This window comes from Aptenodytes patagonicus, chromosome 6 (genome assembly GCF_965638725.1).
Source record: "Aptenodytes patagonicus chromosome 6, bAptPat1.pri.cur, whole genome shotgun sequence".
NCBI classification, from domain to species: Eukaryota; Metazoa; Chordata; class Aves; order Sphenisciformes; family Spheniscidae; genus Aptenodytes; species Aptenodytes patagonicus.
Window position 1 is genome coordinate 76,189,309 of NC_134954.1, and position 130,448 is coordinate 76,319,756.

Sequence of the window (130,448 nt, forward strand, 5' to 3'; positions counted from 1 at the left end):
TTTAAACTCTTTTAGCATTATTAAAAACAGTACATAAAGACTTTGCTTATGTGTTGGAGGTGAGCTGCGGTACAGAAATAATAATCCAGATGACCTTCCAAGCTGCTGCTTGTCATGAATTATTTTCTTTTGCCTTGGGGAAATGTCTAAATATATATATATATATATATATATACATGCAAATAAGCAAATCTTTCAGTTGTAATGTAACAACGGTTACATCACTGCCCCTTCCCAAGTGTACAGCACAGCATCGTTCTGAGTACAGCTACTGAGAAAACCCCGGGAAGTATTTGGGTTTGAAATTAAAGAGCTTGTTTTAATATTTAGCTGTGATAAATTTGACTGAGAGTACATATATTTCATCAGGCGTCTGTGAGTCAGGCGTGTGAGTCACAAAAGGAGCCGCGCTCGGGCTGCTGAAGACAGCCGGCGAGGCCTGTCCTAACAGTTCCAGTGCGTGCGTGCAAAACTCCCATTAATTCCTCTGAGGAGATTTAATTAGTGTGAGGACAGGACGGAAGACATGTGTGCTGTCCCAGCTGCTCTGGAAAGGGCCTGACCCCGAGCACCTTCTTTGTTTCTCCTCGTTCAATTCCTTACATCACACGTGCACCTTTACGTCGTAAATCCCACGGACTTTGGTGGCATCGGGGAGCCAGGTGCAATTCAGTATGAGCACGGAGAAGAAAACCCAACTCCAAGTAATTAACAATAACATATAATTGCTACTAATTCAGTTTTACACAAATTACACAGTATTATTAAATTAAGCAAACCATGTTCTTGCATCTGAGCATTAGCAGCATAACTCATTTTCATTCCATTTTTTAAAATAGCACTTGTAATTAGTCCCCTTTGCTTTCCAAACCGATCACATGCAACATTTTGTTTTTACCAAAACACCCACCAAAAAGTGTTCAAGTTCTTTAATTGCAAAGATTCACTTCACACGGCTGTGCAACTTCTTTCTGCTCTGGGTGTTATTTAGGAACAGCCAACTGGAATTTATTGAAATTTTGTTGAAAAATAAACTATTAAAATTGCTCCCCAGCTGGGTGGGAGACCTCGCGTGCCAAGTTTCAGCCCATGAGAACTCTCACAACGGAGTCACGGGGCACGCGGCTGAGCGCGGGAGGTTGGGGTGGAAAAGCCGGCAAGCTCTTTACCATTTCAAACACCAAGACCGTAATACAGGCAAGCTCTCCCCTGCGGCCACTGGCGTGTCTCCGTGGGTGCTGGGCGCTGGCACGCCTCTGCCTGGTGCCCCGCTCAGTGCAGCTCGACAGGGTTTTGCTGAGCGATGCACTGGCCCCTTTCTCCCTGGCACCTGGGGCACCGCGGCCAGGCTGTCCCCCCTGCCTGCTCCTGCCTGGCATGGGCGTCTCCAGCGCGCCCGGTGCTGGCCCTGCGCCCCAACGGCCCCGCTGGCGTAGTCGCCCCCTTCTCTTCCCACTTGGCTGGGGAGGGTGCTTTTTTTGGCCTCTGCTTCTGTCATCTGGCATTTAAATGTAACGAGATCTCTCATTGCTAACATTTATAGCAGCAAAATATTTAAGTTCCAGGGCTTGTAACACATGTTATTAATGTCCCGTTGCCAAGCCCAGCTGAAGGCTCCCCAAATCCTTCTCTGTGCTCGCTTCGGGTCTGTGCCAGCAAACGGACATCACCCCTGGGTGCGTGGCAGCAGGTGAACGGGAGCTGCCAGGAGAGACCGGTGAGTGCCGACGGCACCAGCACACCCCGAGGCGGTGCTGGAGCTCTGGGCGCGCTCGCGGCGCCGGGAGGGAGAGGAAAAGACCACCTGCATGCCCCCAGGGTAATGCCTGCCCGTGAGGGACCGCCAGGCCCCGCAGTAGCAGCGTGGTGGCGGCAGCTGCCTCTGAGCATACCCTCGCAGGGCTTCCCCCACCTGCTGCCGGCAGGCATCGAGCTTGCAGGCACCACCATGTGCCGGCTGGGTGGGAGGTGGTGGCAAGCTCAGAGCAGTGACAGCCACGTCGCCTCTGTCTCTGGCCTGGGCCTCAGCTCACCACGGGGGCTGGCTCCAGGTGCTGGTTGTACCCGGAAAGTGCCGGCATATGAAGGGCGAGCTGGGGTTTGTCCAATGGCTCCATGCAATGGGGCTGAGGAGGAAGCATGATAAGGACAAACTACGGTCATCAGCCTGCCATGACTTCAGTCAAAGGCAGTAATTAAAGAGGGAAAGTGGTTTAATGTGCCTGATTTAGTAATACGTGTGCCAGGGCATGTACTTAAATGCTCCCACTGCTCCCACTGCAGCCCGGGCAGTCAGTCTGCAAAAACCACCTGGAAGGGCAAGGCAGAGAGCAAGCACAGCATGGTCAGCACACGTGGAGCCAGCACGTGGCCTCCTGTCCCTCACTCCCTCCTCACCCCTCCGTGGAGCCCACAGTGCCAGGCTGCCCGGCAGGACGCTCCTGCCTTTCCAGTGTGGATGCAGTGCAGGAGGGGAGCTGGGCAGAAGCACCAAGGCAAGCAGAAAGCGATGCCTCAGTCCCACAGTTGTCTAATGTTGATGTTCCTGGCTTTTGAAGAAGCCTAAAGCGACATCAAACATTATCAAAGAGTCTCTTCTTCCTGCTCCTGTTCTACGCTTTGTTACAATAACCTCCGAGCTTTGAAAGCTGGTCTTGAGCAGTCTGCACCGGGGCGCTGCATGTGCGGGTGTTTCTCCCTCGTGCGCGGGTGCTGCTCAGCACTGCCACTCTGCAGTGGTCAAGGGACGGTGGTGGCTCCTGGCCATCGCTTACCTGCCCACCCCGGCAGTGGTTTGGAGTTGTCCCAAAGCCACAGGTCCTGGACACCCTGGGGACCTCAGGGGTTGTGAAGAATAAGAAGAGAGGCTTCTGATTCTTATGGTCACAGCAAGGAGCTTGAGATGTAAACCCCAAAGGCTCAGTCAGACAATACAGCAAAAAACCCTATTTTTAAGCCTCCAGATTTTTGAACCAATCTCCAGATCTGTCTCCTTGCGGTCCGAAGCTCTGGGGTCAAATCAAGGGAGCCCTCACCTCTGCAGTGGCGAAACAGGCAGACAGCAGCCGTCTTGGCCACCGGCATCCTCTTCTCCCACTCATCTTTTTCAGGACCTCCCACCTCACCATGGGCTGAGGAATCCCTCAAAGTTCTCATCACCTGCACCACCCCTAACAGACCCACTCCATGACAGATTTCTTCAGCCTTCTGCTTGGAGGTCGTGGCCAGGCTCTGTGCTGGAAAACCATGCCGAGTATTTTGGAGCAGCTCTTGACACGTGCTCTTCCATTCGAAGAGTAGACACAGGGAAGAGAAGTGGACTGCAGTCGCCAAATTTATACCTAGGAGTGAGAGGAGGTGTTGGATGTGAGGTCTTGGCCCACCCTTTTACAACATCTGCCAAGCAGAGATCACAATTCAAATGCCTCCAAAGCACAGGGCATGAGATCAGAGCAGCAAAGGATAGGTCCTTAGCAGCTCCTCTGAAGTAAAGGCTAAAAGGGGTGGCAGCCTCAGTATGAACATAGTTCTCATAAATCAATTCTCATAAAGCCAGGCACCATTTTTATTTTCCTCTCCAACAGCTGATTAAGTAGCTGGTGAAGGCAAGACGTGTAATTCATCGTCTGACTCAGGACAAGGAACCGAAGTCTGCTCACTGTGATGCTTCTGAACAGCTGGAAAGGGAAAGAGGGAGAATGTCTGTTAATATTGGACGTGACAGAAATAACCCAGCAATATATCAGAGGGCAGACAGCCTAACACAGTTAAGGGCAGCATGTGCTGTGAGATACCATTATATTTTAAATAAAGCACTTTGGAAGGTCCCAGATTTCTTCAGATCTGTGACTGGCATGGATGAGGCTACAGCCTGACTTATGTCCTTCTCTCTTGGACAAGCTCAAAGCAATCTAGCTGGATGCTAATCTGCAGGGTCCTTTCTGGGGAGCACAGTTGTCGCATGCATGATAAAACATGGCTGAAATATACTGTGGTCCACAGCAAAGTGCCGCTGGCACAGCTCAGCTCCAAATAGTGCTTGAGTGAGCTGCGTGGAGGGGACGGGGAGCGGTTATAAACGGTTGTATAACATCTTCTCCCTAGAGCAGCTGCTTTCAGCAGATAGCAGTGCCAGCATGAAATAAGGCTCCTCTATGGATTGATTGGTAGGCTGTCCACCCTGGCCTACCTAATTAAATTGCCTTTGTCTCATTACCTGAGATGAGAAACAAGCCAGCAGAGTTGTACCAGGCATAGGGCTGAGCAGGCGGGAGGGCAGGAGCAGGGAGTGCCTTAAACCCAGGGACACGGCCAGCATGCATAGCCTTTGCTAGGGTGAACGAACGGGCAGAACGAGCCTCTTTCACCAATCTTCCTTAGTTTTGCCTTCTTTGACTTGTCTCCTCCATGACAAAGACACCAGAGCCACCACTCTACAAAGACACAAATTTAGCAGTGCTGGCATTTAAAAACGTGATTTACTGCCCAAAGCAATGAAACTGACCTAAACGCAAGAAGGCTGCGCATTTACAGACAGGCTGCAGGGCAGGGCTCCTCTGTAGCGCTCAGGATTTTCGCTGGGTTTCCTCTGTGGACCATAGAAGATATCCACGCGCAGACCCTGTGCGCCCAGCAGCATCACACTGCATCGTTTTGTTCCCTGCCTGGTGTCACCTGTGGCCTTTTCAGGCTCAGTATGCAGATACAAGAACTGGAAGCATGGTAGGAAGCAAGTGTAAGCTGTGATTTTGCTTGGCTGCCGGGAAAACACCCACCTACTCTCCAATGACCGGTCCTGGAGTACCGAGTGACTGCGGGTAGCCCTCAAAATACCGTCAATGCCAAAAGCGATGTGCCTCCCCAAGCCGGGCACCTCTGTTGCACCACCTGCCCCTGCACCACTCACCTCTCCAGCCCCCTGCCCACCCTGGCCCCCAGCCCGGCATCCCCGGCTCCTGCCCAGCGCCCCTGGCCCCCCGCGACCCATCCAGGCCAAGACCAGGGCTCAGCACTGGAAATCTCCCACCAGCCCTGGTTTTATCTCTGCTTGAGGAGCTTTCCCCTGGGCTGCCTGCACGACTGAGGTGGCCTGAGCTGTCCGTGAATGACCCTCCTTCATATTTGCAGAAATCAAGCTTCAGTCCACCCGATTTTGTCTTTCGGGTCCAGCTCTGCTGTCAGGCTCTCCTTCCATTTCACCACATTGGGCTAACAAACCTGGTTTTGACTCTGTGGTGAAACGTTGAAATGCCAGTTGCTGCATGCACCCTCCTCTGGTATTTGGGCAATGGTATTTCTGAATTCAGCTATCGCAGGAAAATAGGGCTGAACAGGGCCAGTGGAGGGAAAGGGAGGCCAGTGTTGCTCTGGCAGCCTGCAAAAACAGCACCTGGGCAGAGCCAAAGGGTGAGCAACTGTCCCTGGCTGAGGAGGGCTGGGACTAGTAACACAAAATGGGGGGAAAGAGAATAAAAGGGAAGTGCTCTCCTGGTTGGGGGCTGCTTGTTTAGCTTTAACCTTATAGCCATTTAATTAAAAATCTATTCTAATAACGGCAGAAGAAAATGAGCACATTTTCTCAAAAAAACCCATAAAGTTACTTAAATTAGTTCTGAAACATTTATGGTTAAGAGCCTTTTGCTGTGCTGCACCTTATGTAGTAAAGGCAAAATTGAGTAACGCTCCCTCATAGTGGCCAACACCGTGAGTTGATACATATTTTGTAGGCAAATAGAACTGCAACCCCCAGGTTCACAGACGCCCTCCAATTCCAGCCTGCAGCCCATGCTTGAGCTGCCCATGCTGTCCCCATGTGCTTACTTGGGGCCTAGCCCAAATCCCCGCAGTTTGCAGACGAAGTGATTGTTCTGCACCGAGGATGCCACTAAGGCTGGGTGGGCTGATCAGGTTGATGGTAGGGGTCAGGACAAGGGACAAGGTCTCCCCGCATGGCACAGGGACGTGCTAGGCAGCAGGGGAAAGCCAGTGCAGCGCTTGGAAATGCTGCTCGGGGTCTGACCCTGTGCAGCAGCGTCCCCGCACCAGCGACTCTGTGTCTTCCTGGCAGTGGACGTTGCCTGCACAGGAGCAGGTCCCTTGTGCGCTCGGCCTCCCTTCTGCTGGAGCTGCAGCACCCCTCAGTGCGTTTCACTGCCCCATAGATCTCCTGCTCAACACTGTGCTGCTGTGGATGAGAGCCACAGAAGGGTCTTCTGTGGGCAAAAAAAGCATTAAGTTCATGGCAAGGCAGCACAGCTCTGAATCTGTCATGAGCAGCTGAAACACTTGTGTCCTTCCCTCGGGGCCACAAGCCCTGGTGAGCAGTGGCAGCCCCTCGAGGGTATCTCGTGCCCTGCAGCCCCGCTGGCATATCCCCGACTTGGCACCGGGGTCAGTACACCCCAGCTGCCCGCTTTGACCTGAGGTCTGAGCAGCCAGGAGGGTCCTGCACACCAGTGTCCTTGCCAGCTTCAATTACACCATCTCTTCTTTCCAAGCACCCCGCTCGAACTCCTGCTTAATTGGAAAAAGCAGCAGTTTCTTTTAGCACAGGTAAGTGTCCCAGCCCATCACCAGTGATGGGCCAGAGCCCACCACCCTGTGCACGTTTCAGTCAATCTCAGGCTACCAGGAGCTGTGCTCCCTCCTCAAGCAGTCCGCCCGAGTTACTGGCAGTGCCAGCATCTCCTTCTGCCAGTGCTGCAATGATGGTTCTCGCTCATCGGGGCCAGCAGTGCTGCCTGTGCGGCCGGGGTGACCTACACTTTTAGTCTGAGGACATCAATTTTTGAATTAATTTTTCATAAAGGCTTGGGATACACAGCTCAGAGTCAACTACTAGTGCTGTCTTTAAAGGCTGCTATTTTTATCACCTTGATAAAATAATTACTGCTAGAGCTGGAGGTGAGCACAGGAATGTAAATATTTATTAGTGGGTCTGTGTGCAGATATGGAGATGCACTGCCAGCTCGGGTGAGGACTGACATTTCATCAGCACTCCTGCCCGGCCTGCCAGGTCTGCTGGCTAGCACATAAATAATTACACTGGGAGCTGGATTTGGTTTTACAGAAGGAGTTTGTACAGCGTCTGCAGCACAAACAAGGTAAAGCTTTCAGAGCAGCAGCACCTGTTACAGTGCAAAGGCACTGTAGCACAGAGAGGCCCCCAGGTTGTTCAAGAAAGCCTCACGGCAACAATGAGGCAAGTAATTAATAACCAAAGCAGATGAACAGCAGGGAGAGAAGACTGAGCACGGTGCTCTGGGCTCAGCTCTGCCAAAGCCCTGAGTCACCCAGCTGGACGCGCGGGCTGGGGAGAGGGACCCGTCCTCCCTCCGGCTCATCCACACTGTTCCTCCCTCCCGGCAGCACTGTGAAAGGCAGAAGCGGTGACGCTGTCCACTTTTATGCCTTATGATTTGTCCCATTTTGGTCGGTTCGCTTCACGTTCAGCTGCACAGTGCCAGGGAGGACAGCACGCTCTTGCTCCTGCTCAAGCAAGAACTGAATGCCTCTGTTTTCCTCACTTTTACATCATGGTTCCTCAGGTGGTTCTTAATAGATTAGCTACAGTGCATTTGTTCTGCCGACACTCTTCAGCACGCTCATTGATGTGCTTTTACTGTTTATTTTCCTGCCTTCACTCAAAGGCTGTCTTTGACAGCAGCAAGCAGCATGCCTGCTGCAGAGCCTGGCGGAGCCTTTGCTGGCTGCAGAGCAATACGATACCCCACAGCACCTCCGATGGATGGCACCAAGCATCCCCATGCACCCGGAGACCCCAGGCACATGAAAACATGCCTGTCCCCCATGCGTGCTGCAGCCAGCCAGCTGTGCCTCTTGGCACACAATACCAAGAGCAGCCTCCATTTCCACAGGGTTGCACATGGCATGGGGATTACCTGCCACAGGGCAGATTTGGGCTCATCACCACAGATCTGAGCAAGCCAATCTCCATAGAAAATTATTCTACTCCGACATCTGCAGCAATTCAGCACAGAAAGCCATCACAGGGCTGATCTTACTTAGGGCAGAAATGTCTGATGAAAAATGAGACAGCTTGAGTTAACCCTGCAGATGTCCGCGTCTCACATCTCCTCTCATTTGTTTCTTCAGCTTGCTTTAATGGAGTATGCGGCGCTGCAATCTTTGAGCAGAAGTGCACGGGACTGGTCCATCAGCGACAGCCAGCAGAGGCAGTTGCAGGACAGGAGCCCACACCAGCTGATGTGCGCATCCTACACGGACAGCACAGGCTCTGCAGAGCACTGCAGGGGGATCGGGTGCCCGTGAGGGTAGCGGGGGCTCCGTGGGTGCAGCCCTCTGCTCCACAGAGAGCGTACTCAGCATCTGGCACCTGGTGCGGGCGCTTTGCATCTCCCTGGGGATGGTTTTTCCTCCACCCACTGCGGCCACCCAGTCCCGGTCCCGACGGCGCCCGTCCCGACGGCCCCACGGAGAGTGTCCTCGCTTCAGGCCAGGGGAGAGGTTCGAGCAGCGGCTGTTCCTGATGTACTGCGCGGGTGGGCGGGCAGGCCCAGACCCCCGCCTCTGCCCACGGCCCCGCGGGCCGCTCCTCCCAGCCGCCGGCCGAGCCTCAACCGGCCCCGCGAGTCCGCGGCGCGGGGGGAGCCCCGGGCCGGGCTGTGCCGCTGCCGGCGGCGTCCCGCCGGTCGCGGGCCGAGGCCGGGCCCGGCTCCGGGGCGGCGCCGGCCTTCCCCAGGGGCTGCCGGGGCGTAGGCGGGCTGCCCCCGCGGGGCCATCGCGGCCTGGGCGCCCGAGGCGGCTCACCGCCCCCGCCCGCTGCCTTAGGGCTCACCCTGTCTGGAGCGGGGAAGCACGGGCAGGGAAGCGTATGAGGCGAGGGAAGGGGCCCGCCAGCAAATGGGGAAACGAGGCAAAACACTTAAAAATGCAAATCTTTCGTCATTGTCTGTGTGAAAGTGGTTCTGTGCTACTGTGCATTTTTAAATAGCTGGCATGGTCGAATAAAGAGCTGGCTGCATTTCGGCGATAAGTGAAGAGTTTATCAAAGACGTGACCAAAAAAAAGGAGAGAAACTAAATTCTCTCTCCATGCCTACTGCATGAAGAAATGTTTCCACACAAGGTGGCACCTGTCTCCTTCCCTTCTAGCCTCGCGAGGGAGAAGCTAAAAGGCGCCTGAAAATATTCTCTGAAAATTAACTCCTAGCAAATAGGATGGATGATTCTTCGTTAATTCACTCATTAGCAATCTTTTTTTTTCCTAGGCACTAACAATCAGGAACAGAAGTAAATTTTGCCGTGATCAACACTGGTATTTAGCAGTGAGGGGCAGGTGGGACGGATGAGGCCAACAAAAGCCGAGTTAGCTCCCGAGTTCCCCGGCTTTGGGACAGGCAGACTTTCACTCAGAGCCTCCCAAGGCAGGATGGTCCCAGGAGCCAAAGGGGACCCCTGCCCCATCACCCCCAGCTGCCTGAGCCAGTCTGGGGACACCCCCTGGCCCCCAGCATGCGGGCACTTCACGTCCTGCCGCAGGTGGGCAAAGAGGTTTATGTACTCGCAGCAGATCTGCCCTGCACTTTATCTGATGGAGCTTAACGTTTTGTGCCTATAATTTTAAATCACAGTTAAGGTATTTTAGAATATTTTTTCATACGCAGTGCAGACCAGTTATAGCTTTGCTGTCGTATGACATGCTTTTGCATTCAAATGCAGGATGCTGAAGAGGCCTGCCTTCCACTGCAGGCTTTTTCTTTTGATCCTGACCTTTCCACACAAAGAAAATGCAAAATGTTATTACATATTAGAAATACAACGTAGCTAGAAATAGCCTCTTGCGTCAAGTAGTGGGACAGTAACACAACTGTGGCCTGGCTGAGATGCCCGGGCTGCGCTGGGCGAGGTGTTCACCACCTATGCCAGCGGGGTGGCCCGAGTCCAACAGCCTCATATGCCCACACTCATCCCCGGGTCCATCCCAGAGCTGTCCTGGAGCTGGTACCATGGGTGGTAAACTCAGGGAGTTAATTTTTGGCAGGATCTGTCTAGGTTAGCAGACTTCAGAGAACAGCAGAGTTATGAAGGAATTACAAAGATAGTGCCTCTGTCATGTTTTCTGTAAGAAACTAAGGATCCTAGATTATGTGGCTTTGGCAAGGAGACTCTATTTATAGATAGATGCTTCCCATTCTTCAGACTCCTCTCAAAATGCAACAAATACATCACTGAAGGCTGGGACTGGCCACTGGGAGTGCATCCCGGGAGCTAACCTCAGCACCAGCTTGGACCTGTCCACCGGCAGAGCTGCCCTGGGCAGCATGGGGGCACAGCGCTCTGGGCCAGGGCGCAGCGCAGGCAGGGCACAGCCCCAGGCACCTAAAACCCTGGGGACCCAAAACCCCAGGCATGCACAGCCCTGGGCATGCACAGTCCCCCTGACTGTGCAAACTTGCTGCACAGAGCCCTGGGTGCTGCAATGCAGAACTGCTGTTAGACTCATTGCTCCCGCTGCAGGATAAAAAAATGCCATTCTTGCCAGCAGCGCCAGTTAATGTTTATCCTGATACTGAGTGGAAGTTAAAGGTTCAGTATTTCTTCTAAAATCAGAGCTGGGTTGGGGTAGGGGTAGACTTTTTTGTGTATCAAAGCACTGTGCTCCAATTTCAACTTTTAAAAAATGGCCTTTTCTAATATAAAAGGAAATATATTTCAAAGTAATGAAGTTCCTACATGGCAATCTAGACATCATGTTCTGAAAATGTCAGCTTGGGATGACATTAATGAATCATTTTTCATTTGGGTATTTTGCTGACATGGAAATTCATCAAAATGGACTGTCTTCACTGTATTTGCTTTTGACAAATTGTCCTTTTACAATGGGAAAATGACCTGTGCGAAAATTGCCAACAGCCCCAGCCAACAGGGTGCTATCAAGCCCCTTTTTCCCTTCTAAATGCGACCACTGCTGGCTGCAGCCTGCACACACTTGCTGCACCTCACCCCATGCCAGTGCAATTTGCCCAGCTCCTGGGTTCCCAGGAGTCAACCCCAAATACCTTGGCACTGAAGATGTATCAGCGCCAATGATTTTAGAAGGTAACCATTAACTCTGATGGCGATGTCTGCTGCATGCTGCTGTGGTGTACTGCAAATAGAAAAACCTGGTTTCTGTTGTGCTGTTAGATGGGCATGTTCTGCCCCAGTGCGCTGACTCTGTTCAGTTTGGTTGTTTCATAACTTACTTGTGGACCTGGGGTCAGCTCCTGTACTTTCAGGTATTGCAGAAGGGAGCCTGAGTTCAGGCTGGGGCAGAGGGTAGGCGACGCCACAAGCGCTCTGTGCTCTCCCTTGCTCACACCCCCAACTTTTCAGGGTTGGCATTACTTTTGATTCACCATTTCAGCATGCAAAGCTGTGAAAGGTTAATTTCAGATCTCATGAACGCTGGCAGGGTGTTACTGCATGGGAATTGCACTTAATTCAGTTGAATTGGTTCAGATTTAACCCATGTAAAGTGAGGGCTGGTTCTGGGTCTGAGAAGTAATTTACCTACATTCCTGCCTCATGAAGTGTAGTTATTGTTAAATGTCCCATTTCAAAATCATCAAAAAAATCACACCAATACATACCAAACTGCTGCCATAAAGTGAATTTTCACGTTCCTGAGTTGCAGGAAACAGAATTCTTATGCTGCAAATGGATTTGAATATAGCATGAAGAAATTCACAAGATAGTGCTTTTTCTGCAGCTAAAACTGTCTTTCTTTCTGGCACATGGCAGCCTATGGAGGTTCTGAGTTTCTGTGATGGTTTATGTGTATTTAACATGCATATTTTGCAGAACAGCTGGACTGATGGCATGAAATTGAATTGCTGAAATATTTGAATATACAAATCTACATACACGGTTTCATTTGTCCAAGACTGCAGGTGAGGTCCAACCTCACACGATAGCCCCGATTCGGACAGCGGCTGTCCCAGGCGACCTCCTCAGTCCCTTCCAGCCTGGACATCCCATGGCTCAGCGTTCTCCAGAAACTGCCGCGGGGCCAACATCTGCCAAAGTCAGCTAGACAGGTGCTCCAACATTCAGGTCGTCTGATGATAAACTCATCCCTGGCGCTGAGCTACGGCACTCTGCCACAGCCCCGCCGGTGAAATCACTCCAAAAACCTCCCTGTGCTGTACTTGGAGATGGCGATGCAAACCTCCTCCCTCCTGCAGCCGCTAACCAGAAGGCCTCACAAGAAGCGTCCCTTGACTGAGGATATTCCCCTGTCCTGCGCTGCTCATTCACTCCCAGCAGCGCTGTGCAAGGGCCCTTAATTCCCATCATTACCAACCATCGCTATAGCTGCATTTAATCCTGCAGCCCAGTAACTCTGGATGCTGTTCCACAGCCACTGCACACGCCAGCCAGCTGGGACTGGAGTGACACAGGCTGGTCATCCAGTCTGTATAATGGCATGCTCCTGTGCTTGGCTTCGGGAGCAGGATCAGCACCCGTGAGGGGAGCTGAGACCCAAACCCAGCCACGTATTGACTCATTCACAAGACTTTCTCTTGCTTTTTTTTTTGTTTTCTTCTAAAGCCTCTGTTTTACCCATCCTTGCACATCACATGCAGGCTGAGAAAGAGTCAAAGTCACAGAGTTCTCAGCTCTGTGATTATGAAAATAGATGACCTTCTATTTTTCTGACTTATACAGGGCAAGTTATTAACTCACTTCTCTCTGCCATGGCTTCACATGCCATTTATTCAGTTTTCTAATGAATTTCTAGTTTGAATGGCTAAGTACCTCATCTGTTTAAAATGCTCAATTTTATAAAAATAGACTTTTTCGAGCACTTCTATTCCCCTCTGTTCGGTACAAGAACAGAGGAACATAGAGGTTTTCATATCTTAAGCTAGAAAAGAAAAAAAATTGTAAGGTCAGTTTTGTGGATGATTTTCAGGGTAATGAACTGATCAGCTTACTCCTACCTGAACTGAACATCAGATGAACATCACACAACAGTAACTGTAATGTGACTGCTCCATAATACGTTTAGCAAATCTGGAAGAATTTTAAGATAAACTGTGATTCTTCTGGGATATTTATATGCTTTATTGTACACTTCTCATCTGCATCCAGTAAGTGCTTGGCACAAACACTTAAAAAATTAAATGGGACATGCCAAAAGCGTAGTTTCAGAGGGTTATCACACTTCTCGAATGACTAAAGCCCCTTGCCCTTCAGTCCCACATCTCCCACAGCACCAGAGATGCCGTAAATCCAGAAATCCCTTGTCTTAGTGTGCAAATGAGGCATGAACAGTGCCTCCAATCTGCAGCCGTCAGAGATACTACGTTTGGATAAGGAAAGGATCATATGGGTCATCTGGCCCATTTACTTCCATCTGTAGGTAATTTGGGTTTATGCAGAAGAGTCACACTAATGAAAAGTCTTTCTGAGCCTTGTTGGCAGGGTAAGAAAGGAGCAGGGCTGTCCTCCAGCACCTTGTGACCTTGGTACCATGCTACCCTACCTGCAGAGCCCACTGGGCACCATCACGATGCGCCATCCCGGCAGCCAGGTCCCGGCATGGGCGCAGGGATGCCATTCCTGAGCATCTCCTCTGGCAGCATTGCCAACAGCCCAGTTTCCACCCAGCCCTTCTCCAAAGGCGTGCTGTGGCACACGGCACCACCACAGCACCCCTTTCACATGCATTTTCCAAACTCAGTTCACATGGCTGGGGGGACCCTTAAGGCCCTATCACCATTTATTTCTACCCCCTTCCAGCCTCCAGTCTTAGCATGTGGCTTTCTAAACCCCTGCCTTCATGGACTCTGAGATTTCAGTAGAAGCCTTGCAATGTTTGGTGTTTTTAAACCTTAATAATCTTAGTGAAGCTATGAAGCTGCAAGATCACTTACTTGCATTAAGGTCCTCAGACCTCAGACTTGCAAAGGCAAGGATAGGTCCTGAAGGCTGCAAGAAACCAGTTTGATTTTAATGTTATTATTTTTAACCCCTCTCATGCTTCCCTCACCTGTCTCCAGCTCCGTGGTCTCCATCCGCCCGGTGCTGCCACAGTGACTGGGTGCTTGGGCTCCCACGCCCGTGGAGTGAGACGGCGGGTTGAGGAGGGGTACAGGACAAACCCTCCTTCTCCAGCCTCCATGGAGGAGAAGGGGAAAGGCCATGGGGACACGTGGCCAAGGATGAGAAAGGAGATGTGTAAAAAGAGAGAAATGATGATAAATACAGGGAAAAGGAAAGGAACTGAAAAAGAGAAAAATACACATTTCAAGCCTGCTTGGTTGAACTGTGTGTGGGGAAGAGGGAGGAAGGGCAGGGATGGTTTTGCAATACTCCTGCATGTGTGTCCACGAGGCACTGAAACGCAGAGCCAGCACTGGCAGGACCAAGACGCCTCCTCTGAAAGCAGTATTTATTCCCTTTATGTGTTTCCATCTCAATAAAGTTGGATAAGGTGAGGTCTGGACACCTCATTTTAAAATAATGGAGCCAGTGTAGGTTTGTCATTGCCTGGAAGCTCCTAATCCTGCATGGGGTGTAGGAAACTGCCCGAGCAGCCATGCAAAGAGAAAACTCAGATCCTAACAAATTTAACACGCAAAGCAATGCAGCAGCTACCACCAAGCCCAGCCATGCTGCCCGAGGCTGGGGACCAGCTCATCCCCTGTGCCAGCCATGGGCACCCCATCAGCATGGGGCATGAGGGCAGGAGCAGGCAGCTTTGAGGGGACAGGGCTGGGGCACAGTCAGACAAATCCCCATACGTTGCCTGAAGAAAAATTGTTTCTCGTCCTGTTTTTGAGCTGTGATTGGGCTCGACAAGCACAGCGGCTTTATGAACTCTGCTCAGGCCCTGCATTGTTTGCCTTATTGTGGTCGAGATCTCCTCCCAGCCCTCCCTCCTTGTGCCTGCACCCACAGGCACCAGCATCTGTAACATGCACCCACAAGCCCAGACAGGGAAGGACGAAAAGATAAAAATACCCATGTGAAAAAAAAAAAAGAAAAAAAGAAAAAAAACCCAGGCACCATCTGGATTCAGAGCCTGGAGAGCAGGAAAGTGCTGGGCGGGAAGGGAGCAAGCAGAGAGGAGCGCGTTTGCTGGTGCCGAGAGTCGGGGAATACCACCGAGCCATGAACACACTCACCACAGCCAGTCTCTTGGGTGAGGGAGAGATGCTTCCCTGCTTTGTCTCAGCAAACCGGCCAGCGTTTCATCCATCTGCATTTTGCATAAGCCTCTGTGGATGCTCTCAGCAGACAACCAGGGGATGTGGGGCCGCGGGGGAGGGCTAGTGGCTCTGCAGGAGGTGGGCAGCCACCGGGAAGGGGCTGCTGCTGGCTGGCATCTGCTTGCTGGCGATGATGTCCCCATGGTTTGTGAAGGACTGGAGCAGCTAACTCTAATACAAAGAGGCACAGGGGAGCAGACAGCTTAATGACAAAATCTTGTGTCAGTTTCTCGTTGCATAGGACAGGGACGGCGGCTGGACCACTTGTGTCCGGGTGAGCATTCACGCTGTGGTTGGAGGGGGGCCGTGGAGACATGTGAAACTCAGACGTCACAGCACTCAGTGCCCAGGAACAACCCCATCCCAGGACACCTGGTCCCCAGCTCTTCTTAAAGCAGAGGAGCAGCAGATGGAAAAGGAAAGGGATGAGCCTGACCATGGGCACATGCACTGCACCAAGCAAACCTGGGTTGGCCAGGAGAGACCTGGCGGTCCCTGGGCCTTAGTGCTCCCCTGTGTCTCACACCCATCCTGGGGCACAGCAAGGTCCAGCCCCATGGCAAATGCTTCCAGCCAGTCCTCCCTCTGCCATGGGAGCACCTCCACCGCGGGCTCCCGAGCCACCGTCCCCAAGACTATCCACCCTGTACCCTGAATGACGCATAAACAACACAAACCTGTGCAGACATACCCTCCATAGGCAACACAGAGCAACACAGAAAATATTAAGCTGAGATCTTTTCTTTTTTCAGGGTTGGGTTAAATACAGCCCTTATTCAGGATTTTGCAGATTGTTCCTGTTAAGACTGGAAATTCATAATGAAGTCTGGTATTAATCTCTTGCAATCTGTTAATTTAAAAAAAATAAATCTCAAATTCTTTTATTTTCTGCACATACTGCAGGAGACAGTTTTCTTGCTCAAAATTCAAATGTCTCTTTCTACCACCAGTATTGCACCCAGAATTGTCCACCCTCTTCCACAAGCCTTGGCTCCTTTGCTGAGCCTTGGCTTTCTGCTGCCAGCGTTGCCTGCAGCCGTAGTTTCTGGTGGGTGCACTGACACCCACCGTCCCAGTGCTTGTGCCCAGCTCCCAGCCTGGCCATGCAGACACGCAGGCCCTGCCAGCCCTGCATGCCCACAGGGGGATACATGCCCTGGGACTGGGCAGGCTCTGCAGGCACGCTAACCCCCAGAACAGCCCCAGCTGGAGTCAGTTCATACAAGCCAATTTCTAAGCAGCGACAGAACCTTAGCAGAGCTGATGTCTTTACCAATTAACGAAACTATGTCCCGAGGCTGTTTCTCCAGCCCCTGCTTCTGAGTACAAACCATCATTTTATCATCTACAAGCATCTGTGCTTTTGGAAGGAAAAGAGGTCTCTTGCCTGACCCCACAGCAGGCTTTCTGCTTGCAAGGGCTGAAGAAAGGAAAGTCTGGGACTCTGCTCTGCTGTGCAGAAGAAACTGCTGCCACCTCCGCTTTGTGCTCACTTTCATGTCCCTGCCCTGGCATGCCGCTGAACCAATTTGTGATTGCTAGTGGCAAATCACTCAGATCCAAGGTTGCTCTCTTCCTTGCATTTCCCTCAGGCATCCTGTGTCTGCACAAAGCCTGCAGCAGGGAGCGGGGTGACACACAGCCAGAGCGGGGGCTGTTCCAACGTGGCCATAAGTGGGGCTCTCCATCCACCGCAGCTGTCCTCCTCATGCCCCGACGCTCCCCTCATGAAGGCCATACAGTTTGCAGCTGCCATCAGAGCAGTAGCAGGGTCAGCTGGGGCAGGAGGCGCATTTGCACAGAGGGGCATGAGGCAGGTGGGGACAATGGGATGACCAGATCCGGGCACCCTGCGCCCATCGGTGCAGGATCCCAGCTACAGGATGGAGACCAGTAGCAGTGACAGTTCCAGCAACAACCGTACAGCATCACACCACCACCACTGTGTTTACAAAGCACTTAAGAAAATTGCCTTTTTGGAACAACAACGCTTCACGGGATAAAGCATGCTTATTCTCCGTGCTACCAGCCAAGGCAGGGTGAGGATAACAAACGACCTGCAGGGCGATGGCAGAGGTCTGGCAGGAGCCGGGGGTTATTTCAGGGCGGGGGGAGAGCACTGCTGGCGGCAGGAGCAGGGAGGCAGCAGGCCAGCCGACGGTGCGACCATGACACAGGAAAGAGCGGGAACGACCTCACTGTGCATCACCTCATTGCGTGCTCTGGCTGTGAGCAGCTCGGCGCTGCCAATCCCGCTGGTGCCTGCAGCCCCACCAGGCAGTGCATCAGTGATTCCAGCAAGAGCAGCAACTGCAAGGTCTGCAGGGCTGCGGGGACATTGCCTGGCTCAGGGTACCCTGACGGGCACTGCTGGGATGTATGGGACGGGGCTGTGAGAGTGCAGCCTGGGCACGCTGCTGGCTTAGCTCCACGCGGTCAGGTCGTGAGGAGATGGAGTTTGTTGTGAAACAGGGAAACGCGGGACCAGAGGCTGCCCGCCTGCCATGCCTGGGACCCAGCCATCCTCCTCCTGCACTTCCCATAGCGGGGTCCTCCACAAGCCTCTGGTTAACAAAACAGCACTTTAAAAAGAAACAAATTCCTGTAGTCTCTAGTGACTCTGATTGATCAATGAGCAGCAAAAAAGACAGGAATTAGCCCAGCTTTAACCCAAAATTCCTGTGGGGGCCAGCCACTGACAGAGCTCAGATGTTGCGGTTGTGCTGGTGGTGCTGGGAACCGGCCTGGGTGGGAGCTGGTGGCAGGGGCTGGCAGAGGGGCTGTGAGGCGGCACCAACTCCTGCACGGGCCCTTCCCCAGCTGGGGACACTGCTGGTTGGGAACATTAACCTGGTGCAACAGAGCCAGGGAGAGCTGGACCGTTTCCCATTAGCTGCCTCCAGGCTGTGGGTTTCTGCTCTGGGATGGGGAATGTTTGCTCCAGTGGATGCACTAACTGTCCCACACCAAGTGTGCCCCAGTCCTTCTGCCCTGTCAGCAGAGGAGCAGTCTCCAGCTGGGCTGCAGCACTCGGTTGCACTACGAGCAATAAATAAGCTCCTGTATTACATCTTCCTAGTTCCTCTCACATGAATACGGCTGTAATTGAGCACCCACAGGAGGTGCAGCGGCGGCTTGCAGGCAGTGATGAACCTGGTTCTCCAGTCCGGAGGCTGCGCCTGGGCACGTGGCACCACAGGGGCCCTGCCAAGGATGGCCCAGGCAGGTCACACCGAGGTGGTCGACGCCACATGCCTGGCCTTAATCGGATGCACACTCAGCCGCTGCCTGAGTGCCTGCGTTTGGTGCAAGCACCTCTTCAGGGAAGGCAAGCCCGCACAGCTGCGCTGAGGGGAAGAGCCCAGGGCAGGGAACGCTCTTTGAAGGTGGGCATATGCAGACAGCCAAGTCCAGCCCCATCAGTCCCAGGGATTGGAGAAGGTGCATCAGGAAAAGCAGGGGACCAGCCTTATCAGGCATTTGGCACCCAGATTTCACTGACCGAAGGGTGCCTGGCAAGACAGAGAGCTGGCAAGGCGTGTGGAAGACACGTGCCGCAGAGCACAGCTCCTCTGACTGACTGGCCTTGCTCAGGAAAGCAGCTGACAGTGTTGATAAATAAATGTGATAAAAATAGTATAAAGTGTTGGCCATCAGTAAGAGGGCCCCACGCGGTGGGGTAAATGAGTTCAGCAGCACAGAGCAGCGTGACGGCCGCTCAGTGGGGTAGTTTGCTCTGAGCCTGCAAATCTCATCCAAGGCAGAAGAGGACAGCCCCAGACACCACAAGAGAAGGGGACTGTGCTAGTGCCAGGACGGGATGGCAGCTTGTCACCTAGAGCTCTGCTGGTGACATGGCGTGGGGACTGGCAGAGCTGACAGGCAAGGCTTCTGCTTGCCACAGGCTGTTCTGGCATTCACTGAAGTCTTCGAGGATCTGATCCTATAGTGCCAGCAGCGGCACAGCAGCATTGCCCTGCGCCAGTCTCCAACACAGCATCAGCCCAGGGGTTCCCACGCCCATGTGGGGTCTGTGCCCAGGGGAGAGGCGGTGCAGCTCCCTCCAGCCCATCCCCATAAGCAGCCCTGCACGGAGGGTCCAGCATGACTGCAGCAGCCCGTCCTCCGAACATGGGCTCACCGCGGCTTTACTGCACGGTGCTGCACTGCCCTCGCGCTTTCAAAACGTATTTTGTGGCTGCAGTGAGCAGGAACAGAAAGCAGCTTAAAGGAAGGCAAGGTGAAACCTAACCCAGCCTGGGCGTGGGGTCCCTGCCATCAAACAATCCCACTGCTGATCTTTACTCTCACTTTAATTTCCATCCTGCATGAAGGCACAAAAGGAACTCCGCATTTGGAGAAGTGATACGCCAAAAACAATGTTTGCTGTTGAAGCTGATCCTCTGTGCTGGGCCAGGGAAGGAAGTTGTCCAGGAAAGGCACCGATGGGCAGCCGCGATACAGCAGTCACTACAATAAACCCTCACACTACCGACTGTGAAGACAGCAGTGGGGCAGACCCTGCTGGGCACCAGGAGGGAGATGCCATGTGGCTGCTCTCGCCAAGGCCGCCAGAGTCGGTGAAGCCGGGCAGGGCTGGGGCAGTGCCCCGTGATCCTGCAACAAAGCCAGTGCTGACTCTGGCCAGAAACCAGCGGGTTTAAACCCAACCCGAGGCAGCTTTTACCGAGGCACGCGAGGGGCCAGCCTGGCACTCCCCAAGCGTGCACGGGCAGGCATGCGCTGCTGCCACCCTTGCACCTGCACCTCTTGGGCAGCCCGGCAGGGCAGGGAGCCCCGATGCATGGGCATGGCACCTCCTGTCTGCACCAGCAGGATTTGGGCAGAAAGGTGTCTGCAGAGCAGGCAGACTCGCTGCCTGTCCCTGGGAGGGAGCCAGCATGCTGTGTTCAAGGCTACAGCGTGGGTACGGAGGGAAAAGCTACTCAACCTTGTCCACAATTCCAAGAAACATTCCTGCAATGCAGCAGCAGTGCTCAGCCCCTCCGGCGCAGCAAACACAGGGACTGGCGGATCAGCGGCTCCTTGAATAGCTACACACGTCAGGCAGCTGATTTCTGCCTGAAATAAATGGGTTTATGACAATGTTTCACCTCAGGGGAAAACATGTCCTGACAAGCTGTAGTTAACTTGCATGCCCTGAGGATCTATGGTGCCTGGTTTCTTCAGAGCGTTTTACTGACTTCTCCCAAAGCCAGGAACAGATTTATACCAATAATAAACAAGGCAAAACAAAGAACAAGAGCAAACAGTTGATAAAAATCTACATTTTGCCCACCTTGTTTGCTATTCTGGATCTGCAACACAGGGAAGGGAAGGGGCAGGGGCCAGGGAAGAGGAGAGGGAAGGCTCTGTACTGTTGGCACATAGCCTTGTTTCTGTCAGGTAAAAACTCTCCCCAGTGCTTTTTCTGCTCCTTCATGCTGATTGCCAGAAATCATTCCTAGAGGAATACACCAGACATCTCTTAGATTGTGAATTTTCATAAGCTCTCTGCTAACGAACCAGAACTGCTAATTTAAAAGCTGACACTAATGCACTTGTGTGAGCATGGGTTTGCACATGCCGCTGTGATGGCGGTGGAAGAGCCTGCTCCTGCTACGAGCACAATCTGTTCCCCCCTGCCCAGCCCAGAGACCCACAGCTGCAAGGGACTGCCTGGGCTGCCTGCCTGTGCTCGTAGACCAGGGCTGCTCTCCAGACGGCTGGAGTATCTTGTTTATCAGCAGCTTCAGGGAGCACAGCGTTGCAACAGAGGAACCACAGGAGAGAAGTCAGAAATGAGCTGACTTGAGAAGAAACTGCTCAGGCTTGTTCGGAGCAGACATTACAGCAGCTCAGGCAGGACGTAGCAGGTGGAACGTCTTTCTGCCGTGCGATGGCTGACATGCGGCTGTCTATTTTAAAATAGCATTTAACATGACTAGAGGTGTTGGATGGGTGCAGGAGTGCTGGCTCTCCCAAGCTCTTCTCTTGCTGAGAGCCTGTCTAGATTACCATATGTTATTCTGCCGTATACTTCATTGTGCTTTATTTGTCATCCTTTAGCACATATGCTTACAGCTCTACTGCCTGGCACTCAGAAAGTCTGAATTTAGCTCTGAATCAGTCACAAACAAACACTCGCTTGGGGCAACAATCTCTGCTTCTCACCATCCTCACTTCCTGACCCTGCCTCACAAAAGAAGAAAACAGTCAGGCAGCTGGACTAGATGATCATTGTAGGTCCCTTTCAACTGAAAATCTTAGTTTTCCTTTCCCTTTCCTTCCCTTTCCTTTTCTCTCCTTTCCTCTCCCTTCCTTTCTTTGCCTCTGCTTTCCTCTCCTTGTCCTGCAGCCTCTGCCGTGACAAGCAGGAGGGCAAACCATGCCTGCAACGCACGAGTTGTCCTACAGTCAGTGAGAGAACAGCCACGCTTCAGTTCAGAGTATATTTAAAGCCATCCTAAAGGAGAAGAACCACAAGAAAAATAATCACAAAGGACGAAACCAAACGTGAGGGACTTTTTGTACAGGCCAGGCAGCGAGCCAACCTACCCAGAGGCAGGTGCCGAAACCTGTGCAGCTGCGGCGACCACTGTCCCTTCCCTTCAATATCAGTTCTGGGAAGCCAAAAGCACAAGTCAACTGTTTCCCTTGGTGCAATCGTGTTTACTTAAAAAGAACACGCTTGTTCCTTTTACCTCGAACACAGCAGGGACAAACACCACCAGGAACATTGCTTACTCACTATTTGTCAGCCTACCTTTCTAGGCAGAGCTATGGCTCCGGGAGATTTCTGTCTCTGTCCACTCAGCAGGGCCACCCTCCAAAATCTTGCCCCTTTGCCACACACAGGCTGCGGGGGGGCTCCCTGCCCTGGGCCGAGCACACCACGGGCAGAAGGCTGCAGTGGGTCAGGGATGGACTTTCACTGACCACCACGCAAGGATGTCACAAATGGCAGCTGGGTGCACAGGAATATTATTTTTAGTTCATAAGTAAATATTTAACTTAAGAAGCTGTCCATGTGCTCTGGGAAATTATTTTATCATGAGACAATTCATAATTGCGCAGGTGCAGACCTTGCCAGGCTGTCCAAAAATACTCTGCCATGAAACGTGGAGAAGGGGGAGACACAGAAGCACTGTATGTAACAGATGAAGGCAGCAGTCTCTGCCCACGGGAGTGCACTGGCTCGGGGCCATACACACTCCCGCCTTGCCACAGGGTCACTCACATGACAACATCTGTCTGTCTGTCCATATGTCCATCCACCATTCTGCCAAATCCTGCCTTTCCCTCCAGCACCACTGAATACTCGCTCCCCAATGAAGCCCCTGCCCAGCCATGCCCTGCAGGTTGCAGAGCGCCCACAGATGGGCTCAGCCCACTGCAGAGACAGCATTTCACAGGGGCTGAGGCACCATCGTGCTGGAGGAAGACCAAGGTCCCTCCTCCTCCAAATCCCCTCGAGGCTGTGGATTGCAAGTCAGCATTGGAGCCATTGGAAAACGATGGAGCGGGGTGAAGGACTTGTGCCATTCCTTCCGTCGGCTGCGCTCCCTTCACAAGCAGGTGATTTTTGTGCCCACTCATCCCACAGACTCATCTGGGCTCAATGTACAAGCTGTTCCTTCTCCTTCGTGCATCATCAACAATAATACGGGCCCCACGTGCCAAATTAGCCTCTTAACGATGGCTGGGTAACTGCCCTGGCTTTCAGCCCATCCGTACTCATGCAGGCGGTGGGCACGTGCTGAGCACAGCTCGCGCCATGCAGGCAGGGGCAGAAGCCAGCACTCCCTCCCAGCTCTGCTCCTCCCGCGGGGCTGGAGCCCCCGGCGGGGAAGGTGTTTCCATTGGAAAGTGAGGCATGCTAAAGGCAAGCGTGGGGCAGAGGAACCCCGTTTCCCTCCACCAAACAAGTGTGTGCCCAGGGAAGCGGGCAAACCTGTGGGAAGCCTAAATCGTGATCTCACCTCCCCCAGAGTGTTTACAGCTGCCATTTGTGAGTAGCAAACCTTCCTATTGTATTCTCTAAATCAAGTAATGCTAATTGGACAAAACTGTAAAGATTTGCATGACAATCACTGCATTAATTGCAATGTGCCTGAAACATTGAGTTTTATGCCGAAAAATACAGCAATTGCACTGACTGACTTAGGCAGTTCAAGGCTGCAGGAGGAAGATGTGTGTGTACCCCTAAGGAAAGTTTTTTCTGTGTACCTCATGGTGCGCTCTAAAAGGAAAAAGAGACTCCAGATTCTTATTCTTCAGGAGTGCTGTGGAGCATCAGTAATAAGTCATCTTTGGCAAGGCATATGTTAACAGGATCCAGGGAGGGGAGAACTTCATCAGAGCAGAGAAATCATTCCAGCCTGACTTTGGTATGACTCCAGCAAGTCTGACATATCCATAAGGACTCTGCTCCCATCCCTCCTCAGATCCATCCTGACCCTGTCTTGGGCAAGATATCCAATTTACACTTTTCTGTACCACTGGTTTGTAACACTTATTTGCTTTTACACAGTGTATTGCAATTTTAAGGGTTTGGACATGTATTCGCCCAGCAAAAGGCTGCCTCAGTTACAGCAATTACCTTCCCCGCCCCATTAGTGAAACAGGACCTCATTACTGCCTGGATGCTGTGCTGCAAGCAGGCCACACATGATATGTTTTTAAACTAGGGCTGCACCTTTGAATGGAAGGCAATCGTGCTTTGATTTTCTTTCATTTATTTTTAGTGCTTATTAGCCGGCTAAATGGCAAGGAAGAAAACCACCATGCATGAAGAGTAAAGGCATCTGGATGGAGGGGGCTTTGCAAATGACTTTGAAAGAAGCCGAAGCTGTCATTAAGTACCAGTCCAAAGATGGGGGGACGCTGCGGCAGCAGGAGGGGAAGTGGGCAGGAGCAGGGTGGCGAGCCTGGCAGCCCCATCACCCAGCCTCGGGCAACACCTCACAGCCCAGGACACAGAAGACCTGCCTGCCATAGCCGAGTGCCCAGCCAGCGTCAGGATTTTGTGCTGATTTTGGGCTAACTCTGGACTGCCAGTTGCCCTGTGTTGTGAGCCTGGCACTCAGCCCAGGACCCCGGAGATGCGGGCATGACCAGTGACCAGGTGAAGGCAAGACAGCAGCGGACCAGCTACTGAACCAGGAGCATGGGGGGCATCAGCTCCGCAGAAAGAGGCAACCCAGGCCGCTTGGCCGTCCCCGGCTGGGCACACAGGGGTGGTCAGGCCAGGGTCCTGGCGCAGAAGCCCACTAATACCCGGGGACGCCTGGCCCCCCCACCCTGGATCTGAACGGTTCAATCTGCAAACTCCACGGCTGGCCAGATCCTGCCATGTTCACACGGCTCCAATTACAAAAGTTGTCAAAGCTAAAAAAAGAAAATAATAAAAACCTCTGTAGGCAATTAAAGTTGCCCATGAGCGTGCTGGCTGCTTCTGCAAACTGTTTGTGCTTCTCCGCAGTTCACTGCTAGGACAAGCATTTGCCGTAACAGCCAGGGGACCTGCGATGGTGATCACATAAATCACAGAGAAGCAATCTGAGACTGCAGCAGATCAAAAGCATTGGCTGACAAAATCTGCACTGAAATCGAGTGTGTTTTTTGGTTCAGTTCACCATGGTAATTAGTTACCTAGCACTTCACTTAACTGATTAACCAGAGCTTTCATCTACCATTCTTCTAGAGGCCAATGGCGAATGCCAGATTCTGCTCTTCCAGCCGCTGCCTAAAATATCTTCTGGGCAATGTCTCACATTGTGTCAGGGACAGGCAGGAGGACCAGTATCTCCAGTCTTCTCCCGCTCCTGAAGCACAGGACACTTGTGCACATCTGTCTCATAAGGCAGCTCATTGCTGATGAGACCAACCCAAGAAGCACTGAGACAGAGACCGAGCGCCCACAGGCTTGCTCGGTGTCCTGCAGTTCACACTGGGAGCAGGGGGGACCTGGCCTGGCTGGTGCAATGCTGCCTCCATGCTGCCCTTTGGTCTGAGCTGCAAGCAGGGGCTGTGGTGGCTACTCCGGCACTGCTGCCTACTCCCCAGGCCCTGTCCAGCACCCCAAGGCATGCCCCGCATCTCACTGCATGCTCCATGGCCCTGGGGACTGCAGGCAGTGGTTGTGCCCCGTGGAGCACAGCCATCGCCCAGGCCTGTCGCACATGAGGGTGGTCACTGAGCACTGCTGTGACACCTGCAGCTGACATGGGGCGCTTAGGTGCGATGGGCTGCTGTGCAAAGTCCCTTGTGTCCTTAGGAGGGGTCTGAGAAGTGACCCCGGGTGGGGCACAGCGGTACCAAAGGCGCCTCCTGAACTGAGGGAGCCGAGGGAAGGGCTGTGCTGGAGAGAGGCCCTGGGGAAGCCAGCATGCGCTCCTCCCACAGCCCTCGAGCGCCAGCCGGCCTTCCCAGGAGCAGGGCAAGCCTGCCACTGACAACCCTGACCGCAAACGATCCTGAAGGGTTCCTGGGCTGAGACGGAGTCAGGTGTGGACAGTGAGAACAAAAATCATTGTCTGGACATTGCTGAGAATAAAATCAGCCTCTCCAGGCCAGGATCACTCACTCCAGGATCCGTTTCTGAGTGGCAGTAGCCTACCTCTGTCCATCGCTGTACCTGGGCACCGCTGTAGTAATCAGCAGTGCTGCCTTCTGGGGAGCTTAGCCAATGAGAGAAACAAATCTATTGCAAGTCACTTTTTTGTGTTAAGAGCCATGAGGGTGAAGATGGGGATTAGTGGGAATGGGAACATCCATCTTTTGACGCTTACCTTGTGAGTAAGCGTCTCAGTTTTCTGGGCCACCCGGGAGGACCATGATGGTTCGAAACGTAAAAGGCGCCCCGGCCTCCAGCTCACGCTCAGATAGGCTGGCCAGGGCTTGGGGAGCCAAGCATGCCAAAGCCCCAACCCTGGAGCCAGTCCCCCCACCAAGCCCTGTTCCCCCTGGGGAGCTCATCCCATCCAAGCGCCCTGGCAGGCTGATGCCACACAGACACCTGGGACCTGCAAGCACCAGCGAGCACCGGGTGTGAGGCAGCTGCTCTGCTGGCACGGGTTGATCTGCACCCGCACAGGAACCCACGAAACAGCCCAGGCTGCTGCAGCTGTGAGCCATTGCTCTGAGCCGGGGGCTGTGGCACAGCCGCTCCTAATGCACCACCACCCCTTCACAGAGCCCACGGAAGGTCGCTACAGCATTAGCTCTTTCTTTGTGCACCTGAGAAAAAACACAGGGTGGTTTCAGATTTGCACAGAACGGGACCAGAGAAAGGCATGGTCTGAAGCCGGCGGCCAGGGTGGGAGCACCGTTTCAATCCCTGGGGCCTAGGGGAAGCACAGCCCGGGGGAGGAGCGCCGTGGCAGCCAACTCAGACAAACCCTTGGCACGAAGCTGTTGCCGGAGCTGGGCAGGCCTGCGTCCCGGAGCACACGTGTGCCTGCCACGCGCCTTGGCGCCCGCCCTGCTGGCCAGAGGGCAAGTGGGTCACCAGCCCCGGCCGTCGCTGCCTGAGCACAGCAGTGGAAGGAGAGTCGAGGTTAACAGTGACACACCTCCAAAAACAGCCAATCTGGGACAAACCACAGTGCTGGCCCCAAAGAGAAACCTCTCACACCTGATGGGGCAAAGGGGAGTGGGCAGAGGGGGACTGGCCACTGTTGGTCTTGGGAACCGCACAAAGGAGAGAGAGGGTATTTAACCCCCTGCAGAGCCCCTTAAAACCTCTTCTGAGCTCCAAAACGCGACAGCTGAAGAAATAGCGGTGTGTTTTCCTTAGCTTTTCTGCAGAGTATCACTTTCAGCTGACTCTGGTAGAGCTGCTATGACTGAAACAACAGGTTACTCTGGGTGAGTAACAGAGGAGGGTTTGCATTTGTTTTAATAAGACAAGAAAAATATTCTCTGGGTTTTGTTTAAGCCTTATTTATAAAATTGACTTGTATTGTTACTTAGTTGCTTTCCATCTATTAAAGCAGGTGGAAAGGCAAGGCAAACTGGCCTCCTGCTGTCTGCAGAATATGAATTTAATTTGCACTTGTACTGCTAGGCAGTTATTTGGGACAATATAAATATAAAATCCTGATTTGCTAAGAACTTAATGAGCTGTCACATACAAAATAGCACAATACATTATCCACTACATATTTCTGGCAGAATTATATGAAAGAAAGACCTAAGGTTGCCATTGACAAAATTGATGATAAATATTGAGAAACATTTTTGCCAAATACGCAGACACAATAAGAGAGATGTCGAAGAGGTTACCAATAGCGATGGATGTAAGGAGGAGGACAGCTCATGTAACAGCAGGGCTCTGACAGAAAGGCAGCCATCCCAGCTGCCACACAGAGCTGGCTCATCCCTGTCCTGTCCCTTCCCTGACACCAGGGCCATGCATGCCCCTCACAGGGGCTCCCAGGCCACCCCACACCCCGTCCTGCCCTGTCCCCATTCCTGCGGGCACTGCCCAGTGCCCGCTGCCCTGACCCATCTTCACCCCATCTCCCCACAGCAGTGGGCTTGTCCACATTAAAAACCCGTACTTGGACTCGATGGAGGAGGATGTTCTGTATCACCTGGACTTGGGAACGAAGACGCACAACCTGCTGGCAATGTTTGGGGACATAAAGGTAAATAGCAGGTGCAAAAGCAAGGCAGCAGCTCCCAGCCCCGCAGGGCTCTCCAGCCCCTCGTCCCAGCTCTGCTATCTCGTGCCGGGGCCCCGCTGCTGCCGATGCTCCCACTGGGGACGGGGCCCGGCTGCTCGGTAAACAGACTCAGCGACCTAGGGCAGCCCAGGCAGGGAGATCATCTGTCCTTGCTTGTTTTGGGTAGAAATCCCAATAGAAAATTATCCTTTTAAAAACCTGTAGTTCCATAAAACCTGATTTTATATTGGCCCCCGTGTTAGAGGACAGACGGAGGAAGTATTTGTCCAAAGCATCTGATCATCATCTACTGGAGACAAGGGAAAGAGGATGTCGTATTTTTGGCTGAGACCTGCTGTCAAAACCAGCCTGTCACGACCGCATTCCTCTTCCATTTTAAATCAGAGCATTTCCCCAGCGGCGCGGGGGAAGAGCCATGGTGCCATGGGGCTTGAGCAGCCTGGCACAGCCGCTGCCACGCACAGGCTCCTGCTCCTCTGTGCCACTGGCAGCCTGATCAGCAGTGCTGCCCTTGCAGTCACATGCTGGTCCCCCTCCTACGTTCAGGGAGCATTTTTTATTTTAATATGTAAAATTTGTCCTTTTTCTCCCTGACTTTACAGCCTCTGTGTCATCAGCAGTGCTTACTAATTGCAGTCAACACTGTTGATAGAATAAATTAAACAACGAGCTACTCTAACATCTGGTTTTGCTTTGCTGTCAGTAGGAATACTAACAGCTTAAATTTGCTGAATTATTTTACATTTTCTTGGCCTGGGACTGATACCCAAGTACGTGCAGCTGTACAGCTGTCTGGACCTAGTGTAGTCACAACCCTAAAGGAGTAACAGTTTGGTTTTAATGTTAATTCCGGTTTTCAAGACCCTCCATTGTTTTGATGTCCCCTGCTCGCCTGCAAGGAAGTGGCATCCCGCTGTGCTCTCTGGGGAGGTGTGTCCAGTGCAGCCTGCCACTGCCACATTACGACTGAATCTTGGTACCTATTTTAGCTAAAAAGTACCAACATGTTCATATTTTACATCCAGTTTGTCTGCGTTGGTGGCAGCCCAAACAGGATGAGGGCATTTGCCCAGTTCATGCACAAGGAACTGGGACTGATGGGTGACGGGGAGGACCTGGCAGACATCTGCGCAGGGACGGACCGATATGCCATGTACTGGGCTGGGCCGGTGCTCTCCATCAGTGTAAGTACTGCACCGTACCGCATGCGTTTTCCATCCGGGGCACTCACCGCAGCCCCTGCCCCAGGGTCTGCTGCTGCCAGTGTGGTCCCACAGCGGGATGGCGTAGGGGCCCCGTCTCCCCCGGCAGCAGGGAGGGTGGCCAGCATGACCTCTCCCATGCCTCTGCTTCCCTCAACACCCACCAGCAGATTTTTTCCCTCTTTTCAGTTTTCAGCCATTACCACCAGTACAACCTTTCAGCCATGGTAAAGCTGCTTCTGTTTGAATGATATTTCTCAGCACCCTACACATTCAGTTTAAAAAGCATCGTATTAAAAATGAACATGCACGTATTTTGCTCAGCTCAGCACTCTGGCAATTCAAGAGGCAAAGACCACTTCCCACCACACATGAACTATGAAATATTGCTGGAAGTATTCCATTGACATGAGCGCTAAAGTAAAAATCTTGCTTTATTGTTAATTATTCTTTAACAGCAGCAGAATTTTTGGCACTGCACAAAGGAAAAAGCAAATACAGGCTGTGCTGGTGGGGTGCTCACAACCCAAGGCTTGGTCCTGCCCTCGTTTCTTCCTGCACAAGATTAGTCTTAAATCTGATTCACAGGAGACAGCGTCACTCGCACAACACAGCTCATGTTTGGTCCTTCTGACAAAACCAAACCAAACTTGACTGACGGAAAAGCCTGAGGGAATCAATCTGACAGGATCCAAAGGGGAAAAAACCCACAAGTTTTGCTATTCTCCCATCTGGCAGTAGTTGTGACACAGCTGGAAGAAAAGCTGATGCTGAGCTCTTGGCCATGCACCAGTTTTGTGCCAATGCAGAAGCCATCAACCCCTGGGCTCATCCCTGTGAGAGGACGCAGGGCAGAGCACGCAGCAAGCCTCACCCAAAACACTTTGTGCAGCTGCCAACATCACATTTTTGCAAGTTGCTTAGAAACACAAATGAAGTCAAACATACCGGAGGCAGGAACACAGTTTCCTGCTTTGAATATTTACAATGAGAATAAATTTTTTAGGCATTGGCAAATAAGTCAGGCTGATGTTCCAGAATAACAACATGCAAAATGTTTTCATATTTAAAACATGATACAAGCCTAATAGACCATCAGTCTCACAGCCAAATGAAAAGAGACAAAGCAATACGAAAACTGCGTATGTTAAATTAGCTGTGCTTCTTTACATATGCTTCCTTCAGGTTTTTGAACGTGATAGCGAAACCAAAAAACGTGAGGCATTTTTTACAGGGGGAAAAAAAACAACCCCCACACCACCAAACACCTTTTGTTTTTAAAGGTAAAGCCGAGAAAAGGATGGCAGTTGAGCAATGGAGCAGAAAACTAAGATGATCACGTGAGGGAGCGCTGGGCAGAAAGCATAGGCAGCCGCAACAGCTCCAGATTTGCAAAACATCTGCCAGCCCAGAGGTTTGGCAGCGGAGATGGGGCAGCGGGGCACCGCAAGCTGTGGCAGAGGACAGGGAATGGGCTGGTGCCGGCAGAGGGGAGAGCCTGCAGGCAGCCAGGCAGGCACTGGGGACGGAGGGACACCAGGGTGTGTGATGCGAGCCAGGAAACAGGACAGGTGGCCTGTGAGGCGTGAGGCTTCACGCAGCAAATGCCTGACCCCGAAACCGGTCCTCACCGAGGGGCACAAACCCATCTGTTGTCCTTCATGCCCAGTGATGCAGGTGGAGGTGCTCCAGCGTGGGGCGAGGGTGAGCTGGGAGGCACCCAGAGAAGCAGAGGCTCAGGTTGTCCTCACTGAAATTCACCACTCCAAGAGTATGAGCAGGACACGACAAAGAATGGAAGTCAGCACATGGTGTAAGGACAGGCAACACAAGGGGAAGGTCTTGGAGCATTCAGCCATGGGGATGCATTCGTGGAGAGACCTTTCTTGAAGGAATGACGCCATCTGTGCATCTGTCATACTGGTCCCCAGGGATGAACATCAGCTCTATTGACAAAAGCCTTAAAAGCATCAAGGGGAGGAGAAGAGGGTGAGATGCTTTACCTGGACAGGCTACATAGACCCTGAGATGTCTCTTCCCTGTCAAAAACCCACTGTTGGCCTCATCAGTGGAAAGAGGCCACAGCGTAACCCTAGGCTCATTGCAGTCACGTACCTGTCACCTGCCGCAGCATCAAAGGGAATGATGTTTTTCTTTTTCCTCCTCCCAACAGCACGGGATGGGCATCCCTTCCATTTCCATCATGCTTCATGAACTAATCAAACTGCTGCACCATGCAAAATGCCGAGACGTTACTATTATACGTATCGGTACTTCTGGAGGCTTAGGTAAGCTATCCATGGTCTTTCTTCTGGGCAAAGAGGGTCTTAATAAAAAACATTCTCTGCAATAGGTCATGTAATTATGAGCTTTAGGATTTTGTCAGGTCCCCAAATATCAAACATGATATTTTGTTTTGGGTTAAAACCCAGCAAACTTCTAGTGACTGGCTTAGCAGAGTGCACATTTTCATAATGAACAAAGGCCTTGAATTCACAACAACTGGGTATCACTTTTCAAACAGAAAACACTTGACTGGAAGTCACTGTCATGCTTTGAGATCCTCCCGGCTGTCCCAGTGCCTGTAGTCCTCCACACTGGTGGGACCCCTGGCTGGGGCAGAGGTGCTGCTTGTGCCTGCACAAGCTGGTGGTGGGGCATGATCTCTGCAAACCAGAAGCAATTAAAACACTGTTGCTCAGCACGTTCCCACAATCACTCATTGTGTGCTGATTCTGTACATTTTACTTCTACATCTGTGCTACTGCATGAATTTAAATTACTCTCTCACGTCTGTTTTACTCACTAAAAGAGCAATCCCACAGTCACACATACATCTATAGAGATTTTTCTGTCATGCTGAAGTTTTGCAGCAGGTCACAAGTGTTATGAGCTCTGGCTTAGCCTCAGCCTTCATTTTCACAGGGATCGAGGCCGGGTCTGTTGTGATCACGGACATGGCGGTGGACTCCTCCTTCAAGCCACGGTTTGAGCAGGTGGTGCTGGATGATGTGGTGGTGCGGAGCACTGAGCTGGATGAGGACCTCGCAGAGGAACTACTCGCCTGCAGCAAGGAGATTCCTGACTTTTGCACGCTTATTGGCCATACCATGTGCACCTATGACTTCTATGAAGGTAAAATGATCTTTGACTGTCCTTCCTCCCCGCAAACATAATGCCAAGTCTTTATGTTCTTACGTAGGCAAAGATATCCATGCTGCCAAAGCCTAAGAAGGGCTGCAGGAGCTGACCCACCTGATACGTTAGAGTTTGTTCAGTGGTCAGAGCAGGGTACACCTTCAGAACAAACAGTACCAATTTCGGCACTTTGCCAGGGTGAGGCCTACTCTGCTAATTGGTCTCTTGTGCATCTGCCAGTTAAATTTTTAATGTCACCTGCAAGACCAGCGCTGCTGTAGCTGGTGGTGTATCAAGAGTGAAGATCCACCCAGCAGCGGTTGCTCCCTGGGACAATGCAGGTGCCCGGGGGGACCCCTGCTGCCTCCCAGTCCAGCCATTACATGGGAGCCATGCACGGTTGCAGACCCTCCCCCTAGCCTCACCCTGGCAAAGAAAACAGTCCCTTGTCCACAATCCTGTAGTGAGCCTAGCAGATGGGTTACACTGAGTTGTTTGCTACAACAAGATTGTAACTTCAGAACTACCAAACACTAGAAAAATGTCAGCAAGCACGTGACATTTACGCAAACAAACTTTGGTTGCTCTGGAACCGTTTCCTTTGCAAAATTAAATGCTGATTGCAGAGTAGATGAAATGTAATAAATGAAGAATTAATAATCTGAGGACTATTTATAAACTTTTGGATCTGCTTGCAAATGCGACCATCTGTGTATTGCTCAAGACCATGTTTTATTTAAACAAAAAGCTATTTGAGAGGATTAACAGTAGGAACAGTAATAAAATGAAGCACTCCACCCAGGTTAGCACAGCCAGAGGTATAAATTTTGCTTGCACAAAGGACTTTACATACTGTGTGAGAGGAGTAGCTGCGCTGGGCACAGGTCCGCTCTGTGGTCCCAGGTGCAGCTGCAGGACAGCCAAAGACACCAGTGGAGTTAGAGGAGAGGATCAGGATGGGTGCCCATGCCTGGACACACCGAGCACGGCGTTGGGTCCTGCCTGCGGCGATGCCCCGGGGCTGCACTGAGAGTGGGAGGGAGCGCCAGTGCCCCGGGACCCAGCTCCCTGGCCAGCACCAATGCCACCCGAGCAGGGAACACCACTCGCAAGCAGCTCCAGCTGCCTGCCATCATGGCAGCCCCTTAGGAAAAATTAAGCCTAAATTAAGAGGGTTTTCCTCTCCTCAGTTTTCCCATTCTGCACAGCTTGCTATGCCCCTCTTCAACAGTAATTTGGCATTTTTTGGATTTAACCTGGCAGACCTTCACAGTTGACCTTCATTTCCATGCACCTCAGAGGAGCTGCGATGACTTGCCCCTTCAGAGTGCAATATACCCCCTGTACTTAACACCTGTGGGCTTACTCATCCTTTTTACAAGTGTTAAAACCTGTGTAATTTTCTCCTCTATACAGAGACATAGCACACTGGCTTTAAACACTGAGGTTAATATGAGTTAAGTAACTATTCAAAGGAAAACTTAGTCGGCTTCAGACAAAACATAGGCACTGCTGGACTTTCCATTTGAAACTACACCCCGTTCACCATGACTGTAAACCCACACAGGGTCAGCAGTGACACTTCTCTGCTTCCTTTCAAGGTCAGGGGAGATTAGATGGAGCACTGTGCTCTTTTTCCAGTGAAAAAAAGTTAGAGTACTTAAAAAGAGCTTATGACGCCGGTGTGAGGAACATTGAAATGGAGTCCACAGCATTTGCTGCCCTGTGCGGGCTGTGTGGCCTGAAAGGTGAGTCCTCTTGCAGTCGCCTCCGCGTCCTTCCCGCACCCCCATGCTCCCCAGCTTAACCCGACCTGAAGGTTCGGTTTGGTGCAAGATTCAGACAACCTGAAGGCCAAAAAGGCATTCCTAACGATTTTCACTAGAAAAGTACACTAAAACAAATTTTGTGGCTCAATAAAAAACAAGTTTGTTTTAAAAGGCCTGAGCGTGTGTTGGGCAAAACAAAACTTAATCCCCCCTTATCCCTCTCCCAGCCTTAAAACAAATCCTGGCCGTACCTCTAGTGCTGCCTTTCCCCGTTTTGCTGGAAGAGAAACTGGGTGAGGGGAGGGTGCCTGCAGAGCGGTGCTGTGGCCAGCGGCTTCCCCAGGGGTCCTGCCGCTTTGACCCCTCCAGCACATCGGGGCGCATCCCCCAGCAAGCCCCAGGGAGGGCAACGGGAGCAGGGCCTCCTCTCCTTCCCCACGGGGCAGTGTTTTAAGGTGGCGGGTGCCTGTTGTCACGTGTGAGGTAACGCAGTGCTTTGGCCATCCTGCAGCCGCCGTTGTCTGCGTGGCGCTCCTGGACCGCCTGGAGGGGGACCAGATCCGGGCACCCCGTGAGGTGCTGCAGGAGTACCAGCAGCGGCCTCAGCGCCTGATCGCGGCCTTCATCCGAAAGCGCCTGGGGCCTCGCCCTCTGGTGGGAAACACGTTTTTCTCCAGCAACTGATGGGCGATGCAGCACGAGCAGCAGGGCGCCAGGTCCCAGCCGGCACAGTGCACATTTGTGCCCCCAGCGCTGCCATGCCAGGAGCGGGCAGGCGGGACCTACCCACACGGGCACACTGCAGACCCTTTTTGTGGGAAATGGAAAAGGCAGACTCGGTCATGATGTGCTCCCACAGGCAGGTGCCCTCCATGGCTGAGCGGGGCAGCCGGATCCAGTGAACACTGCCACGCAGGAGCTGCGGACCCCCACTACGGCTTGAATTGCACCAACACACTTGCATACCCAAGGAGAGCTCCAGCCAAAATTTGCATGGAAATTAAGATTGTGTTACCAAACTGCACAGTCCTCACTCCTGTCTTCAGTGGTCACAAAGGACTGTCCTGTTAGGGTCGCTCCTGTCCACAGCGATACTCTAGGAAGGAGATGACTTTGCATCTGGCATAAAGCCAAAACCTAAGTAAACGACATGCAAAATTAATCTATGTTTGTGACCATTGTTACTCATTGCTGTTACGAAGGCTGTTCAGACTTTCATTCATACAATGTTTAAAGATCTGTCAAAAACTGATGCGTACCAGAGTGTTTGAACACAAGAGGTCAGTGTGTGGGAAGCACACCTTGCACAGACTGTCCGGGCTGTGCAGGAGCAGCTTCGCCCCTGTCGCACGGTCAGCAGGTTTGGGCGCGGGACGCATGGGGACACCCGAGACGGAAAGGGATGGGGAGCACACCTTACCGATATAACCTTGACCTGATTTCAGGCAACTGCCAGGGACTGCATCTTTCACATTCATCTGCTAATCAACACCCATCAACGATCCAGTAAATCATCTTTAAGTGTCTCCACAAGCTGTAAGAGACTAAACTGCACCTTGGTTGAGTGGAGGGGTTTTTCACAGAGGGTAACCTACAGCCTGAAGAATTTCTCACCGAAATCACTTCCAGTTCTTAAGATTCACTAACAAGCTTGCTTCCAAATTAATTTTGACACCTTTGGAACAATAACTTACAGGATTTAAGAGTTCTGGTAAACAAAATTTCAACATATCAAAAAACATGGGAGAGGATCTTAAGATATTAATGATATTAAGAGCACAAAACATGTAAGTCTAAAGATACTTACAGACATGCCGAGGGGCCGTCCCCAAGGCACTTGTTCTCCAGTCAGTATCCTAAAATCTGCTTCATCAGTAACCTTGGGGCCCCTCTAGTCCTGGAAATATTTCCGCACTCTCGGGTACAGCTCAATTTGCCTCCCAAATGTGCAGGTTTCTCTTGGCGTCCCTCTCATCACCCCACTGCACATTGTCATGCTGCCTCCTCCCATCCGCAGAGGTCTGTTTCTGGGGCATGGGGCCGGCGGCGGAGTGGGGCTGTCCAGGGTGCTCCCCCGATGGGCTCCCCTGGCACAGAGACTCCACTTTCATGGTCTCCCTGAGCTACTCCAGCAACTTACCAGCACTTTGATCTGGGATACATTCAGTTTGCTGCCATGAAAAAGCAAACTCCACTTTTTATAAGAAAAGGAGATTGGTTCCTAGTTTCCATTCTGAGACTGCAGTTTTTAGGCTCAAATATTAATTTGATGGGGGACAAATCCCAGGACAGGAGCAGTGTCCTCCCAGAACGGAAACAAAATCACTCCAGTCACTTAACATGCAATCTAACCTACCATTCAAACTCAGTTCTGCTAAGTCCACAGTCCACTTAAGAAACTTCTATACTAAAAGTAATGTACCTTAAGTCCTTTGTGAAAATAATTTAAAATAACTCCAGGAAAAGAAATATGATACTTTAACATTTTGCCTAATTTGATAGGTGAGGTTTGCTCTTCCCTAGCTTACAGAAACACAGTCCTGGTCATTACCTTTGCAGGAGATAGTGAACTCTCTATTTTCTAGAACATTGTCCAGTAAAGAGACTCTTGTTTTTCTTATTTTGCTTTTAGCTTAATGAGTACGTTGTTAAATGGTCTTTCTGCTGCACATTCTGAGTTTGACACTTTTTAAGGGTTTCAGATGAGACAGTAGTTTACAGAGCTCAGAACGCATGTCCTTGGTGAGCTCCTTTTCAAAATACTGACCGTTACCGCAAAGCCCTCTCTATTCTCAGAGGGGTCAGAACTGGCATTGCAATCACTTATGTTTTTCTTTTTCTATAAATACACACATAAATGTGCATGTAAGCTTACGTGCACATAAGTTGGCACAAACTTGTAAGTGTTTTGCAACAACTGGATTTTTTTCTTCAGAAATGTCTTGGTATTTACAAAAGATGACAAGACAACTATAATCTGAAAAGATTTTGCACCACTGAAATAATCTTGTAGATCTGCTTTTAAAGGCAAGAAAAAAAATTCAACTGCCTTAAGTTTGGGATCTTCTGTTTCTGGGAAGCAGTCTAGCAGCCAATCTGGTCTCCAAAAGAGAAGAAAAGTAATGCTGGTCTCCCCTGCAGGAACATCCAACAAGTTATGAAGCTGGCCAAGTGTGTTTTAAAAATAATGAGTTACCCCAAATGAGGTACCAAAATAAAATGCACAAATATACAAAGAATTGTAATTTTAGCACAAACACGCAAAAGCTAGATCCAGAAGACATACAGCTCCCATGGCTTTTGGGCAGTCTAGCATTTCTCCCCCCCTTAAAATAACTTAGCTTCAATACTCAGATTACGTTGCTCCTAGTCTTAAACTTTGCTTGGTCTCGGGAGTTTGTGACACCAGCTCTTCCCCTGCCCTTCTGGCACCCTTCTTAGAGTCTGCATCTGCTTCTGACTTTGCACCCTTGAACACCCAGGCCAGAGCAAACCTCCCTCCCCCAGGTGCTCAGAGACACCTGCTGAGATCAGGCTTACGCTACAAGATTTTGCCAATGTTACTATCAGTTTGAGGTGTGGAAACTTAACGTTGCTTGTCTCTGATTGCAAAACATCTGGTGTACAGTCGCTGAATATGTCAAGAGAAGAGGGCCTGTTGTCTGTGCCGGGTAAGGAGGTGGCATATAGTGGCTAGCAGTAAAACTGCTCTCTTGGTGTTTGCTGGACCTGCACCGTGGGCTCTGCTGGGAGAACACAGACAGGGCTCTCATCTAGCCTGATCCTCAATTTCTCATTTTGACAGTGAGGAATTACTGTCTGTTTCACAAGGTGTTGTAGGTATGTGATCCATTAACACCTATAAGGCATTACAATATTACATTAATGAAGTTCCTATAATTATCTAGATACACAACTATGGATGTTCAGATCTTTGATATTCATCGTCCTTAGAAATTTTTGGTTAAGCTGCTAATTGTAACTTATTTATACATTTTACACTCATCTTATGTAAAGCTTGAAAACATAATCAGTTACAAAATGAAATGACATCAATTTCCCTTTCATTTAATAGAATCATATTCAGTAGCTTCAGCTCCAAAATGAAGATCCCAGATCTGAAACGTTATTTCTAATTTATGATTTATACTGAAAGACTAATCTGCAATATGAAATTGCATGACTGGTTTGCAGTAAATATGATACAGCAAATTGGTTTCTAAATATAGACAAAGGTTAAGTTTCTTCTTATAATAATCAAGGAATAATAGAAACATTCACGATAATGAAGATTTTATAATTAAAAGAATCAAATTATCAGGAAACCTGGAATGAAAGTTGTGGGACGTATTCATGTATCATAATGTAATCTAAAGTGACTGTTCTGCAAAGCTACTTTGGATTTATGCTGCCAATTAAAAAACAGAGTTCCTGCTCAAGATGGTATATATCAGATTGGCCTGTAATGTCTGTAGGATTCTTTCATGTAACAGGTGTCCTATCTCCCAGTAGAAAGGGACATAGGAAATTATACTACAACAGCCTACACCCACCAAACCTCTATAAAACCTTCACCAAGGCATGCGTAAAATGGTGTAGTACTGCATGAGAAAGGCACGTTGTTTTTTTGAATGCTTGCACGCACTGAGAACTAAGTAGTTCTATGACACAGCCTAAGGAAAATTTATTTAAAGTTTTCACGTTATAGGCCAGACAATACCCCTGAAGCTTCTCTGCTCCTGATATGAGAGGCGCTCTACATTTTAAAAGCTGTGGATTCCATATGTCTTCTTGGAAGCTTCAGTGGAGGAATTTTTGGTAAAATCTCTTTTGCATAAAGTGTTTTGTGAAGTCCAGCTTCTCGAAGAGCTAGCTCAACACGAAGTCTAGGGTCAGAAATGATCTGTTGAAATAAACCACAGCAATGATAAATAGAAACAAAACAATACTTTCCTCATACACACAGTGCATCTTACAGGTTATCTGTGGATGTATATATTTAAAGAGTTTTAAAAGACAGTCAGAAAATTTTGGTCATAAAATAAAGCCTTCAAAAGCAGAGAAAGTCTACAGTGAACAAGCCTTATCTCACTGTCGTGGTTTAACCTCAGCCGGCAACTAAGCCCCACACAGCCGCTCGCTCACTCCCCCGCACTGGGATGGGGGAGAGAATCAGAAGGGTAGAAGTGAGAAAACTCATGGGTTGAGATAAAGACAGTTTAATAGGTAAAGCAAAAGCTGCCCACACAAGCAAAGCAAAGCAAGGAATTCATTCACTACTTCCCATCGGCAGGCAGGTGTTCAGCCATCTCCAGGAAAGCAGGGCTCCATCACACGTAACGGTTACTTGGGAAGACAAACGTCATCACTCCAAACGTCCCCCCCTTCCTTCTTCTTCCCCCAGCTTTATATACTGAGCATGACGTCACATGGTATGGAATGTCCCTTTGGCCAGTTTGGGTCAGCTGTCCTGGCTGCGCCCCCTCCCAGCTTCTTGTGCACCTCCAGCCTTCTCAGTCGGTAGAGCACGGGAAGCTGAAAAGTCCTTGACTAGTGTAAGCACTGCTCAGCAACAACTAAAACATCGGTGTGTTATCAACATTGTTCTCACCCTAAATCCAAAACACAGCACTGTACCAGCTACTGGGAAGGAAATTAACTCTATCCCTGCCGAAACCAGGACACTCACTGCACATACTTGATATTATCCTTTTTAATATTAATGATCACAAACTATTTTAACAAAGAGCCCTGGTTGTCATTCCTCAGCAAAACTCAAAGGGTAGATGAGAAACTGAGTGACTTTTAATTCAGCCTACCCACTGAAGAGTTGCTGACTTCTCTAATGTTCCCCATCAATTCAGCCCTGCTTTCAGCACAAGACTTTCAATCTCTTCCTCTTTGTTTCTATGGAATCTGAGTCCTTCAAACACGTTTATGATTTTTCTCACAGCGTTGCCTTGTGACTACGTGGCAGTACCACTTCTATTTTACATAACAACAATTAATGGCCAGGGAAATTACTTCTAAAATTTGTCAAAAGGTTATTTGACAAAATTTGTAAGCCTCTTTCAAATCCTTCTTCCATGGGCTACAGTGGGGGAGCAGTGACAGTACAAGAGAGTGTGTCACATTGCCTTCAGTTCTAGCATCACCTGCCACAGTGTCCAGAGCTGCTGGGAAGAGCAACACTGGGGAACATTATCCATAACCCCTGGAGCTCTGGGATGGAGCACACTAATATGCTTGGCAGGAATCACGTATTGCAGTCTGAGCAGTACCAAAACCTGTTTGGAGTAGAAATAGGAAGAATATTCTGAGAATTCAGGTATTAATCCCAAATCCACATGTTCAGAGCATTTTTAAGCTAAGGCTTTTCAGAACCTCACACATCAGTCAGATTTGGGTAAATTTTAATAGCCAAACAAAAACTTCATCTCTTGTACCACATCTCTCCTTTACCAAGCTTTAAAATGTCTTAAAATGGGAAGTGCTGGACAAGCTTAGTTATAGACATCGTTAAATTTCATCTTATTCAGTGCTAGAAGAAAGCTTTTATGCTATAGAATTATATCATAGCACTTCTCTTTCTGTAAACATAATTTTCAAATTCCAGAGTGGGAATAATTTCAAATGCAAAGACTGAGCAGATGGGGAACAGTAAAGGAATCAAAAAAAATCCTCCCGTGTTGCTTAATTCCATTTGAAATTGAGCTTGCACTGTCCTCAGCAATCTGACTGACCTGAAAACAGGAGTATAGTTACTTCAGTTTCCTGCTTCATTTACAACTCACTGGTTTCTCCTCCTTCAGCCCTTGCATATCACATCCCAACTGAAGAGCATCTTCAGTCATAGGCTTGCCAAGCTGGTGAAGAGGGCTTTAAACTAGAGATGCCAGGGGAGAGGAACCTCAATCCATCCCACTCCTACCAGTTTGATGCCAGGGCCAGCAGTAGATGCCCAGAGCCTGGAGGAGGAACACAGGTCAGCAGGAGAGCGCCTGAAGAGCAGCACAAAGGAACTCCAGCCAGTAAGACAGCTTCATCGGGGGCCCGACTTAAATGCCTCTATGCAAACGCACGTAGCATGGGGAATAAACAAGAGACAGTTTAATTGGCTGGACTTAATACAGCACTGTGCATGCCCAGAACTGCTGTAAAGTGGAGAATTGCCTGCTATGGGGGCAGGCTTAACACAGAATAACCTGCACATTGTGAATGCCAGTTGTCAGTCCTTGAAAACATAAACTTGAAAGCTGGATGGCATTTCCATGAAGAGAGAGCTTATGTTGCTACCTTGTCACACTCCTGGTAGGAAATAAGCTTACACTAAGCTTTAGGCTACCAGAAAACAGCACTTCCCAAATATATGCATTACTGATCTTTGCACGGTAACAGTGGCGTGTGGTCCTGGCTGTGAAGGAGGCCTCGGCTCAGCAAGGATGCTATAACAGAGACGCAATACCAACCTCAGCTCTTTAGCAGAGATTGACATGAGCTCTGACATTCAAAACCAGTAACCAAAAGGAACCAGCAGACTCATAATTTAGCAATACCCACAATTCCTGGAAGTCCAAAATGTCGTCTTTTTCTTCTGATGGAAACAAAGGGTGTTCAGATCAGTAGTTCAGAATTTTTAGAGTCATGGGCAACAACATTGAGTGATATGCCACAAATAACATAATTCTTTGGTTTTTTTCTTAAGTGCGTCTGTTTTAACTGTTTAATTTCCTGTGGCTAGATCAGTATCAAAGATTCTCTCAGACACTATATTGTGCAAGAGCCAACCTTTTTTCATTGCTTATTTTCTTTGTGCTAAAATATTCAGATATAGGCTAATACTACTTTCAAAAATACAGAAAGATGCATGAGCAAAATAATCAAAGTCAGGACACCATCTGAATGGCTAAAACCAGAAAAAATATTTAAAACTGTGTATGATAATTTTTTTTTCCCATCTCTTTAATAAAATGTCATCTTTGTATTTACAGGCTGTCAAAATATACAGACTGGATGACTTTAATAAAGATCTTTTTTTTTTTCCCCACATACAACCAAGGGGCATATTTTATGAAGCAGTATTTCATTAGTGTGAAACACAGAATAAATATTGGTTAGAAGAATGTAATGAAGTGGGAACTCTACCATCCTGGTCAAAGGCCATTCTGGAAGCATTTTCTACTTTGGTAAGAGAATTGGGTCAGTCAGAAGAGATCAACAGATCATGACTCTCAACCAGCCTCTTGTAAAATCTGACGCAAAAGACAATGCATTCAACCAGTAACTTAGAAAAGACGTAATAGAGTTATTATTAAAAATGTATTGACAACCTAAAATAACGCTGTTAATACTGCAAAATATTTAATTGAATCAGATTATTAAAAATAAAGCATTATTGACTAGAAATGAGCCTGAGTTCAACAGTTTAAAAATGACTGAAATAACAGACCAACGATCCCTTAGTTTTATTTATTCCTGTTATGCTTAGCTCTCCCACAGAAGATGGCTTGGAGTATTTGACCTCTGTTGTATTTTTCTTTCTTCTTGACTTTGTACACCCAAATGCTGAAGTGAAAGCACTTACAAGGTCACAAACAGTCCAGGAGGGACTAAGGAAGAATTTCACTGGCATGCACACTGTACTGGGATGGTTAATCCTGAAGCCAAAGGACATGCTGAAGGTGAGGTCAAGGTTGCATCAAATACTGTATTTTTAACCATGGGTAGTCCTGGGGAGAAAGCTGCTGCATTAGTGCTGTTTAAATTACCCAAATTCAAAAGGGTTTGAAGAACACCTTTTCTCCCTCCCTTATTTTCCTTTGGCTGCACATTTAGGCTGCAGTTCCTGGAGTGTAAAGAATGTGAACTCCAGATTTTTCCTTTTAGTCTTTGGAGGACAAAACAAGGAAATTAGATATAAAAATATAAATGAAGGTAAAATTACTCCTTCAAAAGTCAGCCATAGAAAAAAACCCCAAATGCTACATTTACTATGACAAATGTTAGCAAGCATTTTCTGGGATGTCCTTTTTAAAATAACGTGCAAAAGTTTCACAGAGAGTCAAATATCTCAAGAAAAAAAGTCGTCCAAGGTCTGTAAGTTTTCAGAATTTAAAAAGAATTTAAATTACTCATAAATCTTGCCTAAGACTCAAGGCAGACTTAAGATTATTAAAAAAGAAACAATCAAAAAAAAGAAACAAAGAAAAAGAGAAATCACATCCAACCCAAAGGAAAAAATAGTATCTATCTATTTTCAGATATCAACAGCTTCTACAGTGCAATTTAACATCATAATGTACCTGTTGTCAGAGTTACAAAGCACATAGGATTTATAACATGACAGAATTACTGCTAAAGTCAGACCAAAAGTGCATTTTAATTTCTTCATTTATTTGCTTTTGATAGATTGTTCTTTTTATCTTTCATGTAATATGACAGTATGTGTTTGTATCATTACTGTATATGAAAATACTATATACAGGAAATAAAACCACCTGCTGTCGGAGTGCTTAAAGGCATTTCTATTTTTCTTCTTCTTCATATGCTTCTTGAAGGGCCAGTTCCTTTTTCTCCAGCAACTGTTTTTCTAGTAATGTTTGTCTAACCTTTACCCTGCAAAACAGTATACATACAAATGGAAAAAACATTGGCCAAGTGTAATTTTAAATTTCTGTTATGATATTTCAGTTTGAAAACTAGTCTGATGTTTTCTATATCCACCTAATAATAATACAGTTGTTCATCAAAACACCTGAAAAATGCAAAAAATGCTTTTTCATTTGAATGTGTTATTTTTGTTGGAGTTTTTTGGTTTGGGGTTTTTGGGGAAGGGGGTTTGGGGAGTTGTTTGATTTTGGGTGGGTTTTTTTTGTTTTGTTTTGTTTTTTTTAAACAACTTGGCTAACCTTTCAGATTTCACTTCTAGATCACAGATTTTCTCTAGCATGCTTTATATAGCCCTGTTAATCTTCCCCCCCCCGCCCCCCCATTTTCTTTGCCAAGAAGAAATGTTCTCTGACATCTGCGTATGGCAGAGGAACTCTTTCCTATAACCCTTTCCATTAAAAGAAACACATCACTCCCATCATCAGTAACATCAATCTTGTTACTGAAAGCAGCAAGAAAACTTGAGAATTACACCCTTCTTCAAAAGGAAAAAAATGGAGGTTAGCACAAATAATCCTGAAACTTTACCTATGGCATTATTTTTGCTGGTCAACTTTTCACAATAGGTTTTTATAGCCCCGATAGTAATAGCATGACCATATTTCCCAATTACCTTCAGTCCACTGCCAAATTCTGTTTCTTATGAAGCTGTAGGGTATTCTTTGGTATGTCACTTTTAGTCGTTACATAGGAGTTGCCTTTGCCATGCTTTGCATTCGGAGAATTACCCTTCGTTTGCCCTTCAAATTTTAACTTGCCTTTAGAGAAATGGAGAAGAAAGAGCTGCTTCAACTACAATAAAACATGTATTTTTATTTTCTTACTCTCAAAATTTTAGTAAGCTCAAAGGAGTATATAAAACTTGTGCTATAAACTGCAAAAATCGGAACTAAACATACAGTTACGTTGGTAGCTAGAAAAGACCACTGCATCAATAATCCAGTAACAATTATCAGGACAAACAAATTTGTCCCAAGAGAGTGGTACAAAGCTGCCTGAGGATGCCCCGGAAAGGCTTTCAGTTTCTTACTGTAGCTATTGTAGTTTAGGCAGATGAATGCTTACAATAGTAGTCTTCAGAGGTAATTTTGTTCCAGGGAGAAAACCTAATCTTCTTTTTATATGAATAAAATTTAATAAAAAGCAGATTTTCGTATTTTTCTGAAAAATTATAAAAAATTATATTATATTGAAAACCTTTCACTCTGCTTGAGCTGACTGCTATGACACATGTTCTAAAATACTCCAGTGTAATCAAATATGAAATTCAGTACCCTGGAAACTTCTGTAAATTACGTCTTGATGCAGCATTTGTTGCTCCTGAGAAGGCGGCTCATGTTTTCATGACTGTGTTATCCTAAGGAGATCATCATCTTGCTCATGCTGGAGAGACCAAGGCCAGTATTAACAAAGATTAAGTTTCATTGTCAGAGGGCAATGGCAGAGCTATGAAATCTACACACAGGGAAGGCAGAGAACTTTGTAAATACATATTCAACCATACATTGTGTTCCTAATTTGGAACATTCTTCCAATACTTTTTATACTTGGCTTTAAATGTTTACTTGAGCTTTGATTTCACAGTGTCCACATTCAAATAAAGTTGTTAATTCTCTTTCACTCTGTTATACTCAGTAATATTTTAGCTACTATTTCTTCAAAGTAAACAAGTTTATAGAAAAGCTTAAAATTAAAATGTCTTAATACTCAATTTTGACTTTAAGTACCACAGTAAGTAACAATTTTAATAAACCACCAGCTGAAAAATGAGCTTAGCTGATTAGTTTTAGTAAAGCTACCTTTTTGAAGTATTGTGGGTACACACTTATGTAATTTTTGATAAGCATAATTTCATTAAAACTCTACTTTCAGACACTGTCTCACAAATATTCAATAGGAAATAATGAACTACTATGTTTATTATGAAAGCTTTAGCAAAACTTTAAAAAATTGGGTTATAATATAGATGGGGTTTTTGCCCTATATCACAACTTATCCTGTTCACTGTTGTCAGTTGAATAAATCTCATCTAAACAGTAGACAGTATTGTCTTAGTGGCTAAGAAGGTCTGCTTGTGTTTCCACCTGTGATAGGCTGAATCGATGCACAATGTCACCAAGGCACGAGGCAGCTGGGATAGAAAGTGTTTTACACACTAATTTGAACGTTTCAGAAGCAGCCACCAGTTCCCATGACAAAACTGATAGGCCAGATCCTTTGCTAATTTACGCTGCAACTGCAAAGCGCTGTGGCTATGTTGAGGTGCACAGCCTAACCCAGCCCTCAGCTCTAAAGGCATTCTTAAACGTAATAGCACAAGCTTGAAGCAAAGCTGCTGTAAGCATCAACTCCACCAACAGCCCTCTTGTTTGCCCAGCTTTATGAATGACTTTAACACCCAATTATTTGTCCACAGTTTTTCTGGATTCTTTCTGTTCTGTGTCCCTTCAACTTGGAGCACCAACTGGAGAGAGTGGGAGGGTTTTGGGGGAGTTGGCGAGAGCTGTGCTCCAGGAAGGGAAAAACCTTGAGGTGGGGCAAGAGGGGAGAGAGGAAAGGCTATCTGCATGCATTCCCACCAAGGAACTGCTGCAAAGAGCACAAGGGAAGGGAGAGATGCGATACGTAAGCACCTTCACCCCCAGCATGTGATAAACAGAGCTGCATGGCAAACAGCTGCCATTGCTCTGTTTCTGAGAGTTAGTCAGATAAAATTCTTGCCAAGAGCAATCCTTTCCTTCCGACTCTCCCACCCCTGCCCTTTGAATTCAGGGCCAGGACTGGCAGCCGTACAGGTGCTGGGTTAAAATGCCTGCAAATGTTTCCCACTCACTGCCTCACTGGAGGACAGGACTGTACCAATCTATTTCTCATAGGTAGTGACTGAAAATATTTGCACAATTTCATACCAATTTAATTCTCATCCTGCAATATTAATGCAAAATCTATTGCTTTGCGGGGGGAATGTTCTTTTAGAACATTTTATGTATACTCAACCCACTCCATACCTAAGGGCCTGATGGAGGACCTGACTGAAATTCACTGCATAGATTAAAAAAGGGAGAAGTGGACTGTTAGCAACAGACAAATATCTGCCCTTTTGGATGCTAATTCTTGAAGCACAGTAAGACTTAAATGCAGGTTGTAGTTCTTGATACCACATTAAAAGAGAGCTTATAATTCAGTGTCCTAAAGACATAGGCATGTAGACCTAGCTTAAGACATTTAGAATAGCTGAATGTGTGATCCTATGTATGTATAAAGGACCAACTGCAGTAGAAGTACATCCATGCCTACATCTCTACTTTCAATGGGCCACATGCAAATGTATCTTGCCAACACTACCTTCTTACCCTGACGTAGTCCTACCAGCTACCCCAGCTTAATGGGGTTAAGTCCTGCTGAATGCCAGTAAGGAGAAGGCACACCATTTATCTAGTACCTGCTGTGTTTATGGAGCATTTATCTCTCTGGAGCTGTCATCTACTAAACCTTTAATTTTTATTAAAAAAAGGATCAGAACTCTCTGCTTTCCTTTTCAGATGTGGCCAGCCCAGACCTTTTATGATACACACCAGTAATCAGAGCTCTTGTCCAGACAGTTTTAGTCTCAGGTTCTTAGCCTGAAGGAGTTCAAATCTGCATTTTCTGCATTATCAGCAAGCATCACAACCAGCGAGAATATACAATAGTCTAGGTAAGAGCACCTCCACCCCTGTTTTAATAGCTGGACCACTATCAGCAAACAATACACAATTAATGGGAGTAGAAGCAAGCAAAAAAGGAGTATGATTTTTGCTTACTTGTTGGGGTATTTGACAGGATCTAGGCAGACCTAGGTTCTTACCCCAGCCCCCGTGATTTTTTTAAACACCGTTTTACAAATTTTGTATTAAATGACTGTTGGATAAAAAATTAATACAGAATAGATATTGTGCTTGGAGCAGAAATCACAGCACAATCCTTTTTCCCTCTCCCATGTTTCTGAATGCAGATAGCATTCTTATTAGGATTTTGTGTTGAACTCACTACTTTCGCCATCTTTTATTTGATCAACATCTATGGGAACTTACATAAACTTAAACCCACTGGGGTTTAAAGCGCTGGGTAGCCAACATAAAACTGCAGCTACCTAGAAACTTCCAGGCCAAAAAATGAAATGTCCAATCAGTTAAATGTCTCCACTGTCAGATAGTCACTAAGCAGAGGAGTTGTAGAAAGCAAATTTGGACTTAGTCACTTGAAATTCTACATCCAGTTTCAGGTGCCTTTAATCCTTTTCTTTGATCTGGTCATAGCTCTGGCTATTCAGCATCTTGCAATTACAAAGTGAGACCTGAATAAATAGAGCACCACAGTGACTCTGTGATAATAATTTTCTTTTTTATAAACCTGATTACTTAATTTTAAATTAATTTTAAAAGCAATTCAGGGTAACAGCAGACCATTTTTTAATATCTTATTGTACCTGTTAGAAACTCTATGCATTATCCAGGCCATACCTTGTACTTGGAATAGTCACTCAGCTCACAATCTAAAAATCTTTTCCCTTCCCAAAAAAGCCTGAAAGTGTGTCAGATCAGAACTGTGGTACTGGCCTGTGCCATCTTTCATGATCAGTTCTGCAAGGACTCAAAACCAGTTTATGTGCTGCAACAGGTGAAACATGTAAGAATACTATTAGTTTCTACAGGACTGCAGTTCTGCACTATGAAATCATTATGCCATACCTTAGTTCAGTACAATACATATTTTAAAATGCCTTATACCATACTTGTAGCACTACAGTACCTAATAACAGTAACATCTCTCTGCCCTTCTTTGATTAATGTTTCTGAAGGCTTTGAAGATGAAAAGCATTAAGTAATTTCAAGGAATTATTAATCTCCACAAACAGTAAGCATTTTTATTTAAACTTTTATTTTGTACAGTACACCAATTCTGGGAAACATCATGCTAAACGTTTACCAACTTCTGATTCATAATAGCCCAAAAGTGTGATTATTTCCTTCCTGCATTTCTCAATGAACTGTGCCATTTCCTTATATTTTATTCTGCAACTTCTATTAGCATAAGAAAAGAACATTCCCCAAATGTATGGCATAGTGCAGTACACAGGTTTACAGAAAAGTCATTTTTTCCTGATCAGTTCTGCTGAAAACTCAGTAATTCAGGTATGTATGTTTCTTTTGCTATGAGCTAAAATCATTGCAGGTATGTTTAAGGAAAGGTATAGATATATTTGCAGCATAAGGATACAGACATTTAAATTTAGCTGTCAGCAAGTTATCATAACAAAGTAAGATCAAAGTAGTGTTTCCCACAGAATGCTTAAGATGGAGTTTAATATTCTAATGCCAATGGTACTTTAACCCTATTTTAATTACATTTTTGGTCCGTGCAATTTGGTGGCTCCCTCTATGTAAAAAAAGTAAGCCTGTGATTTGAGAGCAATTATAACCAGACTACATACAGGTTTTTTTATGCTCCTCTGTGACAGAGGAATTCCTCTATGAAATAAAGTATTTCTTCAACAGGTCATTAAAGGCCATATCCTGCAATGAAGACTTGGCAGGGATTCACGTTAACAGACTGAAGTCCTAAATTACATCAAACAGGTGAAGAGCATCTACAACTAGATGCGCAGTTTAAGACCCTCTAAAAGAATAATAAATATCTTTGAGGCTGTTAAGTGCTTAATGTGCTCTTCTCGCTTGCCTCTCAAACAAAACTAACCTGATTATAAATAATTTTGCAAAGTAGGAATGTAGAAGGTCTTATTACCCGGCTACAATTAAAAAATCACGAAGGGAGCTGGTTTTAATGTGGGTAGCCTATCATGATTACAACAGTTTAGTGCTGACAAAGGTCTAAAACTTTGATGAATATGAACTAATTCAAACTAACAAATAAATTGCATCCAGGATACAATCATGATGCAACCTTGGTGTATAGACTGGAGTAACTGCCAAACAAGAAGAAAAAAAAATTACTTATCTCAATTTATTCTAATTTAGAAAGTTGGGAGATCAAAGCAAATTAGATTATAAGAAGTTCCTATTGATACTATAGATATTCACATTTAATTTCTTTTACCTTTCTCTGTCTTTAACTGCTTGTTCAGCCATTAATTTTGTTAATTCCTCCAGATGTTGTAGATCTTTCTCTTCCTGTTCTTGCCACTTGAGCTGTTTCTCAGCCCAGTACTTTTTCAACTAGAGTTTGAACAAATACAGTAAACAAAATAACAATCATTCACAAGCCAAGGTAGTGAGAACAAGTAAAGTAAGAAAAGCATTAAGTTAAAGAAAATCCAATTTTGATCTTTTTAGAATAAAATTTATATTTTATAACAGTATGGGCTAACAAAAGATTTACTAGGAGAACAAGAGGGTGTGGAGCCCCCACAACAGAAATAGTACAATCAGACTATGGACACTAATTTGAATCTAATTTTCAACTGCTAACTAAAGACTACCACTTTCATTTCCTCCTTGCTTTCCTACTCTACCATCAAAACCTTCAACTATGCTGCTCAAGGGAGTGAACGTTCCTTGAGTTAAAAAGTCCTAGGTTAACTCAAACAGCTGGATCCATGCCAGCCCAGTTCATTTTGGCTGAGGTGGAGAGCCTGCTGAGGAACAGGAAGAAGCATATGAGTGGTCATCATGTAAGCATGAAGAAAGGCCTCAAGCAAGACGGTGAAACCTGAGCAGGGAAGCTTATCTGGAAAGATGAGGTTTTTTGGATGCAAAATGAGGAATTGGGATTTAAAGTAAATATTGCTGAAGTGAAACTCTGAATTCTTCATTTGAATAAATTCTACAGATTTCCATTCCTAAAACCAGGCAGTTCTTCAAAGACAACTCGTGGGAATTTGCAGCAAGCTTGTAATTCCCACCTTGCTATGACATACATTACAAATCATAGAATCATTTAGGTTGGAAAAGACCCTTAAGATCATTGAGTCCAACCGTAAACCCAACACTGCCAAGTCCACCACTAAATCATGTCCCTAAGCACCACATCTACACGTCTTTTCAATACCTCCAGGGATGGTGACTCAACCACTTCCCTGGGCAGCCTCTTCCAATGCTTCACAACCCTTTCGGTGAAGAAATTTTTCCTAATATCCAATCTAAACCTCCCCTGGCGCAACTTGAGGCCATTTCCTCTCATCCAGTCACTTGTTACTTGGGAGAAGAGACCAACACCCACCTCGCTACAACCTCCTTTCAGGGAGTTGTAGAGAGCGATAAGGTCTCCCCTGAGCCTCCTTTTCTCCAGGCTGAACAACCCCAGTTCCCTCAGCCGCTCCTCATCAGACTTGTTCTCCAGACCCCTCACCAGCCTCGTTGCCCTTCTCTGGACACGCTCCAGCACCTCGATGTCCTTCTTGTAGTGAGGGGCCCAAAACTGAACACAGTATTCGAGGTGCGGCCTCACCAGGGCCGAGTACAGGGGCACGATCACTTCCCTACTCCTGCTGGCCACACTATTTCTGATACAGGCCAGGATGCCATTGGCCTTCTTGGCCGCCTGGGCACACTGCCGGCTCATGTTCAGCCGGCTGTCGACCAACACCCCCAGGTCCTTTTCCGACAGGCAGCTTTCCAGCCACTCTTCCCCAAGCCTGTAGCGCTGCATGGGGTTGTTGTGACCCAAGCACAGGACCCGGCACTTGGCCTTGTTGAATCTCATCCAGCTGGCCTCGGCCCATCGATCCAGCCTGTCCAGGTCCCTCTGCAGAGCCTTCCTACCCTCGAGCAGATCAACACTCCCGCCCAACTTGGTGTCATCTGCAAACTTACTGAGGGTGTACTCGATCCCCTCGTCCAGATCATTGATAAAGATATTGAACAAGACCGGCCCCAGTACTGAGCCCTGGGGAACACTACTTGTGACTGGCTGCCAACTGGATTTAACTCCATTCACCACAACTCTCTGGGCCCGGCTGTCCAGTCAGTTTTTTACCCAGCGAACAGTACACCCATCCAAGCAGTTTCTCCAGGAGAATGCTGTGGAAAACGGTGTCAAGGGCCTTACTGAAGTCCAGATAAGCAACATCCACAGCCTTTCCCTCATCCACTAAGCAGGTCACCTTGTCATAGAAGGAGATCAGGTTAGTCAAGCAGGACCTGCCTTTCATAAATCCATGATGACTGGGCCTGATCACCTGGTTGTCCTGTATGTGCTGCGTGATGGCACTCAAGATGATCTGCTCCATTACCCTCCCTGGCACCAATGTCAGACTGACAGGCCTGTAGTTCCACAGATCGTCCGTCCTTCTGGCCCTTCTTGTAGATGGGCATCACATTTGCCAACCTCCAGTCAACTGGGACCTCCCCGGTTAGCCAGGACTGCTGATAAATGATTGAAAGTGGCTTGGTGAGCACTTCTGCCAGCTCCCTCAGTACCCTCAGGTGGATCCCATCCGGCCCCATAGACTTGTGTGTGTCTAAGTGGTGGAGCAGGTGGCTAACCATTTCCCCTTGGGTTATGGGGGCTTCATTCCACTCCCCATCCCTGTCTTCCTGCTCAGGGGGCTGGGTACCCCGAGAACAACTGGTCTTACTATTAAAGACTGAGGCAAAGGAAGCATTAAGTACCTCAGCCTTTTCCTCATCCTTTGTCACCATGTTTCCCCCTGCATCCAATAAAGAATGGAGATTCTCCTTTGCCCTTCTTTTGTTGCTAATGTATTTATAGAAACATTTTTAATTGTCTTTTACGGCAGTAGCCATATTAAGTTCTAGTTAGGCTTTGGCCCTTCTAATTTTCTCCCTGCATAACCTCACGACATCCTTGTAGTCCTCCTGAGTTGCCTGCCCCTTCTTCCAAAGGTCATAAACTCTCTTTTTTTTCCCTGAGTTCCAGCCAAAGCTCTCTGTTCAGCCAGGCTGGTTGTCTTCCCCACCGGCTCATCTTTCAGCACATGGGGACAGCCTGCTCCTACGCCTTTAAGATTTCCATCTTGAAGAATGTCCAGCCTTCCTGGACTCCTCGGTATAAGACCTCCCGTATTTCTTGATCTTGCAGCCTCTTGCCCTAACTGAAGCTAAGCTGACCTATCCTGCCTGTTCCAGTTATTAACACATAATAACAACACATCATAATACAACTCATATTCCATGTCATCTCCAACAGGTATCATATATTCTCTTTTCTGCCTTATACTAAATACTCTGCTATCCCAACAAGAAGAGTTAGGATGACATGGTAGATCTACAAAGGTCAGCACTCTTGCAATTTCTCTTTATTGTACTTCTCACCCTTTTATTCCTCCCCCCACCCACTCCCATTCCACATGCAGGTACCAGAAGAGAAAGACAAGCTGGGACACAGAAATAATGACATACCCTGATGTACTTCTAAATCAGAAACCAAAAGAATAGCCAGAGAATGGCATGGTGCTTCATACCACCTCAGGGCTGACTGAGAAACCCCTTAGACCTAACAGACTTCTTGGCAATTGCTATGACAAACAGAAAGAGAAAAGCTACCGAATTCACTAAAAATTACTGCTTCCGGCAAAACAAAGATAGTGTTTACCTTGAAAATCAAGACTGAGTTTTTGAAAAAACTGTTTATGATGACAGAAGCGTATGACAATGCTGCCACTTGTAAATTCACTAACAAAACAACATCATGTTTCTAAAATTTAAAATACAACTGGAAAAATAGAGAATAGAAGCTTTAGAAAAAGATGCAAAAATCCAAGAAAATCTTAAGAATTTTAATAATCTAAGAAAATGTTAACTATAAAATTAATTATAAAAGAAATTATACCTCAATAATCTGTTGATTTTACAATCAAATGCATAAAGTTCCTATGAAAGTCTGAGACCTTATCCTACCTCCCAAAATATAGGTAATGTCTTACAAAAAAATTTACTTATGGAATCATCTCACATGAAAAGCTTCATAAAATGGCAATAAAAATAACTTCTTTATCATCCACTGGACTATATTGAATTTAAGCCGCTTTTGGAGATTTCAGTTTAAATGGCAGTCAAAATACCATCCTCTTTGTATGATTGACTTTGTGCAGAAAAACCTTTAACTATCATGATTCAGAATAAAACAGGTCTTCCAAACAGTGCTTATATTTCAGAATTCCCAATCATTTCTTTATATAGGCCTTTTTTTACACATGAAGGACATGAAAACAAGGATGGCTATAACCATATTTCTTAGAATGCTTTTATTTAATATTGTTTGGAATACTTATATTTATGGAATAAAACTCTCTCTTTTGCAATTATTCCCTTTCTGTATTCCACATTGCCTGAAGGCTTTCTCATAAACTCTAATTAGGGGCCACTGGATATTTCTGAAATTCTGTATTTAAATATATAGGAAAAAATCTGATCTGCAGTCCAATAGAACAAACATAGCATTGGTATTTAAGATCTAATGTTATTTTACCCATTCTCAGGTTTGGAAGTACTTGACATACCCTGCCTAGGTTACAAACTAGGTAGAGAGTGGGCATTTCTTTTACATTGATCACAGATATTTTACATATTCTTCTTGCTGCCACAGAACATTCAGCAGAAAAGCAGCGGCAGTATAAGGTTAGCAGCCCTTTTTAAGGATCTAAGATGTAACATACTCAAATGAAACATATGACTGCTGACCTCAAACAGCTGCTGTTCCATCTGTGCATAGGCAGAGGACTGTTCTGTATAGACATTACACATAGGCCAGAGAAAAGTGGAAAGTTTGCACAATCAAAATATTTACACATTGTCATGGTTTAACCTCAGTCGCAACTGAGCACCACACAGCCGCTCACTCGGCTGTGAAAGAAAATTAACTCTATCCCAACCGAAACCAGGACACACATAAAATGAACATTGCTGGTGGTTAGGTCAACACAGCCTCACCAAGCCTCTTCCCCCTTCCTTGTGGTTTCAGAGCCACCTGCTACTATCAACACAGTGTGAGTAAAGACAAATAAGCAGAACAAGCTGTAACAAAAAGAAAAGCAGCAGCAAAGTTTCTCATAACCTAAGCAGCAAACCATCAGCAGCAAATACGGGCTGCCCCTCTCTCTGTACCTCCGTTTCCATTGCTGGTGGAGAAACCACAAAATCTCACAATCACATGCTCCAACTGAGAGAACTTATGGATTATCCATACCAGTCAAAATTTCATCACATCTCACCCTGAAAACTCTCATATAGAAGATGAATGCAGACACCAAATGTAGAAGTTCTGCCTTAATTTGTTATTTTATAACTTTAAATCCAACATGTAAGAACAGTAACAACATATCAAACCAAGAACAAATACCAGGAAACATATGTCAGTGTGGGGAAAAAAAAAATCACATATACAATATAGTTTTGTAACACAATGCACATACACATAATCTTGAAAAATTCCCCTGTGTCTTTTTATAGAGGTTTATGTCTAAAAAGTTCACCAACAATATCTACAATAAGCCAATTAAAGGTAAAGGTAAAACCAATACTGATTTAAATTGAGCCAGGATTTCTCTGAAAGTGTATGGTTTGCAAACACATAAATATGGCTTTCTCAACTTTTGAACCTGAAATTACAGTCTCAAATGTTAGAGATAAATTTAAGGATAAGCATAAAACCATGAGTTACCTGGTCGGACCTCGTAACTGAGCAGGAGATTGGACTAGAGATCTCTTGAGGTCCCTTCCAATCTGAACTTTTCTGATTCCTATGAAAAGTGAGAGTATTCTGTGTGTTTTGAAGAAAAGAGAAACATCTCTTGAAACTGACTTTTGGACAATTAGTTGCAATTTTACTAACTATATGATTTAGCATAGTTTTAATGGAAAGATTGTGCTCTGCCAAGAATGTGTATTTCATCTTTAAGACAAATTGCAGAAAAAGTATAAAATCAGGTGACCAATGTAAGTACAGACTTCTTCAGCTAGAGAAGAAACTAAAGACATATTTCTTTGGACAAAGCAAGGAAAAGATATTTGAGTGCTATAAAAATAGATAGGGAAATTCCAAGTAGTGTAGGACTTTATTTTCATTCTTCTGCTAAGGCAGTCAGTTTCACCTGCCTGCAAGTCATTTATTTTGCTCTGCTATAATTTTTTTTCTGCTTTTAGTAAGTGTTGTAAATTGTTTTAGTAAAAACTTAATCAATTTGCTGTAAGTATGGATAGTTTTGTGTTTGGTCCCCCCCTCCCCCCCCCAAGGAATATCACTGCAATAGACACCTCTACCGACATGAGAATCCATCAAATTCTAGGGTGTCTAACTGGCCGTGTTGTAATCCCATCAGTAAACGTTTGGCTCCCAGTAAGGTATGTTACACAGAAATGTGGCAGATAAATAAAGACAGGAAGGCAAAATCTAAAAAGAAAACATGATAACATGTATAAAGATTTTGTTTTCTTCCTTCTTTTGCACAAGCTTTCTGTAATGTGACACATACTGATGTCACTAAAACCTTCATATGCATCATGAAAATACTCTATTTGAAACAGTTTAGCCTTGTTTTCTTAACTCTGCTTCTAACTGGCATGTTATAAGAGCACAACTTTTAGTGACCCTTCTTGCAAACATGTTAGCACAAATAGTCCCATAAAAGACTATTTACTCATCAGCATTTGAAAGACAAAGTGCTAAGAATCTATGACATTCTCCAACTTATTTTTTCCAGAAATAATTATGCAGTCTTAACAAATACGCCACAGGTGAGTTGGACTCTAAGCACGCCAGATTTCAGTGTAAAAAATAATCAGAAGAAGAGGTAAAGTTCTAATAAAACAACCTCCTGGATTTTTGCCATATCATTTAAATAAATAAATAAATAATACAAATAAGTATGTGACACAGCTTGATTTTCTAAACGCATTACATACACTATAGTGGATTTCTGATTTTCTATTAAGTTGAAGTTTAGACTTATGCATCGAAGCCATTTCCCAAGTAGTCACCACATAAGTACTTAGAATAATGTAACACAGACTTTGGATATCGTGAAATAGTTAATGTTAACATTATGCTTCAGGCTCACTTTTAAGGCCCTTGCACTGCAAAGTGCAGTGCGCGATCTTGCAGACAATATACTGTAAGGCTCATTTGCTGCATTGCAGCATACTTAACCGCAGCATTGGAAACTTTCATAGTCTTTGCCACATTGCTAAAAAGCACAAATCTCTAAGAGTTAGAAATTCAGTAGTGCCTCTGTGCTGATTTTTTGTGACACGGAGATAGTCACATACATTTATTTGTGTATGCTTTTTGGTTTTTTTTAGAAACGTAATGAAGTAACATAACTGGTGTGTAAAAGCAGGCAGCTTTAAGCTAAAATGGACAGTAGCAAGACTCAACTAACTATTTGCTCATCTCTATACTAATACTTAATACTTTACAAGAATACAAGGTAGTGAGATCAGTTAAAGATTTTAAAGGCAATTGTACACATTAACATATGCCAAAATGTATAAAAGTTTCTCTTTCTCCTGAGCTCTACGAATCATTTCCTGTTCTTTCTGTAGCCTTTCTTTCTCACCTTTCTTTTCTTCTGGCAGCTACAGCAGCTTCTAGTTTAACAGCCTCTTCCTGCTGTGCTTTCCAATGTAGAACCTGGAAGAAATGGTTGAAAAGACAGTCCTGCAGCAGACTTGTGTAATACTGTGATCCTGCCAAACAGACTGGGAAGGAAACCCATGTAATCCATTTACAAACTAAGATTTATAATCTTATCAGCAATACATAATCATTTAGTAAACACCACCTTTCCCCATGTTAATGTGCAATTCACAACTGATTGGCATAATATGCAATAAAATCACATATGAAAAGATTTTGGGCAAAACTGTCAAAACCATCTCAGTAACATCAGATCTTAAATTCCCCTTCAGCACTTAGACTTTCAATAACATGTAAATTTCTTAATGAACCTATGAACAAATGGCGACCAATGCTAACAGACCAGGGTCTGCTCGCATCCTTCAACTCAGGCATTTCTGTAACAGCACTTAATTTCCAACCAGGACTCTGTGGAAATCAATGGACTCCAGTGACAGAGACTTCACCTTTTGTCAGCTTTCAAACCGTGCAAAATTAGTCTAGGATCCCTGGCCACTTGTTCAAGGGTTGTGACCAGTGCCTATAATGGTCTTATATACCTGACATCCTGCTCTTCTGAGGGAAGACAGACATCAGCGGCAGCTCAGCTGCCCAGCAGCTTCCCGGACCACTGGTTAAATGCATGCAGAAGCACAGCAGGGATCAGGTCCACAGCACCTCTTCTTACAGGGCCTGCGACACTTCTTAACAAAACGTGTCAGGGACAGGATGGGTCACTTAGCTCAACATGCCAAAAATCCATTCTTGACATATTCCTGACACTGTATTGGTTAAACAAGACAACATGTCCTCAGTAACTGGTAATGGGTAGTGACTTATTTTCAGTGTTCTTGAGCACACTTCTGAGTCAGCGTGGATCCCCGATTTACCTTGGTGTTGTCAAGAGCAGTTGTACGCTCATCTGTCTCATGCTGATTTCAATAGGATTAAAGAAGTCTCCTTTTTGTTGGCTTGCCAGCTCTTCTTGCAATGGATTTGTCAAGTAATAACAGAACTCTGTATTCCTCAAAGGAACAAGCATTTCAGCCATTTTTCATCTGACTACAGTAAGTACTTTAATACTAAGATATTAAAATACTTTACTTATATTTTTTCCCACCTTTACTGCATTTCACTAGCTGTGTGCACAGGCTCTATTAATTCTTCTCTTCTGTCCTTGTGAAAGATTTTTGTTCACAAATCCAGCGCTCCCTGGGGTCTGAGGTTCTCAGTGAGTTGCATCTCTGAGTGATGTCGTGTTTGCCCCACTTCTTTGCTTAAATAACAATTATATTTTGTTCTTTGCAAAGTGTCCCAATAGACTAAACACTGCTGTGACTTTTCATGTAGTGCAGACAAACTAATAACATGAAAATAACATGAAATTTTACAGTGGTTGTAAAATTAAACTCTTTATTAAAAGATTTAAAGATAGCTTATTAAAGAGATACTCTGCCTGTAATGAATGCCATGCGTACACAGACTAACCAACAGTTACTTTTGTCTCCTGCAACCTGCGTTTATCTTTAAAAGTTCAGTGCAGTTTGCTACCATACCCAAGCATAAGCATTAACTGATGTGTTTTCATGTTTTAATAAAAACTACTGAGTTTTGGGGTTCTTCAAGGAACTTCCATTTACACTGTTATTCTCTCAGAGTACATATAACTTTTCCCAGCTTCAACTCCATCCGCAAAGTTAAGAATTATGATTTAGCTGAGCATTAAACTCTTTTCAACCTCTTTTCTTCCATCTTTGTAACTAATTCTCAGCGGAGGCCTGTTCATAACTGTGTTTCACCTTCTGAAATCTCCTTTCTCTCCTTTCTAGGAAAAAAAAGCTAGGAAACAGCCATCTTCACCAATTAAATGTTTTACAGGAAGAGAGCAAAGGCCCGAGTCAAAAATTATCCTTGCAACTAGGAAAATGTAGGCAGCTAGGAGAAAAAAGGCACAAGATCCTGAAAACTCAAACTTCTCTACTTCCCTCCATCTCTACCTTATTTGGACAATGCTACTAATTATTTTATGGGGCAGTGGGGTAGAAACAGGGATAAGTTTGTCTGTGCCAGCAAGTATTAATGGCACTGAATGAATGTCAGAAAATGTAGTGGGATGGTTTGCAAGGAGGGAACATAAACGTGTGTACATGGAAACTGCAGTTGGGCATGGATGCTTGAAAATATGCAAGAGGGATCAATTAGGATACATACATGCAAACTGCACTTGTCCATATGTATTTGAGTGTGCAGTAATGTAATGGCAGACAGCACAGAAACAGCTATTTTTCTTTTAGCTATTCTCACAAAATTATTTCAAACTGGAGTTCACACTTGTACAGTATGGAAAGAAAAATTAAAAATGTTACTGCCGTGATCCTTAGCACAGATGTTACTCTTCATATATGATCTTTCTCCTCAAAATTATGAAAATGTTCCCTTAACAGGATCTCATGTATATAATAGTAATAAAAAAATTGTTAATGAAAGACATATTTGGTAGAGCTTCTTTGGCAGTGGTAAAACTATCCTTTCATTCCTAAAAAGAAAAAAGCACACCCCCCCTCGCCCCAAATCCTTTAACCTGCCAGTCATAGGTATGTTAAGTTTCTGTAAGAACTGGGGAGCACACTGAGCACTTGTGGGACACACAGAACACCTGTTCTCCCCCCACTCCCCAATCTTCCATTAATTAGAAGTGAGATATTAACATAAATAACCCTTAGACATAAGTACTGTAATATAAATAACTCAGCATCTGCATTAAATAATTTCTTTTTTTTTCAGAAAAGAGAACTAAATATGACTGGTCCCACTTCAATATACACTGCATATGAATCATTTACCTTAATTTCCTCAAAACAGGTTATTAAAAGAAGTACTGGGCAAAAATTTTTGCTAAGTAGTAGGTTTCCCCCCCAGTAATATGCTTTTGGTCATCCCAAATACTTTAATGAATCCAAGCAGTATGTTCCAAATAGTTTCCAAATTTTTATTTAATGACTTGATTAATCAAGACTGCCATATGACAGCATAAATACCTTGAGCCCTCTTACCCAGGCTGTGGGAGATCCACATTCAATTCTTCATTCTGTAAAAAGGAATATGAAGCCATGTTTAGGGTTAAAATTATTCCAGGATGCAGAAAACAGAACCAGAGCAGCTGAGGTTGGAAGGGACCTCTCAAGACCGTCTAGGCCACCCCCCACGCTCAGAGTCAGCTACAGCTGGTTACCTAGGACCATGTTGAATCAAGGTTTAAATATCTCCAAAGGGTGGAGGCTCCACAAACTCTCTGGCCAACATGTTCTAGTGTTCATCCACCCTCTCAGTAGAAAAGTGATGGATGGAATGGAATTTCAAGTCTTTCAGTTTGTGCCCATTGCTTCTTGTCCTGTCACTGGGCACCTCTGAAGAGAGTCTGGCTCCGTCCTCTTTGCATCCTTCCTTCAGTTATTTATCTACATTGATGAGATACCCCTGAGCCTCCTCTTGTCTAGACAGTCAACAGTCCCAGCTCTCTCTGCCTTTCCTCATAGGAGAGGTGCTCCAGACCCTTCATCTTAATGGTCCTTCGCTGGACTTGCTCCAGTAAGAAAGAAATAATTACACACTTTTTGGGACAGGGCCCTGTATCCAGATGGCCTCAAAATTAAGAAGAACATCCTCATTTCTAGACTAGCTTGAACCAGGGTCTTCTCATTCCCTGACATTGTAGCTGTTCCATTTGAAAATCACCAAGAAGCAGAGGAGTGTCTCTCTTCCAGTGTCCAGACATTCACTTGGGAATGTCTTCTTTGCTGTCCACTGTCTTTTCTTTAATGTCAAAGAATTAGTCTGGTGTAGAGAGGAACACATTTTCTCCATAGGTCAGTCCTCACATCATTCTCCCATACCAGTTCCCATACTCAGTTCTGGGACTCAAGTCTTTCTCTCCTATCATCTGAGATCTTATTTCCGTAAGTTTGTTCATAAGTTAAACACATCAAGTTGACAAGCAGATGCTGTAAGATTTAAGCAAGTTCCAAGAAAAAGAAGCAGGCATTTAGCTATGTTTTTAGGCATAAGAGAAATGCATTTTCTTAAGGAATATGCAAAGCAAGGATTCTTGTTCAGTGTAGGGGCACTACCAAAAAGGCAGGAAAGAAGCAGGTAAGAGGATCTAAACACACTTTCTTAGGAGAGTTGTCTGAACTCTCCCAAGAGAGCCACTGAAGGTGAGGAACAGTGAAGTATAAGGGGCAAGATGTATTCAGACCTTTATTTCAGGGTTTTCTACAGTTCTGACACCGATAACAAACTCAGCACTAGACGGGGTCTAAACAGCTTGCTTAGCTTGGCAAGAATGAAAATGGATAAATGAAGACTTAAGCAAAAAATTGCCATGTAGCAGAGGTTTATTAGATGGATCCTACAGAGGAAGCCAGTGGGTTTGGGCCTGTCTCATGCAGAGGGAATGACAAACTGATTGGTTCTAACCCATACAAGAACAACAATACAATCAAGTGGGCAAAGAAATCCATAGCGGCTCCACATCCTAAAGCAAGCAAGTTCCAAGGGAAGCGTCAGCAGAAGAATGTGTATCACTGTTAATGAAAACAGCCAATTACAATTTCAAACCATCTGTCTAAACAGAAATATGGAACAACAATAAAAATAGAATGAGGATTACATGAGATGACCACACTAGCAGCTACGAGACTTCTAGAGGAAAGGTGTCAATTTTCATAAGACCCTATTTTCTGGAGCTTAGCTGTAATACCTGAAATGAGACCTCCCCCACACTGTGAAACTTGTAACACAAGGCATTTGTCTAAATAGCAATTTTGGCAGCAGTCTGCTCATGCATTTTAGCAGTTTAAGAATCTAAAATAAATGCTAAATTGTTTCAGTTACCCTTCACTTGCTACACTAATAAACTTAAAAAGGAATGTTTTGAAAATGAATGTGGAAGAAGATGGAATCATTTCTACCTCACTTTTGAAACAGACTGAAGGAAAAACATATACATGAAGCTTTAAAATCTAACAACAAACAAAAAATGAATGAAATCTGCTAAAAGTCTACTCAGATTGGAGCTAGAATAAACTGCAGAAGCATTCCAAGGAACGTTAAACTTCTGTAATAACATCATTGAGATTTTTTGAACTAAAATGAGGTAACACTCAAACTATGTAACAAAAAAATGGCTTTTTTAAAGTTTGTATTTTCCTACATCCTGCTTCACACTCCTTTCAAAGTCTCTTCGATAATGAGATATATGCCAATGTAAGTGGGCTCATGACATGATACAGCTCCAGTCTCCTCCAAGTCTGAGAACCCTCTTGATCCTTTACTGGTCTTCTCTAGATATTAATTTACCTATTAACCAGGGATCTTTTTTAGTTGTTTGATTGCAGCCATTAGTTAGCATGGTCTCAATAAAAGTTGCAGTTAACTGATACTTCAGGGCAACTACAGACTGGAAATGGATGTTGAGACCAGAATTGGCCCAGCAGAGAGTCTGTCAAGACAACAACTGATGGAAGGAAAGCAAACAACAATAAAGCAGTAAGGAGATACAGATACTAATCCAGTCTAAAATCATCTCAAGCCTCCTTATTCATTCATTTTGATTAGCAGTTGTTTGCATGGCATATATTACACACCAATCTCATAACAGGCCATAACCACTTTCCCTAGTTATTTTCACATAGCTCTTCTGTTAAAGCCTTTGGATTCAAGTCAGAAATCAATATTCGGGCACAATCTAGATTTTCAACAGGTTTCATACAAACAAGTGAGCATAACCAAGCATCAAATATATAATTTCACTCAGCAGACAAAACATTAATCATGCAATGAGGTTCCCCAGACAAAACTGGTATGCCAATAATTCAGTGCATATCTCTACTACCTTCTACAATGCTATCTACACTGCCCTAAATCACTACTGAACACACTTATTTACTCAGTGGGTAGAATCTGCTTTCCATTTTTACCTAGTTAGTTTTTTTGAATGCATGAGCCCATTGCCAATCAAGAAAACAGGTAATAAGAATGACAGAAGGAAGGGAAGTTTCATTGTATTATACTTTCCCACAATACCCATTTATTCTTTTCTGTAGGCAGCATATGAAGTTACTTTACATTATCCCTGCCCCTCCCACGTTTATCTAACCCATGCCTCTTCATTAAGGCAAAAGAGGAGTCACTTCCTTTAAAAAAAAAAAAATTCATAATTGCAACAAAAAAGGAAAAATTGGTAAAAAACTGAAAAGCACTGTTTGCAAAATACTTATAAAATGTGATTCAGTAGGTTGGCATTACACCATGTCTTCCCCACATGAAGAGTTAAAGTCATAGAAGATAAAATGTTCTTAACAGAGCTGAGCTAAAGTGTTTTATTATGTAAGAAATACCAAAAATTAGGAATTAAACAGCTGATTCAAATGTCGATATATTTCACTTTTTAAACCACATTCAAACATTAAATCATCTCTCTGCTAGAGAGTAGTTCTAGTCCCACAGCCTCAGCTTATTTTGTGGGCCAACCTGCCTATAAAGGGGAAGGTCTCAAGGGAGTACCATCCACAGAAGATGGCAGGGGCCAGAATGAAAAGATTCCCAAACCAGTCCCCTGTCCATATTGTCACAGGTTCAAAAATTAGGAGCTAGACTATCTTAACTCATGATAACAAAGGATATAGTGGACTGCCTCTTACAGAAACCCAGCCTGCATCTATATTTACCTTGCAAGTTATGCTTTACTGTGAGTTTGTATAACACATAGCACTGTGGGAACCCAATCCTATCTGAGAGCCTCTGGGCATTACTGCAAAACAAATAACAACAAAGGGCAGGCAGCAAAATGGAGCATAATAGTTGAGGAATCTCTGTGGCATGCATTTCCATACTTTTAATATTTTGCTGTTTAAAAGTGACTACCTGATGCTGAATTTCCAGCATTCCTACAATTTAAGCTTTTCAAGAAAACCCACTGTATTCATCAGGTTTTTCCTCCAGAGGTAGTATCGTGCAGGTCTGAAGAACAAAAAAAAAAAAAAATCCTGAACAATAATTCTGATTCACTAAGGCAGTAACCTGGGACCACAGAATGCACAAAAAAAAATTAATGTGTTCTTGATTGCATTCTTTCATTCCTATGAGTGCAAAATCAGAAGGGTAGTTTACTGTGTCAACAGTAAATGTTCTGCTTAAATATTGAAAAAATCCTAGTAGTTAAACTAATATTGAAAATACCACTGAAAACTGGATCCCCTATTGCCTGTTCCACAAAGAAGCTTACATTTTAGCAGTACAAGCACTGCCAACATTAAGTTCTAAAAGTTTTTAATTACAACCGGCATTTCAAGTACATTGAGTACAGGTCCCTGCTCGGGGTGCCAGGCAAACCCCCGCCTGGCCTCCCTCACCTTCCCGGTTGCCTTTACACAACAGATATGGGGCCCTGGAACTTGAAGGCCAGGCAAACGAGGATGTAGACGAAGGTCCATCCAGGGGATCGCCTAGGGTGAGGCAGTCAGCCCCACGCATTATGACTGCTGCTGCCAAGAAAAAAAGGAGGGTAATTGTCATAGGCGATTCCCTTCTGAGGGGAACAGAGGGCCCTATATGCCAACCGGACCCATCCCACAGGGAAGTCTGCTGCCTCCCTGGGGCCCAGGTCAGAGACATCACTAGGAAGCTCCCTGGTCTGGTACGGCCTTCCGATTACTACCCACTGTTGGTTATACAGGCTGGCAGTGATGAGGTTGCAGAGAGAAGTCCTGAAGTCATCAAAAAGGACTTCAGGGCACTGGGGCGACTGGTTCAAGGATCGGGAGCACAGGTAGTGTTTTCCTCTATCCCTACAGTGGCAGGGAAGGATACTGAAAGAAACAGGAAAACACACCTGATCAACACGTGGCTCAGGGGCTGGTGCCATCGGAAGAATTTTGGCTTTTTTGATCATGGGGAGGTTTACACGGCACCGGGCCTGCTGGTGACAGATGGAGTCCAGCTGTCTCACAGGGGGAAAAGGATCATTGCTCATGAATTGGTGGGGCTCACTGAGAGGGCTTTAAATTAGGTTTGAAGGGGGAAGGGGATAAAACCAGGCTCACTAGAGATGAGCCTAGGGGTGGCGTGCCGATGCCGGGGGTGAAATCGATAGCCCAGCTCAAGTGCATCTACACCAATGCACGCAGCATGGGCAGCAAACAGGAGGAGCTGGAAGCCATTGTGCAGCGGGAGAGATATGACTCAGTCGCCATCACAGAAACATGGTGGGATGACTCTCATGACTGGAGTGCTGCAATGGATGGTTATAGACTCTTCAGAAGGGACAGGCGAGGAAGGAGAGGCGGTGGGGTGGCCCTGTATGTTAGGGAATGTTTCGATTGTCTAGAGTTCAACGATTGTGATGATGATACGGTCGAGTGTTTATGGGTAAGGATGAGGGGGAAGGCCAACGAGGCAGATATCCTGCTGGGAGTCTGTTATAGACCACCCAACCAGGACGAAGAGGCGGATGAAGCGTTCTACAAGCGTCTGGCAGAAGTCTCTCAATCGCTAGCCCTTGTTCTCGTGGGGGACTTCAACTTCCCGGACATCTGCTGGAAATACAACATGGCAGAGAGGAAGCAGTCTAGGAGGTTCCTGGAGTGTGTGGAAGACAACTTCCTGACACAGCTGGTGAGTGAGCCTACCAGGGGAGGTACCTCGCTCGACCTGCTGTTTACTAACAGAGAAGGACTGGTGGGAGATGTGGTGGTCGGAGGCCGTCTTGGGCTTAGCGACCATGAAATGATAGAATTCTCAATTCTTGGTGAAGTAAGGAGGGGGGCCAGCAAAACCACAACCATGGACTTCCAGAGGGTGGACTTTGGCCTGTTCAGGATGCTGGTCGAGAGAGTCCCTTGGGAGACAGTCCTGAAGGGCAAAGGGGTCCAGGAAGGCTGGACGATCTTCAAGAAGGAAGTCTTAAAGGTGCAGGAGCAGGCTGTCCCCGTACGCCATAAGAAGAATGGGCGGGGAAGACGACCGGCCTGGCTGAATGGGGAGCTCTTGCTGGGACTCAGGAAAAAAAAAAAGGAGAGTTTACCACTTGTGGAAGAAGGGGCAGGCGACTCAAGAAGAGTACAGGGATCTCGTTAGGTCGTGCAGAGAGGAAATGAGAAAGGCAAAAGCCCAGCTAGAAGGCAATCTGGCCGCTGTCGTTAAAGACAACAAAAAAAGTTTTTACAAATATATTAATGACAAAAAGAGAGCCAAGGAGAATCTCCATCCTTTATTGGATGCGGGGCGGAACATTGTCACCAAGGATGAGGAAAAGGCTGAGGTACTCAATGCCTTCTTTGCCTCAGTCTTTAACAGGCAAACCAGTTATCCTCAGGGTACTTGGCTCCCTGAGCTGGAAGACAGGGACAGCGAGCAGGATGAACCCCCCATAATCCAAGAGGAAGCAGTCAACGACCTGCTACGCCACCTGGACGCTCACAAGTCTATGGGGTCGGATGGGATCCACCCGAGAGTGCTGAGGGAGCTGGCGGAGGAGCTCGCCAAGCCGCTCTCCATCATTTATCAGCAGTCCTGGTTAACGGGGGAGGTCCCGGATGACTGGAGGCTTGCCAATGTGATGCCCATCTACAAGAAGGGCGGGAAGGAGGATCCGGGGAACTACAAGGCCTGTCAGCCTGACCTTGGTGCCAGGGAAGATTATGGAGCAGTTCATCTTGAGGGCGCTCACAAGGCATGAGCGGGACAACCAGGGGATCAGGCCCAGCCAGCACGGGTTCATGAGAGGCAGGTCCTGCTTGACCAACCTGATCTCCTTCTATGACCAGGTGACCCGCCTAGTGGATGAGGGAAAGGCTGTGGACGTGGTCTACCTGGACTTCAGCAAGGCCTTTGACACCGTCTCCCACAGCATTCTCCTAGAGAAGCTGGCGGCTCACGGCTTAGACAGGTGTACTCTGCGCTGGGTCAAAACCTGGCTGGACGGCCGGGCCCAGAGAGTTGTGGTGAATGGAGTTACATCCAGTTGGCGGCCGGTCACGAGCAGTGTTCCTGAGGGCTCAGTACTGGGGCCGGTCTTGTTTAGTCTTTATCGATGATCTGGATGAGGGGATTGAGTACACCCTCAGTAAGTTTGCAGACGACACCAAGTTGGGCGGGAGTGTTGATCTGCTCGAGGGTAGGAAGGCTCTGCAGAGGGACCTGGACAGGCTGGATCGATGGGCCGAGGCCAGCTGGATGAGATTCAACAAGGCCAAGTGCCGGGTCCTGTGCTTGGGTCACAACAACCCCATGCAGCGCTACAGGCTTGGGGAAGAGTGGCTGGAAAGCTGCCTGTCGGAAAAGGACCTGGGGGTTCTGGTTGACAGCCGGCTGAACATGAGCCGGCAGTGTGCCCAGGCGGCCAAGAAGGCCAATGGCATCCTGGCCTGTATCAGAAATAGTGTGGCCAGCAGGAGTAGGGAAGTGATCGTGCCCCTGTACTCGGCCCTGGTGAGGCCACACCTCGAATACTGTGTTCAGTTTTGGGCCCCTCACTACAAGAAGGACATCGAGGTGCTGGAGCGTGTCCAGAGAAGGGCAACGAGGCTGGTGAGGGGTCTGGAGAACAAGTCTGATGAGGAGCGGCTGAGGGAACTGGGGTTGTTTAGCCTGGAGAAAAGGAGGCTGAGGGGAGACCTCATCGCTCTCTACAACTCCCTGAAAGGAGGTTGTAGCGAGGTGGGTGTCGGTCTCTTCTCCCAAGTAACAAGTGACTGGATGAGAGGAAATGGCCTCAAGTTGCACCAGGGGAGGTTTAGACTGGACGTGAGGAAGAATTTCTTTACTGAAAGAGTGGTTAAACATTGGACCAGACTGCCCAGGGAAGTGGCGGAGTCACCATCCCTGGAGGTATTTAAAAGACGAGTAGATGAGGCACTTAGGGACATGGTTTAGTGGGCATGGTGGTGTTGGGTTGACAGTTGGACTCGATGATCTTAGAGGTCTTTTGCAACCTCAATGATTCTATGATTCTATGATTTCACAGTTCATGTATTATTAGAGGAGCTTTTGCCAAGTGAATTATTAAATTGCTGTGCTGAACAGAATGCGTACATACCTATTTTCAGTTCATTATTTCAATATTGCATATTACAATATGTAAAGTACACTACAAACTAATTAAAATAATAAATTATTTCTTTCACTCTAACATCTGAATAGTAATAATGTATTTACCATGTACTTAATGCTACAGATACATCTCTTTTAATGATAAAACAATTTTTGATAGACTTTCCTTGGGAATTCCCATTAAATTAGCACATGGTAACACAGCACCATGTAAGGTTTTCTCTTTAAGCAACCGACTTACATAGATCTTGAAGCTGCCTAGAGTGACACAAGAGAGTTGGCATCAAGCTCCTTCTAGCAGCTAAACTGCACAGCTAGGTAAATAGGAACACAGAACAACTGACTGGTGTAGAGAGGGTCTGCACGGTAAAGGTCATGCAAGGAGTAAAACTAGCCTTTGAAAACTGAGGAAAAAATACACTACAAACCAAAAGGACATAAAATGACCAGGAGGAACAGTGTCACAAAATGACTACATAGAGGTCCAGATCAGTATTCTTGCAGGCTACACTGTGCTACACAGATATAATAAGCTGCTAGAATTCAAATTCTAAGCAAGAATTCCCAATAATCGTGTGATAAAGTCAGTACTGTTTGTCATAACTAAAGGTATAAAAAGAAAATCCTCTGATATCCCACCCTGATTCTCTCTAGCTCACTCTTTCAACCTTATAAAATGACCCAATCACAATACACTTTCAGAATCTCCCAGAACTTTATTAATCTCTGAAACATTTATGCACACCCTTCCTTATTTTTATTATGGTTTGCAGGGGGTTTTTTTCTTCTTCAAACATACATACATACAAATCTACATACATTTGTCCCACGGTTCTCACTGGTTGTTCTGCAAAGTGGGTAGGAATTCCCAACAAGTAATAGCCATGAAGCGTTATTTCATGTTTCACAGTTGGGATAGCAGAGACTACCTGAGCTTAGTGTTATACCGTGCATGTCATCTGCACCAAAAATTGGTATAAGTAACAATAAAATTCCTATTGTGTGGCAAAGCTCCATGTTAGGCTACTGAAGGTACTCTTGAAAACAGAGAACAAGTTCAGCAGCTTTTCGGCTTGTCGAGGTAGAGCCCAAGTAGTCATTCAGAACCATGAAATAAGCTCTGGAAAGGATGAGCACCAAATTGCATGGGAACCCACATCTGCTCCCTTTCCATAGGATTATTCAGGCTAGAGTCCTCTAGGTCATCTAATGCTTTCCTACAGCTACTTACACTGCACTCAAAAGAAAGAGGAAGCTTGGAATCAACAGAGTCCAAAAGCACAGCAAGAAACGTCCACAGTTCAGATAACCAGACTGATCTACTTCTATTGCCAGGACTAGCTTCTGTCCTTTCTTGCCCTCCTTCCCAACTTCCTTGCATCATCGTCATCTTCTCTGCCCAGCTTTTCTGCCCTGTTTCTTGCTGAATATGGAATTGAGAGTTATCCCGTTTATGGTAAGTCAGAGTTACCTCTTCATTTTTCCAGATGCAAGCCACGAGGCACAGAGGGGAAAAAACGCCTCTTAATTGCAAGTTTGGATTCAAACCACGTCAAGCATGACACTTTTTCCTTCACATTTTTAAGATAAAAGACTGCAGCTTCAGAACAAGTTGGTGACCTAAGGAATTCTGTTTACAGAGAAAAGGCCATTTTAGAGCTATACATTTCTAGTGTGTCCTGAAAACAGAATTAAGCAAAACAGATGTAAAAGGTGATTAAGTGACAAAAAGTTATGGGCTAAAGGAATTACAGGATTGCAACGTCAGGTCTTCAGTAAGGATATTCTTCTCAGTTCAGTTCCTAATGGACACATCATCCAATCAATGAAGATGATTTAATAAATTTGGCAAACTTCTTATTTCCCCACACAAGAGAAGGTCATTACTTTTTATCTACTATAGAACTGGCCAAAGAGCACAGTCAAACCAAGATCACTAGAAGATTAACATGGAAAACATATTAAAAGGTGACTTTCATTACCAGCAGTGTAGCCTCTTCACTTGCAATATAGCTTAGTCATTAATACTTCAGATAAAAATAGTGCATGCTGATCTATGTCTCTTGCCTGAGCAACTTCCTTCCATTCTAAGGTGGAAAAAAAGTAAAGATTTTTAAGAAAAGGGGGAAGGAAATGTAGAGGAAAATAAAAAACTAAAGACCTAGTCTCCCACAGAAGAACAAGGATTCACCCAAATAATTTCTATTAAGGTTAATAGAAGTTAAGCACATAAATTCCACTTGGGTTAATGGGATCATAAATCCCTTAGACTTAAATATTTTATAAATGGAACAGGACAATAGAAGTCTGTGTTACAAAACTAAAACAATTTTTTTAAGTCACTAATTTTACAGAAATGTCTATTCAATGACTACTAAAAAGTAGTGCATTTCATTTAAAAAAAAAAAAAGTGTTTTCAAACTTACTTGCATTCACCCACAACTTCTCATTACAAACCCTACTTTGACTACTCAAACTTTTAAGACTTTCTGCTAGGGACTAGGAAAAAGGAAATGAATGCATGTTGTAAAAACATTTGCATCTCCAGGACAGAATTGCTACAGCTTTTCCCAGACAAACATGTGAGCCTCCACAGTATTTGCACAGCAACCCCAACACTCACAGGAAGCAATGGCTGGATGTGCTCTTTATAGACAGTTTGGGCATGCATGAAAAGCATGAAATTTAGGAAACACTGGACCTACTGGTAACATATGCCCATGTGCAGTAGTTTCAACAGCTCTCAGACATGCAGAACTCACAGCACAGGTACTGGAAAGTAGATATAGGCTTGCATGGTGGGCATCTCATGGATTTCTAGATTTCCAGTTAACGACTTGTTTGCCAAAACTTTGGAAGTCACAGACAAATTTTGGCCCAACAAAGCTGACATCTCCAAGGAAACTGGGATGTATACTAGACCTGCTACTGATGTATAATTGTATCAACTGAAAATAAAAAAAAAACAACTTGCGCTAATCAAACCCACCACACATTGAAATATAAAATAACAACAGTGTTATTCTTGGAAATAAAATAAGAATAGAAAGTGTATGCATATATTTCTAAATGGAAAGATAATGAGACGGGTGCCTCAGGGTATGAATACTAGAGTTTATAAAAGGGGAAAAATTAAAATGTATACTAAGAACAGTTCCCTAGAGTCTAAAATATTATGGGGCAGGGGGGAGTTTGTCAAAACAATGTGAAAAAGCCATCATTTTTTAAATTTAGAAAGTCCTATAAAGTCCTTTTTTATAAGCATCATACATATTGTTTTCCTTTTCTTGTCTGTCAGTAACCTTATTAACTGACATGAATGTTTAAAATAGCAAATGTGTCAATTACTAGTTTATTGTGGAAGGAATTTCAGATTTACAAGGGGGGCTCCATATTAAATACCACAATCAAATAGAAATATTTAGCAAGAACCATTGCTGTTTACATGTTTTGGTGCATATGCTGGTAGTAGCAGCCCAGAGAGCTGTGGTGATCAGTTACTGTCTCCTGCCAGCAGGTTAAGCAACATGCTGATCAGACATCCTGCTGCCTGTGCTCTATGATACAATGCTTAAAATCCTGCTGGCTGTTAGCTTCATGACAAACACTAAGCATTCAAATCCGTGTTAATACCTAATCCTAAATACAAAAACACAACACCCCCCCCTGCGACAGAGGTTATAGGGCAGCAAACACTCTGAAACAGCAGGTCACTCAGCAGTCCAGCAGTGAGAATGGTGCTCACTTTCCTTGGGGACAAGACCTAGCTCTACTGTTATGGCAAAGAACTCGTCTGTATTACTTTTACAGAGAGTGCAGCACCTCCTGAGACCACACCGTTAATACACAAAGTTACTTATGACATCAACAGTTATTGACATCAACAGGTACATCAACAACATAAACTATTGTGATATTAACGATGGTGTGAAGTCTCCAATAACTTTCAGTTCTAAATCTTGTTCCTTCTTCTCTAGACTGGGGATTCTTCTACCCTGAAAACTTCTGAACAGCACCTGGAATCACGTCCAGACTCCACAGGGTCTTGAATGACAAAACAGCAAATGGCACAAGCTAACAGTATTCTGCTTCTGACTGACTTACAGAAGACCAATGAGAAGTCCAGTATTAGGGCATTTGGCAATGGGATAATTAAGAAATAATATACTTGCAAGTTTGTTTGTTAATCTCACCAGATAATCTCAGTCTGGCTGTGATTAGAAAAACAACAAAAATTCACATCCCTAGTAGATTTTTGACTGGTACTCTTGAGCAGCTTGTGCTCCACAAGCTACCTCTAAGAGGTCTGCAAGAAATAATGGAGAAAAGCAAGGCTACTGGCAGTAGGATTAATTTTGTTACATAAAAAAATCCATATCCACCTCTAGAAAAATTTTAAATTGAAAATCAGAAAGTGGTTAAAAGTAACTGGTTTGATCATTAACAGAACTGTAGACATTTTCTTCAGCTATACAAGGGTTTAAATCTGAAAAAGGGATATGAGAGAAAAGCATTTGAGCATAATCCTCAGTCATAACCTGAAGAGTAAAAAGATACATTGCTTTCAGTTAGGAAACAGTCACAAGGGCTAGGATTGGTACCTATAAAACTTGTGATCCAATATAGGACCGGTTTTAGTTCCCTAGAGCTGAAAGCACGTAACCTCTTTGCTCAAGACAGTGTGTGAACAGTTGACTTTTCACAGTTTGTCCTTGTATTTCCTCTCTCTTCTCAGTCAGCATTATTCAGAACATCTTTCTGTTCTTAACAATGGGAGCGTCAACATTTTATTAACTTGTTTAAATATTATGTAGGCTTAAACATTCACACATGCATAACCTTAAGGAAGCCGCATTTCTGTTTACAACTACTTAGCTAAATTTGCTGTCCTTTTATATACAGTACTATCACTTCTAGTTCCTTCTGCAGCTGTATGAAAAGCTCCTTTGAACCTTTACTACTTTTGCAAAATTTTAATGCAAATTATTTTGCTTGCCTGAGGTGCCACTTTCCTAGCTGAAGGAGGAAGATAATTCTCTTAAGAAAATAAGGTTAGCATGAGCTGTCTGCTTGTCCAGCTATCGATCCTCAAGTAATTTTGGGGATCACTAGACAATTTCAACTAAATTTGACATATAAGTGTATGTCTCAAACATACTTAAGATCCTACAAGCTTTGATAAACCTAGCAACCAGGTAAACGAGCAAGACACATCTCAGGCTGAGCCACTATATGCTCCTCTGATTGGTTGAAGTTTTGGGGTGCAATGGGTTGTTTAAATGGATCTCAGAGCTGACAAGTCAGACCATGGTCTCCTCCCATGCAGGGTACCCCTGCAGCCCCCTGTTACCAAAACCCTGCAATTTACGCCCAGTACATAAGATTAAGCACGCAGTCATGATAGCATCCTCAGAAGAATAAAAAGAAACACACATAATGGAGTTACCATGGCTTAACAAACTGGCCCTTGTCAACTTCACTGGAGTGTGTTGCTCTGTGTGTGCTCCTAGTCCTTCCCAAATCTGTTATGGTCAAATAACGAAGAAAGCGTTTTCAAATTTCTATGTTGTCTCACATAGCATAAATTCTAATTATAATGCTGAAGCAACCCATGAAGGCAATTTAAACTAATACACTTTCCACACAATTGGCATAGTGCAGGGGGTCCACTCCTGTGGCTCAGCTGGTAACTCAATAGTTACGTTAAGCTGATCACTTGCAATTACCTGTGCATTGCCTCACACAGCCATCAAACTTAAAATGGGTTGTGTGCAACTAACAACATAACTAAATCACTGGAAGTAGAAAGGATGTGGTTATAAATTACACTGCAAACACAATTTATGAAACAGGCAATAGCTACAGTCTGAACTTCTATTCTCGCAGATTAGTATTTACTAAACCCCTCGGAAATACAGTGTAAGGATCTGATTAACATAACAAGCATCTGGGTTATTTATCTTTGTATTCTGCTAATGATTTTTTCTTAATTAGCAAAAAGGACAATTATTTTTTCATTTGTAGCTTAAAACATAGAGAATATCTGCTTTTTACACACTTCGCAAATTGCTTTATCAGCTACTTCCATTGTGTGTGTATTGAAAGAGAGTGAAATTATAAGAACATTTCTGTGTTTTTATTGTGGCTTTACAGTTGCATCACTATAACAAAGACCTGTGAACTGCACCAGGAGCTAAGAAAAAACATTTGGGATGGTAACCCCTTAAATCTGCCATATCCTCAGACAAAATATTAGGTAATACATTGTAAGAAGATTTCAACAGAGGGGTTGATAGATTCAGAAATAACAAAATCATGTGATAGAACATGTGGTATAGGAAAACGGGGGGGAAAAGGAGGGGTGAAAGGAAAAGCAAGGAAAATTTGCAGAGACAATCTCTGCACGTGCTTCCAGCTTACTGCGTATGAGCTTTATCTGACCCAAAAAACATGTAATTCATCAATGCTGTGTGACCTCAAACTAATAAATCCAGTTTTATTAGCTCTGGATTAAAAACATACTACTGAGTCAGAGTTGGGTCATCTTTGGTGAATTTTAAGATCTTAGATATTCGCTCACAGTCACTTTGGAGAAAATCTATAGCATCCTACAACTCTTAAGTTCACCACATACTTCCTGAATGAGTATCTGTATTTAAAATTTAGGTTATTAAAACTTCCTTGTATTTCTCATATCCAACAAATGAGCAGGTAACCTCAGTGGTGAATAGACAATGCTTCTAAAAAAGAAAACTCTTCTTATAAATATCCCACTAATTATTTATTTTTTTAAAAAGTTTCCTGCAAAATGATCAGATTATCGTCAAAGTACTAGGTTTGATACCTATCCAGACTTTGTTTTTTTTACATTCAGTTGTAATATTTCAATGTTGATCACCTATGGCAGTCAAATCATTCAAATCAGTGACTTGTCTACATGCTGAATAGGGAGATACAACTTTTTTCCCCTGAGTTTACTGATGCATCCTTTCTTCTCATTATACAGGAAGGGAGAAGGAAGGCAATCTGCAACGTGTTTTATATGATTTGCAATATCCCAGTTAATTCCACCTCTCTCTTTTCCTTTCAAAATTAATTTATCTTAGTTTCTGCCAGGGTAAGGAATGCAAGAGTTGCTCTCCAAAAATTCACAATGTGTTGCAAGAGATTTTTAGCTCTGGAGTGGGGATTAATCCTGGAACACAAAAAGAGAAAGAGAAAAGATTTAAAGGCAGGCAGGCAGGCACATAGCTTTATGCTAAGGAAGAAAAAGCCCACCCTGTGCATCATACACAGGAGATTCAACTGTCCTTTTGTCCACTGTTGTAGGTCTTCCCTTGAGAGTCCTTTTAAAATTGTTTTGTATGGAGATGGAAAGTACTGGATTATAAATATTTTAAGATAAATTCCATAGAAAAATAATGTTTTGAATGCATGCAGATACCTTGACTGAATTTCTAAATGTCTTACAGCACGTACTTCAATCCTTCAAACACCAACTGTGAAGCAGCACCCTACTAACCTTCTTAAAAGATAGCGCTCTCACTTCATTACTTAACTACCTTGTGACATAGAAGAATTTGCTTCTCTATGTTGTTTAGAAAGAGGAATTTCACACAGAAAGGGAATTTTTTTACACAGCATCTGCTACAGAACTCTGAAAGTGGTTAAATCCACACAGTATAAAGCATACCAAATATGACTGATTCTTGATCACTCATTTAAAGTGTAAACCCCCCATGTTTTCTTGTTTTGTTTGTTTTCCCACGGCAAACAGCAGTGTTAAAGATATGTACCAGAAACATTTCCACTTTAAGAATGTACAGTATATTCTCACTAGAATTATCCATTTCACACTTTATTTCATTCAGATGACTACCATATGGCCCTCGTGATTTATTTCACCTGAGCTTCTTGAGTTGTTTCAAAATTCCTCCTTAGAGACTCTGATTTCTGTTAAGGACATACATTGATCTTCTGTGAGATGGAACATGGAATAAGAATTTGAAAGTCCTTTCCCCAAGTAAAAACTGCTATAAACATTAATTTAACTTCTCTGCTGCTTTACTTTTTAATTGTTATCACCTCTTGCCAGTCACAAGACCTAGAGTCCCACTGATGGCATAGTTGCTTCTAGTGCATTTAAAACAGTTTTAAATAATGTATTCTTTAGTTTGTTTGTTATGCCTTTGGTTTGTTGTTGACAGATAAAAAGAACTATATAAAAGTTAGGTCATATCATGTGGTTATTGCAGTAATAAAAAAATGCATAGCCTGTCACATGAGTATTTTCTTTCTCTTTTGCATTGCTCAATCTCTACTACAATTAGGAACTAACTGATTTTCACACAGAGAGAAAGAAAAACTTTTGAAAACCCCCACAAACTCAAAGCAGCATAGAAATTTACAGAAAGATACCCCTTTCAAAGCAAGTAAGTAAACCAGCTAAATGGTTTACTGACTGGAAGTTAAATGAAAGGTGTCATATTCAGAGTTTAGTCTTCTCCCACTCTATCATTAACAGCTGCTTAAACAATCCATTTTAGTTTTAATGTATTTCTGCATATTCTGTCTGCAAAATGGATGTAACGATCCTTTGCATTTCTAGAACTGCTTACATATCTTACAGTGTGTGTGTCTCATAACTTCATTTTACTAGGCATAGAAATGCTATGACTTCCTCTGAAACCTGCTGGTGTAATGAAGGAGATCTATTTCTCTCACATTCAGGATACAAACTCTTCACAAGCATACCCAGAGTTTACTATACAGCTAAATCATTATAGCAACTACATTTTCCCTCTGGGAAAGTGATACGAGTAAGATTTCCTTATGCCAAACTTACTGAAATGCAAAAAATTAAGTCAATTAATAGTCAAAAAGAAAAAGTGGGAGAACAGCCTTAATCCCTGATTTCCAGCTCTACACTCATTCCCTTAGACACAGATTCACTTTTTACCCCATCTTACGGATCCTTGTCAGGATGGGGGTTTATCAGTTTAAATTAACTCACTAGACTGAGAGTTACTTTTTACCTGATAGCTGCCAACAGCCACTTTCCACAGTATGACATTCTGTAGTTGCACACTTCAGAAGTGTAGAAAGACAAGTCTGTAAAATGAACTATAACTGGGTAAAGTATGAGTTTTCAAATGCATATACCCATCGAATCCAAACAAAAAGCATGGATACATTCAGAATAATTTCTTTGAAAAACAGCTAGCTCCTTGCCCAATTTCAACTTCCGTCCTCTAGCCCTTTCAGCTGCAGAGCTGATCAAAACAAGGTCACAACAATATCCTTCTTTAATGAAAAAAAGTTACCTTTTTCATTCCTCTTTTCTGGGAAACAGGTGAATTGTTTTTGTTCAAATGTTCAACATTTTAACAAAGCCACCTTTGAAAGCAACCCTTGAAAAGTGTAGGCCTAATAGGTATAAGTTTCAAACAGTTCCAGGTTACTGGAAACAGGAGGTCAGAATCCAAAAAACTTTCAGACAGCGTTCAATGCATCAGTGAGAATCTTAAGCTACATGGAGACGACATAAGTACTCCAACACTTGTGTGTTACTTTTTGCGGGGAAGGAAAAAAAAAAGAAAAAAAAAAAAAAGACTGACTCATAAATTCACAGTTCTGGAATAAATGGCCCTTCCACCTCTAATTGTGCAGATAAAGAGACAACACAGCAGTTCCAGAAAGGGATGCCTAGGTAACAAAAAAACCACCAAAACCCCCTATCAATTCTAGAGAACTGCTCCTTACTCCACTTGGCTCCAGGGAAGCCTGCCACAGGAGTTAAAATGGGGTACTCCCCACTTAGTCAAGCCCAAACAGTTTCTAACCCTATAGTGTTTAGATTCAAACCTTCCTATGACAGACGGCTCCAGGAACAGGACACAGAAGGTTTTTTGTATTATTACTATAGTGAAAAACTAGCATCAACATAAAAAAAATCTTAATCACAGTACAGGTTTTACTGTGTTTTTCTACTTGTAGAAAATCAAAATCAAGTGTTTTGTATTTCGCTGAAAAGTAAGGGTTCAACAGAGATAATGTTGGTGAAATGAGAATAATACACCATATATGCTTTCCGATGTTAATTTCTGTGCAAGTGGAAAATCACAGAGAGGAGTTTAAACAAATCTTAACATGCCTTTCATGCCCGGAAATGTAATTCCCCTTACAAATGCCTTAGGCATCAACATCATAACACTTTCCTCTTGTGTTCAGGCTCCTCCCATTTTATTCTATTCTCTTACCAAAAACAACCCAGATATTTTTATCTTTTTTCACCTCTTAACATAGTAAATCACCTTTCAGAATATTACAAAACCTCCATAACAAGGGCAAACAAGTTACGGGACCCATTTTTTCAGGTCTTAGAAAGCATTCTTAAAAATAAACAGAAGGGAAGACAGATATTCATTATTTCTCTGAAAACAGACTAGCATTAATCTAAAAAACTGGTGGTAGTGATGATGAAAGGAATGTTTCACTTCCACTTCTGAGGATTCTAGTGTTAAAAACAGTTATGAACTAAGCCTCAGACAGTATAGATATCAATCCCACTTTGTTGAGGAAGAAACACACAAATACTTTGTTATTTGCCAATGTTACAAAGGAACCCAAGGAATATGATGCCAGACCTTTACTCCTGTAGCTTGCTTACAGTCTCTCATATTGTAAACTGCAGAACAAATCTTGTTCTTCCAATACTGAAATACAGTTCAAACTCTTCAATGGTGCTCAAAATCCATCAAAATAAATGTGACTGCAGTTTATACAGAGATTATACCCACAGTATGAAACTCATAGTAAGGCCTAAAGCCTTAATAATTCGAATTCTTAACAAAAAAAGACAAACTAAGTTCAAGAGCTGGTTGAAACACTAACAAGGATCCTTACTGGTAATGAAACAGAGCATCTTCAAAATTATTTGCAAGTCAAGCTTCACAAACACACTGACCTCTGCCAACAGATTATAGTTTGCTTTTTTCCCCCCTAACTGCCCAAAACAATTCAATCAGGCCAGTAAAAACAGGATTATGACAACTAGCTTCAGTTAGTTTTTCTTCACTTAAGCACTGTAACTTCATTTTGAATTTACCAGTAAAAAACAGATTTGCATGTGGTAGATTTATAACTCAACCTACCTTTGCTTTCAGATCAGCACAAATCTCCTCTTGCTTTTGCCTGGTATTAGCCAACACTACTTCTGTCTCATGAGCAGCAGAGGCTTCAGCAACAGTCGTAACTGCCCTAAGTAAAAAGGCTTTCCTAGCCTGAGCCCAATTTAATATCAAGACTCTGTGCTGATTCCTAATGAAGTGGTAACGATCCCAAGCTTTCTCATGAACAACCTAAAAAAGTAAAGCATTTCAGAAAGGCTTAAAAATTATGCATTCATAAAATAAAATAATTCTAGACATTTTTGCAAACCTGGAATATAATTGATTTAATTATTATTGCACCAATATTCCTATGGAATCCACAATTTAGGGCCCAAAAGTATTCTGTCAGGTGCCAAGTACGCTGCAGTCTCCCAGTGTCGGTAGGCAGTAATACCACTCCAGCCTTTCCCTGTTTGCTTGTACCACATGGCACTTCAATATCCTGATGTCCCACTGTTCTTTTCTGAACTATGCTTTTGCAATATGAATAAATTAAATGCAATAGTTCCTTCCTGCCCTAAAGTACATAAAATGCAAGTAAGTCCTTTCAATACATCTTCAGAGATATTGAGCACTTTTAGCAAGATGAGGGTCTTCGTAGCAAATTATGATCTATAGAGAAACAGAACACCAATTAAAGCAATTGCACAAATGCAGTACAGATGAGAATTAGCTTTACTTTTTCTTTCCTAACAGGAAATTTGGTAGCAGATTTTTAGCTTGCAAGCAGCATACTGCCACCACCAATGTCACCACCTAACAAAAATGGTGACTGTTTAATCTTAAATACATCTTTGGCCTTATTCAGTGAGGTTCCCGAGGACATTCAAGCTTCAAGACTTTGACAGAAGTACTAACAGGTAAGGCTGCATTGACTGAGGCAGTAGAGTCTTGGACCTGTCTTATATTCCAAAAAATACAAGTTACAGGGATGAAGGAGGTTCTAGAGATGGCTGTCTGCTCACAAGTGTCAAGGGGACCATTCCTGAAGCTAATTTCCAGGCTTTTGGCAGGGGACAGAGGGATGCTGACTCGTCTGGCGCCTAGCTCACAGATATTCCTATCAGCTCATAGCTGGATGAAGATAAAGTGGTACCACTACCTCTGGAGCTTCTCTTTGGTCAAATGCACATAGGCCACCGCATCAGAAGATCACATTGCCATTGCTGGTGCCACAAACTCAGGTGAGCCTTGCTAGCAAGCACCTAAAGCTAAAGACACTCATAAGCAAGAAATGGGATGGAGAGTTTGCGCTTCTAAAAATAGACCTCTCTGATAAGCTGCTACTGGATCAAGCACTCAGTGCTTGTCCACTGATCCATTCTTCTTCAGAGGGAAGAAGGCAGAGAAGGCTCTAAGTTTAGCATTCTAAGGTAACACAAACATTTTAAGAACAGATTCTTAGTACTGTTTTAACATTTCTGTATTTGTCATGCTAATATACATACTGAGAGACATCAATTCAATACAGAATTATGATTTTTAAATTTATAATTTTTAAATTTTAAATGAACCTTCAAAGAATTAGGGAGACCTATTAATAACGGCTATGCTTAAAATATACCTCCATTGTACAAAGCACGTAATTATTTAGCCCAGTTCTCACAGGCAAAAGTTCTGAAATCCACAAGAACTTTATTTTTGGTGAAACTATGCTAATTATCAGTATCACTTCACTGTCACTCCTTTGCACCAGGCACTCCTCAAACACAAGGAAGTAGATGGTCTAAAAATACGTGCAGAGATAAAAAAAGACTCTTACTTTACTTATGACATCCTGAAGTGTTCTGGCTTTGAAATGGGTTTCTCTATTAGCTGCTATGTGCTTACTCACTGTGGAGTGTAAAAGGAATCAGCAATCAATTTGAACGGCATAATACATTTAAAAATAGCCTCTCCCTGAGAGCATGAGATAACTTTCCGCTCTTCCTGCTACATATGTGCCACAGACCAATTAAAATAACTATTCCTAGACAGTGCGACAATGCTATACATCCTCATAAAAAATAAAAATACCAAGAGAAGCAGAATAGCATGACATTAACTATAAAACTGTACAGCAAAAGCAATGCTAACAAACTAATTTTGTGAATTCGGCTGTAAGAGTATGTGGAACTATAAAATCTCCACAGTGCTTATTTTGAAGAAGTGATACGGTTTTCAAGTTCATGCATTTTGAAGACAGAGACAACCCTTCTTCACTGTGCAGAATAAAATTTGTAATTAAGAAATTTTAAAATAAAAAACTGTGATAAAAATTCTTTAATGCAAATGCTTACTACATGATTTATGTAAGAATTTATATAATGTATCTAATATTTAAAACAACACTGACCAGATCATGCCTAGATTTGTGAGGAAGGTATCTCTGCAGCACATTGAGGTACAAAGTCCTCCTCCTCTGAAGATCACTTCGATACTGATTGATAACAGTCTGAAAAACCCACCGATCTTTTTCCTTCCATTCAATGTTCCTACAGAAATGCAAAACAATCAGCCTCAGTATAACTTAACATTTGAAAAGGAGGAGTTTGGTTCTAATTTATTTTTAAAGGCCTAACCTTTCAGTGGGCTCACAATCCTGAACCTATAAACTGGATGTTGTATCAGAGTTGAGAAATTTAGATTTACTTTAACGAAACAAAGCAAACCTATATTGCATTTCTAATATGACCATTTATTGTGCCGTCGTTCAAGTGAATTGTTCCTTTTCTAACCTGGCTTTTTATTGGCAAATGATACTGTGTTTCTCAAATACATTAATTTGAGAAACACCACATGGAAAATACAACGTGAAAAAGGAAGATGATGATCAGTCTCTACCGCTGAGCACTAAATAAATGATCAAAATTAAATGAATAAATGAAATTATAATACCTGTGTGTAGCTAAATGAGGAACAAGTTTGAAAACAAACTTCTGACAGCCATAAACTCATCAGCAAGGCATAAGATTAACAACTTTTTAGTATAGGAGGTGTAGTAATCAGTATGCATTCATGTATTTCAGAAAATTAGAGTAGCAAGAATCATAGAATCGTTTAGGTTGGATGCAAAACGAGGAACTGGGATTTAAAGTAAATATTGCTGAAGTGAAACTCTGAATTCTTCATTTGAATAAATTCTACAGATTTCCATTCCTAAAACCAGGCAGTTCTTCAAAGACAACTCGTGGGAATTTGCAGCAAGCTTGTAATTCCCACCTTGCTATGACATACATTACAAATCATAGAATCATTTAGGTTGGAAAAGACCCTTAAGATCATTGAGTCCAACCGTAAACCCAACACTGCCAAGTCCACCACTAAATCATATCCCTAAGCACCACATCTACACGTCTTTTCAATACCTCCAGGGATGGTGACTCAACCGCTTCCCTGGGCAGCCTCTTCCAATGCTTCACAACCCTTTCGGTGAAGAAATTTTTCCTAATATCAAATCTAAACCTCCCCTGGCACAACTTGAGGCCATTTCCTCTCATCCAGTCACTTGTTACTTGGGAGAAGAGACCGACACCCACCTCGCTACAACCTCCTTTCAGGTAGTTGTAGAGAGCGATAAGGTCTCCCCTGAGCCTCCTTTTCTCCAGGCTAAACAACCCCAGTTCCCTCAGCTGCTCCTCATCAGACTTGTGCTCTAGAGCCTTCACCAGCTTCATTGCCCCTCTTTGGACATGCTCCAGCACCTCAATGTCTCTCCTGCAGTGAGGGGCCCATAGTAACGTAAAACTAAAACAGAGTACCACAGGTTTGGATTTAGTAGATTAGATTTTACCCTCAGTCTGAACTCTTGGCCTTGAAGGGATTAACGTCAGGCTTTTATTGTCAGCATTAATGTACGAGCAGCAACACCGAGTCAGACCAAAAGGTCTCTGTATCCCAGTGACCTGTTTTCAAAGTGACTAAAAGCCTAGGGAAAAATAAAAGAAGGCAATCATATGACTCTACACCCCACCAAATTCTTGCAGTCTCCAACTGTTTGCAGCTCTTGGACTTCCTGAGCCAACAGTGGTGTCTTGGTATTTAATAGCACTGCATTCAGTAAGATGTTAGAACAACTTTATCCTTATGTAGGCAGAAATATCAGGTAATTAGAAAACAGGATTTTTTGTGAGATGCTCATATGTAATTAATATTAAACTAGATTTTATAATACGATCTAGCATTATCTCTAAAGAGAGAGCAGTGAACATAAGTATTAAAAAAATTTTATGTAATCCAGTTTAACACAACTTTTCTTTAAAAAACATTGCACAGTAAAACCACAGTGTATTATCACCGTTGTACAATATTCTGGGACACCAAAGGAGGAAACAAGAAAAATATCCCTAGACCTGTTAGTTTTAAGAAATGGAAAGCTTCATCTACAGACATATCTCAAGAATGCAAAGATGCAAATATCCCATTTCAACAAACTGTTTTCAAAGTAATATCCTGTCAGGCAAGGGAACCCAATCTCTTGATGACATGGATTTCACCTTTCTTCCTCTCTACTGGCACTTTCTGCTGTTGCATGCTTTGCTGTGAAGTTGGCACAAATTTGGACAGAGGTCCACGTATCTTCACCTACCTAAAGGCATTTATTTTATCATTTTCTTCAGGCAGACTAATGGGCTTTATTTTTACTCTTATGGTCTTAAGAGGGATTTAACCTTCACCCATCTTTCCGGAGACAGCTAGTGATCAGAGGTTCTTTCCTCCCCACTTCAATTCTTCATCCTCTGACTTTCATGAAACAAAAATGATTCTTAGCTTACTGTAACATTTTCAGCCCACAGTCATTATTCCAGGATCAGAATGGTGGCAACTTGATGATAACCAAGTATGACGAAACATTAAAATTACTATTCCCTAGTAATGAACACCTTGTTTCTTGCACTCTAAGTGTACTGCTTCTGTATTTTGTTTTTCTTTGAATAAATGTTAAAAATTACTCCTGTCTTTTATGCAGACAGCATCACAGTGAAGATGGCCAGGTAAGGAGAAATCACATCCTACCTCCTGCAGTAAACTCCAATAACATTATTGTGGCCATTAGTGCTACAAACACATCAAAACGGAGAGCTCTGCAGTAATAATGTTTGTATTGTATACAGAGAGATTTCAGTCACAAAAGAGTTTTTTAGGGGAAAATATGAAGCACTAATTCTTACCTGACCCTCTGTGGTAGTGCTTTTGAGTAGCTTATCTGTTTACCAATGGAGTAAAATGAAAGCAACACATAGAAAATTAACTTTAAGAAAGACTAAAGTGTCCACAGGTAGCAGTATCACATCACAGGACAAAGAGCTTACACTGACACTTTAGTCTTTGCTTTTCCATGCAAAAGAAAGGTCCACAATCTGCATTTGTTGACAGCTCTAGAATAATTCATAAAACGTAGCCATTAAAAAACAAAACTCAACAGCAACCTAAGTTCTCAGGAAAAGAACACCAACCAGCCAACTCGCAGTTAGCACTCCCAGAGGCGGTGAGCGGGGTATATCAAGTATCACTAAGTCATACCTTATCTTTTAGCCCATTGACTTCCCTGTTTACACAAGACTTCAAACACTTGCTGTGTGGGGATGTATCACAGTACAGCAGTGCAAGCTCATACACAAAAGCTCCCCACCACTCGTGCAGATACAGATTTAGGACTAGGAATACTATAGTAATAATCCTGACTTGGAGACTCATTAGTAGGCTAAAATTGATAAAGTTGTGGAAGGACACAACTTTCCCTCTACAAGCTTACATGAGTTAGATATATATTATTCACACTTTCCACCTATTTTCCTTTCTCATAAATTGTGTGAAATATCTGACAAACTATTTCTAGCACCCAGCTGTTTGCTATTAAATCCAGCCATCGTGAAAAAGAAATGGAGGTGGCTTCGAAACAGGGGAGAGAAATGATCTAGCTCCTGTAAAAAGTTTATTTGCAGCAACTGACAACTACCAAGCAAATGTTAGAGACAACATAAAAACTGAAATTACATTAGCAAAAGCAGAATAGCAATGAAAGTGTTTCTTTATAGGTGACTGCTTAAATTTCCCATGACAGACAATGAATATAGACATCTGAGCTGAGGTTTTTTCATACGCTAAGTCTAAAGAAGAAATAGTGCCCCAGAAAGTGAAACGGGGCTAAGGAATCCTTCAGAGAGGGAACGGTTGCAGTAATATCTTATAACCTTCAAGCTGCAGGTCTTGAACAGCAGGCACAGTTCTCCAAAGACAAGAGTCCCTGAGCTTTGACACAGAGGTGGTATTGGAAAGGTGTGCTATTTCTGCAACATTTACTGCCTCTAAGAAAAACATCTTGCAACTGATCCTCAGAAATTAACGTTTTAAACTCCTCCCTTTTCTCTAGAGGGAGCTTTTCTATGACATCAGTTCATTTATTAATTTTAGAATCTCTGTGTCATAATTAATTATTCTTTGCTATGATTTAAATCTCTTTCACTGCAACTGCTCCTACTGATGCTGAACTGAGTGAGTACAAAAATATTTTTTTTCCTTAACAACTAGCATTCTTGTCTTTCCAGACCCAGTATTTTATTTATTAGAAGAACCACCATAAAACCCTGCTAGCCTTTACTCAGAGGGAGTACCAGCCACACTAAGAGAGTGTTTACTAGTTTATGGGTTGGATTTTGAATTACCACTTGTAATTTCTGAAAGAAATCAGTAATCCTCTTCTGTGAGTCCTGATACACCTTGGTATGGTGCCATTTGGAACACATCATTTTAGTGACAGTAATGAGACAGTTCTAAGAGCTGAGATTCTCTTTTGTAACAATCTACCTCAGATATTTCTGACCATACAGGTTTCTGAACAAATACAGGTCTTCTGTCTATAAGAAGAGTAAGGCAGAGTAAGATACATCTTGGTCAGGGAACATTACACCATGAACTTGAGAGCAGGGAAAACCACAGATTCTGTGGTCTGAAGGCCAGTCTGGTGATCTCCTCTGCCTTCAGCACACAAGGGCAGATGCACCAGCTGCTGCATCAATTTCTGCCTCCTATATCTCACATATCCCTCCGACTTGTATACTCCTCTAATGGCCAGCTAACAATGAATCTCTGCACTACTCAGGAACAAGACGGAGAGATTAAGGTTTGTGGCAGATACTCTGGGGAGCAAATCAGCTATAGCTAGAGCTACAAGTAGTTTATTGTAAGCAGGGACAAACTGACTGCCAATGCCTTGGTTTGTCAGCTGTGCCAAAATTTGTCAGCTGTGCTGAGATTTTGTCAGCTGTTCATAGACAAATAGCAAAAAAAAAAAAAAAAAAAAAGAAGCAGCATGATCCAGCCCAGTGTATTCATAACCATTAAATGCATGGAGAATTTCAAAATATCCTGCCTGATTGAATTCAAGATATCTCCTCACTTAAACTTTTGTAAAATTCCAGAAAGGAAGACCTCACCTAAAATGAGTTTGAAAAGTGCCAACACATTTTATATTAATATTTAAGCTAATATCAGGCTTCTTCAGTGTCAAGATATTGACACACTTTTACAAGGCTGAATGCTTGACCCAAATTTTAAAGGTAGTTCTTGCTTTTCTTGTAGGTATCATTCTACTAGAAATCAGTACATTTTGTTTCAGAACTGAAACACAGCAATTGTCTTATATTCAACAACCCTGAAGCAGCTGTCTCCTTTGAAACAGATTTACCCAGCATTAATCCCTGGCTTTACACATTCTAAAGAATATAAACAATTCAGAAGGAAAACTACCCTCTCCACCCTATAATCCCCACATGTCCTTTGCAATAGCAATGTATACTTGATGCACTGCTGTCTTGTTGAATCTGCAGACACAGAGACTGCAACAATACCACCAAGTGAGATGTTAACCTCCCTGACTATTAATTATGTCATTGCCGACTGTTGTACCAGAAACATCCTGGTAATAGGCCTGAAAAGAGGAACTAAATTTACTTGACTTAATCCTAATATCCCATTCATTTGAAAGGATGCTGCAGAGGATACAGTGCTGAATATGCAATACTCCATTCATCCTTCAGTTATTTAAATAATTCAGACATCCTTGGAAATTGTGGCAAAAATATAATAGTGCTTAGAGAATCATCAGCTGTAACAAACACATCAGTTCCAAGTCCACAATTTGTAGGATAACTCAGGACTTGAGTATTTCCCAAACACAAAAATTTGTGTTTTAGCAGCAGTAGAAGTAGTGAATTTAGATTATAAAACATTATAATCCTATATTATGCTTGAAAAAACCAAATTCTTCTTCAGTTTCTAAAAGCAATAAACACTGTAATGTGCATTCTAGTAGGACTGAAAAGCACACAAAGAATATAGCAGACCAGAATATTATCTTATTCTGATTTTTCTTCTTTGGAAATTCTACACACATTTTCCAAATTTTCTGTTCCAGACAGTCTGAACAGTTAAACAATGAGATGTGTAACGCTGGAAGACTAGTATTAACTTAAGGTTTCTTTACTGTACATTCAAGCATATGATGGGAGAGGAAGAATGACAAAGAAGTAATCCTCAGATGAACTAAGTTATCATGTTCTCATATAGTCCTATTGTTCTACTGAGTAACTTCTCAAATTACAAAAATGAGAAAAAAAAATATATTGCAGGGGAATGCTTGGTATCTGAGTATAGAGCAATGACAGTTAATTGCAAAGGCTTCATTAAGGCTGTATTAATCAGTAGACTACATGGATACATATCAAGGTCAAAAATCTGTCACTCAATTTTTGACAGTATTTTCTGTGTTAGTTGGATCAAAGTTAGCTTGATGAATTATAGAATACTTAAATCACAAGGCTGTATCTTTGCAACTCGTAAAATATTTTCATGCAAATTAGCCAATATAAATGCAAGAAGCGACAAAGAATGTTGTGTCTTTTATAAAACCCAGATCTTGGAAGTAAGCAGTTCTACAAGAACAAAGTCTTGCTTTTTTTATTGAAAACACATTTTTAACATTGTTGTGGATAAAATCATAGAAACGTAAATGAGCAATACATTAAAGATTTGGAGGCCAGAAGGCAAACAAAATAGACCAAGATGGTCTTGATGTTACTTGATTATCAGTGCAAAATTAGCTAGCTCAAGACCTAAATTCAAACCTGACGTGATCAATGAAAATACCATGGTAGATTTTTTCAACCATTTTCATAGATTCTGTTGTCTACATTGATGTTTGTCTATTATTCAGTAGCACACATGCTGTGCGGATCAAGGGATTTAAATTTATTAATTTTCACCAAAATTGTGTTGATCATAAACTTTAACACAATTTTAATTAAAACCACTAGAAAGATTTTGTACATATTTAATGATTTAGTATTTGTCACAGATTTTCTCATAAAGGTTGTTAAAACTTCTTCCATAAAAGCAACTGTAGCAAAGGAACTGCTGTAAATTTGCCACTTGCTGCTTAATAAATGGTATAAATATAGGAAAGATCAGAACAATTTTTAATAAGTATCATATTATAATAGCTAGGACATTACAGTAACGATATACAGGTTTCAGGTAACAGAAGAAGAACCTACAGAATACCTGTACAAATTATACAAAAGATAAGTAGACTATAACATCACTTTCTATGGGATCCAACATCTTAAACCTGTTTCAGCACCCCCAAACTAATTCAGCAGCAGTGGCAGAAGATTTAAGTGCTGCACTGTAGGTGTATATAGAAAAAGAAGGAGATTTAGAAGCAACGTGTGATTGTTTTACCAAAGAAACTTAGGGACTTTCCTGCTCTCTCCACTTTCTTCTGCCCAGGCTTCAAACAATTCCACAGACCTTCCTATTCTCAGTCTTCTTGAAACCTGATGCCATTCTAAGCTAGAGGAATATCAGTAGATGGCAAAAAGAAGTCAAGGCTGGTCCAATATCTGCAACTCCGTATCTCCTGGACTCAAGTTAGCCTCAGTAGAAAAGCTAAGCTTTATATTATTAATATATAGGTACGTTACATTTCTAGATCATTGTGAATATTTATGTTCTTTCTATAAACTTTGTTTACAGAAAAATCTCTCCTCCTTTCAGTTATTCTGAATCAGAGCTACATACTTTTTTTACATTTCTTTGTGATGGGAATTACTGCAGTGATCCAAAATTTGTGAAAAGATTGGACCTATTTATCTGCTTTACAGATAAATACATTCTAGATCTCTCTCAGAAAGACTGTACTTTTCTGGCATAAATTTGATAGTGTAATCACCATACAGAAAGAATCATTTCTATTCATACAAAAGCATGTGAAGACGTTTGATGCACACCAGATTGTTGGTTCTTTAATCCACAAAACATTTTGCTTATTATTTCAGATGAGAGCTTTTGAAAGGACTGCCTCAATTCTCTCAGCTGTGCAAACAGTTACTGACTATTTAACCCCAGAGAGCTGGGCAGTACATCAACTGTTCTATGCCCTGCGTAAAATAGAACCAACTCTAATGGTAAAGCCAACTGCAGGATCTATAGATTACAAAATATATTATATTTATTTTATACCCAACAAAAGAAATCCAGAAACAGCTGTCATTACCTATATAAAACTTTTAACTGTTGATCAATCTCTTGAAGCTTAGACCAGTACCCACTTGCAAGCTTTTGGTATTCATTGGTAACTAAGGTCTTCAAATCAGGGTAGGGGCATTCCAAAGACAGTAGTGCTGAAGGAACTTCAAGGAAAAGTCCATTTTCCTCTTCAAAAGAATGTGCTAATGCCCATGATGAAAAAATGCTACTCAGCAGACTACTCTGCATTATATTTTCTCTCTCAAAAAATTGCTAACTAAATGTACAAGGAAAAGCTTACTTTTGTTTTATAGTCTTCAAGCTCTCTTTCCAAAGCTAGACTTTCAAGGATAAGGAATTCCAAAATTGCCTTCTGTTGCTTCTTCACAAATTTGATCTATTTCATGAAATATGTTACTGTTACCTCTTTATCTTGTTATAATAAGAAAGCTTTTATTTAGAAACAAAGAGCCTGATTTCCAGTTCTACACTGCTAGGCTTTTACAGATTTTAGTGAAGCAGATTTACACTACGGCAAGTACAGAGGTTACTGGATACTCTGAATGCGAGTTATATTCTCAAAGTATTACATAAAAAAAATGAAAATGCTAAAAATACGGTGATAATAAATTGTAAAAATTAAGTTAAAATACCAACCTGCTGTAACATCTCAGCTGGATTGAGCTTAGATTTCAGACAAGAGTCTTCTGAGAGGTAACACTGCATTTCAGATAGCCTGAATTTCAAATTCTCTTTTAGTTGCCAGATAGGAACTACAGTATTTGTTTGGTATGTATTCCGCTCCTTTGATAATTTATGCTCTATATCCAAATGAATCATAAAGCTTTCTCAAACACACAAAATATTACACAGCGCTGTGCTTTCTAAATCTAAACCTGTCAAGACAGTGATTTAAAAACACAAAGAAATAATCAAGATAATTTTGACTATAATAAATAATCAATAAATGAATAAAAAATTCTTACCCAAGCCCCTCATATCCAAAAAAAAGTTGTGCTTATGGCTTTCTTCATTAAGAAAAGTCTTTATTTCTGCTTCTGCTTTTTGCCTGGAAGGTATGAATATGAGTTTTACAGAAGCTTTAATTTCTTATTCATTAAGTTAAGAATGATAAACCTCAAACACTCTAACAATTAAGTAAAAAAGGGGGATTCTTTGCCTGGGAAGGTATGAAGTGCAGAACTTGGACATGAAGGTGGTATAGAAGCCACCCTCCTCTGAGCAAAAAGTGCTCTCATTGATCTGCTGTATATACAATATGCAAGCTAATAGACAACAACAATATTAATGTTCCCTGTTATAAGTGTGAACTCAATATGCACATCTAGAGACAAACTCTGAAGGAATTAAAAAGTATCTGAAAACTTCTGATACTGTGACAAATGGCTTTAAACTAAAGGGGAGTAGATTTAGACTAGATATAAGGAAGAAATCGTTTACGCTGAGGGTGGTGAAACACTGAAACAGGTTGCCCAGAGACGTGGTGGATGCCCCATCCCTGGAAACATTCAAGGTCAGGTTGGACAGGGCTCTGAGCGACCTGATCTAGTTGAAGATGTCCCTGCCCGCGGCAGGGGGGTTGGACTACATGACCTTTAAAGGTCCCTTCCAACCCAAACCATTCTATGATTCTATGAAATACATGCTCTTCAGTATGCTCTTCAATACATGTTGATAGGTCAAACTAAACAGCTATGAGATCATCATTGAGAGGTACATGCAGAACAACATCCACTCTATTCTGCCCTCCCTTTATGTGTTCTCTTCATGTCTACAGACCCCTTTCAATGTAGATCACAAACTCTCATGCCCTGCACAAAAAATTATCTTCAGTCCAGGTATTTTAATCTTTTCCTCTGAATGTCCCTTGAATCAAGTATGCCACACCAGAATCTCTGTCTACTGAAATATTTCTTTAACAATGGCTAATTAAGATTCCTCAGCTCTTACCTGTTCTCACTCAGTCTTTCATGCTCTTGCCACCACACTTGCCGATGCTGTTTCAGCAGCATTTGCTCTTTGTTAATTTTTGAAACTTGCTCTATTTTTTTAATCTGCAGGAAAAATTAAAGCTTGTAAGTATTTTGAATCTGTTCAATAGCTTTATCAAATGCCTTCATATGGAAACTTTTAACTACAGAATGGTGAACCTAAAAGCTTTTTTCAAAACTGTGTTTTTCTAAAGAACAACGGGTTCAAATGTAACCAGTTTTCATGAAAAAAATTTATTCCATTTCGAATCACAATTAAATGAGAGGAGAAAGTGAAAAAAAAAAAAAAAAAGGCAGTCCATTTTCTTCTTTACCTTTTTCTCCTTTTCTTTCCCATCCCTATTTCCCAGGAGGTGAACGGGGGGAAGATGAGCAGGAGAAAGAAAAATACACATTCTTATAGGTGGGAAGAAGAAAGAGTGAAAGTGTGTCTTTCAAGAAAAAGAATTTCAAAAATTGATTACTAAAAAAGAGTGCTTTTTCAAAATCTGTCCAATTAAAGAGGCTCTGAAACGGTCTGAGGGCTTCACAAAAATATTGCTTCCAACTTCAAATAAAATAGAAATACATGCTTTTGAGATAGCTGGAGTTACTGCTTAAACTAGAGGAAAAGCCGTCAGGGAAAGGCTGTTGAAGTGGTAGCCAGATGACTTTGACCAACCAACAGTGAAGGAAAAAGGATCAGAAGAAGTCTGTGGCTGCCAGAAGCCCCTGAGACAAGTCAGTTTTCTCTGATCCTCCTGCCATCATGACTGTCTTCTGGCCTCTCAGTGGATACTCAGGACAAAGCAGCATTTCAGTTCAGAATTGGCTCCTTTCCTGCTCCTTCTCTTTTTGCCACCTTGCCACCGCCTTCCTCCATAACACCAGACTTCATCCCTGCCCCAGCCAACTTCTAGTTGCAAAACCCCTTCTGATTCCAGAGGCTCCCACAATTCACACACACCCACCTTTTTTTTTTCCTCCCCAGACCTTCCTTCATGCAGATACATTATTCTACTGCAGAATGGTAACAAGACAAGAAAAAAAACTTTGGAAACTCTTGTCCTAGTTCATAACAGGGAGAAATGAATAAAGATCTCACTCCACATCTAGTTCAGGAAAGAAATGATGTTCTGAGTCAAAAATGCTGGTTTTCCACTTGGCTCAGGTGGAAGTAATCTCCTCTGTTTAAAATGCTTAGTCAACTTTCCTGCCTGGTGAAAGCTGGACAAAACCACACATTACCCCCTCTGCGTTCACATGCATAAGAATACAAAGAGCAAAACCCCCTACAGGCGTGTTCTCCGTCCCCTCCACCAGGCAGGTGATACCAGCAGGCTTCTCAAAGAGGAAAGTTGTAGAACCTTTCTTTGCAGCACTCATGCACAGGTAAGCAAGAATCCCATCACTTCTCGAATCACAGCCTCTCATTCACCCACCAACAAAGCTAAAACCTTACTTTAAAACAAAATACCTAAAATTTTGAAGCTAGTAACATTTACACCTCTCAAATGAATCTGTGTTTAATATATCTGGTTGAATATACCAGGTTTCTAGATAGTCACGTAAGGAAGAACCACTACTAGAATGTGGTTAATCCATTGTGCTTTTGCAGCAAACATGCTCTAGTGACATTATTCAGGTTAAAAATTGCAATACGTGCTATGGAGAGATTATCTGACTGTGAATGAGAAACGAGGTGTTTCTAGGAAGCTGCATATGTGACTGTGCTATAAGAGAGTGAAAACACCTGTTTTATGCTTTCAATCAGTATGTTACAATGCTTTTGAGTCAAAGATAATGTCTCCTTATTTTTATTGCTTACATATTTTCATGTTTAAAAAGTTACTTATAGCTTCCTCTTGTTACCATTAGGTGCTTAAAACCAGACTTCAGCAAACAGACTACTATAAAGTAATTTGAAAATACATACATCTTCAAATCAATTCTAAAACTAAAGTGAAACAAAAGTTGAAGTAGATCTGTATGTAAAGCTTAATATGCTCTTGAAATTATTTTATAGCAACAGCAATGACATTTATGTATAACTGCTGCAATATTGGCAACATTTTCTGTATGTGCTGTATTTTTCTTTCTTAAATGGTCAACAAATGATTTACCATTTGCTTCTTTGGTTCTACCTCAGTGGAGGAGTAACCCAGCACTTCAAGATTTGGATACCCTGAATCAGCAACAAAAAAGTCGTAGGTGGGAACACATTCTATTCTCTGTGGAGCTTTCAGCATATATATTTTACTACCTACTCAGTTGGAAAACACTTGAAAAGGTGAAATACCAAAAGACAGATGATGAAAAATTAGTTTAAAGCTTGAATGAATTCAGTAGAATTTTGTACTGCCAATCCATGAATATCTGCCAGAGCTTTTGACACGTTATACTTACATGCATTAAAGGAAGCAAAACTATAAAGAATGTATGTATTTTTCTCTCATTCACTGTCACCCTTTTCTATTTTAAACACAAAGAGGGGAGCATGAGCAACCCCCTTTTTTCTTGCAAGGCCTTCAGGATAGTAGTGTGAACTAGTAAATTATGCTTGTTGATACTGTATATATTCAATTTACTAAGATTTAAGAAACAGCATCAGAACAAAAAAAAGTATATGGTTATGTTGCTAACCAATATATTTCATTTAGTAACTTCTGTTCAAATAACTTCTAAATATGTTTTAGACATGAATATAAAGGATTTTTTTTTTTTAAAGAACTTTATCATAATCCCATATTTCTTCAGCAAATTTCCCTTTGACCTCTGCAATCCTGTCTGAATGAAGACTCTGAATTGTATTTTATACATGCCAAAGACATCAGATGATCAGGTCGCTTAGTCATCTACACAAGAAAACTTTAGTCACTGCATTTTGCATAGTTTCTATACTCTTCAGCATAGCCTTTCATTCCAAAGGCCATCCACAAAATTGCAACTGTTCAGAGGAACGGCCAAGGACTGGAGAGACAATAAATTGCCATGTTAGCACAGATTAATCATACAAAACTGTATTATCCTTATGCTGGATTTGCAGTTTTCTGAAAAAGCATTCAAATAACATTACTGCTGAAGGGGTCTGTTTCATATTGATAATTTTTTTCCTCTTCTATTTTGTTTCTCAGCCTAAAGGAACTATTTCAGCTGAATGTGTATCAGTGTCAATTTCTTCAGAAATTACTTCTTTCTGTGAATTTGATTTTTTTTTTTTTTTTTTTAAATCATGTAACACTCATCAGTGAAACAGTTATACACTGAAAGCAGTTTCATTCTCACAAGGAGTTATCACTCTACAGTGTTTCTGGATCAACATTTTACACTATATCCACACAACTTGAAAGGAAAACATACAGAGCCAGTAACACATGCTCCAGAGAGGTTGGAGACTTCTTGGACATCTGCATTTCTGGCAGTTTGACACAGACTCTCCTTCAAAGAAAGCACAATTTTGTAAAGAGAAGGTCTTAAAAACAGAAATCCAAAGAATGTTTCTGGACATCCACAGCTAAAACCAAAACCTGCTTATTCGTAACCACCTCCACCCTCCAACCCTGCCCCAACTTGTTGCAATATACAAGTACTTCTGCACAATCCAGTGTAAAAGAACATCCACATCTTGTCTGTCCCATTAAAAACAAGAAGTGCAACACTACAAATTCTGTTGTGGCTTAACAGCCACAGCATGATGATAAGCTGTATGGAAAAGACCTAAACTCATCAATAGGTTTCAAAGAATTTCTTTTCTCAAGACAAACGTGTTGAGATTAAAATATGTTATTTGCTGCCCACTGCAAAATCAGGAACAAACTATTTAGTGTACAGCTGGATGAGAACTAAGATGAGCCGCAGTCTTCTCATACATTTGGGTTTGCTGTTTAAGGAGCTTGTTCACAAAAATATTCCATGTTTTCCCTGTTGGTTTGTAGGTAATGTTGGAAGCAATCAAAACCACTCCCTCAGAATGGCACAAAAAAAAAAAAAAATTCATCAGCTCTCCAATGTTGTATGTAACCAAGACTGACAAGCCAGGTGATACATATTCATAGAGGACACACTGGGAAGCAAGATACAAAGACACTCAAGCACATCATCTTTTAAAAGCTACCTCAATTCAACCGGACTGGTTCTAGCCACTCTGTGATTTGCCCAATACTGTAGATCTCAGAACTCACACTACCTAGTCTGATTGCTAATTGCATGCTGTCACACAGCAGCTGGTCAATCTTACTGGAACCTGCAATGCAACCAAGTATCAGCAGCCAGCCCAGGTCCAGAAGTGCTGAAAAAAAGGTCCAGAAGCGTGCCACAAAGGCACATGAACGGCTCCACACTGAGGTCCAACAGGACCTAAGAGTTTAGTTGCCATGTCATGTGAAAGCTAAACTGTTTCTCAAAGAGATGTACCTCTGGAGGCAGAAGAGCTGTGTTTGTGCAGCACTGAACCTAAGCTAGTAAACCAGGCTAAATACAAATCTGCTGGCTACATCAATGGCAAAGGTAAACTGCGTTCCAGATAAAGAAGGCACATGAGAGTTGACATGACATTAAATAGATCTCATACAACAGCTCTGCTTTGGAATGTGACCCAAAGAAGAGACATCATGACTGGCAGGCTAGCATCCTGTGTGTTTAAAGTAAAATCTTCCTTGATGTTGTGGAAAAAGTATATTTTCATTCCTGCAAGTGTAAAACCAATAAAGCTTTGTAAGAATAGAATTTCATTTTTACAAAGTCTCTTTTCAAAGCAGTGATATACATTATTGATTTTAGTATTATGTTAAAATAAAGATGGGGAAATTTTTTGAAGGACAGGAGTAAGAAAGAGAATACAATGATGCTCTGAAGTCCTGCTTAGGTTTCTGGCAGAAGAAAAGAACAAAAGCCAATCTGCATTCTTGCATTTGCTTGCCTAAAGGTAGTCTAAAGCTAAGCAAATTGGAACAGATTCATACATGAGTGGTTTATCTGCAGTTAGTTCTAGTATCAAGTTGTCAAATTTAATTTACCTGTTACATAGACTTGTATTAACATCAGTAAGTATAATCAATACCATTACTCAAAATACTTGAAAATTTTAACTCCTTTGGGTTTTCTTATGAGGGCTTTTTCCTTTATTATTCCAGGGGGATGGTGGGGGGGTGTACTATAATGATGAAGGTATGCAGTATTGTAGAGTAAACTATGTCTGAGCTATACCTTAATCTTTCCAGTTCTCCCTTTACATTTTCTCTAATATTTGGTCCTTCTACAAAGGTAAAACTCTCTCATGAAGTTTGGTATATACCTAATGTAAAGGATGAAATGAGGCTGGCTGGAGAGCTACCAGTGTTCACCCTGTCCTCCCCCATATTTAGAGACTGGTCCCCACTTTCCATGTTCTTTCTTGGGTTTACAAATTCTTCTCTTCACCTTGTACTCTAATTACCTTGCACATCATTGAAGACTTTGGGTGTATCATTGCCAAAAATGCTTCCAAAATTGTATCTCCTTTCTTAATATAGAAAATTGCTTTGCTATTTTCAACTTATATGGTACCATCCACTGTTGCATGGATTTATTAAATGTTGTCCTGGTTTCGGCAGGGATAGAGTTAATTTCTTTTCTAGTAGCTGGTACAGTGTTTTGGATTTAGGATGAGAACAAAGTTGATAACGCACCGATGTTTTAGTTGTTGCTAGGTAATGCTTACACTAGCCAAGGACTTTTCAGCTTCCCATGTTCTACCGACTGAGAAGGCTGAAGGTGCACAAGAAGCTGGGAGGGGGCACAGCCAAACTGGCCAAAGGGACATTCCATACCATGTGACGTCATGCTCAGTACATAAACTGGGGAAAGCTGGCCGGGGGGGCCGCTGCTCGGGGACTGGCTGGGCATCGGTCGGCGGGTGGTGAGCAATTGTACTGTGCATCACTTGCTTTGTGTATTATTATTATTATTATCATATTATTATTATTATCATTTTATTTCAATTATTAAACTGTTTTTATCTCAACCCATGAGTTTTTCTAACTTGTGCTCTTCCAATTCTCTCCCCCATCCCACCGGGTGGGGGGGGGAGTGAGCGAGCGGCTGCGTGGTGCTTAGTTGCCGACTGAAGTTAAACCACGACAGTCCTTTTTTTTGGCGCCCAACGTGGGGCTCGAAGGGTTTGAGATAATAACAGGTTAACCGGAGCGTATTAAAGAACTTATATCTGTTAGTAGTTGTGGGTCACAATGTTGGTTTCTCTGTTCTCAATATTGATTTGTATAATCTGCATCGCGCTCTTTTTCCTGCTGTACATGTTAAAGATTGGTGTTGGGTTTTGCAGTTTGCTGTGGTCTGCAGTGAATAGTAATGTCTCGCTTGTGAGGTTTGTTTTTAGAACATTGACCTTGACATTAGTGTGGTATGTAAACTTCGCAATGAAGCCGTTACTGTACCACGGAGATCATTTCGTGGAGACAACTAGCAATTGCAGTAACTTTTCTGAGAGTTTTTTTACGGAGGAAATACAGAATGGCAGGGTCACTACCTTCTTCTATAATGTTTCCTCCTTCATTACAGTAATTTTTCAGTATTTTGAACATCCTTGGGCAGTTAAGATACTTCTATTAATACTTCTTGGGAATACTGTTTCGGTTTTGTCTAAAGTTGGTAAGCAATTTAAGAATATCATCCAGAGGTCTGCCCCAAGGCTGAATAATTATGAGTGGCAGGGTGTGTGGGACAAGATGGGCAAGTACCTAGGCCAATGGGCACCCCCAGTGTTTTGGAACTTCACCCCTGAGCAAGTGCAGAATCCTGAAAAGTTAGTAGAATATTTGGAAAAAGTATGCTGTCACCCTGGCAACTCCAGAGAGATGCAGCTCATTGCAACGTGCTGGGGCCTGGCCCATGCCTACCGAGCCCTGTTCAACACCATTCAGTGCCCTCAAAGGGAAGGGAAGGTCTCTGGCTCTGACAGTAAAACGACACGCACTGCGGCCACTCAGACCCGGGCAACGCGCCCTGCGGCCACTCCGACCCCAGCGACAGGCCGTGCAGCCACTCAGACCCCGGCAACAGGCCCTGCGGCCACTCAAACCCCAGCGACATGCACTACGGCCACTCAGACCCCGGCGACATGCACTGCGGCCACTCAGACCCTGGCGACATGCACTGCGGCCACTCCAATCCCGGCGACATGCACTGCAGCCACTCAGACCCCGGCGACATGCACTGCGGCCACTCAGACCCCGGCGACATGCACTGCGGCCACTCAGACCCCGGCGACATGCACTGCGGCCACTCAGACCCCGGCGACATGCACTGCAGCCACTCAGACCCCGGCGACATGCACTGCGGCCACTCAGACCCTGGCGACATGCACTGCGGCCACTCCAATCCTGGCGACATGCACTGAGGCCACTCAGACCCCGGCGACATGCACTGCGGTCACTCAGACCCCGGCGACAGGCCCTGCGGCCACTCAGGCTCCGGTGACATGCACTTGCACTGTGGCCACTCCAACCCCGGCGACAGGCCCTGCGGCCACTCAGACTCCGGTGACATGCACTTGCACTGCAGTCACTCAGACCCCGGCAACAGGCCCTGCGGCTACTCGGACTCCGGTGACATGCACTTGCACTGCGGCCACTCCAACCCCGGCGACATGCACTGCGACCACTCCAACCCCGGCAACAGGCCCTGTGGCTGAACCAAAGAACCAGCCTGTGCCGGTATCAGTCGCCCCTGTACACAAGAAGAAATTTTGGAAGCGGAAGTCGGCTCGTTTAGTAAGGGAGGAAGAAGCTTCTTCTAAAAGGGAACCGGAGGAAGAACTGTACGAGTACCCTGGAGAAGGGCCATCACGAGAACGGGAGGAGGAGAGCCGGCCGCTGATCGGGGAGGAGGAAGAGGAAGAACTCATAAACGAGGCAGTGACCACCCGATCTCTATCCCTGAGTGAGCTGCGAGATATACGAAAAGATTTCAGCCGTCGTCCAGGTGAGCATATTGTCACCTGGCTGCTCCGATGCTGGGATAATGGGGCCAGTAGCCTGGAATTAGAGGGTAGGGAAGCCAAGCAGCTGGGATCCCTTTCTAGGGAAGGGGGCATTGATAAAGCAATTGGAAAAGGGACACGTATCCTCAGCCTTTGGAGGCGACTCTTGTCAAGCGTGAAGGAAAGGTATCCCTTTAAGGAAGATGTCATATGTCGCCCAAGCAAGTGGGCCACCATGGAGAAGGGTATCCAGTTTCTGAGAGAATTAGCTGTGCTGGAGGTGATTTATGGTGACCTGAACAATAAACAACTATCCAAAGATCCAGACGAAGTCAAGTGCACACGACCCATGTGGCGGAAGTTTATAAGGAGCTCACCATCGTCATACGCCAATTCATTGGCAGTGATGACCTGGAAAGATGGAGAGGAACAAACAGTGGATGAATTGGCTAGTCAACTCCGGCAATACGAGGAAAGTCTTTCTTCCTCCATCGTCTCGGCTGTGGAGAAACTGTCCGAAAAACTGTCCCGGGAGATCCAGCAACTCAGAGAGGATAGGTCCTACTCCTCACCTGTACGGACCAGTATCTCGGCTATTAGAAGTAAGCGTTCTTTTGCTCAAGAAAGAGAATATAAAGGGTACACACCACGGGGCACCCTATGGTTTTATCTGCGTGACCACGGAGAGGACATGAGGAAGTGGGATGGGAAACCTACCGCAGCCCTAGGGGCACGGGTACGCGAATTGCAAGGGAAAACAATCACAGAAAGAGGTTCTTCCAGGAAAATTGCTGCTCCAGTTTCCAGCGGGCAGTTCCCCAGAGAGAGTAGAAGGGCTGATCTTACTCTTGATCTTAATGAAGAAACTTCTGACCCGTACGTACAAGAAATGAGAAATGAGTACTGTGATGAGGATTAGAGGGGCCCTGCCTCCAGCCAGGGGGAGGAAAGGGACAACCGGGTTTACTGGACTGTGTGGATTCGGTGGCCTGGCACGTCAGACCCACAGAAGTATAAGGCTCTGGTAGACACCGGTGCACAGTGTACCCTAATGCCATCAAGCTATATAGGGGCAGAACCCATCTGTATTTCTGGGGTGACGGGGCGATCCCAACAGCTAACTGTATTGGAAGCCGAAGTGAGTCTAACTGGGAACGGGTGGCAGAAGCACCCCATTGTGACTGGCCCAGATGCTCCGTGCATCCTTGGCATAGACTACCTCAGGAGAGGGTATTTCAAGGACCCAAAAGGGTACCGGTGGGCTTTTGGTATAGCTGCCTTGGAGATGGAGGAAATTAAACAGCTGTCTACCTTGCCTGGTCTTTCGGAGGACCCCTCTGTTGTGGGGTTGCTGAAGGTCGAAGACCAACAAGTGCCAATTGCTACCACCACAGTGCACCGGCGGCAATATCGCACCAACCGAGACTCCCTGATTCCCATCCATAAGCTGATTCGTCGACTGGAGAGCCAAGGAGTGATCAGCAAGACCCGCTCACCCTTTAACAGTCCCATATGGCCAGTGCGGAAGTCTAATGGAGAGTGGAGACTAACAGTAGACTATCGTGGCCTAAATGAAGTCACGCCACCGCTGAGTGCCGCTGTGCCAGACATGCTAGAACTTCAATACGAACTGGAGTCAAAGGCAGCCAAGTGGTATGCCACAGTTGATATTGCTAATGCGTTTTTCTCAATCCCTTTGGCAGCAGAGTGCAGGCCACAGTTTGCTTTCACTTGGAGGGGCGTTCAGTACACCTGGAACCGACTGCCCCCGGGGTGGAAACACAGCCCTACCATTTGCCATGGACTAATCCAGACTGCACTAGAACAGGGTGGAGCTCCAGAACACCTGCAATACATTGATGATATCATCGTGTGGGGCAACACAGCAGGAGAAGTTTTTGAAAAAGGGAAGGAAATAGTCCAAATCCTGCTGAAGGCCGGTTTTGCCATAAAACAAAGTAAGGTCAAGGGACCTGCACAGGAGATCCAATTTTTAGGAATAAAATGGCAAGATGGACGTCGTCAGATCCCAATGGATGTGATCAACAAAATAACAGCCATGTCTCCACCAACTAGCAAAAAGGAAACACAAGCTTTCTTAGGCGTCGTGGGTTTTTGGAGAATGCACATTCCAAATTACAGTCTGATTGTAAACCCTCTCTATCAAGTGACCCGGAAGAAGAACGATTTCAAATGGGGCCCTGAGCAACGACAAGCTTTTGAACAAATTAAACGGGAGATAGTTCATGCAGTAGCCCTGGGGCCAGTCCGGGCAGGGCAAGAGGTAAAAAATGTGCTCTATACCGCAGCCGGGGAGAACGGCCCTACCTGGAGCCTCTGGCAGAAAGCACCAGGGGAGACTCGAGGTCGACCCCTAGGGTTTTGGAGTCGGGGATACAGAGGATCCGAGGCCCGCTATACTCCAACTGAAAAAGAGATATTAGCAGCATATGAAGGGGTTCGAGCTGCTTCAGAAGTGATCGGCACTGAAGCACAGCTCCTCCTGGCACCACGACTGCCGGTGCTAGGCTGGATGTTCAGAGGGAGGGTCCCCTGTACACATCATGCAACTGATGCTACATGGAGTAAGTGGGTCGCACTGATCACACAACGGGCTCGAATAGGAAACCCCAGTCGCCCAGGAATCCTGGAAGTGATCATGGATTGGCCAGAGGGCAAAGATTTTGGAATATTGCCAGAGGAGGAGGTAACGCGTGCTGAAGAGGCCCCAATGTATAATGAACTACCAGAAAATGAGAAGCAATATGCCCTGTTCACTGATGGGTCCTGTCGTCTTGTGGGAAAACATCGGAGGTGGAAAGCTGCTGTATGGAGTCCTATGCGACAAGTTGTAGAAACTGCTGAAGGAGAAGGTGAATCGAGCCAATTTGCAGAAGTAAAGGCCATCCAGCTGGCTTTAGACATTGCTGACCGAGAAAAGTGGCCAGTGCTCTATCTCTATACTGACTCATGGATGGTGGCAAATGCCCTGTGGGGGTGGTTGCAGCAATGGAAGCAGAGCAACTGGCAGCGCAGAGGCAAACCCATCTGGGCTGCCGCATTGTGGCAAGATATTGCTGCCCGGGTGGAGAACCTGGTTGTAAAAGTCCGTCACGTAGATGCTCACGTACCCAAGAGTCGGGCCACTGAAGAATATCAAAATAACCAGCAGGTGGATCAGGCTGCTAAGATTGAAGTGGCTCAGGTGGATCTGGACTGGCAACATAAGGGTGAATTATTTCTAGCTCGGTGGGCCCATGACACCTCAGGCCACCAAGGAAGAGATGCAACATATAGATGGGCTCGTGATCGAGGGGTGGACTTGACCATGGACACTATAGCCCAGGTTATCCATGAATGCGAAACATGCGCTGCAATCAAACAAGCCAAGCGGTTAAAGCCTTTTTGGTATGGAGGACGATGGTTGAAATATAAATATGGGGAGGCCTGGCAGATCGATTATATCACACTCCCACAAACCCGCCAAGGCAAGCGCCACGTGCTTACAATGGTGGAGGCAACCACCGGATGGCTGGAAACATATCCTGTGCCCCATGCCACCGCCCGGAACACTATCCTGGGCCTTGAAAAGCAAGTCCTATGGCGACATGGCACCCCAGAAAGAATTGAGTCAGACAATGGGACTCATTTCCGAAACAACCTCATAGACACCTGGGCCAAAGAGCACGGCATTGAGTGGGTGTATCACATCCCCTATCATGCACCAGCCTCTGGGAAAATTGAACGATACAATGGACTGTTAAAGACTACGCTGAGAGCAATGGGTGGCGGGACGTTCAAACATTGGGATACGCATTTAGCAAAGGCCACCTGGTTAGTCAACACTAGGGGATCTGCCAATCGAGCAGGCCCTGCCCAGTCAGAACTTTTACGTACTGTAGATGGGAATAAAGTTCCTGTAGTGCACATAAAAAATATGCTGGGGAAGACAGTCTGGGTTATTCCTGCCTCAGGCAGAGGCAAACCCATCCATGGGATTGCTTTTGCTCAAGGACCTGGGTGCACTTGGTGGATAATGCGGGAGGATGGGGAAGTCCGATGTGTACCTCAAGGGGATTTGATTTTGGGTGAGAATAGCCAATGATCTGAATTATGTGATGTTAAGTACTAATTATAGTTATAATAGTTATACTAATAATACACAGATATACTAATAATACTAATAATATTATATGCCATACTAATGTTATTACAATAAGAATCACCCAGACTAATGAAGAATAACTTCAGTGAAACCAAGCAAAGCACAGTGATGATGGTACCAGAACTGGCTTCAACATGGAACAATCCAACACCACATACCATCTCCATTTTTCCTGCCCTGAAAGATTATTATGACAGATGGAGCCCGAAGTCATGGACTAAATGAACTCACCGAACATTTTAGAGGGATGGCCCACAGACGAAGGGAATGATATCTCTGTGTGTGTATATATATATATATATATAAAGGGGTGGTGATTAATGAAAATGTACTGGAAAATATGAGACTTGAGCATGACGCAGATGGTATAGAATAAGGGGTGGATATTGTCCTGGTTTCGGCAGGGATAGAGTTAATTTCTTTTCTAGTAGCTGGTACAGTGTTTTGGATTTAGGATGAGAACAAAGTTGATAACGCACCGATGTTTTAGTTGTTGCTAGGTAATGCTTACACTAGCCAAGGACTTTTCAGCTTCCCATGTTCTACCGACTGAGAAGGCTGAAGGTGCACAAGAAGCTGGGAGGGGGCACAGCCAAACTGGCCAAAGGGACATTCCATACCATGTGACGTCATGCTCAGTACATAAACTGGGGAAAGCTGGCCGGGGGGGCCGCTGCTCGGGGACTGGCTGGGCATCGGTCGGCGGGTGGTGAGCAATTGTACTGTGCATCACTTGCTTTGTGTATTATTATTATTATTATCATATTATTATTATTATCATTTTATTTCAATTATTAAACTGTTTTTATCTCAACCCACGAGTTTTTCTCACTTGTGCTCTTCCAATTCTCTCCCCCATCCCACCGGGTGGGGGGGGAGTGAGCGAGCGGCTGCGTGGTGCTTAGTTGCCGACTGAAGTTAAACCACGACAAATGTCTCTAAGATCAGACTTACAGAAAAAAAGAGTACGTGAAATTGCATTAGTGGATGGAGAAAATCTGGTACTTAGTCTTCTTTCCAGTTTGACAGCCCCGACTTTTGCTTCTTCTTCAGTTCTGCTGGTGACCCTGCTTTGTCCACACATTATAAATCACCATTCTTAATAAGAGGTAAAGTTTTCATTAAACTTTACAAGTATTAAATAGACTACCTTCTTATTTACCATTTAGGCAATTCTGCAGCTATTTATACCTTTCTAACTGTCTAGCTCTACATTTACATTTTATGGATATAAAACCCTTTTAATTTTCTTTTCAATATCTACCTCAGCTTGACTTTTGGAAATCCTCACTTCATATCTTTTTGTTTTGTTTTCTTCCTTTCTGGATCAACCTCCCCTTCCCATTTATCCCTGTAAGTTCTTCATTACCCCCAGTATTTTGAGTAGTTTATGTAATGAGTCTGGATGAATTTCCTCAAAGCACTCAAATACAAACTTTTCCTGTCTTTTTGGGAGGCAGAATCCATACATATTTTGCATCTCTGATTCAAAGAAATTCCACACTTTGACATTAACGTATCCAACTCACAATAACACTGTGATAAACTCTCATCTTTTGCCCCCTTTTGCTGAATACTGTTACAGCAATCTGTTATCCCTATTCATTCTCAGATTCCTTGGGGCAGTGAAAAGAAATACGATCACTGAATTTTAAAATCATTCACATTACAATTAATATAAAAATCATACCTTTAATTGAATTTTTGCAGATGCCATTTTTTCTACTGCAGCAAGTTCATACAGATGTTTGTAGCCAACAGGTTTATACTTCTGGCTGCAAAGACCATTTCTCATAGGAACAACCAGATTTTCTAGTTATCACATGAAACACAGTAATTTCAAATTCTGGAGAAATATTTTAAGCGTGAGTCATAAAATGAAAGCATTATAGACAGAGATTAGAAACAGTATATTTTAAACATTAAAAGTTTCCATAACAAGGAGATTGTTAGTTGGTGAATAAGAATTTGAAACAAACATAAGCTAGTAGAAATTATATAAGAAACATTAACCATTTGTCTGTTTACAAAGAGTTTATTTTAAAAGGTTTTTTTATATGTGAACTTCAAGAATAATTCACTTTAAACTGGGTTTACTGGAATTTTAGGAAGTTCTAATACAGAAATACATAAGTTTCAATATATGCATTCTTATTTCACAAATTGGAAAACTACCTCAGTATTTATTGTAATCTATGGATTGAGCAATAGGAGTAATTTTTTTCTAAAAGGTGTATAAACTACTGATTATATGTAAACAGAATGAGTTGCAATTACATTTTCCATTGAATCTCCAGCCATAAGAACAGCATAATTTCTCTATTAAACTTCTCTAGGCCCCTGGGAAAACAATGTACTTCCTTAATAAAGAGAAAGGCACTAAATTGCAAGGAAAACATCGTACTTGGTTTCTGCTGCATGCAGGATGGATTATAATGTCCACTTTCTGCAGTCCTATCATCAGTATTTGAAAGACCGTGACAGTATTGAAAGACTGTTGTCTAACAAAACCCAGAGGAAATAGTTTTGCTGAAAAAGCATTTGAAGTCAATAAAGATTTAACTAAGCTGGTCTTTCACCACACAGTGAAGATAACTTACAATGATCCCTTTAAGCAGTTTCACTGAGGGATTGCCATATTCGCCAAACAACAGTTACCTCAAGTTTACCATGGAGTCCTACTTTGAGCTTATGTTCATGTTCCTAAAATACACTACCTTTATTTCTCTTCCCCTTCACCAACTTCTTAAGAATGACAACTTCCACCATTTCATGGTCACTTTAATCCAAAGCATATTATGTATACACTTAAAACTGGGTGAGGCAAGGACTGAGAAGACCAGCAGCCATATCAGAACTAATCCAGAAAACCGAGGCTGCAAATCCTGTCTGAACAAGATTTGTGAGCAGAAAAAGAGAAGCATGCTCAAGGTAACCTCAGATACACAGCTGCCTAATATTAATCAACAGATTTTCCTGGTCTATTGGTCTGCGCCAGACTCCCATAAAAACAGAACTGCATCTTTCTTCCCCTCTAATCATCATCTACAGTTTCCACAGGCAATCCCTTTGCTGTTTCCACTCTCTGAACTTGAGAGGGTACACCACCTACATAGAGGAAGGCTTTCTCCTTTCCTCCTGCTTGTCAATCCTGCTTTCCTCTCCACTAATCTCAACATGCGAAGGATTCTACCAAATCAGTGTTATGCCAACCAGGTTATAGCTTTGATCTTGTATTATGACTACTTTTTTATTCTCTATATACCTTACACAAAAAATGTTCAGTAGTTTGATCCACTAATTTCTTCCATTTTATCCCTCCTATGAGCTTAGTATGAATAATCTCCTTTCTCCCATTTTTTAGGCCTTTAGGTAGCTTTGTTCATCTGTGGGCTTTTATGATCAATCCAAATTTAAAGTTCTCATCCCTAAGTTAGGAAGATTTTACGTGAAGATTTTTTTTTTTCCCCTTCTTTCTGAGATTGCTTACAGCATTGTCCAGCAGAGATTCTGTAACATCATTACATGTTCAAAAAAGCAAAAGTTCAGTCGCCAAACCCTCTGAAAAGCCACTCATTCAGTTCTTCCTCCTAAGCCTATTACTCCTTCATCACTGCTCCCAAAGGCTTACAATCACTTCTAGTCTGCTAGGAGTCATTTCAGGCAGTAACATCAGTGTCCACACACATAAGCAGCAGGGTATGGCAGGAGCTTCAGAGCAATTCCGTAACATTTCTAAATCAGGCTCCCTGCAGGCAAATGCCTGGGAACACCTGGGAGATAAGTTAGCAGATGCATCCTGTCATATTCTTTAGAAACGAATCAGTAACTGTGACTAGTACTACTAAATGACATTAACTACTGCTAGAAGTCATTAAGTACAATTCCTTGGTCATGAGATTCACAAGCACCATACCTTTGAAAAGCATGGTAGTGTGAAGTTCCAGCATCAGAGATCCTCAATTAATTCCAGGATAGCATACTAGGTAAGCGTCAGAACAAAGGTGGGACACTGTCATCTTCCTGAGGAGATAAAGATCTAAATCTCTCCCTGCAGCACCTGTTGCAGCTGCTGCAGAGACCTCTAAGTACCTAATGTCAGTGGTTTTGGAAACGTTCTACATGCACCATACACGCATGTCAATGCATGCATTGACAAAGTCCTCATGCTTCAGTCAGCTGTTAGCCTTGCCACTCTTCCTTCCGATCAGGAATCGGAAGTTATTCTTAAATCATTTCACTAGCACGGATCTCACACCACTTGTTCTGAATTGTGGTACAGATATCCAGGGGTAGGAACCCTATCTGGGTATGGCACTCAAAATTGCGATATCCTGACCAGTTTTCTTTGGCCTATATCAGCATTGTCATCTCCTTAAACTACTCAATAAATTACAGTTTGTTGTCCCTGTTTCACAGCTCTCACTCATCACTGGCTTTTGAAACCCTGCTTTCTCTATGCCAGCTTTATTCCTCAATACACTGTAGTAAGGATAAGACACTTGACCAAAAAACAAATCCATGTAATCTTTTTTGCACCTTTTCTTTCTCACAATATAAAATGAGAGAAGAGGGTTGACAACAAAAAGCATGGAAAAACCAGGATTAGAAATGTAAAAGTGTGTACTGATGTACAGGAAGCAATAACAAATACAGTGCAGAAAACAACTAGGAAGGGAGAACGAACCATCCCACTGAATGAATAGATGGAGAGAACAAGGAATGCTATAATACAACAAGGAGAAGCACTGTTTTTCTTTGGCTGGGTTGTCTTAATCTGTTCTAACCACAGAAAAAAAAAATGTATCAGAGAACAGTGAATAAGCAGAGAGAATCCATTTACTTAAAAAGGTTAAACTTGGTGGTACCTAGATTAAAAAAAAGTTGTTACTATGTTGGGTTTCTAAACAACAACAAAAAAAAACCCACTTGTGGCAATGTTTGGAAGCCTTAGAGTTGTCTCTGAAAGTCACAAGTTTAATTTAGCAACGTAATCTGTTATTTTCTACACTCTTAAAAAAGTTTTATATAAAACAAATAAATATACATAGCTACACATAGAACTAATGTAAGAGAAAGTAGGCACCTGAGGTACTTTCTCAGGTAACTCATCTTCACCAACTTAATAATGTCCCTCACATCTAAGAAAAGAATGAAGAGTGAAAGACAGGTTCAGTTTCCAAACCTCTAACCCTGAATAATTTAATTTTATCTTTGCTTTCAATATGCTTTTTCCTTTATCCTGTATATCTGAACCTTATGAATCTCTGCTACTAATCTTTATCTGTTTCTTCTTCTACTGAGGACTTTACTCTGAGGAATTTTCTGAAGTCAGTAGGGTCTATCTATGTGAGATTAATTCCAAAATCAGAGTCTTGGCATATAGGTTGCAAACTTTGTATTTAATAGGTAATGTATTGGATATGTATCATATTTTACAAAGAAAATAAATTTTATATATGATTCTATGTATGTATACACCCACAAATATATACACATGAGTAAAAATATAAAATATTAAACTTTTAGATTTTAAAATGCCTTTTCACAATTTTCTATAACAAATACCTGCTAAAGCCTGAGATACAATTATTATGGTAAATGAAAATACTTGAACTTTTACCCCAGTACCGTAAAGCTTTAGCGCACAGATCCTCAGTTACTTTACATAAGATAGGAAGCTTATAGGGATAAGGAATGGGCCTTTTCTTGCCAATCTCTTTTTTAGGTTCCTTTAGTAGTGAAACTTGCCGTTAGGTATTAGTAGAAAGATTTTTTTTCCATTCACTATTAAAAACATAGTGGCTGGAAGCAATTATGTCTGACATATGGTTTTGCAGAAGGGTCCCATATAAAATGTTAAGGTAAATCCTGCAAAGCTATCTCTTGATCCTCCTTCAAGTCTCCCCTAAGGATTTTCATTTGTCACATGCCTACGGAAAGTTTGACAACATGACCCCAGATGATGCCTCATTGTGGAAAGATTTTTTCAAGTCAACCACCAGGGCAGTCCCCAATATCAGTACAGACTGGGTGTTGAATGGATTGAGGACAGCCCTGCAGAGGACAACTTGGGAATCCTGGTAGATGAAAAATTGGACACGAGTCGGCAATCTGTGCTTGCAGCCCAGAAAGCCAGTCATATCCTGGGCTGCATGAAAAGAAGTGTGGCCAGCAGGTCAAGGGAGGCGATTCTCCCTCTCTACTCTGCTCTTGTCAGACCCCACCTGGAGTACTGTGTCTAGCTCTGGGGTCCCCAGTACAAGACAGACACGGACCTGTCAGAGCAGGTCCAGAGGAGGACATGGAAATGGTCAGAGGGCTGGAGCACCTCTCCTGTGAAGAAAGGCTGAGAGAGTTGGGCTTTTTCAGCCTGGAGAAGAGAAGGCTCCAGGGAGACCTTATTGCAGCCTTTCAATATATAAAGGGGGCTTATAAGAAAGACACAGGAAGACTTTTTACCAGGGCCTGTAGTGACAGGACAAGGGGAAACGGTTTTAAACTGAAAGAGGGCAGATTTAGATTGGATATAAGGAAGAAATTCTTCACTATGAGGGTGGTGAGACACTGGAACAGGTTGCCCAGAGAAGCTGTGGATGCCCCATCCCTGAAGTGTTCAAGGCCAGGTTGGATGGGGCTTTGAGCAATCTGACCTAGTGAAAGGTGTCCCTGCCCATGGCAGGGGGCTTAGAACTAGATGGTCTTTGAAGGTGCTTTCCAACCCAAACCATTCCGATTCTATGATCAGAATGCTGTAGCAGCTTCCATATGCAGCTATTAATTGCACAGAGTAGTTTATAAGTACTTTTATTGTAGATTGTGATAAAACAATTAAATTTGAACATGATAGCATACATACCTACATCATTAATCCTATGAGTTGTAAAGAATGTTCCATGGTCTGGTTCACTCATTTTTATTTTTTATGTATTTTTTATATCTGTTGAGAAACAAACAGATGTTTTGAGAATACCAACATTGCGGATGCAAGCTAAAAACACATTAAAAAATATGTATTGTTTTCTGAGGAGAGAGGCCACATCTCACTAAAAATGTAATTAGACAGAAATTCCACAGTTCATCTTTCATTTTAAGAGAGATTTCATGTGCCTCACATCATTTAGCAGCTAAGAGAAAGAAAACAAAATATTATTCCCTTGATGAATCTGTAATGCTGTCACATAGATCACCTATTCTTTGCTTTGTGCTTTTCAAAATATAACAATCCTATTGACCCAAATGTAAGGTAAGTTTTTGAGGTGTTCTTTGTTTTTTAGAAATTAAGCCTAAAAAGATCACTCTTTTCTTATATTTAGAGATGGTAGTTTATGTATAGATCCCTATACAACCCCTTTAAGAGTCTCTGTATTAACACTTGTCAACCCAAATCAGCTGTTTCAGCAATGGTGGTTTAGTTCCTGATGACCAACTATGACAGGCAGCATGTACCAAGTATTCACATCATCCTGGGATAAACTTGACATTTAAGATGCAATAAGATATACAACATAGTAAAAAACTTTGATGTCTTAAAAACCTAGAAAAAAAAAAAAAAAAGCAATAGATCAAAACAAGGTGTTTCAGTTGAACTGAATCAATCGCTGAATAATGCCAGAAGGGGAAGGTCATATTCAACCAGACTCCCCACAAACCCTCTCCCTGAAACCCGGCTCTACCTTACTTACCAAAATTTCCTACACACAAAATTCCATCTACTTTGTCACACCTTTGACATTTGTCTGGTCCCACAGCAAGTAGCAACACAGTGAACAGCAGACCAGCAAAATCTGTTAATTTGTGAATTGTGGAGTTATTTTTCTGCTGTTCTAGTGAGTTGAACCAGTTTATCCGTACAAATTCAAAGGATGGCACAATGCAACAAGGAGGGAAGGAAGAGCAGCAGAAGCAATGGAAGGGGAACTATTCTGACAGAGAGCTATTAATTTTGGTCAAATAAAAATGTCAAACTGCAACTAGAGATACTTAGCATTGTACTTTCCTGTGAGCTATGTTTCTTCATGACAACATTCTGCATTGCAGAATCAAAACCAGCTGAAGTGTAAAAATCTGACTTAGATGGACCAGTTTCATGAATGAGCTTCCATTATTACTGCAAACAAATGGTAAGTGCAGTTGAAATTACAGCCACAACAATACACATACATACACACACAGTACTGTTCCTGTGGCTCAAAGTCAGTTTGATATTAATTCTGTACAGGTTAACTATGCAAGTTACAAGGCAAATAAAATTCATGACCACGAGGCTTTGTACAGTGAACATTCCATGACCAAACCAAGTAGAAAATAGTGAACATTCATTGATAAAGTGTGACATTTCTCAATGCTTCTTCATGCATATTCTTCAGTGTTATTTAACAATGCTATAAAACTGACCCTTGCACTAAACCAAAAATATCGAAGTCTAAATGTCATCTGTCTTCACCCAAGAGTAACCATTCATTAACAACAAAGGGACCTTTTAAAATTTGTTCTGAAAGTAATTGACAATATCAGTTGGTCAGAAGCTACATTGAACGTCATCATCTGGTCACAAAGACTGAAATTACAGATACGCAAGAGTAAGAATATATGACAATACATGAGGGAGTTCATTCCCCTTTTGAAAGATTAATGTGTATTTTACAATCTAATAGTCACTTGTAAATAAATTTACAGTTCTATCCCAAAGTCTACACAATCCTCAAAAGTCAAGCAAAAAAGAAAGGAAGAAAAAGATTAGCACACTCATACTGCTGATTCCATTCTTCTCCACTTAAAGCAATTATTTGGTTTCAACTTGTAACCATATAACACTGCCAAATTCATCCAAATAAGGTAATTCTCCATATCAGAAGCAACTTGGCCTGTTTGTCACGGTAACGTATTATCTATACATCAACTTATCTACATATAATTCTCTAACTGCACGTATACTTTGGTTGGAATAGATTTTTTAAAAAATCAAATTAATTACATATGTCAATCCTTAAGGTAAGGATTTACATAACATAGTAAAATATGAGATTTACCTTATTTCTTCAACATGCACAAAGTTTAAATGTTGCTTCTTTTCCCCCCTAAAGACAAAATCTATTTTTCTGCTGCTTCTTAGAAAGGTCAACTATGCATGGGCTTGTCTTTCTCTGTTTCTTGGAGGAATCACTGGAAATATAACTAGAACAAGAAATGCTCAATCACCAACACACAAATCTTTAAGCTATAGACTGATCAATTTAAAAAGGCATTTAAAGAAAATTCTTTTTATTCAGGTTGTTTACAAGTCTGTAAATTAGGTTTAGTTTAGTGTAGTTTATACTATAGTTTAGTTTAGTATATTTAGTGTCATAATTCCCTTAGATTTCCAGCCTCCAAAAATCTTCTTCCCAGGAGGAGGGGGAAGTAGACACATCATGAAATTCTGTAATTAAAAAAGGGGCCAGAGGAGGAATCTTAAAACAAAGAGTGAAACCCTGCAAACTAGCATAATTTCCCATGGAATTCTATAATATTCAGCACTTTCTGGAAACTTCAGCACAATTACGTGACATAATCTTCCACTGAATTTATAGTCATTAAGGTTGAACGGGAAAACTTAAAACACTAATAGTAAAAGCTCAAAAAGTAGAAAAAAGAAAACAAAATATTTGTTCAGTACTACTTTTCAATTATTTCTTCTTAAGGCTTTCAATGTGAATCACAAAGAAACAAAACACGCTTCCCCCCCCCCCCCGAATTTTACCCTTCCCTTGAAGAGTAAATCAACCACACACCTGGATTTAGAGAAAAGGGAAAGCATCACAATATATTGAAATTCTTTATTTTAAAGCTTTTTTGATTGACTAGTCTAAAACAGATTTTCATAGAATTGTTTAGGTTGGAAAAGACCTTCAAGATCATCGAGTCCAACCGTAAACCTAACACTGCCAAGTCCACCACTAAACCATGTCCCTAAGCACCACATCTACACGTCTTTTCAATACCTCCAGGGATGATGATTCCACCGCTTCCCTGGGCAGCCTGTTCCAATACTTGACAACCCTTTTGGTGAAGAAATTTTTCCTAATATCAAATCTAAACCTCCCCTGGCACAACTTGAGGCCGTTTCCTCTTGTCCTATTGCTTGTTACTTGGGAGAAGAGACCGACCCCCACCTCGCTACAACCTCCTTTCAGGTGGTTGTAGAGAGCGATAAGGTCTCCCCTCAGCCTCCTTTTCTCCAGGCTAAACAACCCCAGTTCCCTCAGCTGCTCCTCATAAGACCTGTGCTTTTCATACATTTCATTTTCATATATTTCGTATATCTCTTTCTTAGAAAGATCGTAACTCATCACAACTCCTAGCCTCATTCAGAAGATGTGAATATTCAATTGTGGCTTGATATTTCTATAACCCTACTGATATCCTTACTAACGTAAAAATGAAGAATAACTGCACCAAGTCTCTTCTTACACCATCACATATAACCTATATTTACACAGGGCCAAGAAAACAAGGGGGAAGAACCAACACAAGAATTCTGAATGAGTATGACCATTCTCCAGTGGAGTCACTCAAGCTCTGCAGATCAGCAGCATGATTTTTAAACAACAGCAAGCTCTCTTGAGGGTTTTTGTGTACTATGGTTAATATTTACACAGCAATGTTGATTTTCCTTTCCAGAGATATCAGCAAGGCTACCACATTCTGAAATTCTGCAAACAGAAATAAATATATCTGTATTAGACTTGAAGCCAATTGTCTGCACACGCTTTGTGGAACCATTTGGACTTTTTAGATTTGTAACAGCCCAGTGATAGCAGCAGCTTCAACCAAGTTGCCGGAATTCCTCAAATTAAAAGCAGGAAAATATATCTACAAAGGAAAACACAACATGAGATAGTCCTAACTACAGAGCAAGACATCAAAGTTCCTTGCAAAGTCAAAATGAGAGATCTGCAACAATGAAAACTGGCTTTGCTTTGCCTGCTAGCACTTGCAATTCTTGGCACCCAATTTCCCCATGCCTAAGTCAGAGAGGGATTCAGTGGTATATTTGAGTATAGGGGTACAAAATAAACAGTTTACCTCAAAAGATTCTCTGATTCTGCTCTTTTCACAAGGTTAGTCCTTAGAAAGGGCATTTAAGCCTCCATCATCAGTTTTACAGTCTATATTCATTCATGCTGGTATTACAGTAGAGATACTTTCTTTTGATATGGGCAAACTGCTATCAAGCAGTATTCTTAGAGCATAGAGTTTGCATCAGTAGTCTGAAGAAATCCCTGCTGATCTCAGTCTCCCCGGGCCAAGTGGAAGAACTATGATTCAGCAATTTCAAAGAGCATGAAATCTACTTCCAGTTTTCATTCTTACAAGCATAACCCATGGAAAATCATATGTAGCAGAATTTTTTTTCTACTTCCTCTGGCACTTCCACTCTAGTTCATGGAAAGTAATGCAAATATTTCAGGGGGTATTTTAGTTTTTAACAAAAGCCACTGGATTTTGCATCTCAATACATCTGGCAGTGCCTTTAAGCACCTTCATCTTTTTACTCTTGAAGAGACCATTGGAATTTTTGTATTTTATAACCTTAAAAGAGTAATTTCTACTAATTTCTACTAATTAATGCTCATTAAATTCTGAGATCTGTTAGTATTTCTCCTCATTGTGGAGTTTGCATTAAAAGGAGAAAGGAAATCAATTTAGGGTGAGGCTTGGTATATTTACATCATAATGACACTTTTCCAAAGATTGTATTATTTGTAGGTTTAAAGACAACAAATTTAATTGATAGCAGTGGGTTAATTCTGGGGCTGCTTGCTCAACTTCTACCCTGCAAGCCCCCTGTCAGCTTCAGTTGAAATTTTGCACTGAATGAATACTACAGCTTACAACCCAGACTTTACATTTCATGATGAAAATTATTAATTTTTAAAGGTTTGCAGCTGCTTGACCAGAGCTAATGAGTTACAGCTAATTATTTTTTCCATATACCTATGTGTTTTTGAAGCTAAAATACTTAAAGAGTAGAAATATCGATTTCAGTAAGAGTTCACCGCCTTCAAAATCTTTTCACCTTCACAGATTACAACAGAATAACTTTAATTCACATACTTCTTTTCTAAAGGAAGATTATTCAGTAAGTAGTACTCCTTAGAGCAAGAGTAACTTCACTTTTCTTGCTCTGGTACTCATAGTATATTTTCATTGGGAATAGGTTTGTTTCTGTGGGTTATTTCAGCAATTAGCTTATTAACATCCATAAAATGCAGCTTGAACCAAATATACTATCCAGGAACTTGGGCAATCCATTTAATATTTGTGACCAGAAAGATTAAGAAAATATTCAAGAAGGTTGACATCTTAGCATTTAAACTTTTAAAATACTCTTTAGAATACAGCCACAAGGAAATTTGAGTAGCATTCACAAAAGAGAAAAGGACCTTACCTTCCTTTAAACACTGTATCCCAGTGGTTAGGGATAAAGAGGCATGAAGGAGGAAAACTTTGGTTTCCAATGCCCTTTCTGAAGGTTCTCCTAAGCATTGGAACCACAAGGATTCCCACATATTGGATGGTTGTCTTATCCATACATATTAAGGGATCCTCTAGTCTGAAGGTTTTTGAATAGTGCCTACACCTCACATCTAAACATCCTAAACCAAAATGAGATATCATGTCATTTGAGTGTTTAACCCAAAACACTTTATCCAATAACTCAAAATTTAAAAAAAAAAAAAAAAAAAAAAATTATCCATCTGGGTTCCCTTTCTTGGCTCTGCCCCAGTGTGGTCAGACTGTGAAACAGAAAAACTCCAGAAGCCCCCTGGAACAACAGCATTAGGAGGTACTGACTTTGTCTACAGTGCTCCACAAGGCTTTGATTCAAAGCAGCTAGGGCATGCCATGCTTTGTTTGCTGATCCTAAGTGGTACTTACAAAGCCGTTAATGCTTTGTGTGATACAACATTGCGTCCTTCCAGGAAAACACCTGGATGATTGTCTGCCCTAACACTGCTGGCATATGTGGAGCTAGCCAGGCCAGGATGACTGCACTCCCGCATCACTGGTGGATGCAAGCTCAAGTCCAAGCTAACAGGCAGCACAAGCTAAGGCCTTCCTCCTATTCACTCTGCAGTCTGCAAGGTGCTCCAAAGCCTAAGGGTGAGTGCAAGTTTGTCTCCAAATACCTTAGATGTAATGATGTTTAAGCTCAGATTTGTTCTCAAGAACAAACAAGGACAGGCTGAAACAGAGCAGTTCAAGTACCTGAGAGCACTGACTAGACATGGAGCTACCTCCTGTCACCATGTGAGTGCAAGGACTGGTCAGGAGTTGTAATTAACAGGAAAATCAGATTAACTTCTCACAAATGGAGAAGTGCTTTCCTCTCCACCCATACTATGATAAACAGGATGGCATTTTTACTAAAGATACTACCAGTATGGAGTCCAAACCTGGAGACCTAAGCAGCAGGGGAAGGGCAAAGGAGCATTTCAGCTGGAGAACTAAGAACTAGACAACTCGGCAGATTTGGAGGAAAGCTCTAAAAGAAGAAGAAAAAAAAGCTGCATTAGGGAGCTCTGCCAATTAGTATTACAAGCTATACAATCACATAGGAGGATGCAAACTATCTTTTGTAAGTATCAGCAATCCGTATCCAAGTTTGACAGAATGAGCAGTATCTCGCACAGACAAACCCATACTTTTCATCCCCAGTGTGATTTCCAAGCTGCCTTCTGGTTATTTTCCTGCCTTCCCCATCAGCTCACGGTACCTGTTCCAGCTCTGTTGTACATGGTCAAAGCACAACAGCATGGGATTTAAAAATAAATTAAAAGAAAAACAGGTCAGGGTCAGGAACTTCAGCTGGGAAAAAGGAGAAAGGGGATACCACCTGACAGTTTCATTACTGCATTAAACCTTTAGTAGGGTTAAGATTTTATTAGGTTAAATAAAACAAATCAGGCTGAAGAGACATTTCAACATTGTGAGTAATGTAAAGGCCAGACAAAACATCTGTCTTTAGAAAAATAACTGCACAAGGAGCTAACAATCTAGTCTCTCACAAGCTTAAAAGAAATTTTATTCCTCTGCTATAGACAGTCAGCCTTCCTCCTGCCTGCTTTTTTGGGTTTCTGACCATCCTAGCACTACTTCTATTGATAAACTTGGGAAGAGAGTACTACACGGTGACTCTTCTAATCCTATATGAAGGCAAAAATAACTTACTGATGAAAAATTGGGAGTACTTGAAAGCTTTAAGACGACTGGATCCATCACACCCACTTCTCTCTATAACAACCTTTTATTACTGTTCCCTGCCCAGCTGCCGCGTTAGCATCATTCTCCTGTATTACACATTTTGGGAACCATCATCATAATCTGGGTCCATCTGGCCAGCTTTAAAGGACAAGCTTCTTCCAACACAAGAAAGGCTGTCCTTTTTGAAAAATAACTATGGATACTAGTAAGATTAGCAGCAGCATAGCTACCCCTCTGGTTTGTTTATTTATTTATCCCTTTGGCAGATTGTTAATATCTCTTCTTCCTACTGACATGTTTCTGATACAATGTCAGCATTTTAACAAAACTTCACGTATTTGCCTTAGCTTCCACTCCTTTGAAAAGAAAGAAGGAGAGTACACCTTCAGGAACAGAACTGATGCAAAAAACAACTTACTGGCCATTTTCTGTAATTTTAGGGCTATTGTGTTTGATTAAATAAATGCTTATTCCCTTCCAGCCTACCCATTTCTCTCCTCTGCAATAATGTCATACATTTGTATTTGATCTCAGCCTTTTAACGGACATTACTTTCTGTTATCACAAATTCAACATTATGACTTCACTAAAACACTGAAAATGAATGTTAAGATGGTTTTGGAAAGGGCAAGATCTGTATAAACCTGTATTTTATCTTCAGTAACTAGAAAATGTACCAATCAAAATTATAAAAGCACTGCAAGTTACATTTATTTCTGCTTTAATGCTGATATATCTAAAAACCTCTTCAATACTATAAAAGTTCATCTAAGCCTGAATTCAGATACCCCGCTTCAAGGCTTTGTTCAAACTTCAATACAGCCTCTAGGTTGGAAGTCTTGATGCATCTTAGAAAGAAAAAGTACAAAAGACAAAACAGACATCGAACAAAAGCCTTAAGTACATGGAAAACTGTTCCCCAAGAACACTAAATCAGCTTTGTCTACAACCAGCCATGACTAAAGCTTTTAGTAACAGTAAAAAGCACAAGGTTTACCAGTCCTCTGTTTCTCCTCCTGTTGATAATTTTGTATTTCGCTACAATTCAGAACTCTTTTAGGTAATAACAAATATGACCTCTTAAAGATTATGCCTCCAATTCAACTTAACACTTTAGTGCATTCTTAATGTAAACACTTGCTTGTGCCTGAGGTATATGACTTAAGTATATTCTTAAATATGGGAATACCAAATATTAAGGCAAGATCCTACTCCCTTACATTTAAATAGAAATTAAACTCTACAAGTGTTAGTCAGCATTTCTGGAGCAAGCAAAGCCTGCAGTCTGCCAATCACACCCTGTCACATGTTGCTACTGGTGATGATGATACATGTCCAGTTAAGGTCCCAATTCCACAACCATGAGTACTCCCAGTGAGTGTAACAATTAACTTTCAAGGAGGCTACATTTCACTGCCTGAATTCAACAAGTCATTTGCATACATAAATCGTTGCAGATTCAGATCATGAGTGTCATTTTTTCCTCTCAACTAAACTGCTGCTAATCAACAGAAGGGCAAAATTACGGGGCAGGGAAGCACAATGTTTAATGATCTGGACATGCTACTTAGAAGAAAGCTTTTTGTGCATGTTTTAAATCAGTCAAATTATTAAATGTAAAATCAATAATATGAAGCCATATCAACTCTATGCAAAATACAATTTAACAGCATAATCAATGACAGTTTAATAGCTACTCATATTTTGTGCTGAATAAAGGTTGCTTAATTTTGCAACAGCAGGTGTTACAATCTTGTCAGTGGCTCAAGTAAATTACAAGTGGGCATACACAATTAAAAACCAGAAGTGAACCACTGACTTCATTGAAAACTTTGAATACAACATCAATGGGAACTTTGATTATAGATTAGGACAGATGTTTCCTAAACATACAAACTCAGGAAAAAAAACCCCAAACATAAAAGTCCCTTATTTTCAGTGCTCTCTTTCGAATATCTGGAGATTTCTTAAATATTTTGTGGAAGGTTTTGTTATAGATTTTAAAGTTTAAAGGAAACGTTAATTGCTTAGCTACTGCATGTTTCCATTCAAAGAAGAGGAATATTAACATGCAGTTGTTGGAACCCTCTGATCCTAATTATTGTTAGGGAAAAGAGGCAGAGAATCACTCCCATTGTACGGCATGGAGTAAAACCAACAAACAAATAACCAGCTTTATCCTTTAATCAGATCCATTCTCTTCTTCTAGCTGAACTATCTGAAAATGGCACCCATCCAGAACATTTTAATCTTGCAGCAGTCAATCCATTCCCCAGGAAGAAAATACACAGTATAATACTTTTATCATTCAGTGTCAAAACAGTTGCTAGAGAAGTCCCATAGTTTGATTATCATTTAAATTTGCATTCCCTAAAGAAAGAATTATGGATCTGTTTGAAATAAAGTCAAGTATCAGAAATTGTACGTTCCCAAAAGAGACACAGTCCTTTTTGTCTACGATAATCTCATTACTTCCTCATTAAGTAAAACTTAATCCAAAGTAGGAAGATCAATTTGAGTAACACTTAAAACAATCATCTTCACTGAATACTCTGTCGCACTGCAAGGGGGGGGAGCAATAGCTCATCTGCTTTCTGAGTATCTGTACATTACAAGAGAACTACTATTCCCCCTCTATTCTTTGAATATTCTAAGTAGCAAATCCAAGGTAAAATAAACTTAAAAAATACTTCATGTGTTTTTTAGTACTAGAAAAAAAATTGCAACAATAATTGCAATAAATGAAAGGAAGTAAATGTTTTAAAAGTTGACAAGCTGACATAAAAAGGGTAGGAAATGAAGTCACCCACATCCACCATGCAACCTTGAATCAAGTGAGTCTGCTGGCATTTTGGAATGTTGTTTTGTTTTGAACAAAACATGCACAATCCATTTTCACTGACCAAATGCACCCACTTCAAAGTTAGCCAGCTGCAGACAGCACACCTGGCAATTTCAAAGTTTAACTGAAAGAGAAGATGAAATAAGAAAATGCTCTGATGCTTTCAAGAGTTAATCATCATAGAATGGTTTGGGTTGGAAGGGACCTTTAAAGATCATCTAGTTCCAAGCCCCCTGCCGTGGGCAGGGACATCTTCCACCGGACCAGGTTGCTCAAAGCCCCATCCAGCCTGGCCTTGAACACTTCCAGGGATGGGGCAAACACAACTCCTCTGGGCAATTCCTGGCATGTGGCTGGGCAATCCTGGACAAAATCCTGCTTTGCTGAGCTAAAGGCAAAAATCCTGAGGCATCATTTACAGACTTTTGGATTTGAACACAAGAAATTTGCAGAGTTTTATTATACACTTTTTTATTAATGTTCCATCTAGCTTCCTGTTTATTACCTCCATGTATAACAAAAAGTTACAAATTAAACAATTTGCTTCAACATATTCATTTAAAGATTTATTGGAAGATGTGAGTCTGAGTTATCCATTATAGCACCCTACAATTTTACTTAAGAAATAACAAATGTGTAGTTAAATTGACCTTTAACTGTCTGACTCGTAAAGCATATCTGCTTATTCGCTAGCCTATGTGGAAAGCAGGATATTCGTAATGGTGCAGTGAGCAACTTTAACACTCTGCTGCTCTGGCATCCATCAGATAAAATGCTTAAATCTACATTACTCATTTAGCACAACAGAAGTAAAGATGCTGTAATAGAAAACTGCCATAGAATCAACATTCCCTGCATTACAACAAAGTATCTTTGCCTTGACTGTTTTTTTTTCCCCCCTTCTTTTTTTGTATTAATGAAATACAAAGCCAAAGCAGTAGCTTGAGACTCTGTAAAGAGATTGATCTTACTGGAACAAAATATTGCAATCTCATTATCTCTTAAAGCCCACCAGTTTTGGAACCAAGCATTTCAGCCACCCATATAAACCCAATATAATCTTTTTTCTTTTTTAAACCAAAAGAAGATCCGAGTCACATGAACAAGGAGACTAGACCTAACAGTGCAGAAACATACTGCGAGAAGTAATTTTCTTGTTTAGGATTTCTTTGCTTAATAGCACCAATGAAATGATGCTCCTGGTCCAAAATTTGACCTGCCTTCTAACTGCTAAAATAAATCAAATAAATTCTTCTTGCTTGTATATAACTAGAACATTTAACTTCATGGTAAAAAATAAATAAATAAAACTATCATCTGGGTAACTTAAAAAAAAAAAAGCATTCTTTCTTTAGCAAGTGGCACCCAGAGCTGTGCAAGACACAGCACTTCAAATTGTATGGAAATTAAAAACTGCAGTATTTTCACTATTTAAAATATATTTCAGAATAAAGTCATATTATCCATACAGATCATTCCAAATTGTGTAAGAAAAAATATCTGCCTGTTAATTTCCATATAAAAGTTTTGGTGCCATTCTTCTTCCCATATACTTGGACTTTCTCCTGAGGACTCTGTTCTGCAAGATAACAGCCATTCTAGTCTGGATCCAACACAGCACATAGCTGCATGTGTAAGCTTAAACACACCAAAGTATTTTGTTAAGTCTGGGTCAGTATTAAATAGTCTTAACACGATACAAATATTCAACAGGAAGTAAATTATTGTATTTCTAAGAGAACTAGCATACATTTAAAAAAACAAAACAAAACACCGAAACTGTGTAAGTAACCAGAAAGGAAGGTTTCATAGGACTAATACCATCAGCTAACATATAACTTTCTGATGATAACCTAAAAGCTGTAAGGTTTTACAGAAGAAGCACCTTTTCATTACAGTTTTCATAGAAGAAAAGGAGGGCTTAATCAGAAAAGAAAATGTGTTGCTAGAAATGCAAGAACAGCAAGAAGGAAAGGACTGGGGTGAGAGTAGAAAATACTTCAGAACAGATATTCAGGAGACTAAAAGGAACTGAATGACAAGAGACACTAAGGAGGTTATAAAGCTCACAGCCTGGGGACAGACCAGTCACCAAGGTAAACCAATGTAAGCAGAAGGGCTGGCTCTCAGGTGGCTCACTTTGGAAGGTGATACTGAAGTGCTCTCGATTAATGATGGCCTCCTGCCACCAGATGACCACCCTGATGTGGGAAGGACTGACCATATGTTTCTGCAAAGAGGCATCGTTGCAGAGGAGATATAAACATCTCTTTACCCTTCAATGCACGGTGCTTGATTGCTTGTAATCTTGCTGAACCAAACAAGCACTGGTCTCCTCATACAGAGGATCCTAGTTGCAACAGGCATCAATGAAGTTGTAATGCCACAGGCAATCTGGTCTTACAAAAAATAAGCATAGGCCTCCTTTTTTCTAGTAACAAGTTATACCTATGCAGTAGGCAAGGATTCAATTGCAACAACTTCTTATCAAGAGGTAGGATACGCACTGTACGACAGAAATTTCAAAGATGGATTCCATGTATAATAATGCAGAGCCAATGGAATAAGGTTGTAATTTTACAGGCAGGGATAGTTAGGAAGATAGACCTTAAAGGAGCTGTAGCAGAACAGCGTGTCCTATAAGAGGCATTACATCTACTAAACCATCAGATACTAAAATAATCAATACTCAGTAGTAGCAGAAGTTCAGTGGAAGACAGCTAAAAAAGCTCAGAGAATGCAGAAGTCATCAAGTCACTCAAAAAAAAAAAATTACCTACTGAAGACTGGGCTTAAAAATTCTGTACAAAGTATCTGGATTACTGCTGTTAAATCACAGCCCCATTGCTCTTCAGATAAACCAACTGATGTGATTTTGTTTCCAGCACTGCAAAATGAACAATTAGAAATATACAGTTTTCAGAGTCATGATAGTTTTATTTTCTTTAACTAGCTAAAGCAAAGCAGGAAGGGAAACAGAAGTCCAATTCTTTGTTTTATAGAATGAAATAGGTGATTTTAAGTTGTCCTCACCTTTTGCACATGCTCCTGTCTTTGCTCTTGCCTTCTGTGTAATATTTTAAATTAAAGCATTTCCACCTACCCCATTTTCATGTTAGCTTTGTTACTGATGCTTTTTTCTTTAAAAAAACAAACCTGTATGGAAAGGTTCACCAACCCACTGCTGGAGGCCTCATCCCCACAGCTCTGCTGACAGACCAATTTGTGTAAGCATTTCTTAATGAACTTCAGGCAGAAGTCATCTGGCTTAGTTTATGCTGTATGGGGGTACAGTTTTTCTTTATCAGTGCTTCAAGAACATATTACTCTGAATAAGTCCAATTTCTCCTTAAGTCAAGATACTTTTTCCTATTATACCCTATGAGAAGCTATGGCTTTCTCAGTTGCAGTGATTTGCACATTTACAGTTATACTTAAAAGCAATTCTGCATCAGTCCTCTCAAAGTTTAACAGATTGCTTTACAAGCTGAGCTTAAGGTGAAGACACACAAACAGGGCTAATAGCCATTAGGGGGAGAAGAGGAACTTGAGGAAGCAGGACCTTGTGAGTTAGTGCTGACACCAAAGACTCTGTATCACCGTACCTTAAGCTACCCTATCTGATTTTCATCTGACAGTAGCATAGCTGGAGTCAGAGAATAACATTTGTCTGCAGCCTATGAGATAGCAAGAAAGAGGGATAGATAATTCACATGATTTAGAAGCCACTGCAGGTTATTTTGTCAGGAGCATCAGTATCATTTTGTACAGCTTTTGCCAGTTCTGCCAGGCTAAATTTGCAGGGTTATGTGCAGGGAAGCATTTGGCACATCTTCACTTTAAATTAATGCATGTTGTCGTCTGATATCCTACTACAAAAAACAAAGCATGCTTGTCTGAAGCCTCTCATTTACAACCCTTGGAAATGTACTGTCCATAAATAAGAATCAATCTTCTTTTTGCATATGCATTTTCTTTGTTGCCTCCTTATTCATAAGGATCTCTAGATTTCAGTTTGAAATTCTGTATCCCTAGTCTGATAAGAAAGATTACAATTTCGTAAATTTCTCAACATTTTTTCCAGGCCTCAAATATGGCCTAGTAAGATGATGGGTAATATTTTGTTCAGCTTGAGAATTGTAGCAGTCAGTAGGAACTGCAAAGGATTTTAGCAGGCCTTCACCTATCCTTGAGCAGATTTAAGTACCTGCATTCTCCAGAGCTTTTTTTTGTGGGATTTGGGGGGGGGTGTTTTGTGCTTTTTTTTTTTTTTTTAAAGGTTGTTAGTTTCTACAAAAATTACTTACAAGCTTAGGACCTGAAAACCCACAAAACAGAATGACGGCTAATCACACTTTCTTTATTGGACATCCCACTCGGCTTTTCCTCTCATCCTCTTACCAAATCATCCATTTGGCTGCTGCTGAGCTGCCCTGTTTTGTCGGATGCAGTAATATCCAAGAGCAACCCTGACCTACAGGGGTGCTGTGTGATGAAGCCTCGTTTCCCAATTAGCTGGCTTTGGCAGCAAAGCTTACTTAAGGACTTCCCTTCACCGGGCACTTCTTCCTACCCTCCCACTGCAGTACGCTATCCCCAAACAAAATACCAACAAAACCACTCATGGTGTCACACTATAAGCTGAATCAATATATTGGTACAGGATTCTTTTGTTTTGCCAAGAAAAGCTTACTTTTCTTAAACCTGAATCAACTCAGCAACTGAGCCTATATTGTGGTCCAGCAAGTTGTTGTTCCTCACACCTCCATTTTGCTGAAACAAGTACCCAGGGCAAAACTTTTCATATTGCTGCCAAAAGAGGATGTCCCCCATTCCCTCTGTATGCGGCTACTTGCAAATATCTTAGTGCAGGCGCTAGAGGCAGGAACAGTGAGCTAGATCAGGAAATTGATCCAACTAAAAAAATACGAGTGTATGCTGTGGGGAGGTTTCTGGGAAAACTGGATCAATTTTCTAATCTAGCTACCTGCACAGTTGCACGATCATGTTTGCTGGCGCAAGGAAAGCTGAAGAGATATCATGACAGGGTAGTATTGTCCCTTTCCATTGCAGCTGGGCTTGAGCCAGATTAAAGTGGCTGTGTAATCAGAAGCTTGGTGATCATGCTGCGCACTTTGCAGGATCTAGAATCAAATATTCATACCTGATGCTTCAAAGCCACGGAATAAAAAAAAAAAAAGATGAAAAAGCAAACAACTTGGCAGTATCCAAATAGTTTTCCTCAATATTTTGTTTTCCCACAGGGAGAGAGAAATCTAGACCCATGATAGAGCAGTAATTTTGAATACCACTGTCTGAAACTTAAAACTTCCGTAAAAAAACCTTGCTGAAACAGCAAAATGTCAGTCCACTACTACTTCAGAAATACACCTTCGATTAGGTGCCACACCTCCCCAGTTCAACAATAAAAAGGCAGAATAACATTTACTGCTTTTTAAACCAAATGAAATTACAGTTTCCAAATTACCCGAAGTCAATTGTAACATGATTGACTGAGTTGCTGTGACATCAACACAATGGCTTGCAGTAACTTTTGAAATCAAATTGTACGTTTTAATGAGGGGAAAAATCCACATGTCTAAATAATTTCCCCTGTGAATGCTAAACAGCTGCTCATTTGTTCAGTTAGCCTGCCATAAGCATCACTCTCTTCACCAGTTATTTTTTTCCAAACCTTTGTATTTTCAGTACCTGTAAGAGATTACAGATAAAACAGGTAGCACTAAATAGTTTCCAGGAAAAAAAAAAAAAGAGAAACAAAGGCAACACTGGTTTTGTGACTGATATTTATCTTCATAATCCCGCATTTCCAAGGACGAAGCATTCTGTGCCGACAGTTCCCACTTTCTGGCCACCGTGCCTGTGTGCTTACATCAAATGAGAAAACCTAGGTAATCTTGCAAATAGAGAAATAATCACTAAAATTAAAGATAGGCATGCCAGTTTTCTGCAAGGACTGTGAACATCTGTGGAATATAAAACAAACGACTCCAATTTAGATTAATTTCAGAATAGAGTAAACGAAGCAGAAAAATATATTAATGACTTGAAATACTGAAGAGGCACAACAGCAGCAAAACAACCAGCAAATACCTGTTAACTAAATTGCTCGTCTAAAACGCTGGAAAACAAGCACAATCATTTTAAGAGATCAGATTTAAGACTCATAAGAAACCAGGAAGGTTCAGAAGGAAAACATGCCATTAGATTTTTATAAGATTTGCAACATAATGGAATCAGTGCTTTCCAAATGACGCTGAGAATGAAAAAGAAAGATCATCTGACTTTCAAGTCACATCCTGAAGAAAGTGAATAAAAAGAAACAATACTTGTTTGTTGCTGATCCGAAAATTGATATGAGTTTACACATGTATTTGACAAAGGCTACTATCAGCTAATGGAATAAGAAATCAAAAGAATCACTACACCATGCAGCTTTCTGTATTGGGAAGTTAAAATGGGGTGCCTTTCCATAACATATTTTGTCCCTATTGGGCTCAGTACAGTAATAAATGGGTGGGGATTGATGGCCTGTGATACCCAGCAGTCAAATTAGATAATATATTGGCTGCTCTGGGTGCCAAAACAAATAAAAAGAGCTATGACTGTATGACTAATACCAGATAGAATGAAATAGCTGTTCTTCACGGATAGTCATTCAATCTATTTGCAAATGTGACAGGATCTCAAAATATTATTTTTAATTCTTTTTACTTCTGTTGTGCCAAAACAAACTGGCTCAAGATCACTTTCTCCTTCTCGCCATTATTTCTTACCCTTTCCCATCTTGCCCCAGTGGCAAACTCTAAAATACAGGGAGGCCTTGCAATGCATGGCTCTGCAGGGATACAGGGCACTTGAAACAGCCTGTTCCTAATCATGTTGAGGGTTACAGCCGTCCACCTGGAACCACCCAGAATCTGGAAGGCCTGGAGATAGCATTATGCTACCTTTCATGTCCTGCCAGTAGACTGTGCCTTCCATAGTCACAACAATAACATTCAAAAATGGTTCTATTTACCAGGGGAGGCACGTAAGCTTCTTAACTTTCTAAAAGTTGTTTGTTATCTGTGGAAGCTAAGCCAATGTAACAATATTCAAATTACAGGTTAAAACCAGTTGAGACTGATTTGAAGTTGATTTAATTAATCCAGTACACCTTTGGTAGAAGCAACCTTGCAACTAATGAAAGTCATTGCTCTCACAGGTTCTGTATTTTCTCCTCCCTTTATTGTAGATCTACTTATTCTGATTTCACATTTTAATTTTCCTTTTCTCTTGTTCTCCACTCTCCTTTGACCCTTCCCCTGCTTATCTTATTTCACCCTTGTTACTCTTTGTTTTACTAAGTTTCTGCTATTATTCCTCTGGACTCCTGTTCCCTATTTCCTAGGAGGAGGCCACCATTCTGGTTTGGTAACATTTTATGTCCACTTAACACAGTATGAATCATGACATTTTCTGGGCAGTCAGGAATCAAGACCCCGGTTTACATCTGCCAAGTGTTTCCCATTTGACATATGATCATACTGTAGGAGTTCCTACTGTATTAATCCATACAAATGGCAACAAATATTACTGAGATTAAAAATTATACCAATAGCCTACACAGTTTCCAGCGTAGCAGATTACGTTCCAAGTGGGAAGTCAAGAGAAGGGACTATATGAATTCTGAGTTTATAGGTGACTCTCCGTGTTCATCTACCCCCTACTTTTTACCTGCAGTTCCTTTCTGAACAGAGGGTAAGGACATAGTTCTACTTGTAGTGTCAGCACTGTGTAAACCACACCAGAGTTGTCACATGTCCTTATGCCAAGACAAAAATATGGTGCATCCCATTAGCACACTAAACTGGAGAACTAAGCTGGATGGAAAAAAAAGACACCAGTAAAAATGCAGGTACCATTTTCATGGTTATTTTTCAGCAGGATTCCTACACAGCCTGCGTTAACGCAACAGGGGAAGGGGTTGAATAAGACAACCTCTTAAGACAGCAAGAGCTGCTCACTGAATTACACCCCAAATACAAGTTTGCCTACAGGAGAATATCTGGAGCCTTCTTAGTGCGCTAGACAAGTATCAGGAAAAGATAAAAGGCAAAAGCATAATAGAGTAAAATGAGAATACATGCACTTCTGGGAAGATTCAAGTGGCAATTTGGTCTTGGCTTCTTTCAGCCGTTTACAGTGTCATCATCGTATTAGTCAATGAAGTGGCAAGTGTCCTATTGCAACTGTAACAGCGGTAGACTGAGGAGAGAAAATGGTATCAGTCAGAAAACCCTGAGAAACATAGGGAGGTTTTGTGTTCGGGACAGTCATATAACTCAAAAAGACGACCAAGCATTTAACATACATGCCCTCTCTCCCAAACCCTATTTTTAAAGTGTTTTACAGTACCTTCAGATATATCGGCTTTTCTTTTCTCCATCTATAATTCTCTATGCCATAAATAGTGTTAGGTCAGTACTAGAAGCTTCAAAATGGTGAGATTTTAAAAAACTATAGAAAGTATTTTTCTTATCTTTCACAAACACCTTGACTTCATCCGTCAGGGACTGAGCAGAGTTAAGGACTGTACGTCCAGCCGGGAAACCTGCACTGGCAATACCGCGGGTCTCCCGTTTCTGGTTCTTTACAGCCCGCCAGAAAACACCGGAGAGCCCGAACGGAAGTCAACTCCCGCTACGGCTCCTCCGGCGGCAACGCCGTCCCCGACGACTTCCAAGGCCACCTTCGACGGGGCAGGAGGCACCCCCCAACAGCAGCCCGCCGAGACAGCCACCCGCGGCGGCCAGCCTCTCCGGGAGAGCCCAGCCGGCGGCGAGGGGACGAGCACACCCGGCCACCGGCAGCGGCCTGCGCGGGCACCCCCGCCCGGGCACCGCCGCAGCGGCCATTTTGCAACCGGTTGCTCCAGCCACCTGCGCCCCGCCCGCTCCCGCGCCGCGCACGGACACTCACCGCGAGGAGGCCGGCGGGCTCCGCGGTGGCGCCGGAGGAGCCTCCCACCCCAGCGGCCTCACCCGGGCAGGCGGCCCCACCCAGCGGGCACTCCCGCCTGCGGCCGCCACATCCCTCCACGCGGCACTACCGGCAGTGTCCCGGCACAGCTCTGCCTCGACCGCTGCGCAC

The 130,448-nt window shown here is 43.1% G+C and overlaps 2 protein-coding genes across 3 annotated transcripts; one reads left to right on the plus strand and one right to left on the minus strand.

Moving 5' to 3' along the window:
- The first annotated feature begins 26,936 nt into the window (after positions 1-26,936).
- On the plus strand, positions 26,937-35,294 carry UPP2 (uridine phosphorylase 2). 2 transcript variants are annotated; one of them, XM_076343242.1, is made up of 7 exons: positions 26,937-27,112; positions 27,777-27,894; positions 28,959-29,117; positions 31,309-31,423; positions 32,061-32,270; positions 33,875-34,021; positions 34,554-35,294. In XM_076343242.1, the coding sequence occupies exons 1-7, from the start codon at positions 27,087-27,089 to the stop codon at positions 34,724-34,726; spliced, it is 948 nt and encodes a 315-aa protein (XP_076199357.1). In that variant the 5' UTR covers positions 26,937-27,086; the 3' UTR covers positions 34,727-35,294. The 2 variants fall into 2 exon arrangements, with proteins under 2 accessions (XP_076199357.1, XP_076199358.1); XM_076343243.1 differs by lacking the exon at positions 33,875-34,021.
- An 8,120-nt stretch (positions 35,295-43,414) lies between these two features.
- On the minus strand, positions 43,415-111,120 carry CCDC148 (coiled-coil domain containing 148; the record flags this gene model as incomplete). Its single annotated transcript, XM_076340610.1, is given in 13 exon segments — positions 43,415-43,657; positions 49,808-49,926; positions 57,142-57,223; positions 57,225-57,298; positions 79,546-79,752; positions 81,899-82,037; positions 90,098-90,280; positions 90,372-90,466; positions 90,727-90,890; positions 91,056-91,138; positions 92,041-92,144; positions 105,891-106,012; positions 111,060-111,120. Coding segments are annotated over 13 exon segments (1,524 nt in total), but the record flags the coding sequence as incomplete, so codon positions are not given.
- Positions 111,121-130,448: the final 19,328 nt, after the last annotated feature.

Coding starts and splice junctions, on each gene's coding strand:
- UPP2 (XM_076343242.1), top strand. CDS start 27,087: ATGACTGAAACAACAGGTTACTCTGG. Junction 31,424..32,060: donor CGGTACTTCTGGAGGCTTAG/GTAAGCTATCCA, acceptor TCATTTTCACAG/GGATCGAGGCCGGGTCTGTT. Junction 34,022..34,553: donor CGGGCTGTGTGGCCTGAAAG/GTGAGTCCTCTT, acceptor GCCATCCTGCAG/CCGCCGTTGTCTGCGTGGCG.